The 137675-nt window shown below is 45.2% G+C and overlaps 4 protein-coding genes across 9 annotated transcripts; 2 read left to right on the top strand and 2 right to left on the bottom strand.

Moving 5' to 3' along the window:
• Positions 1 to 16044: 16044 nt before the first annotated feature.
• On the bottom strand, positions 16045 to 32554 carry GUK1 (guanylate kinase 1). 2 transcript variants are annotated; one of them, XM_079947073.1, is made up of 8 exons: positions 32412 to 32554; positions 22335 to 22452; positions 21405 to 21446; positions 20585 to 20681; positions 19474 to 19612; positions 18168 to 18252; positions 17449 to 17534; positions 16045 to 16227 (listed from the first exon to the last, which is right to left on the bottom strand). In XM_079947073.1, exons 2-8 carry the CDS (start codon positions 22366 to 22368, stop codon positions 16192 to 16194), a joined length of 519 nt encoding a protein of 172 aa, XP_079803199.1. In that variant the 5' UTR covers positions 22369 to 22452; positions 32412 to 32554; the 3' UTR covers positions 16045 to 16191. The 2 variants fall into 2 exon arrangements, with proteins under 2 accessions (XP_079803199.1, XP_079803198.1); XM_079947072.1 differs by having other exon boundaries at positions 22339 to 22452; positions 32412 to 32548.
• Positions 30921 to 39383, top strand: MRPL55 (mitochondrial ribosomal protein L55). Of its 4 annotated transcripts, none has more exons than XM_079947111.1 (4): positions 30921 to 30944; positions 35060 to 35224; positions 37955 to 38156; positions 39137 to 39383. In XM_079947111.1, exons 2-4 carry the CDS (start codon positions 35199 to 35201, stop codon positions 39284 to 39286), a joined length of 378 nt encoding a protein of 125 aa, XP_079803237.1. In that variant the 5' UTR covers positions 30921 to 30944; positions 35060 to 35198; the 3' UTR covers positions 39287 to 39383. The 4 variants fall into 4 exon arrangements, with proteins under 4 accessions (XP_079803237.1, XP_079803235.1, XP_079803238.1 ...); XM_079947109.1 differs by lacking the exon at positions 30921 to 30944 and adding an exon at positions 32660 to 32683; XM_079947112.1 differs by lacking the exon at positions 30921 to 30944 and adding an exon at positions 33140 to 33337 and having other exon boundaries at positions 35065 to 35224.
• A 4532-nt stretch (positions 39384 to 43915) lies between these two features.
• LOC307199243 (multiple myeloma tumor-associated protein 2) lies at positions 43916 to 60167 on the top strand. The gene is made up of 9 exons (XM_079947022.1): positions 43916 to 44010; positions 48228 to 48424; positions 49775 to 49925; positions 50944 to 50989; positions 52122 to 52204; positions 54637 to 54709; positions 55892 to 55971; positions 57018 to 57164; positions 59661 to 60167. The coding sequence occupies exons 2-9, from the start codon at positions 48331 to 48333 to the stop codon at positions 60001 to 60003; spliced, it is 1017 nt and encodes a 338-aa protein (XP_079803148.1). The 5' UTR covers positions 43916 to 44010; positions 48228 to 48330; the 3' UTR covers positions 60004 to 60167.
• Positions 60168 to 81048: 20881 nt separating this feature from the next.
• Positions 81049 to 101360, bottom strand: ARF1 (ARF GTPase 1). 2 transcript variants are annotated; one of them, XM_079947091.1, is made up of 5 exons: positions 101250 to 101360; positions 87456 to 87639; positions 86185 to 86295; positions 83440 to 83564; positions 81049 to 82649 (listed from the first exon to the last, which is right to left on the bottom strand). In XM_079947091.1, the coding sequence occupies exons 2-5, from the start codon at positions 87601 to 87603 to the stop codon at positions 82488 to 82490; spliced, it is 546 nt and encodes a 181-aa protein (XP_079803217.1). In that variant the 5' UTR covers positions 87604 to 87639; positions 101250 to 101360; the 3' UTR covers positions 81049 to 82487. The 2 variants fall into 2 exon arrangements, with proteins under 2 accessions (XP_079803217.1, XP_079803216.1); XM_079947090.1 differs by lacking the exon at positions 101250 to 101360 and adding an exon at positions 100681 to 101062.
• Positions 101361 to 137675: the final 36315 nt, after the last annotated feature.

The raw sequence follows: 137675 nt of genomic DNA, 5'->3' as shown, positions 1-137675 counted from the left end.
TCCCACAAGACACAGGGCTGATGGCTGCCAACGTGGGGGGCGGCTTCAAAGGAGGGCAAGGCAAATCAATGGAGGGAAAAGCTGTGCTTCACTCAGGCCCTGCTTGTGAACTGCCTATTGGGGTATCTATTCTCCTGTGAGAACAGGAGGCTGGACTGCATGGACCACTGGCCTGATCCAGCAGGCTGCTCTTATCACAGAAGGATCATAGAATCATCAAGTCAGAAGGGGTCACGAGGGTCATCCAGCTCAACCCCCTGCAATGAAAGAATCTCTTGCCCCACGTGGGGTTCGAACCCATGACTCTCAGATTAAGAGCCTCATGCTCTGCTGACTGAGCTATCATGTTCTTATCAAAAGTCGTGCTGCAGAGAAGAACAAGGAAAAGTCAGAGTCTCCCCCCCCCAAAAAAAAACCTACTCCATCTTTCCCTTGCAGAATATTAGCATTTCTATTTATATGAAGTGAGCTACGTGCTGGTGGGGACGCGGGTGGCACTGTGGGTTAAACCACAGAGCCTAGAACTTGCTGATCAGAAGGTCGGCGGTTCGAATCCCCACGACGGGGTGAGCTCCCGTTGCTCAGTCCCTGCTCCTGCCAACCTAGCAGTTCGAAAGCACGTCAAAGTGCAAGTAGATAAATAGGTACCACTCCGGCGGGAAGGTAAACGGTGTTTCCGTGCGCTGCTCTGGTTTGCCAGAAGCGGCTTAGTCATGCTGGCCACATGACCCGGAAGCTGTACGCCGGCTCCCTCGGCCAGTAAAGCGAGATGAGCGCCGCAACTCCAGAGTCGGCCACGACTGGACCTAACGGTCAGGGGTCCCTTTACCTTTACCTATGTGCTGGTAGAGGGCTTACTCTTAGGCCCCATCCGCATCATGTTTTTAAAGTGGTGTCATACCACTTTAAACTGACATGGCTTCTCCCCCCCCAAAAAAAATAATAATAATAATAATTATGGGAACTGTAGTTTAAGGGTGCTGAGAGTTCTTAGGAGACCTGCATTCTGCCTCAGAGAGCTACAATTTCCAGAAGGGTTGAACAATCAATCCCTCTTCCCAGGGAATTATAGCTCTGTGAGGGGAACAGGGGTCTCCTAAGAACGCTTGACAGCACCCTTAACAAACTACAGCTCCCAGGATTATTTTGAGGAAGCCATGACTGTTTAAAGTGATATCACAGTGCTTTAAGTGCACGGCGCAGATGTGGCTAAAATTAAACACAGTGGAAACAGAGAGAAGGGTACAGCAATGGAAAAGGGGATAAACAGGGAAAGAATATACATTTGTTTCAGTTACCTGGACTAATTAATGTGTGTGGTTACAGAAGGCATAGCTACAGAAACAGGCTGAGAAGTTGCTAACTTTAATGGGTTTGTGGAGGGTGTATTTGAACACACAACACACAGCAACATACACTCAGTTCACACTTCTTGTTGTTGTTATGTATTCATGTGCACTCCACCTTTTCCCCTGACAGGGATCCAAGGCAGCTTACAGATAAAAATAAGAGCTAAAAACAATTTAAAAAATGAACATTGATAGAGCTAAAACAGTGTGTGTGTGTGTGTGTGTGTGTGTGTGTGTAGTTTTAGCTCTATCAATGTTCATATATATAAATTTGCACACGCTTAAAACATCACCCACACGTTGGATATGCTGTAGTCATCTGCACACACAGAAATCACATATTACACGTTAACAGTTTCATATATCACACTCGAGGTTCATCTATGGCAGCACACACTGTCCATGCATCTAAATTCATTAAATATTACACGTGCACTAAATTTTCCTATCATGGATGTGCATGCCTTAATCGAGTGTGCATTTCACCCGCGCGCACACACAGAAGGATGCTCTCAAACACAGTGGTTGGCCATCCTCCTCCCTCCATCTCACGTTTCTTTTATTGTACCCAAGGAGCACCATCCAGATTTGCAGCACCAGCCCCTCCTGTTCACTCAGACCCGAATCTCCCTGCGTCCCGGGAGAGCGCGCCAGCCTCAAGACACCTGGAAGAAGCCCCTTGGTTTCAAAGGAGATCGCTAAGCGAAGGCTTAACTAACTCTCTCTCTCTCTCTCTCTCTCTCTCTCTCTCTCTCTCTCTCTCTCTCTCTCACACACACACACACACACACACACACACACGTTGAGCGATGCACGCGCGGCTACACAAAGGATGCTCTGCGCTGCCCTCTCACTCCCAGCTCGTCTCCCGCCCCCTTCGCAAGCTGAGCTCGGTTTCCCTAGCCAGAATTTCACGGAGGGGAAAACCACGCGCTCAGACGTGTCAGGGGGAGCCTTTCTCGCGTGGACCACCACCCTTTCCTTCCACCGTCTCCATCCCGTTACGGACGCATCTCAGTGACAGCGCATGTGCTTTGCACGCTAGTACAATTCCAGGTTCAGTCCTCGGTGGCGTCTCCGGCTAAGCGTGCCCGCCACCCCTCCTGCCAGTCAGTGTCGACACCACTGAACTGTTGGGTCGATGGTCTGACTCAGCTCGAGGCGGCTTCCTCTGTTGCTGAGAAAGATCGGTCCACTCACCTCTTTGGTCCTGTGCGGACGGTCCTTTCTCCAGAGAGCATCCCAGGGTTAGAGGCAGGAAGAGGGGCGCGTGTGCGCGTGCCAGGGGGAAGCGTTGCTGTGCAGGGAAACCCACTGGTGCGAGAGAGACAGAGGAGGATTTTCAGTCTAGCAGCAGCTCAGCTGTAGATTTCGCCAGGCGAAGCGACAGGCTCGCTAACCTCCCTCCGCGCAACAGCAAGGCGCAACTGCGCAAAAGTGCAAAGCAATCCAAACTTTGCGCGCTTCGGACGCGTCTTTCACTCGGAGCCTAACAACGCCGGCCAATCGTCCTGCGGGGTGGGACTACGGAAAGGGTGGATCTACAGATCCACGGATCCTGAGCTGAAGACCTGAGGAGGGGGCGGAGGAGCTAGACTTGGAGACACTTCCCTCCCCCAAACCGATGAGGGGGTTGTTCTGCTTTCTGTCCGCGCAAAACATTTGAGCTGATTAATTACTGGGAAAGTGGGGATTTTCCTTCGTTCTAACCTTGATCCCTTTGGAATCTATGGAGAGCACGTGTCTGAGAGCGGAGGGAGGAGGTGCGAGCAGCTATCCCTGCCTGTACCCCCCACCCCGGGTTAAAGTTTTCAGAGTTTTGCCCTTATAAAGACTTAGCTGCAAGGAGACGTTTCTAGGCATTTCTGGCTTTTCCTTCCCTCCCTTTCTCTCTAAGCAAAGGAGACGCATCTAAAGTCTGGCAGGATTTATTTGCACCGAAGAAATCGCTCAAGATGAGCATTCCCTCTCCTGGGAGGGACTACTAAAACAGAAGCGATTGCAGCTGGGTTAGATGATAGGGGTAAAGGTAAAGGTACCCCTGCCCGTACGGGCCAGTCTTGACAGACTCTGGGGTTGTGCGCCCATCTCACTTAAGAGGCCAGGGGCCAGCGCTGTCCGGAGACACTTCCGGGTCACGTGGCCAGCGTGACATCGCTGCTCTGGCGAGCCAGAGCCGCACACGGAAACGCCGTTTACCTTCCCGCTGGTAAGCGGTCCCTATTTATCTACTTGCACCCGGAGGTACTTTCGAACTGCTAGGTTGGCAGGCGCTGGGACCGAGCAGCGGGAGCGCACCCCGCCGCAGGGATTCGAACCGCCGACCTTTCGATCGGCAAGTCCTCAGCGCCACCTGCGTCCCTAAGGGTTAGATGATAGGGGTAACAAAACGGAAGAACGTCAACCTGGGCAGGTAACAACAGGTGCTTCCGCAGGGACTCCTCACAGTAACAGATTCCACTCCGTGAAAGAGAGCTGTGGTCTAAACCACAGAGCCTAGGGCTTTCCAATCGGAAGGTCGGCAGTCCGAATCCCCGCGACGGGGTGAGCTCGCATTGCTCGGTCCCTGCTCCTGCCAACCTAGCAGTTTGAAAACATGTCAAAGTGCAAGTAGATAAATAGGTACCGCTCCGGTGGTAAGGTAAAACGATGTTTCCGTGTGCTGCTCTGGTTTGCCAGAAGTGGCTTAGCCATGCTGGCCACATGACCCGGAAAAACTGCGGACAAACACCAGCTCCCTCGGCCCATAGAGCGAGATGAGCATGCAACCCCAGAGTCGTCCGCGACTGGACCTAATGGTCAGGGGTACTTTTACCTTTTACCTTTAAAATTCAAAATCAGGCGGAATGAATTAAAAAGCAAAGAACAGAACACAAGGAACAAAATTCCCTAAAGTGCACAGATGCTGTAAGAAAGGACCATCACAATATGAGGTGCATAAATGTCTTGCTGAGCGAGGCACACAAGGCTAGCCACCAGGCTGAATGAGATTGTTGCCCATCAGGAGAGGGAGAGCTTGAGGTGGCAGAGAAGTCAGTGCAGTGCACTAGCAGTGAGCCCATCTGGCACTCCTAATTTGTTTGCACTACCCAGCCTCTGGGCTGCCTGGAGAGCAGCTTCGGATAAGAAAGGTGCCATCCCAGAGGCTGAAACCATACCAAAGTGTGAATCAAAATGAGCAAGTCAAAGCCTGGCTGAGCTGGAATGTCTTAGCCAAAGCTGGCAAGGATGGCATCATTCTGTGTCCAGGGGAGATGTTTATTAGCTCCATCTGGTACGCAGGCTGAGATCCTACCTGCCCACGGACTGTCTCACCAGAGTGGTGCATGCTCTGGTTATCTCTTGCTACTGCAATGCGCTCTACATGGGGCTACCTTTGAAGGTGACCCGGAAACTACAATTAATCCAGAATGCGGCAGCTAGACTGGGGACTGGGAGCGGCTGCCGAGACCACATAACACCGGTCTTGAAAGACCTACACTGGTTCCCAGTACGTTTCCAAGCACAATTCAAAGTGTTGGTGTTAACCTTTAAAGCCCTAAACGGCCTCAGTCCTGTATACCTGAAGGAGCGTCTCCACACCCATCGTTCTGCCCGGACACTGAGGTCCAGCACTGAGGGCCTTCTGGCGGTTCCCTCACTGCAAAAAGCCAAGTTACAGGGAACCAGGCAGAGGGCCTTCTCAGTGGTGGCACCCACCCTGTGGAACGCCCTCCCACCAGATGTCAAAGAGAAAAATAACTACCAAACTTTTAGAAGACATCTGAAGGCAGCCCTGTTTAGGGAAGCTTTTAATGTTTAATAGGTTATTGTATTTTAGTGTTTTGTTGGAAGCCGCCCAGAGTGGCTGAGGGGACCCAGCCAGATGGGCGGGGTATAAATAAATTATTATTATTATTATTATTATTATTATTATTATTATTATCAGGTGTGTTTCCTTTGGGAGAGCATTCCACCGACAGGAAGGAACCACAGAAGTCCGCTCTCTCATTGCCACCCATCTCACCCCTCTCAGAGGAGGCGCATAAAGAAGAGCCTCAGCTCTACCAGCTGCACTAGTTCCCAGTCTCGTTCCAGGCCCAGTTGTTATCATCATAATTAATATTGTGAATTGCACTTAGAATCACAGAACTGTAGAGTTGGAAGGGACCACAAAGATCATTTAGCACAGCCTCTCTGCAATACAGGTGTGCTGGTCCCGGGGGCTAACTGAGAGGTGAGGTCCGAGTCCAGTCCGAGGTCGATGGTGCAATATGGAGGCAGTCCGTAGAAGTCGAAGCTGGGTGCAGGGCAGGGAGTCGGGCGAAGTCAGGAGCTCTGGCAGGAAAGCAGGTCAGGGTACAGGCAGGAACTGACAACCAACAATGTTGTTCCCACAACTAGGGACTGGCTGGCTTTTATCTCCCCCGAGGCATAGGGTGGCCCCGGTCCACAGGTGACTCGTCTCTCCTGGCCTGGAGGCGAGCACTCCTCCTGCAGGAATTTAGTTCCCTTTGCCTCTCTGCCCTGAGCCTCTGCAGCTCAGGAGAGGCTGGAGGGTTACCCAGAGGCAACCTCAGCTTCCCCTGACGGGGCTGAGAGTGGAGCACCTGCAGGCAATGGGTCCTCCATCACCTCAGGAGCCAGAGCAGATTCTGCTGTTGCCTGCACCTGAGGACCCAGCACAGGTGAGGACCCTTCAGGCTCAAGCTCCAGCCCCAGCTCAGCTGGTTCTGGAGGTGGGGGATCTTGTGCAGGCTGGGATTCCTCAGGTTCAGCATCCGAATCCGATTCCCAGGCCATCACAGCAGGACTCTTTTGCCCAACATGGGGCTCGAACCCACAATCCTGAGATTAAGAGTCGCCTGCTCTACTGACTGAGCCACATGTTAGTCATTTGTTGTTCAAGGTTTCAAAACATTATAGACACACAAACAAACAAGCTCCACAACAGAACAGCCCCAGGGAGTTTTACAGTATCAACAGTAACAACAAAACAGTATCAGCTCAGCTGATATTGGGGGCTAGTTTTTATCTGGTACCAAAAAGATGTCAGTGAAGGTGCCAAGCAGACTTTGCAGGGGATGGATGATGGGGAGCCACAACTGAAAAGGCCCTTTCTGTTGTCATCACCATCCAAGCCTCCCTCAGAGGGGTGACTCAGAGAAGGGCCTCAGATTAAGTTCCAAGTGCCTGCTTGAAGCCCTAAAGAGCTTGGGACCAGGTTAGCCGAAAGACCACTTCCTCCCACATATACCTGTCTGAATCTTAAGATCCTGTTTGGAAGCCTTGCTTCGGTTGCCCCACCAAAGTCAAGTGAGGCTGCCAGGGTCTTCTCAGTAGTGGCGCCCCTGTCATCAACTAGCTTCTCTGGAAAGGATTTCCTGGTGCCCTCTTTGAGGTTCTTTCCTGTGACACCTGAAGACCCAGGCTTTTAAACTGAATTTCAAACTGACCTTGAGCTGTTGTGGCCCAACATGGTTTTAACCAGAGCTGTGTGATGTTTGTGATGCTGTCTCAGGGGTCTTCAAGACAACCTATTTGTTGAGCATTCGTCTCAATTCACTTGCCCAAAGCTTACATGGAGGTTCGATGATGTGCAATGTTTATAGGAAGCACTGGTTTTGCTTTGTCCATGGGGAAGTTAAACATCAGTGAGCAGCCATCATGCATTCATCCTTACATGCCTTTCCCTCATTCATTCATTCATTCATCCATCCACACTTTTCAATGCATTTCAAACTGCAGAAGGTCCAGGTTTTGCAGATTTTAATATATATTTTTAACCAGTGTGCTTTATTCCACTTTAATTGCACAAACTTAATTTTTTGGTATGTTACTGAATCGCTCCTGCGAAATGCTGACAGTCTGGAGGCTTCCTTTGTTACAATGCAGTACAGTGGTACCTCGGGTTAAGTACTTAATTCGTTCCAGAGGTCCATTCTTAACCTGAAACTGTTCTTAACCTGAAGCACCACTTTAGCTAATGGGGCCTCCTGCTGCTGCCGCACCGCTGGAGCCCGATTTCTGTTCTTATCCTGAAGCAAAGTTCTTAACCTGAAGCACTATTTCTTGGTTAGCGGAGTGTGTAACCTAAAGCATATGTAACCTGAAGCGTATGTAACCCAAGGTACCACTGTATGTGCAAAGCATCATGTGTATAGAGAGTTTGATGTAAATAAGCAAACCTCTCACCTTCTGATGCAGTTGTTGTCGGGGGGGTGGACAACAGATTTACTGCAAGGGATACATGCCACTCGTGCGTGACCTTAAAAATCATCTTCATTGGAGATGTATACCTTAGACTTGGAAAGAGGGAATGCACAACTTTTTAAAAATAAATTGAAAATGAAAACCAATTCTAAAAAAAATTAAAAGGAACAGTCCTGAAAATGATGGGTCTATGCAATTGTGTGGGGGTGGAGATAACAAGGCAAACCTCACACCAGACATGCAACAGTATGTCAAGGAGCGTTGCGCCTGCTTTCCCTGACCTTTTGCTTTCTTGGCTAGAAAACAGGGTTTTCCCCCTGACCTTTTGTCCTCTCACAATTTGTTTGTTAGACATATTGCTTGGCTGGAGCGTGACCGGGGACGCAGACATAATCAAGTGTCAGGGAAAACATTTCAGGGAAACACCTGCTGACACATGTATTTGCTAATGCTGTAAATGTGCGTAGATGGAAATACGTTAAGTTCAGGGTGGTTTCACTACTGTTTCCAATTGTTGACTTCTGCTAATAAAAGGAGCCTAGGCAGAGCTGGCCGGCAGCTTGCTTGGAGCATGCTTGCCAGTGTGCTTCTGCACAGCTCACCTGCATTCAACCTCCTGTCGTCTCCGTTATTCCTACAGGGTGAAGGCAGAATCATTGTTGTAAAGGGTACATGAGTGATCCTGCGCTCCAGCAGCAGAGCAAAGAGAGTTAATCCATCCCAGCATTCTATCCCAACATCAACTGTAGCCTTATTAGACTTTACCAATTGGTGGGCTCTGCGTTGCTCCCGGACGGGAGGAAGGAAGTCAAATGACACCGAGGGTTGGTTCAGAGAAAGAGTTCTTTATTTCTCCGGAGCAGCAGAAAGGCACTTGCGTGGTCAGTCCGCAGCAAGTCCAAAGAAATGAGAGATTTCATGCAGTATATATATCCTCCAGGCACCCTCTCCCCCCTTCCCCAGGAATCTAGCCACGTCAGCTTGTACACGCAGGTTGACATCACAGATGTTCCTGCTGCGGTACTCTTAACCATAAAAGGGTTTTCCTTCCTGTACTTCTCACCATAATAGGGTATTCCTGTTCCTATACTCTTATCTTGGAGCAAGAGGTCACCAACTCCAAGAACACACTCTGGCGCTGTTCCCGGACTAGGTCTGTGCATCAGAGTGTGTTCAGGATGTAAGATAAGACCTAGACGTGTCATCCCTACTCCACTGGACCAGCCAAGGTCATCCTTTGCCGTGACTGATAAAGAAGAGAGCTTTGTTTATACAGCTGTGTTCTTGTTATGCATTTGCTCAACAGCTCAAGTTAATGCATTTTAGAAATGCTCCCTTGGAGAAAGAAGAAAAGGGGGGTTTTGGGTCCCGTTTCAAACCGACTGCACAGAAACCCATTCCTTCACAACCAACTGGATGCTTCTGAAAGCTCAAATGACGCAGAGCATGAAGGTGCCAGGCTTCCGTTGCCATTTGGTCGCCAGCTCCTGGCATTTGCAAGTGGAGGTTCCATCATTAAGCTCTAGAAGTGATTGTGGCTCAGGGAGAGATCTTCTGTAACATGGGCTTCCCGTTGTGGTTGTACTCAAACCCCCATCAGGCCCCCGGTCAGCATGACCAGTGCTCACGGACAGTGGGAGTGGCACTCGGTCAGTAGAGCATGAGACTTTTAACCTCAGGGTTGTGGGTAAGAGCCTCACGTTGGGCAAAAAGTCTTCTGCATTGCAAGGGGGGTTGGAGTAGATGACCCCTGTGGTCCCTTCCAATTCTATGATTCTATAGAATTCACGGTCTAGGACCCTCATACCTATAGGACCGCCTCTCCCAGTCTGCCCCACGGAGGACCTTAAGGTCCATAAATAGGAACACCCTAGAGGTCCCGGGCCCTAAGGAAGTTAGATTAGCCTCAACCAGAGCCAGGGCCTTTTCAGTGATGGCTCCAGCCTGGTGGAAAGCTCTGTCTCATGAGACCAGGGCCCTGCAGGATCTGATTTCTTTCCACAGGGCCTGCAAGACAGAGTTGTTCCGCCTGGCCTTTGGCTTGGAGTCAATTTGATTCCCTCGCCCTCTTTCTTTTTCCTTTCTCCTCCTGTGAGGAGGCTGCATTTTAATTGTTTTAATGTTGTATTTTAATCTTGTTTTTAAGTTGTATTCATTCAACTCGTTTTTATTATTGGTTTTTAGCTGCCCTGAGCTGGCCTTGGCTGGGGAGGGCAGGGTATAAATAAAATAATTTATTATTATTATTATTATTATTATTATTATTATTATTATTATTAGAAACACCCTTGTTCTTCCTGCCTCTTTTGTCTACTCCAGGGCTGGGGGACCCTCAGGCAGGGGTCCCAAATGCCAAACCTCTCCACCTGGCCCTTGGAGTTCTCCCTCGGCCCCTCGCTGACTCTGATAAGTCTCATGCTTGCCTGGAAAGAGAAGACAGAGGGGCATGTGTGAGGATTAGACAGCTTTGTGGTCATCCTCTTGCTTATCCCTAATATCTGGTAATAAGAGAGACAGGCTCCCTATTGGGATACCTTAGCCAACCCCTTCTCCTCTCCCCGCCGCCTCGACCAACATTGCCATTCTGCATCTGGATTGTCTTTCCAATATTCAAAACATTGCATTCCTCGGCTGGGATGCAGTCATCCCAAAGCAAAACAGAACATTTTGTCTCTTTCTGGTAAGCCTTCCTTGCTGAAGATGTGATATTTAGGAGCTGATGAGCTGGTCGTTCACCCTGCAGTCATTAGCTGCCAAAGGCTGTTTGCTGTCCTCAGCAACATGAGGGCATTGGGGGAAACCAGCTATGTCATGCCAGCAAGGCAAAAGGTGACCTCTGACCTTCCCTCGGGGGCTTGAACACCAGGGCAGGCTTGTCTCTTGTGCTCACCCGAGATTTCAGTGGTGGTGGGGGGTTTTTTGTGTGTGTTCTTTAAAGCAAATTCTAAAATAAGCCTATTTCCTTGCGTCTGCCTAAAAGCTTCTTGGCTGCTCAAGGCATGTGCCTGTAAGTGCTTCCCAATTTTTTATTTTTATTTTAAGACGGATATTAGCAAGAACATGCCGCTAGTCCTGATCGTGCAAGCGCTAATGAACCCATGTGCCAGAAGTAAGAACAGACATGGTGCAGGAACAGCGGAAACCCCCAGAGTGTTGTGACCTCGGATTCCTCTTCTTCCAGGGATGAGGCAAGGACTCAGAGGCAGGAGGGGTCAGACCCAGAAGCACTTCTGCCAGAGGAGCCTGGAGTGCCAATGTCAGGGAAGGTCCGTAGCTTAGTGACAGATCATCTGCTTTGCATGCAGAAGGTTCCAAGTTCAATTCCCAGCATCTCCAGGTGCGACAGACTGCCTACCTGAAATCCTGGACAGCAGCTGCCAGTCAGTGTAGGCGATATGGAGCAAGATGATCCATTTATTTCATTTGCTTAAGAAAATGTGCACCCCACCTGTTTGTAATGGATCTTATAAACGGTTTACAAAAAAATAAAAATAGTTAAAATTAACCATAAAAGAAGATTGAAACACATGTTTCTACATGCCTGGATTTGTTGCTGTTATTGTTGTTGTTGTTTAGTCATTTAGTCGTGTCCGACTCTTCATGATGCCCTGGACCAGAGCACGTCAGGCACTCCTGCCTTCCACTGCCTCCTGCAGTTTGGTCAAACTCATTTTAGGAGCTTCGAGAACACTGTCCCACCATCTCGTCCTCTGTCGTCCCCTTCTCCTTGTGCCCTCCATCTTTCCCAACATCAGGGTCTTTTCCAGGGAGTCTTCTCTTCTCATGAGGTGGCCAAAGTATTGGAGCCTCAGCTTCACGATCTTTTCCTTCCAGTGAGCACTCAGGGCTGATTTCCTTCAGAACGGATAGGTTTGATCTTCTTGCAGTCCATGGGACTCTCAAGAGTCTCCTCCAGCACCATAATTCCAAAGCATCCATTCCTCGGCGATCAGCCTTCTTTATGGTCCAGCTCTCACTTCCATACATCACTACTGGGATTGTCTGTTAGTTAATGAATTCTGGAAACAGATTGGTATAGAAATATCGAGAATTGTGGGTAAAAAGGTGGAAGTATCTAAATTAATGGTTCTTATTAGCCTAAGTAGCACAAAGTAAGAAACAAAAGAGGAATGTAAATGGGTAAAATTGATGGTAATTGCAGTCAGACAGGTTATAGCAAGTAATTGGGAAAATGCAGAAGAGCTAGGGGTGAACCAATGGAGGAAAAAACTGAATAATATTATAATCTTAGAATATCTAACTGTGAAGATACATAAAATGAAAGGGTTTAAGGTGAGTGAGAAGGAGGAGGCTTGGTTTGAGAAGATATTGAATTATTTGGGCAGGTTTGAACAATTTGGGGCAATTAAAACGTTAAAAGTTAAATAAACCTTGTGGAGGGAGGAGTGTTAAGGTATATAGAATTGTACATATGGTTGATTTTGATATGTTATTATTGATAATGTATACCCAATGTTTCAGCCGCCTGGGGGGTTTTACGGTTTGTTTTCACTGTGTTTTGGTTGTTGGTAAAAAAATAAAATAAAAATAGTTAAAATTAACCATAAAAGAATATTGAAACACGTGGATAGGCTTGTCAAACAAATACATTCCAAGTGCAAGCTGGAAGGTGCCTGCCTCATGTAAATAGGCAGGGAGTTCCAGAGTTACTTACAACTGTGGGATGAGTATTATGTTGTGCCTGGAACACAGTGCCAATTCTGTAGATCAAAGTGGTCAAGTGGGGCATTTATGGGGTAAAGCGATCCCACAAATGAATTGGTCCCAAGCTGTTAAGAGCTCTGGTTGACTGGAAGTGGCTGCCTACATTTTGCTTGGAGGAATATTTCCATAGCTTAAACGCCCCTCTCGCCCACTGTTCTTCGCCCAGCTGCAGTGCTTTCCTGCAGCTTGGTACTAAAATAAGAGAGTCGTCATTGTGGTGTAAAAGACTGGGAAAGCATTGTGTGAGAATCGCCCTGGCTGTGGGTGCCCGGTTTGAGCAGCTAAGCAACTGGGAAATTGATGGAGAGCAAGATCCGAGTGTAAACAGCAAAACCAGCTTCCTGAACAGGCTTTGCTTTTGGGAGACTTGCCATTGTTGTAAACCTTTGACTCGGGTGTCCCGCAATGTTGACATCTCATGAGAAGGGGGATCTGGCTGGCCACTGCGAGAACACGATGCTGGACCAAATGGGCCTTTGGCCTGGTCCATCAAGATGCAACTCTCCATTGCTACCAAACAATGTGTTTTTGCAGACTCTCTGTGTGCCATTTGCCCCTGTCATCTCTGCTGCTTAGGAGCATAGGGAGCTGGGCTTCACCAAGTCAGACCACTGGTCCACCGAGCTCAGGAATGCCCACACTGACTGGCAGCAGCTCTCCAGGATTGATGACAGGGCTCTCTCCCAGCCCTGACAAGGAATCAAAGCAGGTATTTCCTGAATGTAAAGCACATTCTGCTAAGCTTCGACCCTTCCTCCTTGCCTGCACTGATGCTCCTGCCCTGGGATTGCCCCGTTCAGCCTTCTCTTCCTGTTCCCCAGCTGTCAACAGCCTGTGAGTTTTCCTTTGATCTCTTCCTCAAGGTCCTTCCTGGTCTCCAACTTGCCTGTACTCCCTCTGGTCAAGGCTATCTGTCCACTACATTGCCTTGGAGGCAGGTGCTGAGAAGCAGCTTGGCAAAAGAATGGCCTGTACCACTGCAGGACTGTGTATTGCACATTTTAATGCTGGCTGGAGACTGCTGTTCTAATCCTTTCTAACATTTTGAGGCTTTCGCTTGGCAATTGTGATGCATTTTGCTTTAATGGCTATTGTATTTTTTCCCCAGCTTGACTTATAAGATACATTGAAGTTCTTTTGAGGATACATTATTAAATAATAAATCCCACCCACCCACCTCCTTACATGCAGAAAACTAGCATCAGGGAGATGGGTTTAGTCTGTTGTCCTTCCCAAGGTGTTCTCCCCTGCCCCATGTACACAGCTTTCCACCCAGGAGAAGCATTTAAAATTGTGATCCGACCTATACCTGCAGCCAAAACAGGCACAGTCCAGGAAAAGCTATGCCTCTCACTGGCATCTGTCTGCCTCGAGAGACAATGAAGTGCACCTCCAGGGGGAGGTCAAACTGCTATGTTAGCAGCATTGAAATAACTTCCCAGGGGCGAAAGCCTGGACATTGTGTATGGAGGTCCTGGGTTGCCTAGGCAACAATATCCCCCTCTTGTTCTCGCTGATGTGGCACAAAGGAAAGCAGAGCAACACGTTTTTGGCACCCCTGATCATCTTGGTCGACTTTCTCTGCACAAGTTCCAGCTTCTCAATATCCTCCTTAAATTGTGGTACCCAGAACTGGACACAATATTCCAGGTGTGGCTTGACCAAGGCAGAATAGAATGGGGCTATACCTTCCCTTAGGGACGCAGGTGGCACTGTGGTCTAAACCAGAGCCTAGGGCTTGCTGATCAGAAGGTCGGCGGTTCGAATCCCCGACAGAGTGAGCTCCCGTTGCTCAGTCCCTGCTCCTGCCAACCTAGCAGTTTGAAAGCACGTCAAAGTGCAAGTAGATAAATAGGTACCACTCCGGTGGCAAGGTAAGTGGCGTTTCCGTGCGCTGCTCTGGTTCGCCAGAAGCGGCTTAGGCATGCTGGACATATGACCCGGAAGCTGTACGCCGGCTCCCTTGGCCAGTAAAGCGAGATGAGCACCACAACCCCAGAGTCGTCCACAACTGGACCTAACAGTCCCGCCTTGTGAGTGACTTCCTGGATCATGCAAGGCAAAGATTTTCTACTCTATAGTCCCTGTATCTTTATTCCTTCCCTTGATCTGGACACTATCCTGCTCTTGCTGCTGCCTAGTTAGCTTTCCTTTTTGCTGCTGCACCACACTGTTGATTTGAGTATATAAACTGTTGATTGAATGTATAAACTGAAGTCTGGATCTGGCAGCGATCACTGGGTTTCAACTTAAAACAGCAGCGTGGAAACAGGGTTTAGAATCACACCAGGGCAGCCACAGGCTCAGCTGTGGATGTGGGGAAACTGAAGAGCCGCTGCTTTTGAACATCTGCAAGGTTGCATCTGGAATTAGGAGGAAGCGGCTTCCAGAACTTGAGCGCTGATGAGGTCAGCGCCGTCAGCCGCCCACTCCCTTGGGTCTTCCCCGTCTATTTTGGACACTGGCATCTGCCTCCCCTTCCTCCCCACAGCACCTAAAGTCAGCACCTAAAGTCGAGTCAGACGACAACCCCCAGCTGGCTTCCTTCTTCCTTTGTGCTGCATCACCCTGGTGCTGAAACTGTCATTTTCAATTAGCGCAAGACACTGAAAGCGTCCAAAGTTTGCTAAAAATAACTTACTTAGCTGGGGCGACTTCAAGATCTTGGCACAAGAGACGGCGTTTGATGGCGCCTGCTGATAGATCAATTAGCAGAATTTCCCTTTTAGCTCTTGTCCTGCGATGTGGAACAGCCTTCTTATGACTGACTTGTTAGACAACTCAGCGTTGTCTAAGCACAAAATTGCCTGCCCGCCCCGTGACTTCCTGGATCATGCAAGGCAAAGCTTTTCTACTCTATAGTCTGTTAAGGACAAACATAAGAACATAAACCCAGCCTGATACCCACCTGGTCCAGTATTCTTTTATTATTATTATTATTATTATTAAAGATTTTCTTGTTTTACAGAAGTGTAATGTCTCTCGTATTTTTTCCATGTAACATTTTTACAAATCCGTTTCATTTGTTGAGACATTAGGGGGAGGAGAAAAAAAAAAGGGGATGGAGGGAGGGAAGATGGGTGGGGGTGGGGCCGGGTGGCGATGTTTCTATTATGCTTAATGTACGTAGGGTTTGGTGTCGTTGCTTGTGATGTTCACTTGTGTTCCTTTGGTGGTGAGAGAGGTTGGGGTTGGCCTAGGGTGTGGTTGTTTGTTTGTGATTGGCTGTGGTGATCTTTGTTTTCGTTTGTGAGTGGGGTGGATGGGTGTTTTGGATCAGGTTAGCCATACTGATTTGTTGGTGGATTGTTGTCATTGTCTTGTTGGGCTGTGCATGTGATAAAGGGGAGCCATACCGGGGTGAAGGCGTCTTCTTCTATTTGTCCCCGTGTCCGTTTCAGTTTATTGGTTAATTTTATTAGTAGGGCTGTTTCCCATACTATTTGGTACCATTGGTCCGTGCTTACTCCTGACAGGTCTCTCCAGTGTCTGGTTATGGTGTTTCTGGCTGCTGAAAGTCCAGTATTCTGATCTCACAGCGGCCAAACAGATGCCTCTGGGAAGCCTGCAAGCTGGACCTGAGTGAAAGAACATTCTGCTCACTTGTGATTCCTGGCAACGGGAATTCAGGAAGCATTGACGCCTCTGACAGTGGAGGCAGAACACAGTCATTGTGGGGCACCAATCTTTGCTACTATTTTCAGAGTAGTGGTTCATGTTGCAGACTTGGAAGCTTGTCTAGATCACACACGGGAAGTATGAAAACGTACAAAGATCAGGTTTCATATTTTCTTCTTTAATAGAAAGTGCCCTAAAAGAATTCCATTATCAGGCTAAAAGGGAATGTGTGCGTGTCTGTTTCTAACACAGAAGAACAAGCAGCAAAAAGACATCAGGAATGGTCTGCAAAGGTTCCAGCGGCTATTCATGATTTCTTGGATCCCTGCGCCTTCTGGATTTCCTATGAGGAGAACGAGGAGAAATGGTTACACAGTGATTTGTATGAAACTGCCCTGGCCCTGTGATCATCTTCTGAGGCCTTTCTTCATGTGCCTCCTCCATGAGAGATCCGGAGGGTGGCAACATGAGAACAGGGCCTTTTCTCCAGTGGCTCCCCGTTTGTGGGATGCTCTCCCCAGAAAGGTTTGTCTGGCACCTTCATTATACATCTTTAGGTGCCAGGTGAAAACGTTCCTCTTCAACTGGGCCTTGGGCTGATTGACATCCAATGCCTTTTAAAAATTGGTTGGGGAGGAGCGGGACAATTGGGCTGTTGTTCTTCTTACTTTTATTATGTATTTTGTGTTTTTATATTGTGATTTTATGCTGTAAATTGCACACTGCCCTGAGACTTGCAGGCATAGGCAGTATGATTTATTTTAATAATAATAATAATAATAATACAGTGGTGCCCCGCAAGACGAATGCCTCGCAAGATGGAAAACTCGCTAGACGAAAGAGTTTTCCGTTTTGGAGGTGCTTCGCAAAATGAATTTCCTATGGGCTTGCTTCGCAAGACGAAAATGTCTTGCGAGTTCCTGCGGGTTTTTTTTCCTTTCCCCTCCCTTTTCCTAAGCCGATAAGCCGCTTATCTGCTCTCCACTAAGCTGATAAGCCGCTAAAAGCCGCTAAGCCGCTAATAGCGCTAATCCGCTAAGCCGTCAATGGGCTTGCTTCGCAAGACGAAAAAACCGCTAGACGAAGAGACTCGCAGAACGGATTCTTTTCGTCTTGCGAGGCACCACTGTATTCAAATGCCTTTATCACTTTGGTCAAGGGACATAAAATGGGGAGAAGCATAAAGTACTGCAGCCATCACATGCTTCAAGCTAAAAGCAGCTGACCCTGCAGAGAAAATAGCCACTGTGAAGGAGGAAGGATGTTGGTTTGGCTGGTGAAGGGGTGGAGAACCTCACACAGGCCTTTAAAGCACATGAGCCAGCAGCTGCAACAAGGAAACCCTTTCCAAAGGAGTAGGCAGTGTTTTGTCTCTGGCAGCTAAAACAGAAGAGAATCTTGCGGCACCTTAAATACCTAAACAACGTACAAAAGGTTTAGTGGACTATAGCTGATTTCATCAGTTGCATGGACAACAAACAAGGAAACGGATCGTTCCATGACCCAGGAAATATCTGTGCAATTCAGACAGAGAACTGTGTTTCCAGGAAGTGAAATAGCTTACCTCTGCAAGAATATTTTTCAGCTCGGTATATGCTTCCTCCAAATCATTGTTAATGATGATCAAGTCGAAAAGCCCAGGCTCCTTACCTGGCAAATCGAAACAGATGCACAGACACACACCGTTAAACCAGAAGTCAGAAGATCAGAGATGTGCGAACCACACAGACACTCTTCTGTCTTTGCTCCCTTCCAGATGCAATAACAAGAGTGACTAAGAAAGGCCAGAATCTCAGAAGTGCCCTTTTCCCAGACACTGGGCAGTATAGATTCTGCCTCTTTGAGAATCAGAGACTGACTTCTTGCAGGCAACTCCCATGGACTGCTTTCACCGTTTGGCTGTTGCCTAGGGAGACAATTCCAAATCACTTCTGGTGGACCTGTGTTAAGATGTTAAGCCCTTGCAAGGCACCCCCCGTTCCCCTCCAGCAGATCCCGTAAAAATGTACAGGGGAGGGAGGGATCTGGGGCACAAAAGCAGCAATTGGTGAGGTAGACCCTATCCACCAAACACAGCTCAGCTCCACCCTTATGCCTTCATTAATCTCCCTCTTGCAATCTCTCTCCGTCGTATATGAGCGCCACTGGTTCAGACTAAAGGCCCATCTAGATCAGCATCCAATTTCCCACATTGGTCAACCACAGACGCTGATGGGAAGCACACAAACAGGACACCAGACTAGGACTACAACGCACACGCACACAAAACTCTAGTGTACTCACTAAGTTCCATGTCGATGCGAGCTGCGTTCAGCCGCTTCTGTAAACTATCCTCCGTTTCTGTCTGTCTGTCCCGTAACCGTTTTTCCTAAAGGTTTCCAGAGGGGGAGAAACGAGAAAAGAAATTTATACCCTCAACATGAACAGGGTGGGTCCCATTCTTCTCGCCTCTCAGGGCTCTGTGTTGGCACAAACCCCTCTAGGTCTTAGACAGGGAAGAAACAGTGTCACGGACCTGCTGTTTAAATGCCCTACGGTGCATTTCACTGCCCCATACAGAGCACTTTGGTCCTGCCTTCTGTTTACAGCAGTGGCCTGCCCAGTGCTTCCAGGAATCTTGCTAGCAGAGTATGGAGGCAGCAGACTACCCCATTGTTGGCTTCCAGTGTCCAGTGATCTTTAGAAGCCCACAGACAAGGAAGTCACTGTCTTAAATCAGTGACCAGTGACGGATCAGCCTGCTGTGGATTAATTTAACAGCCTAAGAAAGCTACCCAAGACAGCAGTCCTCACCACATTTTGTCTTTCTTACAGAATTCATAATAAGGTAAAGGGACCCCTGACCGTTAGGTCCAGTCACGGACGACTCTGGGGTTGCGGTGCTCATCTCACTTTACTGGCCGAGGGAGCCAGCGTACAGCTTCCGGGTCATGTGGCCAGCATCACTAAGCCGCTTCTGGTGAACCAGAACAGCGCATGGAAATGCAGTTTACCTTCCCGCCAGAGCAGTACCTATTTATCTACTTGCACTTTGGCGTGCTTTCGAACTGCTAGCTTGTCAGGAGCTGGGACCAAGAAACGGGAGCTCACCCCATCCCGGGGATTCGAACCGCAACCTTCTGATCGGCAAGTCCTGGGCTCTGTGGTTTAGACCACAGCGCCACCCGCGTCCCTACTACAGAATTCATATTAGGATATAAAACCAGAATTCAGAGCCGGCCCTACTATTAGACTGACTGCTCTGCTTCACTTAACGTTCAATCTTATGCAGAGTTCTATGGAGTGGGCTGCTATTTAGTGACATTTCGCCTGGCCCTAATAAAGGTACTGGCCAAAGGTGGATTTTGGAATTGTTTTGTTGTTGCTTATTTTACTATATAAAACTCTGTGCACGCAGACATTACATCACATCAGGGGTCACTACTGCAGTGCCTGCCAAATGCTGCTGGACTCCAGCTCCCATAAGCCCCAGCCAGCATTGGCAACACTAAAAGATGGTGGGAGTTGCAGTTTGGAGGGCATCCTGTTGCCAACTCCCTACCATGTATCAGTTGCACAGAACTGTAGCTCACCCCCAAGCCACACTCACCAAGACTTCTATGGACGGGGCTTGGACAGAGATGTAGATGGGATTAAGGTCAGTTTTCTTGATGTTCTTCACACCCTGCATGTCTATGTCCAAAATGCAGATCTGGTTCTGCGCTTGCACAGCCTGAATAGCGGCTTTGCTGAGAGGGAAGGAGGGAGGGAGAGAAGGTGGTTAATGCTCACAAAGTGGAGGTGCTTTTTTTATCCAAGAACAGTCTTGCAACAAAAGAGGCGGCTTTGAGGACCAGCACCTTGAGCTTGTCAGTATGGTTCAACCATCTCTAAGAGTCTCAAGGACATCTTGCTGCAACGACCAGCCTCACATACATTATAGAGGGTTCTTGTGGGGATTAAATGGGATGGGGAAGGAGCTATTTGAAGAATATGGTGGGATATAAATGCAACTGCAACAACAACAGCAAGAAGTAGTAGTAGTAGTAGTGAGGGAATAAACATATGGAAGGTGGGGTAATGGGTGGGAGACCCTGCTCACAGCTTACCCTTCCTCTCACGACACTAGTTTAACTCTAAAGCTTTAGCTCCAAATAATTAAATCTGGTTCTTTTCATCATCAGTGCAGGGCGCCGGGGCTGATGGGAGTTGTAGTCCAAAACATCTGGTGGGCATCAAGTTGGGGAAGGCTGGTAAAGGTCCTCAGAAATTAGATGACCCTTGGGTGGAGCTTCAGGCAGGGGATTTTGTCACAGTACATGGTCCTAATCTTTGCTTTCTGTCTCAACCCACTGGGGACAAGGCATGACGCAGCATTTGACGCACGTGGGATGTCTCCAAAGCCAAACAGATTCCCATCACCATCAGTTTGGACAAGCTGTGAATATCCATCTTGTCCAACAAAAACACTGGTTACAAGGTTCATTGAGCCCCTCCAGACAAGCTACTTGCACTAGGAATGTGAAAAATAGGCAACAGCAATGGGGGGTTTGTGTTGAGGACACTTGGATCCTTTTTTTTTTTTTTTTTGGTAGCAATTCATAGCTTCTTGTTTTGTTTCTAGCCATTGTGGTTGCAGAATTGCACTTGAAAATAGAATAGCAAAGAAGAACGAAAGAGCGAAATCTGACAACAGCTCCTGCCCAACCCAAATCACATACCTTGTTCCGTACATGTTCCCAGAAAATTCTGCATTTTCAATGAATCCTCCAGCGTCAATTTGCTTCTGCATCTCTTCCCTGGTCACAAAATGGTAATCTGCGGGTGAGGAGGGGAGAGGAAAATGAGCTTTCTACATGCCTTTGTGTTAGTGCATGCATGCCTGCCCCCAGAGACGCCACACCCCAAGCAGTGTTAGAAATTAGCCAGGCGCATTTTGCGACTGGCATGGGTCCAGTTGCGACCACATGGAGATCTCTGCGTGGCAGGTTGGCGACTGGGGGAAGCAAAACGTCACTTAGAGAAGGATCTAACATATTTGTTTTATTCTGAATTGTTTTATTTGAGGTTTCAATGTGTTGCAAACCGTTTTGAGATTTGTTCTCTGAAATATAAAGTGGTATAGACATGAAAATCATCATCGTCCTCATTCCATGGTGGGGGGGGGGGGACGACACTTAGACCTTCCATTGTGGCACCCGCAACCTAGGTTTAAGGTGCCATTTAGTGATTAAACTATATATCTGAGTTTCTAATACTGACCCCCCAAGTGTTCCAAAGATACACTACAAACACCTAACCGTGCATCCATGCACTCACCAACATAAACCACCCCTAAGCAGATGTTGCTGGACCACAACTCCCTTCATCCTTTGCCATGCTGGCTGGTGCTGATGGGAGATGGAGTCCAACCACCTCTGGTAGGCCAAAACCCATCCAGTCCCACCCCTAACTAGCCTAGAACCAGTTGTTTCGTTAGAGAAACGCTTTTGCTAATCTCCCATTTCCTGTGATGATGGTAGCTAGGACCTGGACACTGACCTTTTCCATTCACTTCTCCGGGTCTTGGTTGCCTTGTGGTATCTGCAAGCAACAAATACTTTTAAAACGCACCATTAACACACGTTGCATGTTTTGACAAGTGGGTGGGAAACCCAAAAAGAAAGGAACGTGCTTCTCCCTCTCTGGCCCCTGCAATGATCGAAAGAGCCTTCTCTGTTTAACTGAAGGCTTTGACTTCTTTTCAAAATACAAACAGCCAGGCCAAGGGACTGATGTTGCTAGTTCCTCTGCCCTACTTTGAAAAGCAGATAAACAGGCAAGAGAGCTTCAAAGGAGAAGGCGGTGGGCTCTTTTCATCGAAGATTTTTAAACAGAGGTTGGATGGCCATCTGTCAGGGATTCTTTAGTTGCAATTCCTGCTTTGAAGGGGTTAGAGAAGCTTCCTCTGAAGCACAAAGCAGTATATAAATTACCTTAATATTAATCATAATAAGCGCTGGCTTAATTTAGGGGGCAGGGATGCGGGTGGCGCTGTGGGTTAAACCACAAAACCTAGGACTTGCCGATCAGAAGGTCAGCGGTTCGAATCCCCGCGACGGGGTAAACTCCCATTGTTTGGTCCCAGCTCCTGCCAACTTAGCATTTCGAAAGCATATCAAAGTGCAAGTAGATAAATAGGTACCGCTCTGGCGGAAAGGGAAACAGCGTTTCCGTGCACTGCTCTGGTTCGCCAGAAGTGACTTAGTCATGCTGGCCACATGACCCGGAAGCTGTACGCCGGCTCCCTCGGCCAGTAAAGCGAGACGAGCGCCGCAACCCCAGAGTCTGCCACGACTGGACCTAATGGTCAGGGGTCCCTTTACCTTTACCTAATTTAGGGGGCAAAGCTCAAGGACCTGCCAGCCTTCCTTGTGACAACCCTGATGCGAACACACTGCTTCACCACCAGCCCAGCAGAAATGAACTCACTCACGGGAGACGCTGAAGCCGAAGACGTTCTCATAATCCTTCAGGAGTTTCTTCAGCAGAGTGCTTTTCCCCGCACCGGACGGCCCGCTCAGGACAACTGGCCTTGGTCCCGTCATAACTGGGGGAAAGTCGTTTCATCGTTAGAAATGCATGCTGTCTTGGGAGATTGCTTATGGATGCATAACACTAGAACTCGTGGACATCCAATGAAGCTGAATGTTAAAAGATTCAGGACAGAGAAAAGGAACTCCTTCTTCACACAGCCAATGAACTAGGGAACTAGGCAATGGCCATCATCTTGGATGGCTTTGAAAGAGGACTGGACAAATTCCTGGTGGACAAGGCTATCAGGGGCTATCAGCCTTGATGGCTAAGCTGTCTCCATGGTCGGAGGCAGCAATGCTTCTGAACATCAGCTGCTGCAAAACCACAGGAGGGGACAGCGCTCACGTGCTTGTGGTTTCCTACAGGCATCTTGGTTGGCCATTGTGAGAAAAGGATGCTGAATTGGGGGGCCATTGGCCTGATCCTGCAGGCTCTTCTTACCTTCTTATGTATTCCTGCAGCCTCCCGAATGATTACGTAGAAACGTGGGATTACAATGCGCTCTGCGTGGGTCTACTTTTGAAGGTGACTCGGAAGCTACAACTAATCCAGAACGCAGCTGCCAGACTGGTAATTGGGAGCGGCTGCCGGGACCATGTAACACTGAATCTACTTGGGCTCCCAGTACGTTTCCAAGCACAATTCAAAGTGTTAGTGTTGACCTTTAGAGCCCTAAATGGCCTCGGCCCTATATACCTGAAGGAGCGTCCCTACCCTGTTATTAAGCCTGGACACTGAAGTCCAGCTCTGAGGGCCTTCTGGTAGTTCCCTCACTGTGAGAAGTGAAGATACAGGGAACGAGGCAGAGGGCCTTCTCGGTGGTGGCACCCGCCCTGTGGAGTGTCCTCCCCTCAGAGATATCAAAGAGTTCAGCAACTATATACTTTTCCGCGGACATCTGAAGGGAGCTCTGTTTTGAGAAGCTTTCAATGTTTGAAGCTGTATTTTTTTGGAAGCTGCTGGGGCTGGGAAACCCAGTCAGATGGTTGGGGTAGAATCATCATAATCATCGTTTATTAAAGATAAGTGCATAGTAATAATAATCGATAACTTATTGTAACGTCTCACATCTCTCCATGTCTAAGTTCTTCTGCACAACAGACAGCCCTTCTAAAGAGGTACCACCTAAATCAGCTTCCCCCAACCTGGTGCTCTCTGGGTGTTTGAGCGCTAGAACTCCCACCAGCTGCAGTCAATGCAGAGGGAGGGGAAAGTAATGAAATACCGGTATATTTTGAATACTGGGGAGATTTCCCCCAACCCACCCTGGCCATCTCCCTAGGAACTGCTCTGGGGAATATCCACATGTTATCCAGGCTCTGGAGAGCCCACCAGTGCCTGGAGAGCCCACCAGTGCCAGTACTCCAACCCCTGCCCTCCCCTCAGATCTATTCTCATGCTTAGCAACCACCAAACTTCATATTCGGGGCAGGAGCAAAAAGGGGAAGGTGGAAGCAATGGGCGATTGAGAGGTGTGTTCTGACCAGAACAGTTAGCATCTGGTGAAACCCAGCCAAGTGGAAGAGAAGCCTGAAGAAGAGGTGAGATGGTCTTGCTCTCTCACACATGCACATACAACTCATTTTGCAAGGCAACTCTCAGTCAGGAAAATATAGGAGCTCAAGAACATAAGAGCCCGGCTTCTGCATCAGACCAAAGGCCTATCTCATCTGTCATTCTAATCTCACAGTGGCTAGCCAGATGCAGACAAGATCCCTCCACAACTGGTGGTACCCAGGGGCCAAACGACTGAGCATATATAGAATGTGTTTGTGCTCTTAATTTACCATTTTACTATCCATTCATGCTCTACAGCCCTTTGCTTACCTGGTGCATTTTTAAAGGAAACACAGATGTCCCAAGAGCTATAGCTTAGCTGATGGAGCTTAAAGTCATAGTGCATTAGCCTGAACGATTCATCCATAAAGAATGCCCGTCCAGCGCATCCCCCATGCAAAGCCGAAGTCGGAAAGCAAAAAAACAACAACCTCACAGTGCTGCTTTCTGCCTTGCGAATGAACTGGATATTTTTATCTAGCATTTCCAAGGCTTTATTGCCACCCCCTCGCTTCACTACAAAACTCCCGTGAAACAGATTATTAGTACCATTAGCGAGATGAGCGAGCAACCCCAGAGTCGTCCACCACTGGACCTAATAATGGTCAGGGGTCCCTTTACATGTACACTGCCCAAGTGAAAACTGGGATTGGGCTTTTAGCCAACCAATTTTTTAAAACTGCTGTATGAGGACATCTCTACGGTATTACAGGTATTACTACGAGCCTCATTACACTGTAAAGTCTCAACAAATTTATTGCAACGCAAGCTTTCGTGGATTCAAGACCAGCATATGCCGCAATAAAATCTGTTAGTCCTTAAGGCACCACAAGACTCTGTTGCTTTTGCAACAACAGACTAGCACAGTTACCCCTCTCTCTATATTTTCATAGCTTGCAACCTGGAAGCAGAACATGGCAGCATTAAGTAACAGGCACAATATACCGTATTTTTTGCTCTATAAGACTCACTTTTTCCCTCCTAAAAAGTAAGGGGAAATGTGTGTGCATCTTATGGAGTGAATGCAGGCTGTGCAGCTATCCGAGAAGCCAGAACAGCAAGAGGGATTGCTGCTTTCACTGCGCAGCGATCCCTCTTGCTGGTCTGGCTTCTGAGATTCAGAATTTTTTCCCCCTTGTTTTCCTCCTCCAAAAACTAGGTGTGTCTTGTGGTCTGGTGCGTCTTATAGAGCGAAAAATATGGTACTCTTATAGCAGAATGTCAATTTCCTAAGCGCAAAATTCAGATTGGGGCATTAGGGGGATTGGGGGCTCCAAATACAGACTGCACAGAACCAGAGTGGGACTCTGCCCTGTATCAGCGCATACCCTTTGCACGTTAACTCTCTTCCCACTGTCGCAGAGAAAGAGGTGTTAGCTGCCTTTTCACCCATTTGCTGCAGTTTAATATGCATTTAACTGCACGCAGCTGTCCTAACACCTTCAGAACAGAAAGACAACATCCCTACAAACAACATTCAGCAAATAGAACTAAGACTTAACAGCTACCACAATATGGAATATCCGCTTTAATAGTCTTTCCCAACCTGGTGCCCTCCGGACATTTAGGACTACAATTCCCATCAGCCAGCCAGAGCTTCTCTCTATCCCATTTTACCACACCAAACATACTTTTATAGACCTCTGTCACATCCTTTCCTGGGTAATCTTTCCTAATTTTAACCCACAAGCAAATGTGTTAGCAATTCCTCTTAAAGAGTATGCTCCACACCTCAATCTTTTCATCGCTTGAGATCAAAGCTATAGGAAAGAGGAAGCACTCGCTTCAACCCCCATCATCCTGGATTATTATTAATTTTTAAGAATTCTGTCTTTTGAACTTCAAATTGGCCCTTTACTCAGAAGCCAGACAAAGGTGAATGAAAGGGGGTCGGATGCTATTTTTTGGGTAGCAGCTGCAGTCATCCACACCACGCCAGCACTCCCAGAGTTTTCTCACATCTTACCTTTCTGCTTTTCTGGAGTCCTCCTAAAATTCCCTGATAGGCTTTTGCTGTTCTTTTTTTTTGCGTGCCTAACAAACCGATCCTGACAACACAAGGAAAGGGCAGCGCAGGTAGAACACCTGCCTATTTGTGAGCGCCTAAAGTCTTACTAATTTCCAGGTCTTTCACCTTGAGGCAGCCAATGAGAAGCCACCGTCCCCCAAATCCCTAATCACCTCCTGTGGTTTCCTCCACACTCCCTCCTCCTGCTTTACATAGCTTAAAAGATTCAGCCACACCCTGAGCTTAACTCCGTGAAGTGTACCTTCTGCTTCAAAGCAAATGCTGCCTTCGGAAAGAAGGAGTTTTAATTGAATGCATATTTGTCAAATTATTTATAATATTTCCACCCCACTTTTTCCGTAGCTGGGGAAAGCAGCAGATTAAGAGCACAAAGCATTCACTTAAACACACACACAAACCTACAATAAACACTGCATTCATTTAGAATCACAAGTGAGAAACGGTACCCACAAGGGTGCTACTTACATACTGCTCAACTGTCCTTATTTATCAGGGACAAGACAGCCTCATTGTCCTGGGTCCCTGCCCCCCCAATACACTGTCATCCCTGTTTTGGCTACTGAGGAAAGTCAGAGATGATAGAATTGACTGCAACACTTCAGCTTGAAGGTGGGAGAACTATAGTTTTAAACTCTCCTCCACATTTAAAAGCAGCAACAATGAAAACATAACCAACTCCCTGAGAAACAAATCTAGCACAGCAGGGAGAAAGGTTCTGTTCCAGCCCTTCGCCAGATGCACTTGCTTTCTAGGTACAGGTAGATCTCATGCTGTGTCTCCAAAATGCAGCACAAGGCCAAAGGCAGTCTCTTGCTCTGTCCTGCACCCTGTGAGGTGGAGAAGCATTCTAGAAATGCATCCGAAGATTAGTCTTAAGCACCATGCAAAACAAGCCCCGGCCCTCCTCTCCATCTTCAGGATCAGAGATAATATACAAATAAATGTGCAGTGCTATGTTGGACACCATAGGGTGGTAGTTAAGTGCTGGACTAGGACCTGAGAGATGAGGGTTCAAATCCCCACTTAGCCATGAAGCTCTCTGGGTGTCCTTGGGTCAATCACTCTTTCTCAGCCTAAGCTACCTCACAGGGTTGTTGTGAAGATCAAATGGAGAGAGGGAGCACCTCGTGTGCCACCTTGAGCTCTTTGGAGGAATAAAAGGTAAAGGTAAAGGTACCCCTGCCCGTACGGGCCAGTCTTGACAGACTCTGGGGTTGTGCGCCCATCTCACTTAAGAGGCCAGGGGCCAGCGCTGTCCGGAGACACTTCCGGGTCACGTGGCCAGCGTGACATCGCTGCTCTGGCCAGAGCCAGAGCCAGAGCCAGAACCGCACACGGAAATGCCGTTTACCTTCCCGCTGGTAAGCGGTCCCTATTTATCTACTTGCACCCGGAGGTGCTTTCGAACTGCTAGGTTGGCAGGCGCTGGGACCGAGCAGCGGGAGCGCACCCCGCCGCAGGGATTCGAACCGCCGACCTTTCGATCGGCAAGTCCTAGGCCCTGAGGCTTTAACCCACAGCGCCACCTGCGTCCCCTTTGGAGGAATGGCGGGATATAAATGTAATTAATAAAAATAGTCACCATTCCCCACAATTGTGCTGGGCATCTGAGGCCCTCTGTGCACCTTAAAAGCCCTGCACAACTGAAGGATCCATCTTGAGATTTTGAAAGAAAAGAAAAGAAAGCTCAACAACTTTTTAAATATGGCAACCATCCCAATCAGATGTACAGAAGATTTTCTCCACAGCCAAAGGGACAACCACCCTTTCCCACAGAAGCTGGACTCCAAGCATTCTGCCACCAGGAGCTTGTCCCAAGAGGTCAAAATTTTTGCAGATAATCACTGTAGGGTGCTTCCCTGCTGTAAGTCCAACACAATGCAGACTGAATAAATTCATCCAAGCTGCTTCTAAGACCCACATTTCCGCATATGTTCTAGGAAGTGACAGAGAGAAAGGGAAAATGGATGGGGAGATAGCAAGAATTTTGGATGGAGATTGCAAAATTGACCCATCCGGCTCAATACTGTCTACACTGACTGGCAGAGTTTCAGGCACGGGCCTCTTCCAGCCCCACCTGGAAAAGCTGGAAGTTGAATCTGAGACCTTCTGCATGCAAAGCAGATGTTCTACCACCAAGCTCTGGCCTTCCTCATAGATTACACTGGAAGGACAGCAAAGAGGGCAAAATATAAACATCGGAAGAGATCAACAAAGCACGTTCTGGGCGTCACGCAAGCTTAGAGGAAGAAAAGACGGAGCAGCTTGGCATTGGGAGAAAAGAAGATTAGAGGGTGGTTCTCATTCTAGCCTCAAGAAAGGTTGTGTGATTAGGCACTTTTAATCACCGGTCCTATTTATAGCCTTGTCCTTTTTGTAAAGTGCACCTTCCCCAGAATTTCATAACGTGGGACCAAAGGGCAGCAAAAAAGCACATTCACTGGTTGAAAGGTTAAAGCCAAATGACAAGAAGAGTAAGAAACCAATGGTTATTTTGAAACTCAGTTTGCAAGAGGCCACCACTGGCCTTCTAAAGGACTTTGCTCCTCTTTGATCTTGTAACAGGAAAACAGTGCATATGAATCAGGCCTGTGAACAATTGCAGGAAGGCCTGCATCTACTGGTATATATCTATATGATTTCAGCAAGGATTTCCAACTCACAAATGCTTAACAGCAGCAGCTGGGTACACTTGCTATGGCCTGCAGAGGGCTAAGCCAGCTGGGGAACCCTGCCAGGGGCCTGATGGACTTATGCTGCCATGCCAAGAATGCCCCATGTCTCCCAGCCAACCAGGGACTCCTGCCCCAAGCTTCAGACAAGCTCTGTACAGTCCTGGAGTGGGAACATGCGAGTAGTGGGATAGACCAGAGGCAGGAATGGGTGTGGCAGCAAGTGCATCATAGAATTGTAGAGTTGGAAGGGATCCTGAGGATCATCTAGTCCAGGCTGCCTCAGCCTCGGCCCTCCAGATGTTTTGGCCTACAACTCCCATGATCCCTAGCTAGCAGGACCAGTGGGCAGGGATGATGGGAATTGTAGTCTCGAAACATCTGGAGGGCCAAGGTTGAGGAAGCCCCTGAAATGAAGGAATATGAAACTGTTCCATATGGGGATCAAACCTGCAACCTTGGCGTTATCAGCACAATGCTCTAACCCACTGAGTTATCCAGGCTTAGTATAATTGGCTACTTTCTACACACATTCCTCTCTATCCTCCATCTAGGAAAGATTCTTTAGATCTCCCCACACCCTGGTTTGAAGCAGTAGGTTTCTAGTCCTCATGGCTTTCTAAGGGAAGCTTGAAAAGGTGAAGGCAAAACATGGCAAAAGGGATAAATTCCATGGTTTTAAACTTACAATGCATAAGAAGGTGTCATCATACTGGCCAACAAATCCAAGAGATGCTTTTGCAATTAGATGCTCCCTACACAGCAAGCAATAATCTCTTCCTGTCACCTCACAGATAAGCCACTCAAGAACACTGCTAGACGTTTCCATAACTGGCTGCCTAAACCTAGTTATCCAAATACAGGTGAGAAGACAAACCAAATCCTGATGAATGGAAGACAGGAGACGCTCAGTTCTTCTTTGGGAGATCTTTCGTTGGTAAAAGGTATGAAAGAAGCAAGACACACAGGAGTCTATCCTGCTGCTCAGAAAGGACCCTAGTCATTTATTACCTGCTCAAAAACTGCAGTGGAAATGACAACCCACAGTAACACTCTGTGTGGTGCTGGACTCAGTTGCCCCTGGTATGTGGATATGCAGATGCCTAGTCATTATTACTGACGCATCTGGCTAGAAATCTATCTTACTGCCTTTCTGCCAGTTTCTCTCTTTCATCTTCAATCTCAGCCACTGGCTGAGTTACGGTGACATAATGGAATATTCACAAACATTCCAACTGTGAAGAGAGGAAGCAATAATCAGTTATGGAATGCTTCACATCTGATGTGAGTGAAGAAAAAGAAGCCTGGCTGGAGGGCTGCATGTTGGTAAGGCTTCAAGATCTTAGAAGGCTAAAAGGTCAGAAACCCCAAAAGCCAAATGGTGCAATGTGAAGATTCATAAGTCATACATGATTAATTATATCCCTGGCAGACAGAAGGGCTAAGAATGAGAGAAGCAAAGGAACTGAGAGATGAAAGCCAACTCTATATCCATTTGAAGCAAACAGCCAAACAATCAGTTCTCTAAGGTAAAGGTAAAGGTACCCCTGCCCGTACGGGACAGTCTTGACAGACTCTGGGGTTGTGCACCCATCTCACTTAAGAGGCCAGGGGCCAGCGCTGTCCGGAGACACTTCCGGGTCACGTGGCCAGCGTGACATCGCTGCTCTGGCGAGCCAGAGCCGCACACGGAAACGCCGTTTACCTTCCCGCTGGTAAGCGGTCCCTATTTATCTACTTGCACCCGGAGGTGCTTTCAAACTGCTAGGTTGGCAGGCGCTGGGACCGAGCAGCGGGAGCGCACCCCGCCGCAGGGATTCGAACCGCCGACCTTTCGATCGGCAAGTCCTAGGCGCTGAGGCTTTAACCCACAGCGCCACCTGCGTCCCCCTAATCAGTCAGTTCTCTAGTTATACACAAAACTGTTAAGCGTTTTAAAGTCGTGTAAAGATCAGGACAGTGAAGACTACACATTTAAGTAAATTAAGAAGCAGTGAAAACTTGTCTGTTTTCTACTTGAACTAGCTCCCAGTGGCACACAGCCAAGGCTCTAGTAATAAATTTGTTCCAGCTTACAAAGGCTGCACATGTTTATAAGCTATGAACTAGCTACTAAGGGAGCAGGTCGTGTGTATTCCCAGCAGAGGGCAGTGGTAATTGGACATTTCCTGCTTCAGTTGTTTTCGTGCAGTGCTTAATGGAGAGTTGTATGGAAATAAAAGTCATCCGGCTCAAATCACCAGACATGTGAGTATTAACCACCAACGGCATGCATAAGATGCTTCACTCAGTTAAGTTTGAAATGGGCACTAAGTATTCTAAACTTCTATGAGATTTCTTGAAGATAACAGCAGATGCACAAACCTGCAGAAGTACTAATTAATATGCAGATTCACCTCTGAGGGGGGCGGGAAAGGCTTTTGGTGTTGATAGCATTGTTATTTCCTTCCAGGATCCAGTTTATTATGAGCTACTTTGAGCACATGCCAATTTTGTAGATTGGATTCTGTTACCTCCACAACCCTTAGAAGTTTCATTTTCATTATTTGTGCTATACATAGCAGAACTTCTGTTTAAGGAGAAACCAAGTACACAATAATTCCTCTGGATATAGCACAAACTTGAAGATTAGTGACACCCAAGGAAGGCAGATTGCTTCTTCTTCTTTAATTAATTGCAAAACTCTGACCAGTAACCAAGACCATTCTGAAACTGTCAGGGGCAGAGAGTCCATGTCTCCAGCTTCTACCCCAAGAAGTCTGTTACTTCCAAATCCTAATGCCATAAATATAAACCAATTCATCACAACTCTTCTTTGCTCCCTGAATAGTATTAGAGGTAAGGAGATGCAACGTCATGCCAAGGAGATTTGACAAGGAAGTCTATCCCCTGGTCTGTTATTCAAATATTTAAATACCACTTTCTGTTTTTAAGTGATGGTTTGCACAGGAAAATCTTGCGGCTGATTTGAAGAACTCCAAAACCAGGAGTGACATTGGCTGACAGGGCAAAACGCTAGCAGGGATAGGCACCCTCACACCCGGAATCCTCTTGCTAATTGTGCGGTTTAAAACGTGCATTTTGCAATGTTTTATTTTGAAATATTTAAGATATCTTAAGTTCCCTGTTAATTATGTTGCTTCGAATGGATACTGCACTTGACTTTCTTCAGTAACGCTTTTCTTCTGGGTTGTTTTATTTGATGATTTAATGTCAGCTGCAAACCGCTTCGAGGCTTTTCCCCTTAAAAACAGAAAGCGGTGCAGAAATGAAACGAATGATAACAACACAAGGTGGTGATAGTGCAAAGGCAGGGAGAGGAGGAGGGGGTTTCTTTGCAGCAGCCAAGTCCTTGCAGGGGCAGGAAAGCGGCGGGAGCAGCTGCGCGGAGCTCTCCAAAGAGGACCGCAAGGAGGAAGGCGGGCGGGGAACTCTTTAGGGGTGACACCGGGGTGAAAAGGGAAGGGGGTGCCCGACAGCGAGGCCCAGCCGCTCAAGAGACCCCGGCACCAAGGAGGCTTTGAAGAGGGGAGAGGAGGCGGCTTGAGGGGCGACGCCCGCGAAGCGCCGGGGAGCGGGAGCGGAGGGTGGAACCAAGGCGAAGGGTCGCGGGAGCAGGAGGGGAAGCTTTCGGTGAAACACCGCGGAGGACAACGGTCGGGGCGCGCGCGCGGGGAGGGGGGGGGGAGGCCGAGAACCGCGCGCCGCACTCACCTGACAGCGCGCGGCAGAGGAAGCGCCGCCAGCGCATGGGGAGACGGAGCGGAGCCGTTTCCCCCGAATGGTGACTCAAGGAGGGCGGGCCGGGGCAGGGCCGGGCCCTGCCGCCGCCGCCGAGAACAAACCCCGCCCCTTTACTCGGAGCTCGCTTACGTCATCCCCGCGCCGCCGCCCGCGCCGAGTTTCTCGATGTCGCTGGGTGATGACGCAAGAAAAGGAAGGGTTCGCGGAGCTGCAGGTCACGTGAGCGGGACTCTTCGGAGCCGGTAAGGAGGAGCAATCCATTGGGGACAGAGTAGCGGGGTGTGTGTGTGTGTGTGTTAAAGTATCAATAGGTCAAACCATTCGGAAAGAGGGAGCCGTGGTTTTTGGTGAGGAGAGGGGCGCGCGAAGGCAAGTCTGGGAAACAGCGAGGATCGAACCATCTGCAGGCGGAGGCGCGGGAAGAGCAGGGCTAAACCATTGTTGGACCTAATGGGGGGAGGGAAGCAGTTGAGATTGGGGCGAACCATTATCGCGAAGTAGGGGGGTTCTGAGGGCCAAACCATTTGTGGAGTGGAGGGGGGAAGGCGTGGTCTTGTTTGATGTCTGACCCGATTCTGACGCCTCGTCTCCTTTTCCTGCAATAGTGTGCATTTATGTGCACCTGCCTATTCTATCTATTGTACCTGCATCGCAGGGGGTTGGGCTCAGTGACCCTGGTAGGGGGGATTCCTTCCAATTCTACAATTCTGTGATTCGGGCTCCAGTCACTGCAAGCGGTGGCAGCTGCATTCTCTGTCTCTGCAAATACCGTATTTTTCGCTCCATAAGACGCACCTAGTTTTTAGGAGGAAAACAAGAAAAAAAATATTCTGGACGAAACCGTGGATGTATAGTTTTTGTGGTTCATGCTGTGGCCACAGACATGTGATTTGACGGTGAGTTTGGGGTGGCCCAATGCAGAAATCCTGAGGATCCATGTCGATCCATGCTTTGTAACCATGTTTTTGCGCCATTGTGTCCCCACGGAACAGTGGGTGCGTGATTTTTTTGGTGCAGGCTGTAGCCATGGACATGCTGTGTGATCTGATGGTGAATTTGGGGTGACCCAATGCAAAAATCCTGAGGATCCTTGTGCTTTTACCTCCCCCCTCCCAAGCAGCCGTCCTTTATCTCTAGAGTCCCTTATCTCCCTCCCGATCGCTTGCCAATCAGCTGCTCAGCGGCTTTGTTTCAACACCCCCTTCCCTCTTTTTTGCCTTAGTGTCTTTTCCTTAGCTGGAGTTTTTTGCTCCTCCTTTTCTTCTAATTTCTCTCCTCATTGCTTGTTTTAGTATTCCTGTCTCCTCTCCTTGCAAGTTCACTGTCTTTACCTCCCCACTCCCAGGCAGCTTCCTTTATCGCTAGAGTCCCTTATCTCCCTCCCGATCACTTGCCGATCAGCTGCTCAGCGGCTTTGCTTGAACACCCCCTTCCCTCTTTCTAAAAAAAAAAAAAAAAAAAAAGCACGATCTGCTTTTTGCCCCTGGGCAATTCGGTTCCAGGGACCACGCATTCACTCCATAAGATGCACAGACATGTCCCCTTACTTTTTAAGAGGAAAAAAGTGTGTATTATGGAGCGAAAAATACAGTACTTCCATCCCTCAATCGGAGGAAAACCCCACCCAGGCTTCGAAGGGGGAAGTGCTGGGCATTTGGAAGGCACCCAGGCTGTGTTTCCAAAGCACCATGAGAAGACCAAAAGTATCTTAACTGCTAACAGCATAAGCATAAGAACAGCCTTGCTGGATCAGATGCTTTTGGATAATATTTATTCCAGTTTTAAAAGTTACAAAAAAACAACAACACTAAATTAAGCAAGAAAAAACAAAGCAATACATCACAATAGATACAAGCAGACAAACAAAAAAAGGAAAAAAAACAGCACAGAAAAATACGCACAAAAAACAAATCAAACCTTCCCATAACTTATTTTTCATCTGCTTGTTTCCATGACCTCCTCACACCTCCCTTTTTTGTATTCTAGTTCAATTAGATATTTCAGCAAATCCTTTCCACCTTTGTTTTTATCCCCTAGTTACCCAAATAATTTATCTTACCATACTGTAATTTTACACTCTCTTCTTTCACCAGTTAACAATCCATTTTTACTTAATCCTTTATATCATTTCTACTAAAACCACATTACTTCATTCCAACATCCTTCTTACATTCCTTAATTTTACAATGTTTCTGTAGATAAACTTTAAATTTCTTCCAATCTTCTTCCACCAACTCTTCTCCTTGGTCTCGGATTCTGCCAGTCATTTCCGCCAGCTCCATATAGTCCATCATCTTCATCTGCCATTCTTCCCGGGTGGGTAAATCTTGTGTCTTCCTGGATCAGATGCTTTTGGAACGCTTCCCCACAAAACACGATGGTTTTGACGGGAAGCCACATGCTAGATATTTCCTCCCACCTTAAGCACACACCTGTTGTTCAGAGGTTTACTGCTGCCTGTTCTAGACTGTCTCTTTTTAGCTATCTCTGCTAAATCTGTATATTTAATAAATATTTTATATTGCCTTCCTACTTTGATTCATATTTTTATTAATTAAGCGATATATAAACTTGTCAGATAAGAATAAACTTTTCTCCCTTCAGTTGTTTCCATAAAGAGCAGCTGTGGCCCCTTGGATGATGTTCCGTAAAGATCGTCGCAGTCTTTGCTCATCATAAAAGCCGAATCTTGTGCCTCGGAATCGCTGGAGATTGGCGTTTGTTTGCTAGACTTCAGGGACTGTACATGAGCTCAGAATGACGACTGTAATCCGGACTTTAAGGTATAACTCTGTTTATTTAGTGGGATCATTGTGCCTTGTGCTATCCAGGATATAGAACTGATATGGCCCTTTTCCACAGTTCTTCTTCCGTTCTTGTATATATTCCATGAAAGTACATTGCATTGTTTTTCAGCAAATCAACAGTAAGCCTGCAGTCTCATGTATGCTTCTGAATACCTTTTCCTAGAAAGTAAAAGGTAAAGGTGTCAGGAGCTCAGCCTACACTTGAGTAGGACCCTGGCAGAGACACATGCCCGACTGGCATGTTCTCTCCCTCCTGGTCGATCGTTCAGGAGCTTCAAAAGCTTTCTTCTGCCCGAACATCACAGCGACCGATGCCAACAGACACCGGCACACTTAGAGATCCGCAGAGTCTTCGCAGTTTGCGTAACAGACCTCAGCAACTCAGCATTTTGGCTAATCTACTTTATTTACATATAAACACACACGGAGCACTGCAACATGGCTCCCTCTCTCTCTAGCATCAGACAGCAAAGAGAAAAAGAACAAAGGATAATAGTCCCACTTCACGGGACACAGTAACACAAACATCCTGTCTCCTTCACTTCCCACTCTGTGGACTCAAAACATATACCGTCATGTGATAGACAAAAATCCCATGACTGCAATCATGGAGCAGGAATTCTAACAAAAGGACCCCTGGGCGGGTAGGTCCAGTCAGATTTGACTATGAGGTGCGGTGCTCATCTCCGCTTTCGAGCCGAAGGGAGCCGGCGTTTGTTCACGGACAGCTTTTCCGGGTCATGTGGCCAGCAGGACTAAACCACTTCTGGTGCAACAGGACACCATGATGAGTGCCAGAGCGCACAGAAACACACGGAAACAGCAGGAGTGTTCTTTGCACTTTGTGTTCTTTGCACTCTGGTCCTGCTTGTGGGCTTCTGGTTGGCAGATTCTGGATTAGCTGGGCCACTGGCCTTACACAGCAGGCCACTTCTTATGTTCTTATGCTATGAACCAGGCTGCATTATCTGAAGCCCTTCTTCCTGCGCCTCCATGAGAAGTCCAGAGGGTGGCAACACAGGCCTTTTCTGTGGTGGCTCCCATTTTTCGGAATGCTCTCTTCAGAGAGGCTTGCCTGGCACCTTCACTACATATCTTTATATGCCAGGCAAAAGCGTTCCTCTTCTCTCAGGCCTTTGGCTAATTAAACAACCCATGGCCTTTAAAACTGTGCAGAGGCCTTACTGTTTTTGTTTGTTGCTGCGGTATGTATTTTGGTGTTTTTATATTGTAAATCACCCAGTGTTCCTTGGATGAAGGGCTGTATAGAAATTTAATAAATAAAATAATAAATAGAGAGTAATTAAGTGCTGCACAGGTGTTAATCTGACTAAAACAGCAGTTCATTTGCACATGTTTGATCCCAGGATCTAAGAACCCTCTGAGGGAAAAAAGAGGCTGAGGTTTGTTTTCCTCTGTTACATCAAACAAAACGTGAGCCAGAGTGAATTCGGATAGGTATTGAACCAGCTTCAAACCCAGGATTAAATCTTCAAAGCTGTGTCCTCTAAGAGCTTTTAATATATATGACTAGAAATTGGCTCCCTTTCTTGTTACTGAATCATCACCTTAAAATGCCAGCCAAGTGCCATTGAATAATAATAATAATAATAATAATAATAATAATAATAATAATGGTTTCCCCAGCCACACTGAGCTCTGCTGTGTTAGGGCAGGTGGTTGCCTGCTGATAGAGACTACCCCAGGGCTTGGTATTAATTCACATTGTAGCTTATATATTTTTCCAGGGTACGTTTTTTTTAAAAAAAAACAATTATTTCAGTAACCTTCATGACAGTCCCGCACAAGAGGCTGAATGAGTACAACTTCCACAAGGCCAGCTTTCACTGGAGAGAGGAACTAAACCTTGACACAGCTGTGCCTTACCTGAAGACACCCTGCAACCCCAAATCCAAAGTCTGCTTGCATTTGTTTTGTAAGATACATATATTGTAAGATACATTCATATTGTAATCGCAGAATGACAGTAAATTTAATTAATTAAATAAATAAAGGGGGAAGAGTACAGCTTATATAAATGAGGCATCTACCCACCCACCCCTTCTGTTGTTATCATTTCATCAGTATTTGCTGGCATTATAATCTATTATAAGATTATAAGGTATCAGGAGGGTTTCTACACACCCTCCTCATACCTGGACTTGCAGTCTTAAGAGCTAGCAACTCACTGCATTTTAAAATGAAAGCTGGGACGTCAGAGATGCTGAAATGTGCGGCCGATATAAATTTCATATTCCTTATGGTGCTACTCCTTGCTGCTTGAGGCTAAGCTAAACTGCCTGTTTATAAATCACAGTCTTTTTCTTACCAGAGTTGGGTTCTACTCAGTTATATATATATATATACAGTGGTGCCTCGCAAGACGAAAAGAATCCGTTCCACGAGTCTCTTTGTCTAGCGGTTTTTTCGTCTTGCAAAGCAAGCCGCTTAGCGGATTAGCGCTATTAGCGGCTTAGAAAAAAGGGGGGGGGGAGTCGTGAAGCAAGCCCATAGGGAAATTCGTCTTGCAAAGCACCTCCAAAACGGAAAACCCTTTCGTCTAGCGGGTTTTTCGTCTTGCAAGGCATTCGTCTTGCGGGGCACCACTGTATTGTTATTTCTGGTATGTATATGTGTTCTTAAAGGGTCTATCTGTGTGTCAATTTTTGCATGCATTTTACAAGTTCTTCTCTGAATCGGTTTCAGGGCTTTGCGGATAGAGGCCTTCTCCGGACTCCTTCCCAGGACTTCTGGCCTCCACACATCCACCAGGCAGTCCAACTCCAACCGGACATCCATCGCTTGCGTGGCCCGGCAGAAGTACGCCCGGCTCTATCCAGTGTTGCTGGTCAGGCCTGACGGTTCTACGTTCTTTATCCGTTACAAGGAGCCAAGGCAAATCCTTTCGGTTAGAGTTGCTGTTTAATATTCATTCAATTTATAGTCCCACTGTTTATGAGACGGTCCCAGGGCAGGTTACACAGTGGCAGGAGAGAACATTAAATACAAGAACATTAGAAGCGGGATCAGGCCAATCGCCCATCAAGCACATTTAAAAAGTATACAACTTAATATAAAAAAATCTCTAAGCATTTTACATAAAAACAATAACAAAAAATCCCGTTAAAATTCCTCAAAACTAGATAAGAGCAAAACACAACTATATATCACAAATGAAACTGAATAATGTGCTAAATAAAAATTAAGAGTCAATAAAGTCCAGACACTAGACACATCTTCACACACTGAGAGGAGATCACTAGAGGTGTGTAAACTCTGTTCAAGGAAAACCTTTTGACTGCTGCATATGCGTCCAAGAAGCTTTATACAGCTTGAAAATCACAGGCATTGATCCTGACCATCCATGAGGGGGCTGAATTGATTGCGCACCAGGACTAGTAACTTAATAATAGAATAGTCTTTTGGTTTCTAAAGGGATTTCTCAATGTCTTTTCCACAAGCTGCAGACTTAACATTTGAAGCAGTGGGCATTAAATACTGTATTTTTTGCTCTATAAGACTCACTTTTCCCCTCCTAAAAAGTAAGGGGAAATGTGTGTGCATCTTATGGTGCGAATGCAGGCTGCGCAGCTATCCCAGAAACCCGAACAGCAAGAGGGCTTGCTGCAGCGATCCCTCTTGCTGTTCTGGCTTCTGAGATTCAGAATATTTTTTCTCCTCTTTTCCTCCTCCCAAAACTAGGTGCGTCTTGTGGTTTGGTGCGTCTTATACAGCGAAAAATACGGTACTTCTCTTTCAGTAGCACCCTGAGGTGCTTGCCTCAGTAAGGGTATCCCTGCTGGATTTCTAGAGCTGTTAAAAGGAACAAGACCATGGCGATTCTAGGGGTGTTTACAAGTTTCTATGTATGCATAATTCCATTTCCAGATACCTGTGGACATCAACACGCTCCCTGACGCCGAAAGGAGAGCCCGCTTGCGGAAACGGGATACCTCCAAACTTAAACCCAAAGAGGAGGCACGTTTCGAAGACGACTTTAAATTGGACGATTACAGAAAGTTTTGGAAAAAGAAATGAGATCCACCACCCAGGGTGGAAAACCAGTCACAATCAGATACTTAGTTTTACATTTTAAGTTGTAAAAATGTCCACAAATAAAGAGATGTCTTCTGTTTTCTTTGTGTTCCTGTTTTATTTTCTGGGCTGGGGATCCGTAACGGGCTAAGTGTGATTATTACCGTGTCTTATCACCCAGTGGAAGTAATCTTAAGTTGATTGATTAAGGCTGGCTTCAATCCTATGCACAGTTACCTGGGAGGAAATCCCATTGATCTCGGGGCTGGCTTCTGAACAGATATGTATAGGATTTTATTTGTTTTGGGTTTTTTATCATTTTTATTGAATGGTTTTATATTACAAAAAACAATACAGCCATACTACCACTAAATATAATTAAGAAATAAAAATTACATACATCGATATTTAGTTTGTTATTTGTTATTTACCGTCTTATTTCCTCCCAAACATTGCATACAACAACACACATATGTGCAGACACCCACACACCCACAGAAAATGATAATAATGAAAGTAAATATTTTTTCCCCTTTTATCTTCCAAAATCTTTTCTTCAACTTTGACTTCCTGTCAAGTCCCTTTGCATATGTTTTATCTTACATTTGAATGTAAGATAACAAAACAATAAACCTTTCTATATAATTTTTCTAATACATTCTGAAAACATAATAAATCCTTAATTGTAGTCCACCTCCTTTTAGTTCCTTTATCACTCAAATGCTAGCATGGAGTCAAAACTATTATTTTATTTCTGAACATATTTTTTATAAACATCCCATTTTTCCGCTAATTTTTGCTTTGAGTTTCCTCTGAGTTTACTAGTCAGTTGAGCTGTCTCCAGCAATTCCTGTAATTTGATTTGCCAATCTGTTGTTTTTGGAGCCTCGTGATCTTTCCATCCCTTGGCCACAAGTATTCGAGCCGCTGCAGTTGCATACAAAAATACCTCTCTTAGATTTTTTGGGATCTCTTTATCTAAAATACTTAATAGAAATGCCTCTGGTTTTTAGTAAAAGTTATCCCCATCATCTTTTTTAATTCATCGTATATTTTCATATACGATGAAAATATACGAGGATTTTATTTGTTAATGTACATTTGAACAAGGGTTTTGGCTATGATTCAGAAGAAAAGGTAAGCGCTATCATGCAAGAAGCATCTCTTCCTGTGCGGAAGAGAAAGGGGAAAGCTTATTCTCAAAGAACGTTGCTACTGCTCTTGGCTTTTGCAAATATATCCTTGAAAATCATTAGCAGTGCAATCCTGTGTATGTTTACCCAGATTATGAATTTCCACCAGGGTTATTCTTTAGTAAGCGCATTTATAACTGCAGCCTAAGATTACCCTAAAGTCTGCTGTCCAGTTAATTGGGGACATCTTAAATCAAAAGGCTTTGAATCAATAAACATTAAGTTATTCCTTATTATTATTATTATTACCGTTCATTTAAATGCTTCAATTTTTTTCTCCCCCTCAGTATGTACAGTCACTTAAAAAAAAAAAAAATGGGCAGAGGGTCCTTGAATAACTTTCTCAACACCTTACCATTCTTTATGGCTGGACTTCACCTGTTGAGTTTGCCTGTAATGCATCTGTTAAAAGCACAAAACTTTCCATCGAAGGAGGCGAATCTGGCAAAGAACGTAGGAAATGGTCTTGTTCTGCATGAGATCAGTGGCCCACTTTGCAGGGCCATAACAGGACCAGATACAGAGGAAGACTGACGCTTTATGAATGGGGTGTCAGAAGAGCTGACCGCTTTTTATTTTTAGGCTATGGGGGAAGTGACAAGATTTTGCTGAAATTAGGGTTTGGAGGGAAATTTAGGATGAATCATGGGAATTCTAGAGTTGGAAGGGATCCTGGCGGTCATCTAGTCCGACCCCCTGCAATGCATGACAGATGCCCATCCAACCTCTCAGGATTAACTGTTTTCATTAAGGCTTCCCCTCTCACTAATCCAAACACTGGCTCCTGTGCATTTAATAATTATACAGATTTTTTTTTTTTAATAGGTGTGGGTAGCTTTAGCGGGAGCAAGAAAACTCTTACTTAAATGCCCCTTTTCTGCTTCAGTTGGAAGATTTGTCAGCTGCTGTGCTTCCACGTGCTCTTTTGTAAAAATAAAAAATGAGAGTACTGTATTAGTTACTGCTATACACTGTTCTTTCACAGAGCAGTGCAAACAGATCATAAAGCCTTGGGGAACTTGCAGTTTAAATTTTAACTAGCGGGAAGGAGGAAGTGCAGATGATGGAACGGGTGAGGCAGGAGATCCAGTGTTACTTCAGTGGTTTCAGAGTTGTGGCGTTGGAAGGGGCACCGAGGGTCATCTAGTCCAACCCCTGCAAAGCGGGAATCTCAAGACATGGTCAACCACCAAATTTGAAACCACACCTTTCTCCGTGTAGAGATGAGGGCTTAGGCAAGCACCTGGCTTGTCTATAAACAAGAATGTTGCTAGCAGGCCTGATTGAAATCAATAGCAGGGAGTTCCAAAGAGCAGGCTTTCTTTCCAAGAATGAGGGTTACCCCCCCCCCCATTTCCCCAGTGCAAGGCTCCTGAGCCTCGATAAACCTGCAACAAAGGCAGACTTTGAGCCACTGAAGTTTCCCACACCATCACCACATCCCCATGCCCAGAGAGGCTCATCTTAAGTAGTTACGATGACTGCACGACCCATCCACAACAGGTCGCAAGGTGGTTAAATTGGTCTCAACTAGGGCCAGGGCCTTTTCAGCACTGGCCCCGACGTGGTGGAACGCTCTGTCACAAGAGATTAGGGCCCTGCGGGACTTGATATCTTTCCGCAGGGCCTGCAAGACAGAGCTGTTCCGCCTCGCCTTTGGTTTTGGACTCAAGTCTGACCCTTATGTTTCCCTCAGGGTCTTGATTTATCAGCTATTTTAAAATGAGGCTGCATTTTAAATTGCATTTTAACCTGTATTTTAAATTGGGGTTTGTTTGTTTTCCCTATTATGTTGTTGTAAACAAAAATTGCCCTTTTCCCTTATGGGGTATATCCAAGAGCCCATATATGTCCTTACATAGGTTCTCTATTGGTAGGAAAGAATAACAGAGGCCAACCAGAGAATATTGAGAAGCAAAGCAGCTAGTAAGCTTGATCTTTATTGATCTGTTGCAACAGGGTGCTCCCCTTTACGGGCAGGAGAGAGGAGGGACCCAGAAAAATGGCGTGCAAGGCTTTATAAAGACTTTTGAAATTGCCACCCTGTAGATCAAGACCACCCCCAGAAAAATCATACATACATCAATCACAGAAGGGGTGTAACCTAAGACTACGCCTCAGATACATCATACCTACATCACAGAAAAGGCGGTCTAAAACAGAAATTTTGAATGTTGCTTTTCTCCTGTCCTTGTTTATCTCCTGTCTGGCAGGTTACTTAATTGGATACCCTGCTTACTTGATTGGATTTCCTAGTGAGCCTGGCTAGTCTTTTGTAATGATAAATACTTAGTTCCTGGACCAGGGCACAGGCTCACACCCTATTCAAGACAAAATTAAAAAAATTCCTTCCAGTAGCACCTTAAAGACCAACTTGGTATGAGCTTTCGTGTGCATGCACACTTCTTCAGATACACTGAAACAGAAGTCACCAGACCCTTCTATATATACCCTATACCGTATATTTATGTATAAATTTACATAAATTTATTTATGTAAAATGTAATAATAAATTTTTACATAAATAAATACATTACATAAATGTAATGTAGTACATTTATTTATGTATACCAGACCCTTCTATATATACCCTATTCAAACACAGACATACCTTTAAGACAGGATTTGTGGAGGAAAAGACAATGGGGAGGCTTTTCCATTTTCCTTTGACCTTGCAGAGAAAACATTTGGACAATTTGGGAATCAAAGTGGTTCCAGGTCGGCCTTCCTGTGCTGATCTATGTACGTGCTTGGTTGGTACACTTATGAACATTTAACATATGTCTAAGACCATAAAATTCCTATCACAATATTTTTACTGTAATTTTACTGTTGTTAGCCGCCCTGAGCCCTGAGGGCGGGATATTATTATTATTATTATTATTATGCGGTTGCTAATATTTTAATGTTCCATTATTTTAATGTTGTGTTTTATTTTTGTTTTTAAGTTGTAATCATTCATCTTGTTTTTATTATTGCTTGTAAGCCGCTCTGAGCCTGGCCTTGGCTGGGGAGGGCGGGGTATAAATAAATTATTATTATTATTATTATTATTATTATGCGGTTGCTAATATTTTAATGTTCCATTATTTTAATGTTGTGTTTTATTTTTGTTTTTAAGTTGTAATCATTCATCTTGTTTTTATTATTGCTTGTAAGCCGCTCTGAGCCTGGCCTTGGCTGGGGAGGGCGGGGTATAAATAAATTATTATTATTATTATTATTATTATTATTATGCGGTTGCTAATATTTTAATGTTCCATTATTTTAATGTTGTGTTTTATTTTTGTTTTTAAGTTGTAATCATTCAACTTGTTTTTTATTATTGCTTGTAAGCCGCTCTGAGCCCGGCCTTGGCTGGGGAGGGCGGGGTATAAATAAAAAATTATTATTATTATTATTATTAAAGAGAGTTGGCCACCCCCCTCCCAGCAACTTGGTGCGGCCCGTATCCCCCCCCACGGGCACGAGGCGCGATGGTGTCTCCCAAAGCTTGCGGAAGTTGCTGCAGGAAGCGAGTTCTGCAGGCAGCACGTGAGTCGCCAAGTGGGGGAGGCTTTTGGCTGGGCGGGGGAGGCGAGCTGCTCTGCTTGCAGAAGTGGGAGGGGGGGGAGGCTGACAGTTAAGAGCAGCCCCCCCAAAAAAACAGAATGGCCGGAAAGGTACGGGGGGGGGGCGTGCATTTATGTACATTTCTCTTACCTGTTACGCCCATAGCTGTCAACTTTTCCCTTTTCTTGCGAGGAATCCTTTTTTTTAATATATAAATATTTATTGAGATTTTTTTTAAATACAAAATGCAAAAATGATAAACAATATAACATGAATCATAACACGTTTTTTCAAAACTTCTTTGGACTCCCTCGCGTCTCCCACTCCCACTTACATCATTATGATCTTTTTCCAGCAATTTATCATCTTGTTTACATTCTTAAATCTCGTTCAATTAATCTAATCTAATAATTCTCCAAAAATTTTATATTTTCCTCAATCTCACTTATCGTCAAATTCAAATCTAATTCAATGGTAGGCAGTTATTTATGATCTAGCATCCTTCTTAGCCTTCTACCAAATTACAATACTTTTGTAAATAAATCTTGAATTTCTTCCAGTCTTCTTCAACCCTCTCTTCTCCCAGGTCTCGAATTCTGCCAGTCATCTCGGCCAGTTGCATATAGTCCATCAGCTGCATCTGCCACTCTTCCAGTGTGGGTAGATCTTGAGTTTTCCAATTCTTAGCGATGAGTATCCTTGCTGCCGTTGTTGCATACATAAAAAATGTTTGGTCCTTCTTTAACACCTTCTGGCCGACAATACCCAGAAGGAAGGCCTCTGGTTTCTTAGTGAAGGTATACCTAAATACCTTTTTCAACTCATTATATATCATTTCCCAGAAGGCCTTCACTCTAGGGCAAGTCCACCAGAGGTGAAAGAATGTTCCTTCATGTTCTTTACATTTCCAGGAATCCTATTCGGAATAAGGGAGTTTCCCCTTAAAAAAGGGGAAACGTTGATAGCTATGGATACGCCTGCGTTGCTGGGGGGTTGGGCTAGATGACCCCAGGGTCCCTTCCAACTGTACTGTCTGTCTGTCCGTCTATCTATCCAGTGGTTTTTTATTATAAAAAATGTTTAGGGGTACTCTCATTTCGACTCAAGAAAATCACAGATTTTGGAGTTCAGATCGGGAAAAATAAATACAGTAAATGGACAAAAGTACAAAGATTCACAAAATGTTTATCTATCTATCCATGCAATCTTCCCGAAAGCAAACCTTGCTGAGTTCAGTGCGACTTACTCCCAGGCAAGGCTTGCTGTTAGGTTGCAATGCTACGGATACCGGCTTGAGCAGGGGCCAGCAAACTTTTCCAGCAGGGAACTGGTCCACTTTCCCTCAGACCATTTGGGGGGCCGGACTATATTTTGGAAAGGAAAAAAAAAAAGAATGAATTCTTATGTCCCACAAATAACCCACAGATGCATTTTAAATAAAAGGACACATTCCACTCATGTAAAAACACGCTGATTCCCTGACCATCTGCGGGCCGGATTTAAAAGTCAATTGGGCCGTATCCGGCCCCCGGGCCTCAGTTTGCCTACCGATGGATTTGAGAGTACTTACCTGTCAAAACTAGAGGGACGCAGGTGGCGCTGTGGGTTAAAGCCTCAGCGCCTAGGACTTGCCGATTGAAAGGTCGGCGGTTCGAATCCCTGCGGCGGGGTGCGCTCCCGCTGCTCGGTCCCAGTGCCTGCCAACCTAGCAGTTTGAAAGCACCTCCAGGTGCAAGTAGATAAATAGGGACCGCTTACCAGCGGGAAGGTAAACGGCGTTTCCGTGTGCGGCTCTGGCTCTGGCTCTGGCTCCGGCCAGAGCAGCGATGTCACGCTGGCCACGTGACCCGGAATTGTCTCCGGACAGCGCTGGCCCCTGGCCTCTTAAGTGAGATGGGCGCACAACCCCAGAGTCTGTCAAGACTGGCCCGTATGGGCAGGGGTACCTTTACCTTTTTACCTGTCAAAACTTGGTGGGACTTATTTCTGAGGAAATAAGCACAGGCTTTCCCTCGTTAAGACACTTGGGTACAGTATCTTAGATCGTAGCTTTTTAAAAATTACCCCACCCGCCTTCTTGGCCTTGAGAAACTGTGCTTTGTCCCACTGGGTTGTCTGTGATAATTGACAAACACGGTAGAGATGGAGGGAAGTGCTTTGCAAGTGAAGACGGTGAAACCTCTGCATTGTTTCTTCGTGTGGAGCCCTAGTGAACACACTCCAGAACGTAAGTTCTGAATAAAGGTGCACAAGAGCAGGCTGACAAATTATTTTGGAAATCACACACACACCCTGGTGCTCTTCAGATGGTTTGGGCTGCAACACCTACAACGTTTTTTTGAAGCCTGCTGCCAGAAACAGAACACTGGTGTTTCCAAGCTGCCAGATTTGTCCTAACCTGCCCAGATTGTTGTCATTTAAGTCAGGCATCGAAGTCACGTATTTGATGTTTTTTACCTTCGGAGTTGTTGCTGTATTTAATATTTGTTGTTGTTTTAAATAGACTTCAGAGAGAGTCACTCTTGCTTCTATCTGAAAAAAAATTAATCTTTGCAAGTATGAAGTACAGCTAAAGCATCTTCTTTTCATCTTAGGAAAAAGGCATTCTCTGTGCTCCTAAACACTCTACGCTTCATTTCTTAAAACAAAGCCTTTTCCCTTCAGAAAGGGACTACCTGTGGCCATATCGGTTTTGCTACGAGGGCTCTTTGTAAAGGTTTGCTAAAGACACAAGATCCATCTTGCATCATTAGCTGTGGCATGTAGCTTGGCACTTTGTGACTTGTGTTGGGGGTTGTGTGGCTCTTCTAAGGCTTGGAATGCCTGTTGTGTTAATTTATCCAGAGTAAGCGTGTTTTGATTATTGGCCTTCTTGGAAAAACAAACAAACCCAGTTCTCCTATTGATACGTTATTTCATTTACATGCAATGCAGGAATCCTGGCCAAAGGAATCCTGGCCAAAGCCATTTCTGGTGGGCTTAAACTACCAGCCTTCTAGTTAACAGCCATGAATGTATGCATGGTGTCCTGAACTGTCCAAAGATGGGATATGCACACTGAAGCTATTTTTCTTCAGAGTAGTATTCAGCCAAGTGAACGGATCTCTGGCTTGAGGGGAAGGGGCACAAGAGGCTCCCTGGGTCTCTGGATCTGACCCATGAGACCCTCCAAGGCTGCACCCCCTCACCAGATCCACTTGGCACCTTCCTTGGGCATGTGGGTCTGGCTGAAATTTGCCCTTGAACTCTGATGACACCTCTGGCTCGCATGGATGGAGGAGGGTTAAGCACATGGGAGCGAACTAACTTTGGCTGCTCCTCCAATTTTTGCCTCTGGTACGCCTAACCACTGGTATACCTGAAGGAGCATCTCCACCCCCATCGTTCTACCTGGACACTGAGGTCCAGTGCCGAGGGCCTTCTGGCGGTTCCCTCACTGCGAGAAGCCAACCAGGCAGAGGGCCTTCTCGGTGGTGGCACCCGCCCTGTGGAATGCCCTCCCACCAGATGTCAAAGAGAAAAACAACTACCAGACTTGTAGAAGACATCTGAAGGCAGCCCTGTTTAGGGAAGCTTTTAATGTTTAATAGGTTACTGTATTTTAATATTCTGTTGGAAGCCGCCCAGAGTGGCTGGGGAAGCCCAGCCAGATGGGCAGGGTATAAATAAATTATTATTATTATTATTATTATTATTATTATTATTATTATTATTTATGTGACCTCCACTTCCGAAAGATTACTTAGAAAGGAATGTGGCCTTTGGGCTGTCTCTTCCCACCCAGGCAGTATAGAAGTTTTGCAGCTTAGAATTCACATCTCCCTGGGCTCTGTCACTTAAGTCCACACAAATACAATGAGCAAAGTCACGGCCTCTTTTGAGAGCACAACAGAATACTAAAACTTTAACATTTCTTAAGCCTGTTGCTTTCTCTGTTTTCCTCCTGCGATGAGGCTACATTTTAATATTTTAATGTTCCATTATTTTAATGTTGTGTTTTATTTTTGTTTTTAAGTTGTAATCATTCATCTTGTTTTTATTATTGCTTGTAAGCCGCTCTGAGCCTGGCCTTGGCTGGGGAGAGCGGGGTATAAATAAATTATTGTTGTTGTTGTTGTTGTTGTTGTTATTATTATTATTATTATTATTACTATTATTATTATTATTATTATTATTATTATTATTATTATTATATCCAGGCGCCTGAGGATTGGAATCTTGAGCTCCCTGAGGATTGGCGTTCTACTTTAAAATAAAGGAAGGAAAGAAGACTTCCGGGCTCGTTCTCTCCTGTCCTTCACCATGTTTGGCTCATCCCGAGGGGGCGTGAGAGGAGGGCAGGACCAGTTTAACTGGGAAGATGTAAAGACCGACAAACAAAGGGAAAACTACCTAGGTAGGGAGATGACCCTCTGCTGTCTTTTGACTGCTGAAGGCTGAGTTAGCTCCAACCGTCAGCTATGTGCTGAAATGACTATGAGTCTGTTTGAGAAGTCCTGAGTTTGAATCTCGCCCTCCATGGCCTTTGGCAGGGCATTCTGTCTCTCCCCTCTTTCCTCCTCTGCAATGCAGAGGAGATGAAATTCAGTCCCACAATCTGAAGGGTTTTGGTGTGGCAGAGGTGCCGGGAGAGGACACTCATTGCAAAACAGCCAAAATGTGAACAGAGGCAGCCTGGGCTTTGGACCTTTGCATCATCTGGAGCCAGCATGATGTAGTGGTTAAGCGCAGTAGACTCGTAATCTGCTGAATCGTGTTCGCTTCCCCGCTCCTCCACATGCAGCTGCTGGGTGACCTTGGGCCAGTCACACTTCTCTGAAGTGTGACTGCTTGAGAGCAGTACATGTGAAAAGGATCTAGGAGTCTTGGTTGACCACAAACTTGACATGAGCCAACAGTGTGACGCGGCAGCTAAAAAAGCCAATGCAATTCTGGGCTGCATCAAGAGGAGTATAGCATCTAGATCAAGGGAAGTAATAGTGCCACTGTATTCTGCTCTGGTCAGACCTCACCTGGAGTACTGTGTCCAGTTCTGGGCACCACAGTTCAAGAAGGACACTGACAAACTGGAACGTGTCCAGAGGAGGGCAACCAAAATGGTCAAAGGCCTGGAAACGATGCCTTATGAGGAACGGCTAAGGGAGCTGGGCATGTTTAGCCTGGAGAAGAGGAGGTTAAGGGGTGATATGATAGCCATGTTCAAATATATAAAAGAATGTCACATAGAGGCGGGAGAAAGGTTGTTTTCTGCTGCTCCAGAGAAGCGGACACGGAGCAATGGTTCCAAACTACAAGAAAGAAGATTCCACCTAAACATTAGGAAGAACTTCCTGACAGTAAGAGCTGTTCGACAGTGGAATTTGCTGCAAAGGAGTGTGGTGGAGTCTCCTTCTTTGGAGGTCTTTAAGCAGAGGCTTGACAACCATATGTCAGGAGTGCTCTGGTGGTGTTTCCTGCTTGGCAGGGGGTTGGACTCGATGGCCCTTGTGGTCTCTTCCAACTCTTTGATTCTATTCTATGATTCTATGATTCTAAGTCTCTCAGCCCCACTCACCTCACAGAGTGTTTGTTGTGGAGAAGGAAGGGAAAGAAGAATGTTAGCTGCTTTGAGACTCCTTTGGGTAGTGATAAAGTGGGATATCAAATCCAAACTCTTCTCCATCTTGTTAGAGGTCTCTCAGCAGTCACACACTCTAGTCCTGCTCTGAGTTTTGTTTTCATTTATCTTTCTCCTTTTAATGTTCAGGGAACTCCTTGATGGCACCCGTAGGCCGGTGGCAGAAGGGGAAGGATCTCACGTGGTACGCCAAGGGAAAGAAAGGTGACGCTCCTCTCTCCCGGGAAGATGAGCTGGCTGCTGTCCGGCGGGCAGAAGAGGAGGCCATGATGGCAGCCTTGTAAGTCTTAGACACAGTCGCCTGGCTATGTTTGCTGCCCACGGCTGTAACAGCAGCTGGGTGTGACATCAACATCCTCTTACCCAGTTGAGAAGAGCTGTCCTTTCTTCTATCCCCGTGATCATCAAAGCCGAGAGAATATTTTCCCATTTTATACCGATGTTGTCAGGGAACTGCCATCGGAGCTCAGGGTGGTGGAGAGGCTCTCGGATGCTGGGAGACTCTCGGATGCTGAGGAGGGAACCAGCAGGGGGAGAGGGAGAGAAGAAGGGAAGGAGGTGAGGCTCAGAGACGCTTCAAGCGAGACCAGTGGGGAGAGCTCAGGACCTCCCCTTGGAACGCCCACTCTGCGCAGAAAGCTGTCGCGCAGAGAATCAAGGAGGAGACTTTCTGTCAAAGAGCTTTTATGTTGGAAGAAATTCAGGAAACGCCCATTGACGGATTCTGCCAGTGATTAAGGCAGCCATGCACTCATGGCTGTCCGGTTAGGGAAAGTTTGAAACTAACTACAAAACTAGGAGCGTTTTAGCGCTTACGCACAAGCAACCCCTTATCCCATTAAAGGTAAAGGTAAAGGTACCCCTGCCCGTACGGGCCAGTCTTGACAGACTCTGGGGTTGTGCGCCCATCTCACTTAAGAGGCCAGGGGCCAGCGCTGTCCGGAGACACTTCCGGGTCACGTGGCCAGCGTGACAAAGCTGCATCTGGCGAGCCAGAGCCGCACACGGAAACGCCGTTTACCTTCCCGCTGGTAAGCGGTCCCTATTTATCTACTTGCACCCGGAGGTGCTTTCGAACTGCTAGGTTGGTAGGCGCTGGGACCGAGCAGCGGGAGCTCACCCCGCCGCAGGGATTCGAACCGCCGACCTTTCGATCGGCAAGTCCTAGGCGCTGAGGCTTTAACCCACAGCGCCACCTGCGTCCCATTACAGATGTATATATTTATCCAAATAATTTTTACTGGTTTTCTAGTCCACCTCTGCCAGATTTTGTAACTCTCATTTGTATTTCTTTTAAGGGGTTATAAGAACGTGAAGAAGCAGCCGACAGGACTCAGCAAAGAGGTATTTTTATATATATATTTAAAATATTTGTTTGTGTGGAAAATATATATATGTATGTGTGTGTGCATATAAACACAGTTGATCCCAAAGCTCAGAGTATACATACATGAAAACGAGGGTTGTTAACTTATTTAAGTCCTTTCGGTTAATTAGTCAATAGCTAGTTAATCAGTTAATGGATTGTATTTCAATAAAAGTGCTTATTACTAAAACCTCAGTATGTTCCTTTGAAGACGATGAAGGAAGGGCATGTTACAAAATCTAGAGAGCGATAATATTTATAATTTAAAAAATAAAAATATAAAAGAAATAGTGTCTTTTGATATATCGCATCAATTTGGAAATTTGGAAAAGGAAAAAAAAGAATGATGTTGTTTACTCATTAGAATGGATGGGCTTTATTGGTGTAAGGTTTTGTTAACCAGGTGGCAGTTCTAATTAAAGCAGAGTGACTTAACGATGAGGAAACGGTCCAAGCGTCTTCTCCCTAGCTTCGCCCTCTTCCCAAAGCAGCTTAACTCCTGGCATTAAACGCCAACCTTGGCTTTCTCAGATATTTTGCAGGTCAGAACTGCTTGAGTTCTCCCACAGGCACTCTCCCTATAGCAGAGGTTCTCAAGCTTTTTTCTTTGGGCCGCACTTTCAGAATAAAAATTTGCTCGTGCCACACCGAATTTCTGATGAGAAACACAATGGAAAACAAAAAGAAACCGCTCCCAGCAGTTCTTGGATTTACAGCACAGAACACAACTACTTTATAATATGATCGTGGGACATCCTTAAAACAATGCAGCTGCATAAGAGCGTGAATCATTCCCAAAATATAACTACAAATGAGCCTCTTACATACGTACCTTAAATATGCATCCAAAGTCAGTGATAGGTGTGAGCTTGCTTTTGCCAGATAATCTAATTTATATTACGTCTAATTTGAGATTTGAAACAAACCAACTTTCATCTCATCAACGCAAAGACCTTTAGCAACTCCATGGCAGTGCGCAAATTTGTGCTCTTGCTTCATTAGTGTTTTATTTATATTATTCATTCGATTTGTACGCCACCCTTCACCCAGAGATGCCAGGGCGTTTCACGAATTGTCCTCTTAATACCTTGTCTGCAAATATCTTTGCAGGATCTTGCCGAGGTCTGCAAACGTGATGGAGCAGAGCGTGACGAGAAGGCGGTGGATCGTGTGTTGGGCCTGGGGAGTTCGAGGTAGCTGCTGCTGCTGCAATGGACTCAAGTGGCCCTCCCAAAGGGCCAATTATTTGTCTGTCTTGTGCTTGGAAGCATGCTCAATAAACACACGAGACGTAACCGGCTGCGTTCTTAGATAAATAAGGTATACTATTCATAGTATCAAATTATAAATTTCAAAGGAAGTAACTCATAAAGTTCAACAAACGAACAAAGCAGAAGACCCAGTGGATAGGATCGTTCTTTAGTCAGTTCATGCGTAAGGTCCATCCATGTAATGGTTTCTATTCCATCTGTCTGTTCGTAAAGTCAAAAAAATCCACATGAAAGGTTGTTACAGTTCCACAAAATCCTCACACAGAGTCTAGACAAGGATTTCCGGGAAATTGGCCTTGTTTCGCTGTCCTGAGTTTCATCAGTACTTAAAGCTCATATGTGATATTACAGGACAGTGGATCTTATGGCATAATAGTAGCTGCTACTATTATGCCATAAGATCCACTGTCCTGTAATCCTTGTCTAGACTCTGAAAGGATTTTGTGGAACTGTAACAACCTTTCATGAGGGACGCAGGTGGCGCTGTGGGTTAAACCACAGAGCCTAGGACTTGCCAATCAGAAGGTTGGTGGTTCGAATCCCCGTGACGGGGTGAGCTCCCATTATTTGGTCCCTGCTCCTGTCCACCTAGCAGTTCGAAAGCACATCAAAGTGCAAGTAGATAAATAGGTACCACTCCAGTGGGAAGGTAAACGGCGTTTCCGTGCGCTGCTCTGGCTTCACTAGAAGTGGCTTAGTCATGCTGGCCACATGACCTGGAAGCTGTACGCCGGCTCCCTCGGCCAATAAAGCAAGATGAGCGCTGCAACCCCAGAGTCGGACACAACTGGACCTAATGGTCAGGGGTCCCTTTACCTTTACCTAACAACCTTTCATGTAGATTTTTTGGACTTTACGAACAGACAGATGGAACAGACACCATTACACAGATGGACCTTATACATGAACTGACTAAAGAATGATCTGATCCACTGGGTCTTCTGCTTTGTTCGTTTGTTGAACTTTATGAGTTACTTCCGTTGAAATTTATAATCTGATACTATGAATAGTATACCTTATTTATCTAAGAACACAGCCGGTTATGTCTCGTGTGTTTATTGTGTTTGGAAGTGGCATGGCTATTCCTGCAGACTTTACGCCGTGTGTATGTCTTGTTCTGTGTACATCTCCATTAGTCTTTAAACCAGAGCTTTCCAAACTGTGTGTCGCGACACGTTAGTGTGTCAGCTGCAGTGTGTACGTTTGTTATGCAAACTCTCCCCACGCTTTTCCCGGGCTGGAAAGGGGCTGGTTTAACCTCTGGTTTGATAGTAAAACTGAATCACTGTGTGATGCATGCCTGAAAGGTGTGAAAAATTTGGAAAGCTCCATTTTAAACCCTTGACGTCCCTTCCAACTCTCCAATTCTATGATTCTGTTTACAGTGGTACCTTGGTTCTCAAACTTAATCCATTCCAGAATTCCGTTCCAAAACCAAAGTGTTCCAAAACCAAGGCGCGCTTTCCCATAGAAAGTAATGCAAAACTGATTAATCCATTCCAGACTTTTAAAAACAACCTCTAAAACAGCAATTTAACATGAATTTTACTATTTAACGAGACCACTGATCCATAAAATGAAAGCAATAATCAATGGACTGTACTAGAAAATAAATAATACAGTATTGTAGATAATAAAAATTTATTTATTTATTTATTCTTACCTGCACTGATGATAGTCATTGTTTGGATGGGGCGCTTTTATCCATTTCCTCAGTCACACAATCAATCAGTTGGTAGCTAAACTGGGTTCCACACAGTCACAAAAACAAATTAACCGAAAAAGCCTCAAAAACAAAAAAAGCAAAATAAATAGCAAAAACAAAAGCGTCAAACTTAATCCGTTCCGGACATCGTTTTGACTTCTGAAATGTTCAAAAACCAAGGCGTGGCTGCTGATTGGTGCAGGCACCCCGGAAACAATAGCCGACAGCCACACTGGATGTTTGGCTTCTGAAAAATGTTAGAAAACTGGAACACTTATTTCTGGGTTTTCAGCATTTGGGAACCAAGGCACCACTGTATTTATTTTTTGTTTATTAGAGTTATTACCCTGCAGCTCCCTCTAAAGGAGCCCAGGGCAGTTACGTGTAGAAGTCACAAGAGGTTTACCTCCTTTTTAGCTACTGTTGATTTCAGTCTTTTGAATGCATTTAAGTAATCAGTTTTTAACTTTTATATATGTATATATAGAGAGAGTTTTAATGTTTTTTAAAAAATATTTTTTGTAAACCACTTAGCAGTTTTCTTAACATTAGAGCGATATATAAATTTTGTGAAATTATATTGCTTCATAGGAACCGATTAAGGAGCGAGAAACAACGATAATATCCTAGTCTTAACTTTTCCTTCCAGGTGTGACGCGAGCAGGATGATGTTTTCCAAAGAAGACAAAGAAGCTGCCAAGATGGGCCTTTCAGTCTTCACGGTAAGTTATTGACATTCCCTCTCCACCTCCGGAAAGTGAGGAAGACCTTAAAGGTGTCAGATGCCGCTGGTCAGCACCCCAGTCTACATTTGTCTGTGTATTCCTAAAATATACCAGTTTTCCCTTTCCATTGACAAATGCCCACTGTGGTGTACAGAAGATTAAGAAATCTAAATCATGCAGCTTGAAACACATGTTTAAAGGTAAAGGTAAAGGGACCCCTGACAGTTAGGTCCAGTCGTGGCCGACTCTGGGGTTGTGGCGCTCATCTCGCTTTATTGGCCGAGGGAGCCAGCGTACAGCTTCCGGGTCATGTGGCCAGCATGACTAAGCTGCTTCTGGCGAACCAGAGCAGCACACGGAAACGCCGTTTACCTTCCCGCCAGAGTGGTACCTATTGTTCTACTTGCACTTTGACATGCTTTCGAATTGCTAGGTTGGCAGGAGCTGGGACCGAGCAACGGGAGCTCACCCCGTCGCGGGGATTCGAACCGCCGACCTTCTGATCGGCAAGTCCGAGGCTCTGTGGTTTAACCCACAGCGCCATCCGTGTCCCATAACACATGTATAGGAATCACAAAATACTGTTGTATCTGCTGGGAGATCACATTTTTTGTTCCCTTTGTCATTTGTAGATTCTCGACTACTTTTCAGGGCATATTACGCCCCACGAGGAAGTCCACAAATTCCAAAGCTAAATATAACATAGACAAACTGCCATATGTTCACAATAATGGTCATTTGCTGTGATACCCAAATAGATAGAAGTTACTGCAAACCACGGTTTCCTTCTGCACCCGAACTGGAAACCATGGACTGCATCACTTCAGGCTAGTTGGGTGTCAGATTGAATGTTTGAATTCTCCCTTTTAACTTAGGAAAAAGAAGCTGAGTGTGTTGGGGAGCTTGCTAAGCTGACCTCGTTTTTGCAGGCACACCGCTTTTCTCAGTGTAGAGATTATCACGCCCAAGGGAGTTTTGAAACATGCATCTCTTCCCCCTCCAGCCTGAAATTATGATATAGTCCAGCAAAAGCTTTGCTGCTTGACTTTGCAGATTGCATAAACTGAGCAGAAGGGCTCCTTCCATTGGGAAAAGCTGTTCTCTCCTCCAATAAGCATCTATCTAGATCTGGCCAAGATTCCTTCATTCTTGTGACTTGTTTTCTCTCTGAAACCCCAGCACCATCGAACAGCAAGCAGTCCAGAGGCTTCGGCTACCAAAAAGAAACCGGATAAAGAAGAGGAAACGGGAGCTGCAGAGTAAGAAACCTCCCAGGCGTCCTCTTGTCTCTCGGGCCTAGGGAGATCATAGAATTGTAGAGCTGGGAGAGACCCCAAGGGCCTTCTCGGTGGTGGCACCTGTCCTGTGGAATGCCCTCCCACCAGATGTCAAAGAGAAAAACAACTACCAGACTTTTAGAAGACATCTGAAGGCAGCCTGTTTAGGAGAGCTTTTAATGTTTAATAGGTTATTGTATTTTGGTGTTCTGTTGGAAGCCGCCCAGAGTGGCTGGGGAAGCCCAGCCAGATGGGCGGGGTATTTTATTATTATTATTATTATTATTATTATTATTATTATTATTATGTCCAACCCCCTGCAATGCTAGAAGGGCAGCTGTTTTTCTGAATTCAAGGAGGAGGCCCTCAAACTGGGTAGGATTCTGAGGAGAATGAAAGATGGGGTTATATCCAATGTAAAAAGAGGAGGCTGAACTCCAGACGTCCCCCCTAGCATAGTAACTTTCCATGGCGTAGCTCAGTTGGTAAAGCATGAGACTTGTAATCTCATGAGTCACGAGTTCAAGTCCCACATTGGGCAAAACATTCCTCTATTGCAGGGGGGTTGGACTACAGTCATACCTCAGGTTGAAGTTGCTTCAGGTCGAGCGTTTTCGGGTTGCGCTCCGCTGTGACCTGGAAGTAACCCAATGTGTTACTTCCGGGTTTCGCCGCTCATGCATGCGCAGACGCTCAAAATGACATCACGCACATGCGCAGAAGCGACGAATTGCGACACGCGCAGATGCGAGTTGTGTTCGCTTCAGAGGTACCACTGTAGATGGCTCTTGAGGGCCTTCCAGCTCTACAATTCTATGATTCATGCGCAAGGAGCTTTTGGCATGTAAATGGGTATCAAATGGGTGGTATAGTCCTATCGGGAGTGTACCATGAACTCACCAGCTGCCGAGTGAGGATTGGAGCGTGTTCCAGTTCTGGAAGCTGCTCAAATTCTGTATCTTGAGCTGGTTGGAGCGGGGGGGGGGGAGAGAGAGATATATTCTGTCTATTACTCTCTTGCCATGCAGGCCAGAGCCCAGCAAGAAACCCAAAAAGAAGAAAGAGAAGAAGAAGAAGAAGCACAAGAAAGAAAAGAAAAAAGAGAAGGAGAAGCATCGTAGAAAAAGAGAAGATTCTTCCTCCGCCGCCTCCTCTTCTCCAGACGACAGAGAGAGGTAACTCAGTGGGTCTCGTTGGCAACAGCCGTGAGTCTTCCACAAACTGCTAGGTTAGGAGAAGTTGGCAACACATAGGAAGTTGCCCTTTTCCGAATCAGGTGCCTGGTCTGCCTCGCTCAGCGTTGTCTACACTGAGTGGCAGGATTTCAGGCAGGGTATCTTTGCCCAAGGGACGTGGGTGGTGCTGTGGGTTAAACCACAGTGCCTAGGACTTGCTGATCAGAAGGTCGGCGGTTTGAATCGCCGCGACGGGGTGAGCTCCCGTTGCTCAGTCCCTGCTCCTCCCAACCTAGCGGTTCGAAAGCACGTCAAAGTGCAAGTAGATAAATAGGTACCGCTCTGGCGGGAAGGTAAATGGCGTTTCCATGCGCTGCTCTGGTTCGCCAGAAGCGGCTTAGTCATGCTGGCCACATGACCCGGAAGCTGTACGCCGACTCCCTCAGCCAATAAAGCGAGATGAGTGCTGCAACCCCAGAGTCAGCCACGACTGGACCTAATGGTCAGGGGTCCCTTTACCTTTACCTTATCTTTGCCCAGCCCCACCTGGAGTTGCCATGGCTTGAGCAGGCGCTCTACCCACTGAGCTGCACTCTTTCCCTTTACTGATAAATCTTGGAGGAGGAATTTGGGCCACCCCAAATGGCTAAAAAGCTACAAGGAAGATCTGGGGAGCTAGCGTGCGATAACCCTTCCTTTTTTTTGCCACTGTGTTGTCGCACTTTTATAAAAAAAAACAGTGGCTGGCTCAAGGTCACCCAGCGAGCTTGTTGGCTGAGCAGGGATTCAAACCCTGGCCTCCCAGTTCCTGGCCCAACACCTTAACCACTGCACCACCCTGGCTCTTTCCTTGAAAGGTGTGTTGGTAAGCATTTTTCCATTGCAGAATTGACATGGCCCATGGCATGAGATATTCTGCTTTAGTACAGGTTGTAAGAGCAGGAGAACATCTGGGATAACTTCTTCTGAGGGAAGGGCCATAGCTCAGGGGTAGGAGCATCTGCTTTGCATGCAGAGGGTCACGGGTTCAATCCCCGGCCTCTCTCAGTAGGGCTCGGAATTTCCTCTTCCTGAAACCCTGGAGAGATGCTGCCAGTCAGTGTGGGCAGTATTAAGCTACTTGACCCAGTTTTAATAATAATAATAATAATAATAATAATAATAATAATAATAATAATTTATTATTTATACCCCGCCCATCTGGCTGAGTTTCCCCAGCCACTCTGGGCAGCTCCCAATCGAGTGTTAAAAACAATACAGCATTAAATATTAAAAATTTCCCTAAACAGGGCTGCCTTCAGATATCTTTTAAAAATAATTATTTCCTTGACGTCTGATGGGAGGGCGTTCCACAGGGCGGGTGCCACTACCGAGAAGGCCCTCTGCCTGGTTCCCTGTAACCTCACTTCTCGCAATGAGGGAACTGTCAGAAGGCCCTCAGAGCTGGACCTCAGTGTCTGGGCTGGACGATGGGGGTGGAGACGCTCCTTCAGGTATACTCGGCCAAGGCCTTTTAGGGCTTGAAAGGTCAGCACCAACACTTTGAATTGTGCTCGGAAACATCCTGGGAGCCAAAGCAGATCTCTCAGGACCGGTGTTATGTGGTCCCAGCGGCCACTCCCAGTCACCAGTCTAGCTGCCGCATTCTGGATTAATTGCAGTTTCCAGGTCACCTTCAAAGGTAACCCCATGTAGAGTGCATCGCAGTAGTCCAAGCGGGAGATAACTAGAGCATGCACCACTCTGGCGAGACAGTCTGCGGGCAGGTAGGGTCTCATCCTGCGTACAAGATGGAGCTGGTAAACAGCTGCCCTGGACACAGATTTGACCTGTGCCTCCATGGACCGCTGTGAGTCCAAAATGACTACCAGGCTGCGCACCTGGTCCTTCAGGGGCACAGTTACCCCATTCAGGACCAGGGAGTCCTCCTGTCCCCTGTCCAATAAAAACAGTACTTCTGTCGTGTCAGGATTCAACCTCAATCTGTTAGCCGCCATCCATCCCCCAATCACCTCCAGACACTCATGCAGGACCTTCACCGCCTTCACTGGTTCTGATTTGAAAGAGAGGTAGAGCTGGGTATCATCTGCATATTGATGAACACCCAGCCCAAAACCCCCTGATGATCTCTCCCAGCAGCTTCATATAGATATTAAAAAGCATGGGGGAGAGGACAGAACCCTGAGGCACCCCACGAGTGAGAGCCCAGGGGTCTGAACACTCATCCCCAACACCACTTTCTGGACACAGCCCAGGAGGAAGGAGCGGAACCACTGTATGACAGTTCCCCCAGTTTAAGGCAGCTTCCTGTTTTTCTTGCAACCTAGGAAGCAGAGGTGCATGCTTTTAATTCATTGCAAATAGCACCTGCAAGCACGCTGCTTGCAAACTGAAGTTTTTCTTCCTCTCCCTCTTTTGCTTCTGACCCTTTCTGTGCTTCCCTGGGAACTGCTGGGTGTCTTGATGATCTGACCCGGCTCTCCTCTGTGCTTGCAGAAAGAGACGACCCGCCTCGCCTCCCGAGCGCCATCCATCATTCTCCCGGCAGGCTGGAGCCAGCCGCCGTGACAGCCATTCATCACCCGCCCAGGAAGAACAGAAACCACCCAGCAGGTGGCGCCGCAGCCCAGCGTCCTCTACCAGCATCAAGGAAGGGACCCCCGGCAGCCGACCCGCCACAAAGACACAGGCCCCCAGCCGCGGAAGGAGGGAGTGTCGAAGTGGCAGCCGGTCCCCGTCTCCTAGGGGCAAAAGCACCGGGCCCCACAAGCGGCGGAGGAGCAGGTCCCCCACATCTCGGGGAGCCAAGAGGAGGCACGACACGGATTCCGACGACTGAGCCTTCATCTGAAACCAAAGAGGCTGGGCCTTTGTTTTTGGCCCCCTCTCCTTGGCTGCTAACTGGATCGAAGTCACGGCTATTGCAAATGTCCCAGAGGTCCTTCTGGAGTCTAGCAGGAAGTAAGGAAGCCACCCCCATCAAATAAATGTTTGTACCTTAAATGGCTTTGTGAGAAACACACCTCAGAGATTAGGCAGCTGCCTAAACTTTGAAAAAAAGTAGCGCAGTTGAATTGATAACTCTTCCAACAAGGGTTTTAAAACACTAGGAGCGAAACTTTGGAGTTGCGCAGAGCTCTTTTTAGGGCATTGTTTTTTCGAAAGGGGGGCGATAAATGTCCAGAGCAGCTCATGTGTGCCCATAGGAGAAATGTAAAAAGCAGACATTATATTGATGTGTTACACACGCATACACTCAGTCCAAAACAACAACAACTGTCAGGAGGGTTGTGTGGGGTAGATCAGAATGCTTTATCAAAGAAGAAGAGTTAAGTACATCTCGGAGGCTGTACTGCTGCAAAAACACTCCTCTCAAGTTCATGAAGCCTAGTTTGCAGTGTTTTTATTATGTTGGAAGCAGACCAGAGTGGCTGGGGCAGCCCAGTAAGAAGGGCAGGGTATAAATAATAAAATTATTATTATTAGCAGTAGTAGTATATGACATAAAAAAGTAGGATTCTAAGCCACCCAGCTTCCTTTTTGTTGATGCATATGGATCGCTTCCTTATGCATCAGCAACAAAGAATCTTGTGCTGGCTTGAAGACTAAATGCATTTATTGTGGCTGAAACCTTTGTCAGGTGTATGAAATGGCCCCCTCGGCATGTAGGCTATGTACCTGCATCTGAAAAAGGCACACCCACTGATGCGATCCCTTCGTATAACTCTTGACAATACGCCACACAATAAAGGTGTTAATGACAGATCCACATCCTGCCTTTAAAGTGCATGCGATGCGCATTTAAAGCGCATGTCTTCCCGCCAGAGAATCCTGGGAACCAGCTTGTTAAGGATGCCGGGAATTGTAGCAGCTCTGTGAGTGGGGGAACTACGATTCCCAGGAGTTGAGGGGGAAAGACACGTACAGTAGTTATTTATAATAAAAACAAATAGACATGTACAGTACTTTAAATGTGCATTGGGTGTCCTTTAAATGTTTGGTGTGGATCTGCAATTAGTCTTTAAAGGAGCAGGTAGTCCTTCGTTTTGCTGCAGGAGGGTTACTCGGTTACCTGCCCCAGCCCAAAGCGTGTTGTCTCCTTTCACTTACGCGGCAAAGTACTCTAAAGAGGGTCTTGCCTAATGTTCGTTCCCTAAAGTTTGCAAAAGATCACTGGATCGCCAGCTCCCGCAGCCATTCTTGTATTGGGGCTGAGCCACGCTCCCACACTGCCGTCATGACCGCATAACCTGGGCAGAGCTGGGGCGCTAGCAAGGTGGGCACCATGCATGTACCAGTGGATTCACCTCTGCCAGTCCAGCCCTCACCTTGGTGTAACCACACAGCCTTGCCATTCTCTCCTGCCAGCAATGAGATGGCAGGGATTGGGAGAGGGCTGCTCTGTGGCTTTGCCCCAACATTAGCCGGGTCTCAACACACACAAGCAGTCGCAGCAGGAGCATCTAGAACTGCCTGCTTGCATTTCTCTCTGCCAAGAGAAGAAAGGACTGGACCATTTTCTTAGCGTTTGTAAAACCGGTTTGTTAAAATCGCCCTGCCGTGCCACCAGCTGTTTGTATCTTGCCATTGGTGTTCTTTCTATCTCTACAGTATTTTTAGGTTTATATAATGTTCTGCCAAGTATTGTAAAGTGAATGAAACCATTTTTTAAAGAGAGAGGAAGGCAGTTGCGTGTAACGCCCGGACTTCTTTCCAGCTTCTCAAAACCTCGTTTTACCAGGTGAAATTAATTTATTCCGTTGCTTTGTGTCCCAGATGACCTCTGTCCCCCACTAAGCTTTGCTCACCTACCCAGGATGTGGTAAGCAGGGTGTGTCTCCCTGCGAGTGTCTCATATTCCTCCTTTGGAGTTGCAGTGAAAATGTAAAAAAGCAGGGAGGGGGCGGCTGCTCGCTGCCTTTTGCAGGTAGCGAGTGGGTAGCCATGCGATCTCTCACGCTATTGCCGCTTGCACAGGCAGGTGAGCCGTGGCACAGGGCAAGAAGAAGAAGAGTTTGGATTTGATATCCTGCTTTATCACTATCCTAAGGAGTCTCAAAGCGGCTAACATTCTCCTTTCACTTCCTCCCCCACAATAAACACTCTGTGAGGTGAGTGGGGCTGAGAGACTTCAGAGAAGCGTGACTAGCCCAAGGTCACCCAGCAGCTGCAGGTGGAGGAGCGGGGAAGCGAACCCGGTTCACCAGATTACGAGTCTATCGCTCTTAACCACTACACCACACTGCTTTCCCCCTCGCTGTGGCTGGTGGAGAGCAGTAGTCAGGGAGGAGCAATCTCAGGCCAGGGTCCAGCCAGGCCTCTTTGGCCCTTGGAAATCTCTCTAGGCCGCACACCCCACAAATGCCTGCTTCACTCTTCGAGGGTCTTTGCCTTGCTGGAATGTTTCCTTGGGCTCTGGTTCCTGCACTGTGGGGCTTGGACTAGATGGGCTTCGCAGTCTCTTCCAACTCTATGATTCTGTTCTGAACCTCATGCTAGTCTTGATGGAGACTTTTCGGGACACTTGCCTCAAAGCAGGCTCAGGTTTTTTTGTCTTTGTTATTACAGTGGTACCTCTGGAGGTCCGTTCTTAACCTGAAACTGTTCTTAACCTGAAGCACCACTTTAGCTAATGGGGCCTCCCACTGCCACCGCGTGATTTCTGTTCTCATCCTGAAGCAAAGTTCTTAACCCGAGGTACTATTTTTGGGTTAGCAGAGTCTGTAACCTGAAGCGTCTGTAACCCGAGGTACCACTGTATTTGAAGCTTAGATTTAAAAAGAAGAAGATTGCAGCCTTCTGAAGAAAAGTAAAAAGAAAAACATTTCTCTGCCATTATTGCCTCTGGTTCTGCCTGTTACTGGTATGTGTGGCTGCTCAGAAGGAAACGTGGTCCTTGGGCACAAAAAATATCCCCATCTCTGTGGTAAAGGTAAAGGTACCCCTGACCGTTAGGTCCAGTCGTGGACGACGGGTTGCGCGCTCATCTTGCTCTATACGAGGGAGGGAGCCGGTGTTTGTCCGCAGACAGCTTCCGGGTCATGTGGCCAGCATGACTAAGCCGCTTCTGGTGAACCAGAGCAGCGCACAGAAACGCCATTTACCTTCCGGCCGGAGCAGTACCTATTTATCTACTTGCACTTTGACGTGCTTTCGAACTGCTAGGTTGGCAAGAGCAGGGACCGAGCAACCGGAGCTCACCCCGTCACGGGGATTCGAACCACCGACCTTCTAATCGGCAAGTCCTAGGCTCTGTGGTTTAGACCACAGCGCCACCCGCATCCCGTAGGAGTAGTAGTGGACTGCAGCTCCCATCAGACCCAGCCAGCGTGGAAATCAGTCAGAGATGCTGGGAGTTGCAAACCAACTAACTTTGGAGGGGCCCCACATTGGCTAACCCTGAGTTAGATTTTCCAGGTTGGAAGTTGTGACTTCAAACTACATTGAGGCTGCTGCCCTTTAACTGCTTAAGATAAAGGTAAAGGGACCCCTGACCATTAGGTCCACTCGTGACCGACTCTGGGGTTGCAGCACTCATCTCGCTTTATTGGCCGAAGGAGCCGGCGTGCAGCTTCCAGGTCATGTGGCCAGCATGACTAAGCTGCTTCTGGCGAACCACAGCAGCGCACAGAAACGCCGTTTACCTTCCCGCCAGAGCGGTACCTATTTATCTACTTTGAGGTGCTTTCGAACTGCTAGGTTGGCAGTAGCAGGGACCGAGCAACGGGAGCTCACCCAGTCACGGGGATTCGAACCGCCGACCTTCGGATTGGCAAGTCCTAGGCTCTGTGGTTTAACCCACAGCGCCACCCGCATCCCTATTACCTGCTTAATTGGGAGTAAATCCTATTGAGCTCAGTAGACTTGTATAGGATTGTACTGGCAACCTCCTTGTGAGCCCTGGCCACGCCCTGCATTTTGAAGCACTCGTGCCACTTTGGCACTCGTGGATTTCCCCAAAGAATTGTGGGAAGTGGTTTGTTGAGGGTGCTGGGAAGTGTAGCTCTGTAAGGCGTCTCATAACAACTCTCAGCACTGCAGTTATCATCAGGATTCTTTGCAGGGAAGCTGTTAACCCTTAACTTTTCCCAACTCGGCACTGAGCCTGGGAAAAGGTGAGGTGGGTGGTGGGAACAACTTGAAAAGGACAAGATATATTTACTGGGAAGGTCCGTATAGTTCAAGCTATGGTTATCCCAGTAGTGATGTATGGAAGTGAGAGCTGGACCATGAAGAAGGCTGAACGCTGAAGAATTGGTGCTTTTGAATTATGGTGCTGGAGGAGACTCTTGAGAGTCCCATGGACTGCAAGAAGATCAAACCTCTCCATTCTGAAGGAAATCAGCCCTGAGTGCTCACTGGAAGGACAGATCCTGAAGCTGAGGCTCCAATACTTTGGCCACCTCATGAGAAGAGAAGACTCCCTGGAAAAGACCCTGATGTTGGGAAAGATGGAGGGCACAAGGAGAAGGGGATGACAGAGGACGAGATGGCTGGACAGTGTTCTCGAAGGTACCAGCATGAGTTTGACCAAACTGCGGGAGGCAGTGGAAGACAGGAATGCCTGGCATGCTCTGGTCCATGGGGTCACGAAGAGTCGGACACGACTAAACAACTAAACAACAACAACAGCATATTTACTGGGGCAGGGTGGTGGATGGATAGAAATAGCCCTGCTTTTTGAGCCTCCATGAAATTGGTACTTATTTTCATTGCTCAGTCTTGGGTACCTTCTGCAGTTTAGTTAGGATGTACTTTTGAGGAAGAGAATGTATTTTTTAAAAAACGAACTGCCCAATTACTTTACAAGGGGATGCTTGCAGGGCTGTAAATGCATGGAATGAGCTTCTCTCTTAAAAACATATTTCTTTGGCTTCGCTCGGGGTGTGTTTGGGGCCCTGAGTTTCCTGAGACAGGAAATGGGGGCGAGGTGGAAAAACCCTCTTGAAGGACAAACAATAGCTCAATAAACTCTAACCCTGCATAACAAAAGCGGGGTGAAGGGAGGATCCCTCTCACCTATGTGTTAAGTAGCGGGGTCACCAGTGGGAAACAAGCTTTATGGGCCCTGCCTGGGGGTTATAAGCCCCTGGGCAGAGAGAGAAAGAGAAGCCGAGCCTTTAGCTGCGGGAAAAGAAACAGCCACTGTGAAATCACAGCCCTTGTAAAAGTGCAAAAACGGAAGCAGCACACACATTTTGGAAGTTGGGCGATGAGGGCTGAGCTGAGATCACAGAACTGGAGAGTTGGGAGGGAACCCAAAGGTCATCTAGCCCAATCCCTGCAATGCAGGAATCTCAGTGTCGATTTCTGCTTTCTAGTCTAACCAGAGCAGGTAGATTCAGGTAGGTAGCCGTGTTGGTCTGATGCAGTCGAAATAAATAGAAAATTAAAAAAATTGTCCAGTAGCACCTTAGATACCAACTAAATTTGTTCTGGGTACAGTGGACGCTCGGGTTGTGAACGTGATCCGTGCGGGATGCATGTTCACAACCCGCAGCATTCGCAACCCGCAGTGGCGCATTGTGCACATGCGGGTTGCGATTCGGCACTTCTGCGCATGCGCAAAGCGCAATTTAGCACTTCTGCACATGTGTGACTGCCGAAACCTGGAAGTAACCCGTTCCAGTACTTCCGGGTTTCGGTGGGTCTGTAACCCGAAAAACGCAACCTGAAGTGTCTTTAACCTGAGGTATGACTGTATAAGCTTTCATGTGCATGCACACTTCTTCAGGCACATGAAAGCTTATACCCAGAACAAACCTAGTTGGTCTCTAAAGTGCTACTGGACAATTTTTTTATTTTTTATTTATTCAGAGCAGGGTAGTTCACAATCATTTCAGAGTTTGGGTAGTTGCGAAATGAATTGACTTCTGCAATTGAGAGTTAGCCAGCTCAGTGTTCTTCAGATGCTGCTCGACTCACAGTCCCTGACCGTCGGCCACGCTGTCTGGGGCCGATGGCAGCTGGAGTCCAGTGATATCAGCAGGGTCAAAAGTTCCCCATCCCTGGTCTAGAGGTGTACTGACTGGAAAGCAGCCTCCTGCATCCCTTTTTTCTATTTTTTTAAAATATATATATAATATTTATTCAGATTTTGAAAGTTACAAAAAAGAACAATAAAAAAGAAAAATAACAAAGACATAAAAAATACACACAAACAATTAAAAAAACAAATCAGACCTTTACATAGCTTTCTTTCCTTTGCTTATTTCCTTGACCTCCTCACACCTCCCTTTTTTGTATTCTAGTTCAATTAGGTGTTTCACCAAATCCTTTCCAGCTTTGTTTTTATCCTAATAATTTATCTTAATATATTGTAATTCTCGTCTTTCACCAATTAATAAATCAATTTTAACCTAATCCTTTATATCATTTCTGCTAAAACCACATTACTTCATTCCAACAACCTTCTAACATTCTTTAATTTTACAATGTTTCTGTAAATAAACTTTGAATTTTTTCCAATCTTCTTCCACCAACTCTTCACCTTGGTCTCGGATTCTGCCAGTCATTTCCGCCAGTTCCATATAGTCCATCACTTTCATCTGCCATTCTTCCCGGGTGGGTAAATCTTGTGTCTTCCAATACTTCGCGATGAGTATTCTTGCTGCTGTTGTTGCATACATAAAGAAAGTTCTGTCCTTCTTTGGCACCAATTGGCCGACCATGCCCAGGAGAAAGGCCTCTGGTTTCTTCTGAAAGGTATATTTAAATACCTTTTTCATTTCATTATAGATCATCTCCCAGAAAGTCTTAATCCTTGGGCATGTCGCAGCCTCCTGCATCCCTAAGTCTTTGGATGTTTGGGATTGCCAACTCCCATCTGCCCCAACCAGCATTATATAGTTGAGCGTTCTCGTTACATCGCGGGGAAAGGGCTGTGGACCAGTGGTAGAGTAACTGCTTTGTATGCTGAAGGTCGTAGGTTCAATCCACAGCCTCTCCATATAGAGCTGAGAATGTCCCCTGGTGGAAATCTTGGGAGGGCTGTTGCCAGTCAGTGTTGGCAATACTAAGCTAGATGGAGCAGTCCTTCCTTGGCGGTTTCTAAGCAGAGGTTGGATGGCTGTCTGTCATGGATTCTTTAGCTGAGATTCCTGCATTGGAGGGGGTTGGACTAGATGACCCTCGGGGCCCTTCCAACTCTATAATTCTATGATTTGATGACTCAGTATAAGGAAACTTCCTACCGTTCCTATATCACAACAACCCAATAAAATCAATTTCCTCATTAATCATCACCATCAATCTTTATTACGGTCCAGAGACCCAACAAATCGTTACAAAGCAATGCACAGTTCAGACAGCCTACCTCCGGGTTAAACAAGCATTTTGTTCAGACTTAAAGTTAGGGATCATTGGTTCTTGCAACCACCGATGAAAACTTCGCCACTGCTAATGTTCTAGCGTTTGTCTGGTCTTCCAATAGGAAGAATACTCATTGCAAAGTATTGGAAGACACAAGATCTACCCACCCGGGAAGAATGGCAGATGAAGGTGATGGAGTACATGGAACTGGCTGAGATGACTGGCAGAATCTGGGACCAAGGAGAAGAGTCGGTGGAAGAAGATTGGAAAAAAAATTAAAGTTTATCTTCAAAAATATTGCAAAATTAAGGATTGTTAGATGTTGGGAAAGAAAATTATGTGGTTTTAGTAGAAATGACATAAAGGATTAAGTAAAAATGAGTTGGTGAAAGAGAGAATGTAAAATTATAGTATATTAAGACAAATTATTAAGATAAAAACAAGGTTGGAAGGATTTGCTGAAATAACAATTTGAATTAGAATACAAAAACGGGAGGTGTGAGGAGGTCAAGGAAATAAGTAAAGGAAAGAAAGCTATGTAAAGGTTCGATTTGTTCTTTTTTTTAACTGATTGTATTTTTTCTGTCTTTTTTATTTTTCTTTTTTCTCTTTTTTCTTTTTGTAACCTTTAAAATTTTGAATAAATATTATTAAAAAAAAATAAAAATGGAACCTGACATAGTGAGCCTCTGATTTTCCCGGGAAAGGTACCAGCAAGGGTAATATCAGTTCAGCCCTGGCTTGCTCGTATTTCACACAGCGCAGCATAATATGTTTTATAGAATCGATGCATTAAAGAATTAACCTGTTTCCCCTGCTTCTTCCACTATAATAATAATAATAATAATAATAATAATAATAATTTATTATTTATACCCGGCCCATCTGGCTGGGTTTCCCCAGCTACTCTGGGCGGCTTCCAATAAAACACTAAAATACTACTAATCACTTTAACAGCTTTCCAAAGTTTCTTTGGTTGCAGAGAGTCCTCAAGAGAAGGCAAATTTGTCTTTTTCTATTTTGCTCCAATGCTCCTCCAACCTGCTTCATCTCTGCCTAACCTGCTGCAGATCGCCATGCTGTGGTTTATGATACTTGAACCATGCCTTCCCACTGATGACTTCTTTGGCTGGTGTAAGCAAGCTTGCAGAAAACATTATTGTACTGCTACGCTGATAGGTCTGGGCAAAGATTTCTGGCCTCCACTCAGTTTACAAGAAGTAATGATGACATCATTTAACCCTTACTCCCTCCCTCCCTCCCACCCAACCCCAACCTCAACCCCATCCCATTCTCAGTTTCTTGCATAAATCAATGCCGAGATACTTTATGCAGCTCAAAGGTCAGGAAGTGATTCTGACGGGTCTCTGTTCGGACAAAGACCTCAGCTCCGAAGGGTGAGAGTCCCTGCAGCCCTTGAGCTTGTGAGTGATGGGTTCACAAGCCCACCTTCCCAGCCCCCAGCCCCCACTCCATTGTTGGAGGTTGAAAGGAAGCTATACACTGTCAGAAAAGCAGACCCACTTCCTTGGGGCACATCGGGGCTAGGAGTTCACAGAACTGCTTTGGAGAGAATTGAGACGGGTGACACACACACACACACACACACACACACACACACACTCCCTGCCAGTTTGTCCTGTCATCTCATCCGCAACTTGCGACATTTGCAACAGTCCTGATCACAAAATGTGTATGTATATATTTTCCTGATGGGCATATGGGTTGTCTGCTATGCTCATCCCATTCAGAGTAGACCCACTGGAATTCACAAACCTACCTAGGTTAGTAATGATCATTTCAATGGGCCTGCTACTCCTTTAAGATCTGCATCGACATGTGTTGGGTGCAGCTTAATGAACTGGTGTGACCTGCAAAACAAAGGCAGAGTTACCCAGCTTGGTGTCCTAGCCAGCCAGCCACATCCTTTTGCAAGATGCTCTTCCACTCCTTCTCCCACCTGGTTTTCCATTTCCCCTCCACTAAGCATGCTCGGTCCTCGCTGAGTTACAGTGGTGCCTCGCAAGACGAAAAGAATCCGTTCCGCAAGTCTCTTCGTCTAGCGGTTTTTTCGTCTTGCGAAGCAAGCCCATTGATGGCTTAGCGGATTAGCGCTATTAGCGGTTTAGCGGCTTTTAGCGGCTTAGCGGATCAGCTGATAAGCGGCTTAGCGGCTTAGAAAAATGGGGGGAAAGGAAAAAAACCCGCAGGAACTCGCAAGACATTTTCGTCTTGCGAAGCAAGCCCATAGGGAAATTCGTTTTGCGAAGCGCCTCCAAAACGGAAAACCCTTTCGTCTAGCGGGTTTTCCGTCTTGCGAGGCGTTCGTCTTGCGGGGCACCACTGTATTTCGGGGGTTCCCCACACACCCCAGAGTTTGCCCCCTAACATTAGGGAAAGCATTAGGACCTTAGGATGCTCCCAGCCCAGACTACAACTCCCATCGGCACTGACCAGCATGAGCAGGTGGGATTTGTAGTCCAAAGCAGGCGGAGGACCCCAGGTTATGGAAGACTGGCCCAGGCTATTGTTGGCTTTGTCAACCTTTGCTCAGCTTATGAGTATTATTATTATTATTATTATTATTATTATTATTATTATTATTAAATTTGTATACCGCCCTATATCCCCGGGTCCCAGGACGGTTCATAAGATAAAATCACAATATAAAAACACAAAATACATAATCAAAAACAACCCAATAATGTCCCCCATTTTAAAAGGGCATTGGATGTCAATCAGCCAAAGGCCTGGTAAAAGAGGAACGTTTTTGCCTGGTGCCTAAAGGTGTATAATGAAGGCGCCAGGCGAACTTCCCTGGGGAGAGCATTGCACAGACAGGGAGCCACTGCAGAGAAGGCCCCGCTCTCATGAGCCAACAGTGTGACGCGGCAGCTAAAAAAGCCAATGCAATTCTGGGCTGCATCAATAGGAGTATAGCATCTAGATCAAGGGAAGTAATAGTGCCACTGTATTCTGCTCTGGTCAGACCTCACCTGGAGTACTGTGTCCAGTTCTGGGCACCACAGTTCAAGAAGGACATGGACAAACTGGAACGTGTCCAGAGGAGGGCAACCAAAATGGTCAAAGGCCTGGAAATGATGCCTTATGAGGAACGGCTAAGGGAGCTGGGCATGTTTAGCCTGGAGAAGAGGAGGTTAAGGGGTGATATGATAGCCATGTTCAAATATATAAAAGGATGTCACATAGAGGAGGGAGAAAGGTTGTTTTCTGCTGCTCCAGAGAAGCGGACACGGAGCAATGGTTCCAAACTACAAGAAAGAAGATTTCACCTAAACATTAGGAAGAACTTCCTGACAGTAAGAGCTGTTTGACAGTGGAATTTGCTGCCAAGGAGTGTGGTGGAGTCTCCTTCTTTGGAGGTCTTTAAGCAGAGGCTTGACAACCATATGTCAGGAGTGCTCTGATGGTGTTTCCTGCTTGGCAGGGGGTTGGACTCGATGGCCCTTGTGGTCTCTTCCAACTCTAGGATTCTATGATTCTATGATTCATGTTGCCATGCTCCAGACTTCTCATGGTAGTTCCCATCACCCCTGGCTGTTATGTATGCTGGCTAGCGATGTTGGGAGTTGTAGCCCCAAAAAATCTGGAAGGCACCAGGTTAGGGAAAACTGCAATACAGAATGATAGAGGCAGGGCCGTCACCACTAACAGCTGGCTTCTTTTGGTTCCCATCCACAAGAAAAACTTGTGAGAGTCCAGTCTTGCATGGCAGGCAGTGCCGGCGATTCTGAGTTAGATGGAACAATTGTCTGACTCCGTATATGGGCTCCTCCAGAGTGGTGTTTTTCTGGATGGTTGTATTCTGCAAAGTGTCGCTGATGCAACAGTGGCAGATTTAAACTGGACCATCCACACACCATTCTATGGCATTAGTTGCTCTGTGATGCTTCCCCAGTGTTACTACTGTTCATTATTGCCACCTGGAGGGCTACTGTTGCGCTATATCAAAACAAAAGCAGAGCACAAAACTAAATAAACATGGGACATTTGTGGAATAAAAAGTTACAGGCTTCTGGCAGGAAGCTATGGGCCATAGCACTGATTGGAAACAAAGCAGTAAGTTGCATACCCTCCAACATTTCTCCAATGAAAATAGGGATGGGATATTCCAGCATTAAATCAGAAACTGGGACGCCTTCTGTAAAACCAGGGCTGTCCCTAGAAAATAGGGACACTTGGAGGGTCTGTATGCCAGCCCCAAAACAGCTACAGACACAATGAATACTGGAAGTGGGACTGTAGAGTAACTGCCCCAAGACCATCATAAGTAGGCTCCTCTTCTTCTTTGGCGATCCCTCAAAGCAGAGTAAGATTGTCTTCCATAAACACGGTTTTAACAATGAGTCCATAAGTGACTGTGGAAGCCAATTCTGGATCCACACGTCCTTCCACGGTGTGGACATTGGTTCCCTGGTGGGAGTTGATCACAGTGTGGATTTGCTAAGCATGCCTTCCTCTTAGCACATTTGTCCCTTGCGTCCTGAGTTCGGGTGTCTTCAAAGCCCATGACACCTTTGGTAAAGGCTGTTCTCCAACTGGAGCGCTCGCAGGCCAGTGTTTCCCAGTTGCCAGTGTTTATACTACATTTTTTTAGATTTGCCTTGAGACAGTTTTTAAACCTCTTTTGTTGATCACCAGCATTACGCTTTCCATTTTTAAGTTCGGAATAGAGTAATTGCTTTGGAAGACGATCATCAGGCATCCACACAACATGACCAGTCCAGCAAAGTTGATGTTGAAGAATCCTTGCTTCCACACTGGTGATCTTTGCTTCTTCCAGTACACTGATATTAGTTTGCCTGTCTTCCCAAGTGATGTGTAAAAAAATTTCGGAGATACAGTTGATGGAATCTTTTGAGGAGTTGGAGATGGCGTTTATAAGTGGTCCATGTTCCACAAGAATACAGTAAGGTTGGTAGTACAATAGCTTTGTAAACAAGCATTCTGATTTCCCTGCGAATGTCCTCAAACATGCTGCATTTCTGTTGGGAGAAAGCTGCACTTGAAGAGCTCAGGCGATGCTGGATTTCGGCCTTACACTGAGTCAGACCACTGGTCTATGTAGCTCAGTATTGTCTACACTGACTGGAAGCAGTTCTCCAGGGTTACAGGTGAGGGACATGCTAAGAATTGAATCGGGGACCTTCGGCTGGAGAGGTGGTATAATGATATAACCCAGTAAGAAGTAATGTGCGATAGGTGTCCTATCCTTCTGCTGTCTCTTTAAATAGCTGTCTGAAGGTAGGGGAGTCGCATTAATGTTAGGGGAACAGGGAGCCCCAATAGCCATGGGCAAAGTCTCTTCCATGCTCCGTCCTGCCTTGAACGGCAGCCAGATGGCTTAATTTGGAGTGTCTCCCGAGCTCCGACAACCCCTAATTATCTTCATTTCCTTTTCTCTCGCTCTAGCCCAACAGGTCACTCTTCAGGCAGAGAGGATTAACCTGTGATCATACATCATTACTGCGTGAAGAAAATCCACCCTTTGCCTTTTTTTCCTTCTTCCAGTTGGCACCAAACCATTCAGTGGGTCAGGCTACAGTTATGCGTATACATAGGGCTGTCACTTATTTTTATTTTTAGGGAGAACATAGGAAGGTGCCTCAACTAATAGCATGGAATGATTTTTTGGGGGGGGGAGGGGGAAGAGGGACTCTGCCAATATCACGATGCCATTATACAAACATTTGGCGTGACCGCATTTGGAACACTGCAGGATATTGCAGAGCCGGGAGAAGTTCAGAAAATGGCAAGCAAAATGAACAAGGGCCGTGCAGCAACTCTCCTATGAGGAACAGTTGCAATATCTTTAGCTGAGATTCTTGAATTGTGGGGGTTGGACTAGATGACCCCTGGGGTCCCTTCCAATTCTACCATTCTATGATTCTATGATCTGGGTTTATTAGTGGTATGGAAAAAATGTGTGTATACGTAATGGAGGTATAAAAAATTAAGGATGGGTAAAGAGGATAGGAAATTAAAAGACGCCTGGTTCTTGGGAGAAAAGCAATGACAAACCTAGACAGCATCTTAATAAGCAGAGACATCACCTTGCCATTAAAGGCCCGTATAATAAAAGCTATGGATTTTCCAGTAGTGATGTATGGAAGTGAGAACTGGACCATCAAGGCTGATTGCCGAAGAATTGATGCTTTTGAATTCTGGTGCTGGAGGAGACGCTTGAGAGTCCCATGGACTGCAAGAAGATCTAACCTATCCATTCTGAAGGAAATCAGCCCTGAGTGCTCACTGGAAGGACAGATCCTGAAGCTGAGGCTCCAATACTTTGGCCACCTCATGAGAAGACTCCCTGGAAAAGACTCTGATGTTGGGAAAGATGGAGGGCCCAAGGAGAAGGGGACAGCAGAGGACGAGATGGTTGGACAGTGTTCTCGAAGCTACCAGCATGAGTTTGACCAAACTGCGGGAGGCAGTGGAAGACAGGAGTGCCTGGCGTGCTCTGGTCCAGGGGGTCATGAAGAGTTGGACACGACTAAACGACTAAACAACAACAAAAAGTGGATACCAGTGCATAAAGCCATCCGTTGAGGCTGAATGCTGGAAGATTAAGGACAGGCAAAATAAAGCCCCTTTCCAACACACCCTATAGGTATGGAATTCACTGCCATGAGAAACAGCGACGGCCACCACTTTGTGTGGCTTTAACAAAAGAACCAAAGTCATGGAGGATATCAATGGCTACTAGCCACCAACGCCCATTCTCTGCCTCAATAATGCTTCTGAAAACCAGTTGCTGGAAATTGCGAGAGAGGAGAGCATTCATGTCCTGTTTGCAGGCTTCCCGTGGGCTACTAGCTGACCACAGCGAGAAGACGGTGTCGGACTATACAGGCCACTGGCCTGGTCCAGCCGGGCCTCTTAGGTTTTCTCTCAAAAGGCATTCTGCTTCCTTGATGAAGTTATGACACAGTTGTGTCAGAAGATGGCACTGTGGAGTTGCACCCACTGAAAAGGCATCCCGGTTTAAATTGCCTTGCCTATTGCAAAGGCATCCCGGTTTAAATTGCCTTGCCAGTTTTAACAAAGCACCTTGGTAAAACCCTGAGGACCAACAGCTTTTGTTGCAGACTACAGTCCACTTCGGGACGCAGGTGGCGCTGTGGGTTAAAGCCTCAGCGCCTAGGGCTTGCCGATCGAAAGGTCGGCGGTTCGAATTCCTGCGGCGGGGTGCGCTCCCACTGCTCGGTCCCAGCGCCTGCCAACCTAGCAGTTTGAAAGCACCTCTGGGTGCAAGTAGATAAATAGGGACCGCTTACCAGCGGGAAGGTAAACGGCGTTTCCGTGTGCGGCTCTGGCTTGCCAGAGCAGCGATGTCACGCTGGCCACGTGACCCGGAAGTGTCTCCGGACAGCGCTGGCCCCTGGCCTCTTAAGTGAGATGGGCGCACAACCCCAGAGTCTGTCAAGACTGGCCCGTACGGGCAGGGGTACCTTTACCTTTACCTTTACAGTCCACTTCATCATACTTTAGTCTACGAAAGCTTATGCTGTAAGAATGTATTCATCTGGGCAGTGCCACAATAGTCTTGTCCCCCCCCGCCACCCCGCAAGATGGAATAGGAAATTGTCAAATTTAGTGACTTTGGGGAAAACCCTTTATTATGGCATTAGCAGTCCTCCCCAGCCTAAATGGATGTGCAGTAACGGCAGGTTGGGAAAGGGTCTCTCCTGATGGATGATGATGATGATGATGATGATGATTTATACCCCGCCCATCTGGCTGGGCTTCCCCAACCACTCTGGGCGGCTTCCAACAAAATATTAAAATACAGTAATGCATCAAACATGAAAAGCTTCCCTAAACAGGGCTGCCTTCAGATGTCTTCTAAAAGTCTGGTAGTTGTTGTTCTCTTTGACATCTGGTGGGAGGGCGTTCCACAGGGCGGGTGCCACTACCGAGAAGGCCCTCTGCCTGGTTCCCTGTCACTTGGCTTCTCGCAATGAGGGAACAGCCAGAAGGCCCTCGGAGCTGGACCTCAGTGTCCAGGCTGAACAATGGAGGTGGAGACACTCCTTCAGGTATACTGGACCGAGAATCCCTGCTCTTGTGGAGGTGGGGAGAACAGGCAGGGGTGGAATTCTGCCCCCTCCCCTGTTAAATCCCACACAATGTCAGAGGCTGGGGGGGGGGGCTAAGCATGTACATCACCCTCATGCCCCCAGGGAATGTGTGACCAGTGTTGGGAGGCAGATCGTTTTGGCAATAAGAGACGGAGCTTTCACTGCTGAAGCGATTGTAGGGCTGTGTTGGAGGGGAGAAATGAGGGTCACTGGGTGTGCTTCTTCTGATCCCAGTCCCTTCTACTCTCTCTCTCTCTCCCCCCCCCCCACGGTGAATCTTAAGACTGTAAGGAAGAGCCCAATTGAACAAGAAAAAGCTTTCATCTAGTCCAGCATTTTGCTGAATTAAACTTAAGCAAGGAGGCATGCCATCTGCTACTGTGTCACTCCAAAACCGAAAAGATAATGCCATTTTACAATAAAATTATTTTGATCATTGTTAACTATGGCTTTCTTCTAATCCTTTGTTCTTTTGCTGTTGTTGAGACTTTTGTAAATGTAGGAATCCCGTAACAAGATTTGTCCTTCACAGAAATATCCGTAGTGGACCACTCACAAAACCATACACACACACACACACACACACATACACAGTGGTACCTCGGGTTAAGAACTTAATTCGTTCCAGAGGTCCATTCTTTTTTTCTTTTTTTTATAAATTATTAAGAGTTTTGTTAATACAGTAGAGAAAAGACAGAATAAACAAAGAATAGACATAAAAGAAGCAAACATAAAATTTAACATCTTGTGATACCCATCTTTTCTTCATCTTTGGACTTCCTCACATCTCGCGCTCCTGCGTTCCAAATTTATAAAACTTTGGCCAGCAACTTATCACCTTATTTCCATTCTTATTGTACATATTTCCAATGTTTTGTCCCTAACTTTGAATATTTTTTATCTAGGTCTTAGATATCTAGTTTTAACATAATATTTATTCAAAATTTATTTTTCTCATAAAATTCACTCCTTCTCATAATCTTTTCAACTAACTTTATGGGGCCCTGTTGTTTTCAAATCTCTCATCCTTCTTAGCACTCATATAGTTTACAGTGTTTTTGTAAATAGTCCTTAAATTTCTTCCAGTCCTCTTCCACTGCTTCCTTTCCCAGGTCTCGGATTCTGCCGGTCATTTCTGCTAGCTCCATGTAGTCCATCAGTTGTATCTGCCATTCTTCCAGCGTGGGCAAATCTTGAGATTTCCAATATTTGGCGATAAATAGGGACCGCTTACCAGCGGGAAGGTAAACGGCGTTTCCGTGTGCGGCTCTGGCTCGCCAGAGCAGCGATGTCACGCTGGCCACGTGACCCGGAAGTGTCTCCGGACAGCGCTGGCCCCTGGCCTCTTAAGTGAGATGGGCGCACAACCCCAGAGTCTGTCAAGACTGGCCCGTACGGGCAGGGGTACCTTTACCTTTACCTTTATCCTTGCTGCTGTTGTTGCATACATAAATAATGTTCTATCATTCTTTAACACCCTCTGGCCAACAATGCCCAAAAGGAAGGCCTCTGGTTTCTTAGGAAAGGTATACTTAAATACCTTTTTCAGCTCGTTATATATCATTTCCCAGAAGGCCTTAACCCTGGGGCAAGTCCACCAGAGGTGGAAGAACGTTCCTTCAGTTTCCTTACATTTCCAACACTTATTATCTGACAGGTGATATATTTTTGCTAGCTTGACTGGGGTCATGTACCACCTATATATCATTTTCATAATATTTTCTTTCAAGGCATTACATGCCGTAAACTTCATACCGGTGGTCCATAACTTTTCTCAGTCAGCAAACATGATATTATACCCAATGTCCTGTGCCCACTTTATCATAGCTGATTTAACCATTTCATCCTGTGTATTCCACCTCAGCAGCAAATTATACATTCTTGAAAGTAATTTAGTCTTAGGTTCTAACAGTTCTGTTTCCAATTTCGATTTTTCCACCTGGAATCCTAACTTTTTATCCAATTTAAAAGCCTCTTTAATCTGAGCATAATGTAACCAATCTCGCACTTTATCTTTTAGTTTCTCCAAACTCTGCAATCTCCAATTGTCTCCATCTCTTTCTAATATTTCCCAATACTTTGGCCATTTGACCTCCATATTGGGTCTTTTCACAGCCTTAGCTTCCATAGGTGATAACCACCTTGGGGTCTTATTTTCTAATAAGTCTTTATATTTTGTCCAGACATTAAACACTGCTTTCCTTACAATATGGTTCTTGAAATTCTTGTGAATCTTAACCTTGTCATACCACAGATATGCATGCCATCCAAAAGCATTGTTAAATCCTTCCAAGTCTAAAACATCAGTGTTTTCAAGAAGCAGCCAATCTTTCAGCCAGCAAAAAGCTGCTGATTCATAGTACAACCTTAAGTCTGGCAGGGCAAACCCCCCTCTTTCTTTAGCATCAGTTAATATTTTAAACTTAATTCTGGGCTTTTTGCCCTGCCAGACAAATTTAGAGATATCTCTTTGCCACCTCCCGAAACACTCCATTTTATCCACAATCTGTAAAGTCTGAATCTTACGACTGTAAGGAAGAGCCCAATTGAACAAGAAAAAGCTTTCATCTAGTCCAGCATTTTGCTAAATTAAACTTAAGCAAGGAGGCATGCCATCTGCTACTGTGTCACTCCAAAACCGAAAGGATAATGCCATTTTACAATAAAATTATTTTGATAATTGTTAACTATGGCTTTCTTCTAATCCTTTGTTCTTTTGCTGTTGTTGAGACTTTTGTAAATGTAGGAATCCCGTAACAAGATTTGTCCTTCACAGAAATATCCGTAGTGGACCACTCACAAAACCATACACACATACACAGTGGTACCTCGGGTTAAGAACTTAATTCGTTCCAGAGGTCCATTCTTAACCTGAAACTGTTCTTAACCTGAGGTACCACTTTAGCTAATGGGGCCTCCCGCTGCCACCGCCGCGCAATTTCTGTTCTCATCCTGAAGCTAAGTTCTTAACCTGAGGTACTATTTCTGGGTTAGCGGAGTCGTCTGTAACGTGAAGTGTCTGTAACCTGAGGTACCATTGTATACACAGGGATGAAAGTGGTGCTGTGGTCTAAACCACTGAGACTCTTGGGCTTACTGATCAGAAAGTTGACAGTTTGAATCCCCGCGACAGTGAGCTCCCATTGCTTTGTCCCAGCTCTTGACAACCTAGCAGTTCGAAAGCATGCCAGTGCAAGTAGATAAATAGGTACCACTGTGGCAGGAAGGTAAACAGCATTTCCGTGTGCTCTGGTTTCCATCGCAATGTTCTGTTGCCCCAGAAGCGGTTTAGTCATGCTGGCCACATGACCCGGAAAGCTGTCTGTGGACAAACGCCGGCTGCCTCGGCCTGAAAGCGGCATGAGCGCCGCAATCCGTCACTTTTGACTGGACTTAACCATCCAGGGGTCCTTTACCTTTACCTACCTACCTACCTACCTACACACACACACACACACACACACACACAAACAGGATGGCTTCCTCCAATGAAGTTAACAGAGAAGCCACTGCAGATCAGGATTCATTCAATTTTTCAAGTGGACTATGTTGGGGGAAAAACACCTGCTAGCACATTTGCAAAGCTAAGCAGGGCCTGACAAGGTTTCAAACTGGATGGGGAACATGTTGAGAATTCTTCATTGCAGGGGGTTGGACTAGATAACCCTCAAGTTCCCTCCTAACTCTGCAATTCTACAACTTTTACGTAGCTTTGCTGCACATCCCAGGGCAGCATGGTGGATAGGAGCATGAGCAGTGCTTTGGCAGTCCCTGGTTCAAGCAAGTCACTCTCAGCCTCAGCCTCCGAGTTGCAATGTGAGAACGATTTGGGACCTGTGAAAGTCCAACTTCAACTTTCTCCAGAAAGGATCCATCCGAACTGGATGTGTCAAAGGCAGCAGAATGGCAGCTGTTCAATGTAAATAAGGCGAGAGCATGTTGCATACACTGACAAGGTCTGATCTACTTAGACCTCTGGACTAGCCAATGAAGCTGAATGTCTGAAAGCCCCTGGGGGATCTGGTTCACGACGTCGAGAAGAGGATGTTGGACTGGACTTAGGCTCTTGAGTTCTTTCACGTCAAATGACTTTTAAGAGTTTTAATCAACCCCTTGAAGAAATGAAACAAGTGTGTTATTCCAAACACCTGGTTCACTGGGCAAAGAGGGGAAAATTAATCACTTTCTGAATGGCTTCCTCCCAAAGCCAGTTTGGACTTAATGGATGAGAAACACGTAAGCAAAGGTACTTGCTTTTGTATCAGCAAGCTGTTGAGAACATACCCTCAAATAAGGGGGGGGGGAATGGGTTTATGCTAATTTCCCATGCTGCAATGCCACATGGGGTATATCTCATAGAATGACTTGAAACACCCTTTCCAAGGGCTGAGTTAGCGGGGGATTGTGCGGTTATCAAATAGTTGTCAACACTCAAAGACATCACAGCAGTCTCGGGCAATAGCCCAGAATGGACAATCAGTTTTTAACTGTATGTAACTGAGAACTAAAGAAATCGCCTTTTGCCAATGAACACCAGAAAAGGACATTACCACTGTGCATGTTTCACATTTTATCCCGCTTCTGCCAAGCCAAATTATGTAGGACCCCAACTCACAGGAGTCCTCTGGGTCTGCTGCTGCTGTAACTGCACCTCCCTTCATGCTTCAGAGATTTTGCAAGGTCCTCCTCCCTGATGAAGAATCCCTTTAACAAAGGTTGCTGTATTTCAAAAAGTGAAAATCTGGACATTAAAGTTGTTGTTTCTTCTTTTTTGCCAAAGCTGTTGTTATGCCCAAAGTTATTGAGCTTTCCTTTTGCAATATTGAGTGTCTGAGCTATTTTTAATGAAATTCGCCAAAATCTACACTTCCCAACACGGGCTGCTGTAATTCTGAATTTTCTCGGATTTGTGCGATTTCCACCTGGAAGCTGTTTATGAGGGCCGAATACCAGCTATGTCCAGGAAATTCCAGACGTATGGCAACCCTACTTTTAAGTGTTGCAAACATGTTTACCTAGCTGAAAGCAGGTTTTTGGGGAGGCCCTGCTGGAGGAAGGCAATTCCCTAATTCAGTTATCTACATAAAGTGTAGGGTCACTCTTGAAGGGTGGCTAAATAACACAACTTTAAAATTACCCATAGTGTATATGCCTCATTTGCTTTTTTAACAGTTCTGGCCCACTAGCCTGTTCCTGCCAATACTCTGCCCACAACCCATATGGTAACTCACTATAACCCACAATATGTTCCCAAGTAAGAGCTGAACTGGTATGTGGCAGATTACAAGAAGGGCAAGTTCCATAGCATTCACAAGTCTGCTTTAACATGATATATATGAGAGAAAAAACAGCTTTACTCTAACTTTGTGGACTTCTTCTTTACTTCAATATGCAGGAGCTCAAGGAGGCAGGAAGGGAACTCGTCTAGTCCAAGCGGCTACTCAAAAGCAGAAACTGACGAGCGCAAAGACCATGAAAGGCTTTATTCAGTATGTATTTGGTTATGGAGCCCAGCAAGATGGAACAGGCAAAGCATGAAAACCCCAGGAAATAGTTAAGAGATTTTTATTCTAATAGCTTTAATTACAGTGCTTGTTTGTCGAAATGAAAACTGAAAACAAGTATACAAAACAGTTGATTACTGTGTATTGAAAGCAAATAAAGAGATTTTCCACAACACTAAACAAACCAGTTCTGATAGTTCCTCAAGTTAAAGTTTAAACAGCTCCAGCTTCTTCAGTGTTTTATCAAAATACAAAAGAAAAAAAAAAGTTAAGAGGTCTTCTTGATGGCAAATCTGAACCTTGCAGTATGAGGGATGTGAAGGGGTTTCCACACATATACAGATATGGGAGTGTTCCAAAAAATGGCATCAAACACTTCTAGAATGGAATGAAACTCCAAACTCTCATGCTTTTAGTATTTCCCCCCCTAAACATTACATTAGGTGGCTTGGATGGCATTTCTTACTTAAGTACAGTACTTGCTGATGACAGAGCTGAGCACTGCTATGGGCTGCTGTACTCTGTGGAAATAATTTGTCTTCTGGAGTACTGTAGTTCTACATGAGAAAAGTCCAAAACACTTGGGGAGGGGGCGACAACAGAACAGGTAAAGAATGGCATCCAAATTAGACGCAAGAGGAGAAAAACGTTCTTGCCCAAATCTGAGAGAGCACTAGAGGGTCATAGTGTTTTACACGTGCGCCAATTTCTCTTAAGTCTGTGGCCTGAACTGAACTGAACTCTGACTTTAGGAGATCTCACATTCACAAAAAACACAAAAGAGGTTGTCAAGCACAGGAAGATCCAGGATGCTGCTCATTCCATGGACCTATAACATGTTAAATTGCTGGTATTCAAGTTGTTGCAGAACTCACAATGGACATTTTGTTCAAGTGTTTCAGCTTTCCTTCTTTTCTAAAAAAGAAACTGACATCTCCAGGCTAAAAAATAGCCACCAAATCTGGCCTCCCCACAGACCTCGCAAGCCAAGAGGGATTGTATTCAGCTCTAGCGTACAACCAGACAACTGGCAACTTTTCTCTGAATCCACTTCAAATCCCTTCCCCAGTACTAAACAGCGAGTTGATTTTCTTTATAATAAAAAAGCTGAGTAATATTGCATAGGAGTACCAGAAACTGTCTCATTGGAAACAAGAACTATTTACATTAAATAAGAAACCTAAACTGTTTTCAGGCTTGGATTTGCCACATGTACAGCATGGTGAAGGACATCCTGTGACAAGAGAAATGAAAACAGCTTCCGGCACTCAATACCACAAAGTAGCATGGTTTGCCACGTTAGAGTAAAGCGAAGGGTGAAGGAGGAGGAGGAGGAGAAGGAAGAGGAGGAGGAAATAAGGAGGGGTGGAGAAAAGAGGGGAAAGAAGAGTATTTTTAGGGCTTCATTTCTGGTTTCGGAGCTGATTGGACAACCAGTCCAGTCCTTCATAGAGACCGTCTCCACTAGTGGCACAGGTGGCCTGGATATACCAGTTCCTGTGGCGAAGAGAATGCAGTCCTAGTTTGTCTGTGATTTCTGCTGCATTCATCGCATTAGGCAGGTCCTGAAAAATGGAAGCAATTCGCTTTAGAAAATGGATTTTTGTTTCCTTTAGAGAATTCATAGGAAGAATCCGCAACATACAGTTCAAATGTGGCATAATGGTAAGATGTTGCATTGACCATTAATCTGTGCGATCTGGACTACAGTGTGATATAGACAGAACCAGATCTGGTTCCCTGGGGCAAAGACATCCTTGGGCTCTCACACGGCTTGCAACAGTAGCAACCCACCCTTCTCAATCCAGTGAGAATACAGAAGGCCCATAGTACAGATCATGACGAGAGTGGAAATTTTGAATCTGGCCGTATATGTAGCATGCAAAATTCCTAAATTGTCTGAAGTGTGGTGGAGAAAAAGTGATGGAAAAGTGAGACTTGTAAAGGCAACAGATGCTCTGGGATATTCATATATTCATACTCTTGACAGATATTTTTGGTACTTTTAAACCCTACATAATGGCATTGTGGTGCCACAACACCAATTTGTTTGGAGGTGCAGCAGTTCAGAAAAGTCAGTAAAGAAGCACTTTTAGCATGGTAAAATCGTATGTTTGCAAGGGAAGTCCCGGGGGCTCCTTAATGCAACTGTGTCACGCAAGAAACCATATATTTTACTTCTGAAATCTGTCAGTAATATTATTTCCAGCCCACTGCCGACAGCAAGGCCCATAGACATAGGCATAACCAACAGAGGGTGACTGGAAGGTGAGAACTCTTACAGCCCACCATCACAACTGGAGGCAAAGGGAACCCTGTGCTACCATTCTGGCTGTGCTGTTCACGATCACTTACCTGTTTGTTAGCAAACACTAAAAGGACAGCATCTCTGAGCTCATCTTCTGCCAACATTCTCATAAGTTCTTCTCGGGCCTCATTGACTCTCTCTCTGTCGTTACTATCAACCACAAAGATCAAACCTACAAAGGAAACAACAGTTGTTTACATGGACAGGCATGGAGACAGAGAGCCTTTCTGAAAGGAAGTTTTAAGTATGGAACTAGGTCTATTGTCATAAAAATGTGTCTATACCAATAGGCACTAGCAATCTATAATGTAATTTAAATCAAATTCACTAGTTACGGGGCTAAAGCTAGCCACACAGCAACCAAGTAATAGTGAACTATGTGAAGAAGCCATTTACTCAAGTATTGCTTTTGATCAAGCCAATGGATGTATATAATCTTCTGGAATCTGCTCAAAGTCCAAGGTTATAACAATACCAAAATGATGAGATAATTCTGGGCATTTGCAAACAAGGTAGGAAAGAATGAGTAGGAACCCTTTAAATAAGATTCTTGGGCTCTTAGAAAGAAAGCTGTAAGAAGCGCCTACCAAAATTCTGCATGCTAAAGCCACAGATGAAAGAAAAAAAGACCAATATTTAGAGAAGAATTGTATAACATGATGGGACTTGCGTATTTTTTTTACCTCCATCTGTCAGTCAACATATCCTAAGGTGGTGCTATCTAACCAAGTGTTCAAGAGAAGCCATCCTATAGTTAAGATCAGCGCTATTGCTGATGTTTCCATCAGTAACATGCTGATGCAGCCAAATTACAACATACTGGAAAAGCTACTTAAAATAGCTCACCTTGAAAGTGCTTTGATATCTATATGGAAAAAAGCCACAAACTTGAGACGTCGCACAACTTCATTTACAGAATAGGTATGGAGAAGCTATATGACATTACTACATGGGAATACCTGAAAGGATGCCCTCAACAATCTCCTCTTAATACCCAGATTACTCAAGAAAGACAGCAAAATGCTGGTTGAATGCTTGAGATGCTACCAAAATGACTGACTTTCTTACTTACCAGGATAAAAGCCAATGTCTAGTATTTTACTTATGAAAAGCAGCCAGTAGACGAGGCACAAATGACCAGCTGAATTCATGTCCAAGAAAACATCCGACTCTTGACCTCCTGACCTAAAGCTCGCTTTAGTGCCATGCTGCTGCTGTGGCAACCTTATTACACATGTGCAGGTACATAGGGAGCTGCCATATACTGTAAGTTTATCTAACTCAATTTTGTTTACATCGATTGGCAGTGGCCCTCCTGGATTTCAGTCAGGATTTGGTCAGCCCTACCTGGGTACTCCAGGAAACGTAACCTGGAACCTTCTGCATGCAAGGCATGTCTCTACTACTAAGCTATGGCTCCAACCAGAACCATGAAGGATTCATAGACACAGCAAGTATGGTGAGCTATTTTCTGTGCAGAAACAAGTATATCATACTGTTTTTCCAGTGATTCTGAAACTTTAGCTCTTGGGTCACAACAACGTTGACACCATAAGACAAAGTAGCCTCAGCAAGGATTTCAAAAGCAGTGAGACAACAGCCAACAATGTCATGTTATGCGTCTACATCACCGATGCAGCAGCTCCTGTGCTTAAAGGTAAACTGTGACACATGCTGATCTGTCACAGCCTTTGCTAAGTCAGCCCCAAGGGCTAAAAAGAGACACTCATAAAACAGATCCAAGATTTAATGCACTCAGCAATAACCTCGCTAAAAGATCATGAAGCTAACAATCAATAGGCCACCAAGTGATCTGAAAGTGGTTTTCATTATACAAATTACATACCCTCAGTTACAACATGCTAGCAAGTTTAGAGAGTTGCCTTCAGTTTTCCCTGGACTTGTTCTATTCAAAAGAAGGGACACTTGGCTAGTGTTGCTGACATGAACACCCAAAACGGACCAGTAGTCCATGGGTTCTATTTGGCCCACAAAAGGCCTTCAATTGTTCCCTGGGGTGATATGGAGGAGTTACACACAGGTGCACAGCTACTTTAAACCAATGTATGGCCAAATCTACTGCAGAAGCTAGAGAGGGGACAATTGGGCAAGCTTGCTAGGCACTCCTTTTGTTTGGCTGCCAAACACTGACACAAAACCTGAAGCCAACACTGAAGGTACTTGTACTGACCATGGCATACTACTGGAGCTTGTTTTTTGTACATTCTGTGGAAAGGAATCTCTTAGAATCTTAAGATTAATTTTTGGGAACACAGAAGTTGCAGAAAGAATCAGAAGACTGACCTATGTATCTAGCTCTTTGCTGTCTGACAACAGCTCTCCAAGGTTCCAGATAGCAGTGTCTCTTGATCTCCATTGGAGATGCTAGGGACTGAACCTAGATATTTTTTTTGCAGGCAAAACTATGGTTCTGATTTAGGGGAATGCAACTGTTGGTATACTTGCAAAGAAAACACTCAAAATGCAATTGTAAGGGTTATGTCACATATGTGAATGAACTAAATAACCTAAGCTGGAGCAGAATGGACATGTCCTATCTTGATACTTGTGCTAAGAAAAGACTGTCCCTACTGCAAGTTTCACGTTCTGAATGACAAAAGTCTGTGGGACAGAAAGACCTAAAGACATATCCCATCCCACTCAGTACTAGACAGGTAGCTGATATGTTTACTTCATGCTATCAACATAGTTATGGAGTAACTGAAGATGCCTGAGTGGGTCTCTATAAATACAAAAAAAAAGGATATGGTCAGTTACAGAAAATAGCTCACCTTGTGTATTCTGGAAATAATGGCGCCAGAGTGGTCTGATCTTATCCTGACCACCTACATCCCACACTGTGAAGCTAATGTTCTTGTATTCTACAGTTTCTACATTGAAACCTGAAACAAAAAAGTGGGAGAAAAGTTGAGCAGTTAACAAGTGAAACAACATGCTCATCCATTTTACCCAAACTAAGGTAGAGAAGGAAATGGCTGAATTCAACTATATGCTTGTTACCCCCCCCCCAAATCTCCTGACCAACTGGTCCACATTTTAAAAGCCAGTCTTAAAATATATATTTAGAATATACACTAATACCCCCCCACATCAAATATATACTTCATAAGGAGCAAACAGCTTATTTAACACAGATTTTTGCATTTGAAACGGCAAGTCAGTGAGCTACTATAGTCCAAAGGAGCTGAATTATATTGAAGGCCACACTGAAAACATATTGCCAAGTGAAGAGCCACTAGTAAGTTAGAATACGTAATTGCACCTAAATATTATTCACTTGTCATTTTCAAAAGCATACAGGCCAAGTATTACAGTGGTATCTCCAGTTGCGGATGGGATCCGTTCTGGAGCTCCGGCCAGATCCTGAGGTTTCCACGTCCAGAGGTGCCTGTTCTGCACATGTGCACAACGCGATAGAGCGCTTCTGCACATGCATGAGCGGCCAAACCTGGAAAAATACTTCCAGGTTTGCCGCTTTTGCAACCCGAAGTTTACGTTGCCCAAGGGTAACGTAAGCCGAGGTTCTACTGTATTTTGCAATGTTTCTTCTTTCAAATGTTTGCCACAGTTTTTAAAGGATTTACAGGATGACGCCTCTCCTATGGCTAGTTTCTCAATTTTAAAAAGGAAATACAACCGACCAATGAGATATAACATATTATATATCACAGCAGATAACAACCAAAGCAACAAAAATGGCTGTAGCAACATCTTAACATTCAGAGACATTGTCAACATTTTCCTCCCTCTACTATTCCAGCATTAGTCAAATCCTTTCTTGAAGAGAAGCAAATTAAGAAATATTGGAGTTGTATCTTGTGCTCTCTAAGCAATGAGTTCTAATGGATCTATAAACATGGTTAGAGCGACCAAATGCTTATTTCACCTGGGTAATAAATGCATCATCAGACATATGTAGACCAACCATACGCGAGTTTACTCAACAGTACTGTCAGTCTGTGTACAATTCCAATCTTTATCTACTTTTAAATATGTTTAAAACAGTCACATATTTCTAAAGGGAAGCTGCTTAACATCTTACCTATAGTAGGGATGGTAGTTACTATTTCACCAAGCTTAAGTTTGTACAATATAGTAGTCTTTCCTGCAGCATCCAGCCCGACCATAAGTATGCGCATCTCTTTTTTGCCAAAAAGGCCTTTGAAGAGGTTAGCGAAAATATTTCCCATGCTTAAGTCTGGTGCTCACTCACTGGCCAAAGAAATCTAGGAGAAAACAAATTCAAAACAGTTAGTTGTGTACAGTGTGATGATCACACCCAGCTCAATCCTTAGGAGTAAAAGCCCACTGGAACTCAGTGAGATTTATTTCCAAGTGTTAAGTGTGAAAAGCCACCTCACAACAATGGAGGCTCAATGCAGAGCAGAAGTTTTAAGACTGTGAACAGGGATTAGATTGGAAAGGTCATTTTCAATGGTGGGTTCTCAGCTTTGGATACTGCAACAAGACCAACAGTAACAGATACTTTTAACACAAGACACACAAAATGGGTTTTGTAGGAGACTGCAAGTAGTATGACTATCTTGGCCAGTTTGGTGGAGGGGGGGGAGAGAGAGAAGAAAGAAGCTTGAGGAATCCCCCCCATCCAGCTTGAATGGTAGCCCCTCCCTCTCCCATTACAGGGCCTTCTGCAGAAGCATTTTGTTTTGAATGAAGCCATCTTCTAAACAAATGGTCTTTTCCATTCTACTGTTTTGTTTTGAATCAATGCTTGTTGTTCAAGAATCTTACATAAACTTGTGAGGTCTACCTGAAAAGGGTTGTATGGATACCTTAAATGAAAAGTTTGCTGCCGTAAATGCTTTTCGTATTCTTCAGTATATAGTATTCTAGAGAAACCACTCAAAGTGTACAAGAAACATATTTGTTTATACCACTGCTTCTCACAGATGTGAACATGAAATCTTTATTACGTCAAAACAAAGAAAATGACCACTGGAGTCGGATTTAGATAAAGTCATGCCTATTTCACAACTTATTCCTATTGATTTTCAAGCACTTTTTATTTTGTAACCAAACCTTGTAACAAGCAAGGCAAGGCACCAACCAAGGAGCAGTAGGGCCAGGACACCCCCAAGTTACCCTGAGATAGCATAACAAGACTGTATTGACAGTATTGTCAGCTACCATGGAAGTCTTACAACTCAAAATACATTGTGAACCTAAATATACTGGATTGTATCAAACCAAGTAGAGATCTAGTGCACAAGGTGGGGGCACAAGGACTTCCACGTGTGCACTAGATCTCCCCCGCCTTGTGCCCCCACCATGACAATTTGCAGAATAAATGTGGGGGCCACACAGGGGGAGGAGAGGTTGTGGTGCAAAGTCCTAGTGCTAAAATGACTAGCATTCAGGTTCCAAAATGTCTAAGTAAAAGCATAATGCTACCAATTTCCAGCATTTTGAAAATTGTCATAAATATGCTATACAGTGGTGCCTCGCAAGACGAAATTAATCCGTTCCGCGAGTCTCTTCGTCTAGCGGTTTTTTCGTCTTGCGAAGCAAGCCCATTGACGGCTTAGCGGATTAGCGCTATTAGCGCCTTTTAGCGGCTTATCGGCTTAGCGGATAAGCGGCAAAGTGGCTTAGAAAAAAGGGGGGAGGGGAAAAAAACCCGCAGGAACTCGCAAGACATTTTCGTCTTGCGAAGCAAGCCCATATGAAATTCGTTTTGCGAAGCACCTCCAAAACGGAAAACCTTTTTGTCTTGCTTGTTTTCCGTCTTGCAAGGCATTCGTCTTGTGGGGCACCACTGTAGTAACAAGGAAGTTAGCAGGAATGTCATAATAAAAGATTATTCCAGTTTCCTTAACGAAAAAATATATCAAATGTGCCTCACTAATCCACACCACACTAGGCACCACTTCCCCAAAAGTAGGATTGATTTGATAATTCAGAGATGGAAAAATCAGATTCCAGCAGCGCCATTCTTACACAAAAGGGTAAAACACTACTTCAAAATTCCAAAAAAACCACACAAAACAAACCCCAACCCATCATCAGCAGAGACTTAGGCAACTAAGCTCCTAGGGTTCTCCCTCCACTCCAAATTCTAAAAACACTTAAAAAAGCTAAGGGGGGAAAAAAGGTGATGGCTACTTGGGGAGACAGCTTCTACTTAGCTACACTTGGCAGACATATCGACAGCTAGCACCATGGTTCAGGCACACGAGAAAGAAAAAGGAATTATATATTGGTAGCCATGTGGATTTTAAAGCACTTTCTTAGAACAGGATCACTGCTTGTCTTAAAAAAACCCATTACCTTTATTTAGCAACAGATTTCACTGTGGCAGCCAAAAAGAACATTTTATATACAGTGAGTCATCACATGGTTCACACCTTTATTACACTTACACACACAAAGATCAGGAATAACATCGTGACTAGCTCATATTAGCAAAGCAGCTTTTTCCTACAGTTTCAGTCATTCTCTCTGTCACCAGAGGAACAAACAACAATCCTTATTTGGTTAGAGGAAGGGCCTTGTAGGAGTAAAAAACAAGTCCTGCTTTCTGGCCATGGTTTCTACATGACAGCTTTTAACTCTCTGCCTGCACCTTGTGAAGGTGCACGGCCGTTCCAATGCTCTGCACTTATACGCAAATTCACCCATTTTCTCTTTTGCTCCACAACTGAGTACTAACCTAGCAGAAAATGCAATTATCTATATTATTGTAGTAAGTATGTATCAATGTTCTTAGATCACTGGGAAGTGGCTTTAAATCAAACTCAGCTATGTTATTCTGGGACATCGCTTTTCTTTTGAAGATGATGCCCTGCTAATAGCGTGTCTTTCAGAAATTAACACAGATGCCAAGAATATTCCATGTTTTCTTACAAAACATATTCCACATGCTTGCTAGGAGTGCTCCAAAGATAATCAATCCATACATTTCACATTTCAGCTTTGCAAATTAACACATCCTATAAACTTTGTTAGGACAAGCTGACAGTATAACATGGTAGTCACACAATGTTCGGTTTCCTGCAGATCACTGTCAACACCACTCAACAGCTGCTAATTGCATTTCCAAAAGTATGACTCTCAAGAATGCTTCAGGAAACAAAGACACCTCAAAAATAACAAAGAAAAGATTGATGGCCAAAATTTAAAAAAACTGCATTATCGTCACAGTTTTCTGCTAGAAGCTTAAATATTTTGAGATTTAACCCCTGCTTCTAAACATGCCAGACACTAAGCACATGATATGAAACTCACGAGAAAACTGCACGTACCAGGGGCTCAGTTACCTTCGCTTCAAATACCACCAAAGATATTAACTTTATGCAGCAACAAAACTGAGAGGGCACCACTTGCCTGGTGCCATGATCGATGGCATAAATCAACTACAAACATTTAGGTGAGTAGTTATTAACATCAGTTCAGCATAGAGTACGGTGTGGGAATCTTTCCTAGGAACTTCTATTCACTGCCACACAGTGAATTCTAACTGCATGTACCCACGCTTAGATCAGAGGAGGGGAACCTGCAGCACTCCAAGTTCCATCAGCTCTAGCCAGCATGGCTGTATGATACAGCTGAATATTTAGAAGCCCATAGGTTCCCCAGCCATAGTTCAGGAAGAAGCTGCATTCAACACTGACTATTGTGTGCCCATAATAGCTTATTTCACACAGTCCATACATATCATTGCATAGTTGTGTCTAAACTACACATGAAATCTTTGCAGCTCAATTGCCTCTGGCTGTTTACAGTATTTAAGATAACATCAAAACTAAAATATTTATGCATCACAGCTGTGTGTACGTTTATACTTAAAATCTCAACCCATAAACTCTTGAGTAATTCTACAGACTTCAGTAAGACTACTCTGGAGTTGGAAAAGACTAATTTTCAGGTTCCACGGGAACAGGATTAAATAAAAATCATGATTATGCAATAGTTCATTGCAGCATTTCTTGACCATTTTGGAACTTTAAAGGTAAAGGTAAAGGTACTCCTGCCCGTACGGGCCAATCTTGACAGACTCTAGGGTTGTGCGCCCATCTCACTTAAGAGGCTGGGGGCCAGCGCTGTCCGGAGACACTTCCGGGTCACGTGGCCAGCGTGACAAAGCTGCATCTGGAAAGCCAACACAGCATGAAAACGCCGTTTACCTTCCCGCCAGTAAGCGGTCCCTATTTATCTATTTGCACCCGGGGGTGCTTTCGAACTGCTAGGTTGGCAGGCGCTGGGACCGAGCAACGGGAGCACACCCCGCCGCGGGGATTCGAACCGCCGACCTATCGATCGGCAAGCCCTAGGCGCTGAGGCTTTTACCCACAGCGCCACCCGTGTCCCTTGGAACTTTACCAAACTATAAATTAAGTGTTAAAATAGTGCCATGGAGATACTGGAGTACAATATGCAACTATTTCTGCCTTTCTCCAAACATTTCCACTGCCCTTTCACTCTTCCTACAGGACCAAGTAACCATTTCTCCTACTTATTCTATACAGTAGTACCTCGGGTTAAGTACTTCATTTGTTCCGGAGGTCTGTTCTTAACCTGAAACTGAAGCACCACTTTAGCTAATGGGGCCTCCTGCTGCTGCAGTGCCGCAGGAGCACGATTTCTGTTCTCATCCTGAAGCAAAGTTCTTAACCCGAGGTACTATTTCTGGGTTAGCAGAGTCTGTAACCTGAAGCATATGTAACCTGAAGCGTATGTAACCCAAGGTACCACTGTATTTTGTCTCCCACCCCCTCACACACCTCATGACTACCAACAGCTTTCATTCCCCAACAGAACGTGCAGAGATTTTTGTATGCAGTTGTGTACCTTCAGCCTGCATGGACTACAAATACAAGATGGGCATTAGAAAAGGAATACCTTAACTTTAAAACTACACAAACTCACTAGCTAGCCAAGCTAGGATAACCAATGTTTTCAGTATCATGTGCTGCTTGCTACAGAACAATTCCCTTGTGGTCAAGACTGTCTGCACACATTAATCCCCAACTGAGACTTACAGGTTCTCCCCACAATTATAGTTGTGCTTTTCAAAAAATAAACTAAAGAGTGCTTCAAGATACTAGCAGCGTCCTGGCTGTTCATGTAAGAAGTGTAGACTGGCTAATGTGCATGGATGCAGCACAGGCATTTGTCCTATTTAGAGTTGGCCATTTAGCATCCCTTCCAAGTCCCTTCATGACGAGGCAACAGCCACCAACACATATACTTTATTCACTATACCTTATGGCCTGCAGGCTGCTGTGAACTTCATACAGGGAAATGTTATTTCATATTTAGCACTCCCTATAATAGCAGACAAGGGACGCAGGTGGCGTGTGGGTTAAAGCCTCAGCGCCTAGGGCTTGCCGATCGAAAGGTCGGCAGTTCGAATCCCTGCGGCGGGGTGCGCTCCCGCTACTCAGTCCCAGCGCCTGCCAACCTAGCAGTTCGAAAGCACCTCCGGGTGCAAGTAGATAAATAGGGACCGCTTACCAGCGGGAAGGTAAACGGCGTTTCCGTGTGCGGCTCTGGCTCGCCAGAGCAGCGATGTCACGCTGGCCACGTGACCCGGAAGTGTCTCCGGACAGCGCTGGCCCCTGGCCTCTTAAGTGAGATGGGCGCACAACCCCAGAGTCTGTCAAGACTGGCCCGTACGGGCAGGGGTACCTTTACCTTTTATAATAGCAGACGTGCATGTATATCCATTGCATCGAAAGGAAAAGTGGGGTGAGGAGACTTGTTCAATGGTACAGAGCCCTTTATTCTTAAAGAAAATACAGCAGCAGGGTCTTTTAACACCCCTTGCCTCCCCTCAAACATCAGCCTTGTTTGCCTATGTGTACTGGCAGCATGCTGGCATAAGGAGCTCCCTGGCAGTAAGTCTCTGGGTCTCAAACATGTTCCGCTTTCAAAGTCATAACAATTAGTAAAAGAGAACACACTGTGATATCACTGTGTGGTTGAGTTTCCTATTACTGCTTCACTTGCTCATTTGCAGGGGCAGGGAAACCATCCAATGACTCCACATTCTGCGGTCTTTACTAGCTGTTACAGGAAGAGGAAGATATTTCATAGGGCTGTTGCTTCTGGAAGCATCTACCTATCCTGCATAATGTCTAGTTTAGTCCCAAACATATATTTCAATAATTCTATAGCTCTTTTAACACAATTTTTTGGGCTCTTGCACAGGAAGGCAGATTGCTAGATACAGATACATGGTGCAACTCTCCACATTAAAAAAAAACCCCTGCATGTTCCTTGAACATGCCTTCATTTGTGACCAGCAATGAAACCTAAATGGATTGCAACTAGACAAGCAAAGAGCATAAACAGCACACAGGCCTAGAGCAAAATACTTTTTCGCAGTAAATGGCTTAAATATTAAGCTGCATTAATTGTTACTCAGCACGGAAAGGTACTGAACTGTTTTTATACTCTAGTGAGATTATAAATTAGAGGAGGAAGCAAACAATAGTGTGTAACACTTTTCGACTGCGATGCCTATGAAAAAAGAATTTGAGAATGGAAATGTTAGCATGTGGTATTTCACTTCTCCAAAAAATTACTTAGAAGTAATATTGTTGGATTTTTGCATACTGCAAGAAAGACTGCTGAAAAAAATTAAAAAGTTGCAAAAGCTGGAAGCTTACTAAAACTCCTTGCCTAAAAGTTGCAAAAAGGGGCTTGAGTGACATTTCAAGGCTGGACAGCTGACATAGAAAAATATTCAAGTTAGTAAAAGGAATTCCTGCAGTTCAGTTTAATGGAACTTCACTTTCACATTCTATTCCGACAGTGGCCATAAGGCATAATCACAGTTACTCTGATTAATGTTAATACTGTACTGAATTTTTGTCCTGCAGAAATGAAGGCAAGATCCATTCATTGATATTTCTTCCCGATCATATGCATGGTACATTATAGGTAACATCCAGGTAACAACACTCACTGCATTTAAAGCCCCATTTACCTTCAGTGCAATTCTATACATGTTTACTCAGAACTATGTCAGACTGAGTTACATGGGGCTCACTCCAAGCTAACTAGGTATCAGATTGTAGCAATTCAGAAAAGAAGAATATCCAGCTGTTCTCCAATCCTATAAAATAACCATGTTTTAAAATGAATCCTAATTAGACCATACGTGATTCAAAGTCTTAATGAAAAAACAATTAAGTCATAAAATATGTGAAAATACATTTGAATTTGAAACAAATAGGGACAATGATAGAGACTCTTACCATATCAGGGTATAAGAAAAGCAAATGATTGCTAACTGCTCAGACAATAAATGCCCCTGAGCTAGGGTATCAAGATTCCCCCATAAGGACTATTTCCCAGTTTCAAATGGGAAGCAAGCAGCACTTAGCCAGCTATTTTAGGTGTGATAGTAACACAGGCATTCATATTTTGTTTTCAAATGATCTCTTTCTACAGCACTAGATCTCTCATAGCATGAGCATATTATATCTTGCTTACTCAAAAAAGTCACAGAGCAGGTCAAGGAGAAGATTAATTGAACACTTTCATGACAAATTATTTTTGTCATGAAAGAATTTGAGCTTTCATTTTTACCCAGACAGTGGGAAAATGTACTAGCTTCAATACCTAAGGTGTCATTAGATTTAAAATTAATACTAATACAACAGAAAATAATATTTAGAGTTTATTGGACCCTTTACGGTTGTATAAAAAAGATTAGCTAAGATAGCTCAGTGTTGGAAATGTGGCAAGGAAAACATATTTGTACAGTGTTCTTTACTTAAGTAGTTTTGGGGGAAAGTGCTAGACTGTGTAACTATGACTGTGCAGAAAAAGTTAAATCTTTCAGAGGAGAATATTTTATTGAACTATATACCTGCAGTATGGGAATTATCAATGGGACAACGGAAATTGATTTTCTGTGCCCTAATGTTGGCCAAGAGATTGATATTGAGGAATCGGAAAAATAAAGATATGATACCCTTCACCCAATGGACTGGTATGACATAACTGGCAATTTATGAACAGACTGCTTACAGGCGCAGACTCTGTATGGATAAATACGTTAACATTTTGAATGAGTTTATGCAAAATGTAGTATGCTATTAACATTTACATAAGCACTAGGACAATAGCACTATACTAATTTATGCAATAATGTATGGGAATATCATATACTGTATTGCTTTTTGCGTATATTTTCACTTTTATATGTTTCTCCTTTTTCTCCCTCTCACTTTTCCTTTCTTCTGTATCACTTTATTTCTTTTAACTGAAATCACCTTAATAAAATATAAATATTAAAAAAGACAAATTATTTTCGCAAAAGTAGTGCTTAGAGTAGCTGAGATTCCCTCCAAAGGTAGGCTAATCTGCAAAAAAATTAAAATGGTTAGTTATGCATTATTTGAATGCTTCCTTTTGTCCAAAGGATGGGCTTCACCCAATGCATATATACCTTACCTGGTTGGGGCAATAAGTCACTACCTTAAAAGTGGTTGAAAAAAGGATTAGAAAAAACTCATGAAAAGCAAGTTTAGCAATGACTAATAGCTCTGACTGCTAAATAGGACCTCAATGTTTTCAAAGGCAGCATACCTTTGACCCTAGGACTCAACAAGCAGCAGCTCATATGGTCAGTTTGTAATCTTCCCAGAGATCTCTGGCTGTTCCACTATTGAAAACAGAATGCTGAAGAGATGGACATTGGCCTCATCCAGCAGGGTAATTATTGTATGGAGTCTGCTTGGAGAATTAGAGGCACAATGAACATGATTCTCTCCCCCCCCCCATACAAGTTTATCATACATGAGCTATAAAGAAAGAAACCTCATTACAACAAAGGGGTATTTAATGCTTATACTTCCAACCATACAACATGCTTCTTCTAAAAAGTCTAAAATAAGACTAACATGTATTAAAAGTGCAATTCTGGTGCACATTATCTTAGAAACTAGGCAATAAATAAAGAAATAGAAACTTCACTGAATTACGTCATAATCTGAGATTAATGATACCTGTAAGAGCACTGCTTTATAACAGGGCTGATTAACCACAGGAACAAAGGTCTGATAAAGTTTCTCAGCAATTTTTTTTGCACCACCTCCCAAACCACATGGATTTTGGAAACAATGGGAAAAGCAAATGAAAAGACAGCATGTGGTGGGGTAGAGAAGTTACTGTCTAGAGCAGAGGTAGTCAAACTTTTTATACCTACCGCCCACTAATGCATCTTTCTTGATGGCAAAATTTCCTTACCACCCACCAGTGCTCGATGGAAGGAGGATTCAGCTTGTGCTTACAAGCTACCCACAACCCACTACCGCAGACCAGGTTGACAACCCCTGGTCTAGAGGGAAGCTTGTGTGGTGCTGAATTGTCATGTCTTCAGCATATTTGTTTCCCCAAGGAATTTGGATAGCACCAGTGGTTTGGCATTTGGTGGCTATTATATGTCCATTTATGTGTTGGATGTGGTGTGTGTCAAACTTAAAAATAAATAAATGGGATAAGCACTGCAGTATATCTGTTCTGTACTGCTATTCATCATTCTTTTGATAATATTTTTATATTTAGATCACCTTTCCACCTAGGAGCTGAAGGTGGCATATATGGCTCTCCTTCTCCAATCCCCCCCCAGCAACCCTGCAGGGTAGATTAGGTGGAGACAATGTCTGGCTCAAGGTCACCCAGTCAGCTTTATAGCTGAGTGATAATTTGAATCCTGGTCTCCTAGATTTAGTGCTTTGGGACTTCTACCTGTTTTGTGAAGAAACTGACACATGTAACTTAAAGTAAACTAATAAACACCTTAGTCACCAGATTGATAAGTGATGCAATGATGACAACTCCTCCTCTTTTGATTTGTGTGTCTGCAAGTGTACGTGCATACTGTGAATGTGTGCGCAGAATATGAGGGTGGAGTGGCCACATCCACCACTGGCATGTGGCCAAGGGTTGGCAACATGTGAATGCCTTGGGCCAAAAAAGATCACTCACACTCACTTTTTGAGGAGTGTGGAGTACCTTGGTAGGAACTCCACAACCACTTCAACAGTTAACTTTTTTCTAACTTCAGAAATAATGAGTGTTTCCAGTTAAGGCTTCTTGGTGTGCCCAACCCAAGTAAGAAACTTGAAGTTGAAGACGACAACCGACAAGGTCAAAGATAAACAATGAAGCTGGCTGATTTTATGGCCCACAAAGTTTTAATACAATGATAAGTACAACCTCATGCTACGGTGTAAGCTGATACTTCCCTGAAGGAGTTTGCGCAACAGACAGTGCCTGTTCCCTTGTGGTCGAAAGGACAGCAAAGTTCTTATGGCTGACTAATCCAACCTCCCATATGACAATGTAATAGTGTTAGAAACTAAGTTATGAAAGTTAGGAGCTAAATGGCAGGTTATAGGTGCAACAAGGGAATGTCAGGCCACAGTTTTTAAATAACAAGAATACAAAGCTGAAAATGAATGAACTGCAGCTAAAATATTATGTTCATTTTTCACAGGCTCTAGTCCTTCCCCTGCCCACCCCCCTAATACAGTGGTACCTTTGGTTACGAACTTAATTCGTTTCGGAGGTCCGTTCTTAACCTGAGGTACCACTTTAGCTAATGGGGCCTCCCGCTGCCGCCGCATGATTTCTGTTCTCATCCTGAGGTAAAGTTCTTAACCCGAGGTACTACTTCGGGGTTAGTGGAGTCTGTAACCCGAAGTGTTTGTAACCTGAGGGGTTTGTAACCCGAGATACCACTGTATTCTTAAGATGGTCTCTTCCCAGTCTTCAGAGAGTAGCCGGAAGCGGGGAGGCAGAAAAAGGTCCTCCTGTCCTTCCACTCTGCAGTTTTAATCTGAAATCTTAGGTGCGGGACTGCTCCCAGAGCTCAGAAACTGCTTGCGCTAATAAAATTTCGTCGCAAAATGTGGCTAGAACAATGGGAGTTTCGAACACAAGAACAATTCTGTTCTAACCCTGCTCCAGCCAATTAACCACTGAATCCCCCAATACAAGGACTGTTATGTAAAACAACCTGTAAAGCGTTTTTCATCACCCTCTTTCACAGAGCTGCTTAGAAGCTGCATCTAAAGAAGTTAGTCAGAAGAAAATGAGAGAGAGAGAGAGGAAGGAAAAGTCTGCCTTGTTCTTACACATGACCACATTCCTTGGAATGAGCCAGCACCACACCAACCTCCTATCAATGTTCATTCTGGAATATATACTAGTTCACTGAAGATGTACAGCCAATTTTCCTCAACAAGCACCAAAGTAATTACCTGCACCTCCCCTACACACTACTCACAAGCAGTGGAGGCCTTCAACACTCTCTTACAGCCTTAATCCTTTAAATATAGAAAATTAAGCATCACAGTACATGTGAATACAGGAGTGTGGGTAATATTCCCCTAACTGTTTGCACAATATACCCTTAAGTTCAGATACAGGGGCAAGAGTGGATAGATATACACTAGAAAAGGAGGGAGAAACAAAACTGAATGGTTGGCAAAGCTGAACTTCTCTAATCTGGATCCTTCCTTATTCTGTAGGTTTGACCCAACATACCCAAAGAATGCACAGAAACACTTCCTGGATTTTCACACACTTCTAAGCTATAGAGATTAAGCTAAAAACATAAGCTAAATAATGTTTTTCAAGGAAGGGAAGAGGTCTGTAGAGAACTAAATAATTTAAACAGTATTCATGAATGGAGGACTAAATGCATTGATGTAGTTTATTAAGAAATAAAAACACCACCAAACACCTAATGTTTCATTACCAATTACAAGGCATACATAATTAAGAAAGGATATTGACCAGCATTTGGCTGGTATACCTTCACAGCCAACTTGGAGCTACTTATTCAAAGGGGCCAAGGAGAAAGACATGGGTACCAAACCCCTTCACTGGAGAAACCTATTGCCCTTCCTCATTCCCTCACAGACACACTGCGGTTCTGTCACTACCATAGAAGCTGGCAAAAAACCCAAGTAACTCAATGAGAAATATTTCAACTGAAATTGTTTTAGCTAAAAATATAAGAGGATGGATTGTTGCCAGTAGAGTGCATCTGGCTGCATAGACGAGCTGTGCCAATGAGCTCAGAACTGCCAATGTTGTAGTGTATTTCGGGGAGGGGGGGCTTATGAAATAATTCTATGGAGCAATGAGACTGCTTTATGTGTCTGCTGCATAAAGCCTCAAATCTCAACCCTGGAAATGGTATCATAACCATTTCTTCCCTGGAAATGGGGGGCGAAGAGGAGCTTTCTGTTCTGCCATTTCACACTTTTTCTGCACTTGCGTAACTTTCTGTCCTGCTGATGAAGTCACCAGTGAGTGACTAAGTGATCAAAATCTGCTTCCCCACCCCATACCCAGAAACCTTGGGATCTACTACAGGAGACGAAATAAAGGGAGGGAAGCCCTGTCCACCTATCCTCTACGTCTACGTACCCCAAATGTTGAGATCACAAACTTATTGGGGGGGATGGGATGGGGGTGTTGCACTCAAACAACACCTCCAGGGACTCGAACTAAGCAGCAGGTCACGATGGGGCGTGTCCTCATAGTTATGGGGGTTCCCCCCCCTTCTAAGTCCAGCTAAAACTAAGTAGACATGCCTGTCAATCCTCAACTGCTCAGTCAAAGAGGGGTTTTTAATTTTTATTTTTAAGCTGCTACTTTAGGAAGGAAAGGAAAGCAACGTGAAAGCGAGTCGGGGAGGAGGGTGGGACGAGACATTCCTATACATTTCTAAAAAGACATAAAAATAATAGTAATAATTCTTAAAGTGTTTGAAGGAAGTGCCCGGGGGGGGGAGAAGAGAGGAGATCTGACCACAAGGATAAACAACTGGCTGTTTACAACATTAAAAAAAATAATAATACAACGAGAAGGTCTTTGGGGGGGGGGGGGAAAGAAGGGCGGGCGAAGGAGGCCTGGTTGCTTCATCGCCGTGAGCCGTTCGGCTACTCCCCGCGACTATCCAAGGAAGTCTCCCCTCCCCGCTTCAGTATTTTTCGGCCTCAGAAGGGCCTCTTCTCCCCCGCCCCGCCCGCTTCCTCCGCCGAGGCCAAGCCTGCAGTGCGGCCTGCGGCTCCGCTCCCCTCCCCGGCCTGGCGCTAAAGGCCAACGGAGGAATGGCAAGGGGAGAGCCGAACCTCCGGGTGGAATTCCTCGCCATTATTACCACCCTCCCTCCCTCGCCCGCCGGCCGACCCTCAGCTAGGCCCAAGCGCCGGCACCGCCCGACCGGCCTCTCGCCGCTTCCCCGCCCGCCCTCAGCCTCAAAAAGCGCTGCTTACCGGGCGGCGTCTCGGTCTGCCTCGCTGCTTTGAACCCGGGGCTGCTCCTTCCCTGCGTTTTTCTCCTCTCTCTTTTTTTGCTCTTTTCCTTCCCCCCCTCCTCCCCGCCTTCCTTCTTTCTTCCTCCCGTTTCCCTCCCTTCTCTTTCCCTCACTGCGCCCAGGCACACAAGATGGCGGCTCCCGGCGGCCACGTCAGTGCCAGGGAACCTCGCAATGCACGACGGGTAAGCAGGGAACGGCTCCCTCTTTCTCTCGGCCTCACTCGCTCGCTCTGTGCGTGCGCGTGGGTGTCCAGCACCCCTCCCTCCCTTCTTTACCTCACGCCGCAGAAAGGGGGGGGGGCGGGCGAGAGAAGAGAGAGGAGCGCCGGAGAGCAGGAAGGTTGAAGGAGGCAGGGGGCGGGGCTTTGGGAGGGGCGGCCAAAGGAAGAGCGTCGCGCGTGCGCCAAAGGGAGGGGGGGGAAAAAGGCAGAGCGGGCGAAGAGGGCGGGGTCACACACGCACAAAAACCACAGGGGAGCAAGTGGTGGCGGGGAAGTGTAGTTAAGGGGAGCATGCGCGCTCGTACCCTTGGCTCGTGCCCATGTAGACCGTTAAGAACGCCGGCTGGGTAAAGCGCGCGCGCCCCTCTTCAAAATGCCGTTGACGGCGCGCGGCGGTGGAGGTCGCTCGGCGACAGTGCGCGCGTGCGCGCGCGCTTTCTCTCACGCAGAACGGCGGTTAGCCTCGCGCTCGAGAAAAGAGGCAAGGCCAGAACGCGGACGAGGGGGCGGAGCCTTGTTGGCCCAGGCGGCTCTCTTTGCCCCGCCCCGTCGTCGTGAGGCGACCGGGGAACGTGGTTTCCCTCAGAATATTTGCAATACTGTAGTTCCTCGCGGAGAAATAAGCTTTCTGCTTACTCTTTAAAAAAAAAAAAAAACGTGTTCTGTCAGTCTTAAGCACGTGGGCCCAATGCACGCCTCTTAGGAAGCAGCTCCCCATTGAATTCAGCGGAGTTTCTGAGTCGAGTAACAGCCCCACCGCGTCCCCTTGGACGAGTGTGAGGGAATAGGAGTATTGCATCTAGATCAAGGGAAGTAATAGTGCCACTGTATTCTGCTCTGGTCAGACCTCACCTGGAGTACTGTGTCCAGTTCTGGGCACCACAGTTCAAGAAGGACACGGACAAACTGGAACGTGTCCAGAGGAGGGCAACCAAAATGGTCAAAGGCCTGGAAACGATGCCTTATGAGGAACGGCTAAGGGAGCTGGGCATGTTTAGCCTGGAGAAGAGGAGGTTAAGGGGTGATATGATAGCCATGTTCAAATATATAAAAGGATGTCACATAGAGGAGGGAGAAAGGTTGTTTTCTGCTGCTCCAGAGAAGCGGACACGGAGCAATGGCTCCAAACTACAAGAAAAAAGATTCCACCTAAACATTAGGAAGAACTTCCTGACAGTAAGAGCTGTTCGACAGTGGAATTTGCTGCCAAGGAGTGTGGTGGAGTCTCCTTCTTTGGAGGTCTTTAAGCAGAGGCTTGACAACCATATGTCAGGAGTGCTCTGATGGTGTTTCCTGCTTGGCAGGGGGTTGGACTCGATGGCCCTTGTGGTCTCTTCCAACTCTGTGATTCTATGATTCTATGAATTTATTGAAGATTTCAATACAGGCTGCCAGGGCCATAATGCAGAACAACAAAACCGTGTGTTGCAAACTAAACACAACAAACAATAACAAGCAACACGCAGACCAGTATACTAGATATGCCATAATGCAGACTGCCATAAAACAGGAAGTAACGCCATAAGGATAAAGCAACAAAAGTAGAATATGTGAATATGCCATAGTTGTGTAGTTGGGGTTGTTTAAAACCACAGCATTAGAAGCTCCGCTAGAAAGTACAGTTTTACCTCAGACCAAGAAAGGTTAAGGAGCCGAGTCAAAAACGTTGCTGAGGGCAGGAAGCCTTTCTGTAGAAAACAAGTCCAAATGAGAACATAAAGATCTTATGTCCTTTTTTACAGTACCAGCCATTCAAGTAAATCGGGCCCATTTTAAGACCGGTGCCCCCTGGTTTAACTTAAAGTGCAAACAAGCTAGACGACATCTATCTATCCTGAGAACATAAAGGTACACAAACTTAAAAGAAGTGTAAGCAGGCAGCAACAGGGATGCTAAAAAAGAAAAATTTGAAGAGCACATTCAAAACCATGAAAATATTACTTAAATGCATTGGTAGCAGAAGGTGATCTAGTGAGGTAAATGGATTTACAGGTGTGCTAAGGAAGGAGAAGTTGAATGAATTATTTGGATGTGTCTTTGCAGCAAAAGAGTCTGAGGAACTGAGGCAGATAGTGGTGTTGAGGTGTTTATTCTACCTTATTGGCAGAATAAAAGCTGACAAGTTGCTGAGTCTGGAAGGCATCCGCAAGACAGTTCCTAAAAGAACTCAAATGTGAAATCTAGGACTGGGGAGTGGCCAATGCAAACCCAATTCTTAGAAAGAGACCCCAGGCGATCCTGGAAAACAGGCCAGTTTGCTTAACAGAAAACTGGTGGAAATCTCTTGCCAAAAACAAGTCTTTTTTATTTATTTTTTTAATACATATTTATTAAAGTTTTTTGAATACAAATGCATAATTAATAAACAACATTACATATATCATAACATAATTTCGTCACTTCTTTGGACTCCCTCACGTCTCCCGCTCCCACTTACATCTTTACAAAAAAAATTTTCCAAGCAAATTACCCACTTATTTGCAATCTTATCTCCGCTCATTTAAATAAAATCTAACAGTTCTCCAAAAAATTTATATTTTCCTTAATCTCACTTATCGTCAAGTTCAAATCTAATTCAGTGGTAGGCAGTTATTTATGATCTAGCATCCTTCTTAACATTCAACCAAATTACAATATTTTTGTAAATAAATCTTGAATTTCTTCCAGTCTTCTTCAACCCTCTCTTCTCCCAGGTCTCGAATTCTGCCAGTCATCTCGGCCAGTTGCATATAGTCCATCAGCTGCATCTGCCACTCTTCCAGTGTGGGTAGATCTTGAGTTTTCCAGCTCTTAGCGATAAGTATCCTTGCTGCCGTTGTTGCATACATAAAAAATGTTCGGTCCTTCTTTAACACCTTCTGGCCGACAATACCCAGAAGGAAGGCCTCTGGTTTCTTAGTGAAGGTATACTTAAATATCTTTTTCAACTCATTATATATCATTTCCCAGAAGGCCTTCACTTTAGGGCAGGTCCACCAGAGGTGAAAGAATGTTCCTTCATGTTCTTTACATTTCCGCCAAAAACAAGTCTTGCTGAGGTGGAACCAGCATGGCTTTTGCAAGGGTAAGTGCTGCCTCACGTAAGTTCTTTGAGAGTGTCGTCAAGCGTATACGTAGATAGAAGTGATTCAGTTGACTGCTAAGTAAGCTTAGCAGTCACAGAATAAGAGGAAAGGTTATCTCACGGATTGGTTATGTTACGAAACAGGAAGCAGGACTATATCTTGGCTCAGAGGCTTCTAAGATTAGCAAACAAATAAACACCTATGTTTCTTCCTACTTCCTTGCAGTATTTGCAAAACTCCTTTTTGGTATGCAGTTTTCTGTGTGCACACCCCACTATATTCCATTCACAGCAATGAACATGACATAGGTGCTGTGTTTGAGTAGGATCATTTGAAGTTCTGTACACATTCACCGTTTCATGGCCTGTTCAGGATGAGACATTTGGCGGCTAATGGATTGAGGTTGAATCCTGACAAGACAGAAGTACTGTTTTTGGGGGATGGGGCGGGCTGATGTGGAGGACTCCCTGGTCCTGAATGGGGTAACTGTGCCCCTGAAGGACCAGGTGCGCAGCCTGGGAGTCATTCTGGACTCACAGCTGTCCATGGAGGCGCAGGTCAATTCTGTATCCAGGGCAGCTGTCTACCAACTCCACCTGGTACGCAGGCTGAGACCCTACGTGCCCGCAGACTGTCTTGCCAGAGTGGTGCATGCTCTAGTTATCTCCCGCTTGGACTACTGCAATGCGCTCTACGTGGGGCTACCTTTGAAGGTGACCCAGAAACTACAACTAATCCACAATGCGGCAGCTAGACTGGTGACTGGGGGCGGCTGCCGAGACCACATAACACCGGTCTTGAAAGACCTACATTGGCTCCCAGTACGTTTCCGAGCACAATTCAAAGTGCTGGTGTTGACCTTTAAAGCCCTAAACGGCCTCGGCCCATTATACCTGAAGGAGCATCTCCACCCCCATCGTTCTGCCCGGACGCTGAGGTCCAGCGCCGAGGGCCTTCTGGCGGTTCCCTCATTGCGAGAAGCAAAGCTACAGGGAACCAGGCAGAGGGCCTTCTCGGTAGTGGCGACTGCCCTGTGGAACGCCCTCCCATCGATGTCAAAGCGATAAATAAACTACCTGACATTCAGAAGACATCTTAAGGCAGCCCTGTTCAGGGAAGTTTTTAATCTGTGATATTTTAGTGTATTTTTGGTTTTTATGGAAGCCGCCCAGAGTGGCTGGGGAAACCCAGCCAGATGGGCGGGGTACAAATAATAAATTATTATTATTATTATTATTATTAGTAAACAAAAAGACACATTTTTAACATAAAGAACATACAAGCGCAGCCAAACTTCTTGTACTTGCTTTATCAGCTGTAGCAAACGGGTAAGTTAGATCCCACATGGTGTCATCAGAACCACTATGTAGGTATAGGTTAGAAATCAAAGGTCGTTCATGCTGACTTTCGGTCAAAAGAGGCAAGATGGAATCCATGGAGCATAGCTTTCTTTGCCTAACTCTAAAGACCCTAAACACTAAACTTGATTCAATAGGGCTTTGTCAATAAAACTGTCACAGTGCCATAATTGGAATTGTGCTTACATCAAATTCATACACTTCTTGACCATAAAAACCCTCAAAGCATTTTATAAAAAGGAAGAAAAAGAACAACCCTTATTGAAAACTATTAATGAGCCTATACAGTTAAAAGTGATACATAAACCATGGAATGAGACAAACTTACAACTGATCCTCTAAGTTTATTGAAAGATGGATTTTATCCCCAGTAATTTGGAATAGGTAAGTAACTATTTCCCTCTTTGTTATAAAAGAATTCTCCTTATACTTTATTATTCTTTGCTTACTAATTTATTCCTTGTGTAAATGAGTTATAGATTTTGTGATTGTGCAACAATGTATAATTGGTTGTGTGTGTATGAAAAAAGAAGATGATAAGGATACACAGAGAAGAAAGACAGTAAAAAAAAGCACTTGCTTAATTTCTTCACAACAAATTTCTGCACTATTATACAAGCAAAATAACTTAGCAAGAATATGTTTGTTGGGAGATTATTTTGCATTCTTGCACATTTTTCTTTATAATTTGCTTGAGATCCTCCCCTGTCAGCAGTTATGCAGTTATCCATGAGATTTTAAAACATTTTTTAAAGAGAGAGAGAGAGATGATCAATTATAATGGTGGATACTCTAAAATTACATTTTCAAGCTTTTCAGTTCTGTGAATCAGACACATCATTTATTATACAAAGAAACTCACAATAAACTCGCACTAACAGTCAACCCATGGGAGCACATGAAGCAATCTGTTCTGGAGTCTGAGAGAGGGAATCTGTCTTTATTACAAAGTATAATTTATGTGGATTTTATATTTATGGGATTGGAGTCTGAGCACTTCAGTTTTATCTTCTTATTCTTAAGTTGATAAGCGACACATTCTAGGAAGACTCCTGCCTTAAAACCCTTAATCCCTTCTAATATTTAAGGAAAAAATTCATTTGCCTTGTGTCTCATTTTATGCTGGGACATGCATTTCTCATATTTTTTCTTTGATGTCTGGTTAATGTGACTTATTTTTAAATTATTTAAAATTCAAAAGCTTGCCATCTCAATATTGGGAAAAGCTGTTTGCGAATATGTATCAGTATTGTGTCTGATGCTGTGACTTTGCATTGCGGTTTGTAATATCTAATGCATTGGGTTTGGCTCTTTCAAAGCTAAGCAGCAGCATGATATATTTTAATATGTATTATATACCTGTGGAGATTATAGTCTGTCGTCCTTCCCCTAAGGGGAACATATTTTATGGTTTAGTAGGTCATTGACATCTTTAACCTCAATGACTCTACACAACACAGTGGGAGAAGATTTTTAAATGTCAACACCAGGAGTGGGTCACTCAACTTCCACTGACTAATTCCTGGAAGTTAATTGTACAGTGTTCTACTGTTAGCCTTTAAAAGTAAAGGTAAAGGTACCCCTGCCCGTACGGGCCAGTCTTGACAGACTCTGGGGTTGTGCGCCCATCTCACTCAAGAGGCCAGGGGCCAGCGCTGTCCGGAGACACTTCCGGGTCACGTGGCCAGCGTGACAAAGCTGCATCTGGCGAGCCAGAGCCGCACACGGAAACGCCGTTTACCTTCCCGCTGGTAAGCGGTCCCTATTTATCTACTTGCACCCGGAGGTGCTTTCGAACTGCTAGGTTGGCAGGCGCTGGGACCAAGCAGCGGGAGCGCACCCCACCGCAGGGATTCGAACCGCCGACCTTTCGATCGGCAAGTCCTAGGCGCTGAGGCTTTAACCCACAGCGCCACCTGCGTCCCATAGCCTTTACCCTTCTGCAAACATAATTTTAGGTTCTGGCTCTAATCATAATGCAATGGGCTCTGTTCTGTATACCATAGAGAACAAATGGCCAAAGTCTCTCTTACCCTGCATAACTCTGTTTCCAAGCAGCAGTCTGTGGACCTGAAACAATACACCCCATATACCTGTATTTACTCAGATTTACTCTCACCCTGCCTCCAGCCCGCTTACCACCTTCCTCAGCAGAGATTGCTTGATGGCATGGCCCGGCGCAGAACGGCCACTGCCTTCCCCTGGCTCTTCCTGCTTGGGAGCCTGCTTCCACTCGCTTCCCTACAGCAGCAGCTGCCACCTAGGGGGAGCTTGTGGTGCCCCATTCACTGCCTTTGCTTCTGCACCATGGTGCACCTCATGCTGGAAACTTTGAGTGCGATCGCCCCCAAAAAGATCAGCAACATGTCGCCACCAATCATCCAGATTTTCATTTCTATTTTAAGACTTCATTTTCTTAATTTTGGATTTTTAAAAAATAGGGGTTGTCTTGTACATGGAAAAATACAGTATGTGCAAAGGAATTTCCACAAAATTAGATCTACTTAAACATTTTGTAGGTCTAGCCATTCCTCTCCAGTTTTTAAGACAGAGCTGCTTTCTGGGATCATTAGCTACTGTATTTCCGGCCTTTGCAATTAAAATAGCTGTGGTAAGGGACCAAAACATATTCCAGTTGTTTTTAAATGTCCAATAACTTCCTTATTGAGAATGCCTGCCAGAAGGAGAAAACGAGGTGCAAAGAGCCAGAAGACCATTATTGAGACTCACAATTCCTCTAAAACAAAGAATCGGCAGAGAGCCAACACCATCTGCCCTGGCTCAGAAACAGAGCGGATTGAGGAAACCGAGAAAACGGAGCAAATAGAACAAACAGTGAGTAACAACGTTGGGGGAACCTCACCCCCCCTTAAGGAGGATGTCAATGACCCGACCCCCCTCCTCCCAGAAAAAGCTAATCCGTCCAAGAGGGCAAGAGCAGGAGCAGGAGGGATTCCTCCCACTCCTAATGCTAACCCACCCATGCCTCTAGAACAAGATATCAGAGGAGCCTGCTTTCAACCAATTCGGGATACGCACCCCTACCAAGAGATTTGCATGTTGTCTGCAGAAACTATGGTTCTGGTTCTCCAAAGACTGGATGAAATCCTCACCAGAATAGTTAACATTGAGAAACAATTGGATACTAGTTCCTCCCCTTTATATGCCCAAGGGCTTAAAAGGATGATAAGAAATGACTCTGTTAACAACTCACCAACTCAAACTATGGATGAAGTGAGGTCCTGTCAAGTCTTGCAAACGAACCAGATAATAATAATAATAATAATAATAATAATAATAATAATAATAATAATAATTTATTATTTATACCCCGCCCATCTGGCTGAGTTTCCCCAGCCACTCTGGGCGGCTCCCAATCAGTGTTAAAAACAGTACAGCATTACATATTAAAAACTTCCCTGAACAGGGCTGCCTTAAGATGTCTTCTGAATGTCAGGTAATTCTTTATCTCTTTGACATCTGATGGGAGGGCGTTCCACAGGGCGGGCGCCACTACCGAGAAGGCCCTCTGTCTGGTTCCCTGTAGCCTCACTTCTCGCAATGAGGGAACCGCCAGAAGGCCCTCGGCGCTGGATCTCAGTGTCCGGGCTGAACGATGGGGGTGGAGATGCTCCTTCAGGTATACAGGACCGAGGCCGTTTAGGGCTTGAAAGGTCAGCACCAACACTTTGAATCGTGCTCGGAAACGTACTGGGAGCCAGTGCAGATCTCTCAGAACCGGTGTTATGTGGTCCCAGCGGCCACTCCCAGTCACCAGTCTAGCTGCCGCATTCTGGATTAATTGCAGTTTCCGGGTCACCTTCAAAGGTAGCCCCACGTAGAGCGCGTTGCAGTAGTCCAAGCGTGAGATAACCAGAGCATGCACCACTCTGGCGAGACAGTCCGCGGGGAGGTAGGGTCTTAGCCTGCGTACCAGGTGGAGCTGGTAGACAGCTGCCCTGGACACAGAGTTAACCTGCGCCTCCATGGACAGCTGTGAGTCCAAAATGACTCCCAGGCTGCGCACCTGGTCCTTCAGGGGCACAGTTACCCCATTCAGGACCAGGGAATCCTCCACACCTGCCTGCCTCCTGTCCCCCAAAAACAGTACTTCCGTCTTGTCCGGATTCAACCTCAATCTGTTAGCCGCCATCCAACCTCCAACTGCCTCCAGGCACTCACACAGGACCTTCACTGCCTTCACTGGTTCTGATTTAAAGGAGAGGTAGAGCTGGGTGTCATCTGCATACTGATGAACACCCAGTCCAAACCCCCTGATGATCTCTCCCAGCGGCTTCATATAGATGTTAAAAAGCATGGGGGAGAGGACGGAACCCTGAGGTACCCCACAAGTGAGGGCCCAAGGGTCTGAACACTCATCCCCCACCACCAGTTTCTGAACACGGCCCAGGAGGAAGGAGCGAAACCACTGTATAACAGTGCCCCCAGCTCCCAGCCCCTCTAGACGGTCCAGAAGGATGTTATGGTCGATGGTGTCAAAGGCCGCTGAGAGATCCAGCAGAACTAGGAAACAGCTCTCACCTTTGTCCCTAGCCCGCCGGAGATCATCAACCAGCGCGACCAAGGCAGTTTCAGTCCCATGGTGAGGCCTGAATCCCGATTGGAAGGGATCCAAATGGTCCGTTTCCTCCAGACGTGCTTGGAGTTGTTCAGCAACCACCCGCTCAATCACCTTGCCCAAGAATGGCAGATTTGAGACTGGGCGATAGTTGGCCAAATTGGCCGGGTCTAAAGATGTTTTTTTAAGAAGCGGTTTAATGACCGCCTCTTTCAGCGGGTCTGGGAAGGCTCCCTCACAGAGGGAAGCATTCACCACCCCGCAAAGCCCATCGCCCAGCCCTTCCCGGCTCGCTTTTATCAGCCAGGATGGGCAAGGATCAAGGAGACAGGTGGTCGGTTTCACTCGTCCAAGCAGCCTGTAACAGCCCGGAGGTAACAGATTGGAATTGATCCCATATAACAGGACCAGACAGAACTCTAGCACTCTCCCGCCCTGGCCCTGCTCCCACTGTGGAGTCTACCTCCTTCTGAATCTGAGCGATTTTATCTGCAAAAAACTTTGCAAAAGCATTGCAGGAGATCTTGGGGTCCCTACCAGGCCCCGGTGGTACAGGTGGTTCCGATAAACTGCGAACCACCTGAAAAAGTCTCCTGCTGCTGTTTTCTGCAGATGCAATGGAGGCGGCGAAGAAGGCCCTCTTCGCCGTCGCCATTGCCACTTGGTAGGCTCGACGTTGAGCTCTAACCCGTGTCCGGTCTGATTCAGAATGAGTTTTCCGCCACCGGCGCTCTAGCCGTCTCAACGATTGTTTCATCACCCTCAGCTCCGGGGAAAACCACGGGGCTGTCCGGGCTCCATGCAATCGGAGAGGGCGCTTCGGAGCCAGACAGTCAATAGCCCTGGTTAACTCCACATTCCAGCGTGCCACCAGGGAATCAGCTGAAAGGCCATCAACTTGGGATAAAGCATCCCCTACCACTCTCTGGAAGCCAATTGGATCCATTAAGTGGCGGGGGCGGACCATCCAAATCGGTCCCACCTCCCTGCGGAGGGGAAGGGTTGCGGAGAAGTCCAGTTGCACCAGGAAGTGATCTGACCATGGCACTTCTTTTGTTTCGCTTTTAGTTAATGTCAGATCACCAACATCCGTAGAGGTAAACACCAAGAGTAAGGCATGTCCGTGGCTATGAGTTGGGCCTCCATGGGACAGCCCCATGGAGGCCATGCTTTCCACGAAGTCCCGAGCAGCCCCTTGTAAGGTCGTCTCGGCATGGATGTTAAAATCCCCCAGGACAACCAAGCTAGGTGTCTCCAGGAGCATATCCGCCACGACCTGAAGCAGCTCGGGCAGGGAATCCTTGGTGCAGCGGGGAGGTCGGTACACCAGTAGGAATCCTGTACTGCCCCTATTGCCCAACTTCCAGAACATGCACTCAGAAAACTGGGTCTTCCCAATAGGACGCCTGGTGCAGACTAATGACTTCCTAAAAATCACTGCAACCCCCCCTCCCCGCCCACATGCCCTGGGTTGCTGTGCGTAAGAGAAACCTGGTGGGCAGGCAGCGGCAAGGACAGGCCCATCTGCCTCATCCAACCAGGTCTCTGTCACACATGCCAGGTCAAATCCTCCATCCACAATCAGGTCGTGGATGGCAGTGGTTTTATTCATCATTGACCTGGCATTGCACAGCAACACTTTCAGGTCATGTGGTTTTCCCTTGCTGATTACTGTATCCTTCCGGTCAGGACCAGACCTGGAGGCAGGGATAGTCCTCAAACAACGACTAAACCTGCCTCCTCGGTAATGACATGGTCTGGTCTTAGCATAACTCCTCCTCCTGCCCATGATCACTGAGATCGGGTGTCCCAATACATCTCCCCCTGTGGAACCTGCCCCACCCAATCTATTGGCTGAGGCCCACTCCCAGGCAGCCATGACCCTTCCCCTTAAAAGGCAAAATACAAACTATATAATAATTTAACAGAATAATAATAATAATAAAACAAAACAGAACAAAACAAAACAAAGCAAGGAACAATAGTGCTGACTCAGTGCTTATCCCACCCCAAGCAAAAATAAAATGATGAAATAATATAATATTATAAAAAACAACAACCACCATTTAAAGTGCTGCAAATTAAAAGCGATTAAAACATTTAAAACCATTTTGTCCATTGCTGCCGGTAGCTGCTCAGGCCTCTAAACTGTAGTGGTAGTGCAGGCCCCGCCCCCTAGGCTGGATGGAGTTGGCAGGAGAGGGAGCGGTCCTCCCAACACTCACGCAAGCAGCAGCAGCAGCAGTCGTGTCCCGGAGGCCTCTCTCAGGCCTCTTATGCTGTGGGTGTGAGTGCAGGCCCCGCCCCCTAGACCGGATGGAGTTGGCAGAAAAGGGAGCGGTCTTCCCAACACTCACGCAAGCAGCAGCAGCAGCAGCTTGAGATTCACCGATACACTCATAGGTGGATGAACCGCAGACAAATTACTATGTCCTTGTCTCAGCTCCTGAATTACCGTTACCGAAATGTAGATCTAGAAAATTTCCACTTCCTGCCTACCTTGAGAAACACCATGCGCCTATTTATGACCTTTAGGTCATCAACCCTCCCATCTCGACTCATGGAGATAAAGGATACCCTATGGTGGTTCCATTCTCTCCGCCCAGTGAGGGTATTTAAGGACGAAACTAGGAGGCAATTGGTCCCTTGCATAGAGTCAAAGCTAATGCGGATAAAGGAAACCAAGCTCAACACTAGAAATACTAATTGCCCAAAGGAAGAAAAGAACTCTGTAAGCCTAGAATTACAAGACCTGAAGAAGAGGCTAATGAGTATAAAGACTGAGATTTCTACCCAAAATATAAGGACAGTAGAGCCTAGAGCACAATATTTAAAGACGTCCAACAGCTCTTTATCCCATCGAAAGACATCAGTGCAACTCCCTGTTCCCTTTTCAAACGACACCAAATTAGATGAGGAATTTGGTGCCTCCGACATTTCTATGGCAACAACACATAAAGAAATCTATGTTGCTGACAATCTGGAGATATCCAGCACCAAATCTACATCTGGACCTTTGCCTAATGTTCCAAAAACTTACCAGAATGATCAGCCTTCTCTACTGTACTCCTGGCGAGACAGGATGGACAGATCTTCCGAATTCGAATCTGGCTCTTTGTTGGCCAGTGATCCACATTTTATAACACATACCTCATTAATACTCCCACAGCCACAGATAGAACCAACAATCCTCCAATTAACCCAGGAGGGAGAGGGGGATTGACAGTTAATGAAACACCATGGGACTGTCCCCCCCGCTTGGGGTGCGGTTGGTTGGGCTTTATCTTCTAGGGATACTTACCCTACCAAACCTCCACCTCTTTCCCATACCATTTTGACCCATGAGTCCTGGCCCAAGGATGACTTGTTATTGAGGGAATGTTACCCATCTATTGGGGAGGCTAGTATGGGATCTGGGATTTCCATAATTGAAGGGCTAGGGAGGAATGGCGGTGGGGCTAGGTATCTCTATCGGCGAAGGGTTTTGAGATGCAGTGATCCTCGAACCCCTTCCAATCTACGCCCCATCCCAAGGGATGAGGGTAGGGAGAGCAAGGATTACACACCTCCGTCATTGGTGCTGTGCAATGCCAGGTCCATAGGCAACAAAACCGCCACCATGCGTGACTTTTTTGTCTCGCAGGGGATTGACCTGGCTTGCGTGACGGAGACCTGGGTACGGGAAGGCGAAGTAGTCTCCCTACATGAGATAACACCCCCAGGTTTCTCTGTCCTTCATCAATCGCGGACTGTGGGTCGGGGGGGGGGGAGGAGTAGCGTTGTTATTCCGGGAGGATTGCTCTTTCAGAGCTCTGCCATCACCGACGATCTCCGGCATTGAATGTATTGGTCTCGTGTGGGGCACCAAGGAGAGCTTGGCTGTCTGGCTGGTGTACCGACCACCCAGCACACCTGCAGCCACCCTGTCAGACCTGCTGGAGGTGGTGGCGGGCTGGGCCTTGGAGTTCCCAAACCTACTGGTTTTGGGAGACTTCAACGTCCATGCCAATGCCGCTCCCTCCTCACAGGCTCTGGACCTAGTGACTTCCATGGCAACACTAGGGCTCTCCCAGGTTGTTTTGGGCCCCACTCATCAAGCAGGCCACACGCTGGATCTGATCTTTGGGGCTGGCATAGATGTGATCATGCTCCCTGCTGTGGAAGTGCCATGGTCTGATCACTATGCCCTGAAAGCCAAGATTGACTTCCCACTCCTCCCTGGCTCGGGTGGCGAACCTATTTGGGCTCGTCCGCGAAAACTGATGGATCCTGATAGATTCCGACAAGCCTTGCGGAACCCTGCTCCTCCTGGCGACTCATTAGATGACCTTGTTGAGGACTGGAATAACCGGCTCTTGGCAGCCATTGATGAGATTGCACCTAAGCGCCCTCTGCGACCCCGTCGAAACCGGGCCCCTTGGTTTACTGAGGAGCTCCGGAAAATGAAGCGGGATCTCAGACGGCTAGAGCGAGTATGGCGACGGACTCGTGACGGAGCCTCAAGAACATCTTATAGGACGCTTATGAAAGCCTATGAGACGGCTATGAAAGCTGCTAAGAAATCTTACTTTGCAGCTTCCATTGCATCCGCTAGCTCTCGCCCGGCACAACTTTTTAGAATAATTAGGTCAATAACGTCCTTAGGAAGACAACCAAATTTAAGCACAAATTCGACCCACAGCTGTGAGGCATTCGCGAGTTTTTTTGCGGAGAAAGTCCTGTTGCTCCGCCGTGACCTCCCTGCCAATTTAGATACAGTGACTGAACTGGAGGCCCCTCGACTGACTTCAGGTCCAGTGTTGGACCATTTCGATCGGATACTCCCTACTGATGTGGATAGATTCCTCCAAGTTGGTAGGCCCACCACTTGCCTCCTCGATCCGTGCCCGTCTTGGCTGATTAGGGAGTGTCCAGATGTTGTGCGGACCCCCCTGGTTGAAATTATCAATTTGTCCCTTGACACGGGGACATTCCCAGGGGAACTGAAGGAAGCAGTGGTGTGTCCACTCTTAAAAAAAACTTCATTAGATCCCTTAGACCTTTCCAATTACCGCCCAGTTTCAAATCTTCCATACCTGGGTAAGGTAATTGAGAGAGCGGTTGCTGAACAGCTTGGTAGGTTTCTGGAGGAAACATCGGCATTAGATCCATTTCAGTCCGGTTTCCGTCCTGGTTTTGGGACGGAGACGGCTCTGGTTGCCCTAACAGATGATCTCCGTAGACACCTGGATCGAGGTGGGTCAGGACTGCTGATCCTTTTAGATTTGTCAGCAGCCTTTGACATGGTCGATCATGATCTTCTGGACCACCGCCTCGCAGACGTGGGGATACAGGGCATAGCCCGTAACTGGTTGTGCTCTTTTATCTCTGGTCGGGGACAGAGGGTGGCACTAGGGAGGGAAATGTCATCGCACCACTCCTTGGTGTGTGGAGTGCCACAGGGCGCAATTCTCTCCCCGATGCTTTTTAACATCTTTATGTGCCCCCTTGCCCAGATTATCCGGAGCTTTGGGCTGGGCTGTCACCAATATGCTGATGACACTCAGCTCTATCTGCTGATGGATGGCCACACCGACTCGACCCCGAACACACTGACCAGATGCTTGGAAGCTGTGGCTGGATGGTTTCGTGGGAGCCGATTGAAACTAAATCCTTCGAAGACAGAGGTCCTATGGCTAGGTCGGGATGGCATGGGGATGAGGGACCAACTCCCTTCTCTTGCGGGGGCCCAATTAGTGCCATTGCCTTCCGTTAAGAGTTTGGGTGTAATCCTTGACGCCTCCCTTTCCATGGAGGCGCAGGTTACAGCAACAGCCAAGGCGACATTTTTCCACCTTCGCCGCATCAAGCAGTTGGTCCCTTACCTTTCCCGCCCTGACTTGGCCACAGTGATCCATGCGACGGTCATCTCCAGGCTTGACTACTGTAATTCGCTCTATGCGGGGCTGCCCTTGAAGCTGTCCCAGAAACTCCAGCGGGTACAGAATGCTGCAGCGAGGCTCCTCACGGGGTCTCTGCCATGGGAGCATATTCACCCAGTGCTTTTCAAGCTGCACTGGCTCCCGGTGGAGTACAGGGTCAGATTTAAGGTGCTGCTTTTGACCTTTAAAGCCCTTCATGGCCTAGGACCCTCGTACCTACGGGACCGCCTCTCCCGGTATGCCCCACGGAGAGCCTCAAGGTCCATAAATAGCAACACCTTAGTGGTCCCGGGCCCTAAGGAAGTTAGATTGGCTTCAACCAGAGCCAGGGCCTTTTCAACTCTGGCTCCGGCCTGGTGGAACGCTCTGCCTCATGAAACCAGGGCCCTGCAGGATCTGATTTCTTTCCGCAGGGCCTGTAAGACAGAGTTGTTCCGCCTGGCCTTTGGCTTGGAGCCAATTTGATTCCCCCCCCTCTCTCTTTCTTTCTTTTCCTTCTCCTCCTGCGATGAGGCTACATTTTAATATTTTAATGTTCCATTATTTTAATGTTGTATTTTATTTTTGTTTTTAAGTTGTAATCATTCTTCTTGTTTTTATTATTGTTTGTAAGCCGCTCTGAGCCCGGCCTTGGCTGGGGAGGGCGGGGTATAAATAAAAAATATTATTATTATTATTATTATTGTACTTAACGTATGTTGGCCTACCTTTGGCACAAATACAGATACTGCCAGGAACAGGGCAGGTGGCCCAGATTCCAAAGTTACCGTATTTTTTGCACCATAGCACTCACTTTTTTCCTCCTAAAAAGTAAGGGGAAATGTCTGTGTGTGTTATGGAGGGAATGCCTACGGGTGGCATGCCTACGGATTTTCCTCCTCTAAAAACTACGTGCGTGTTATGGTCGAGTGCATGTTATAGAGCGAAAAATACGGTATGTTGTCTACCACAGTGGTTCTGAGTACTGGGGACAGGGGCCTGAAATGCAGTGGAACAGCATACCAAACTTCGTGGATAGGGTTCTTCTAATGAGTTGAATCAGCTGAAGCCCTGTGTGAGAGTTTCTGCTTGCACAACGGGGCTTTCCCACCTCTCCTTTCCCTAGCACCCCCAAAACAATTGGCTGGGGGGTAGGTCAGGAAAACCCCTAGAACACCACACAGAGGGAGGAGAGGAGGTTTCTTCTATCTGCAGGCTGCAGTGCTTGTGCTGTTAGGATGTTCACTAGAGCACATTGTTGAATTCTACCCCATAGTTCGATCCTAGATTACAACCCTGATTTGGATGAGTTATAACTTCTTCGGAGAGAAAAACATTACTGAAGACCTCACAGTTCTGAAAACTACAATCAGAGCTTTAAAATGCTTTCAAGGTGGTGAATTTTTAGCTGACGTGTGGATGCCACCCTTAGTAATTAATTATATTAGTGGTTTGTATGTTTGTTAATTCCTTATGGGGAATATTTTTGCAGCTATCATCTGAGAAAGTTATTCAAAATGGGACCTTATCTGGAAGTCTGTTGTCAGCTGCTTAGAGGATTCTTCAATGATTTTTGTGCTGTATGGTTCTTTACAAGCCTTGCACTTGTCATAATATCTTGTCTATTGTAAACTCTACAACTGTAAAATCAATAAACAATTAAAATACATAATACAGTGGTACCTCGGGATGCGAATGGGATCCGTTCCGGAGCCCCGTTCGCATCCAGAAGCAAACGTAACTAGCGACGGCACGTCTGCGCACGCACATGTCACTTTTCACTGCTTCTACGCATGCGCGTGATGTCATTTTGAGCGTCTGCACATGCGCGAGCGGTGAAACCTGGAAACCCGTTACTTCCAGGTTGCTGCGGAGCGCAACTTGAACACACTCAACATGAAGCATATTCAAACCAAGGTATGCCTGTACATAAAATACATAATAACAATTCGACCGGGGCATTGATACTTCCTTAATTAAAATATGTAATAAAAGGAACGATTAAAAAGCATGTCAGTTAAAACAGTTAAAAACAGTTAAAACAAAAAAACAAAAAGAAACCAAAACAACAACAACCCAGAGAATTCAAGGAAATGTTTGCCTAAACAAATGTGCCTTCAGTGGCCTCCTGTATTGCAGCAGAGAGGACATTCCACAACACCAGTGCCACTAGTGAAAAGACCCATCGCCACATTACTGCATCTCAGTAATCAGCAGATTGTGGTAAAACTAACTGGGTTCCATTAGCTGATCACAATGTCCTTACTGGAAAGTGAAGAGGAAGATGGTTTTTCAAGTCACATGGTCCGAAGTTGTTTAGGGTTTTTTATTTAAGTAACAAAGCTTTAAAACTGGCTCAGTGGGTTATAGGCAACCAGTGCAGATCTCACAGCACTGTGCCCAGCAAGGTGCACCCCTCACCACCTAGGCTGTGGCATTCTGCAACAGCTGCATGCAGCCTCTGGATCAACTGAAAGGGAAGCCCTATATTAAGCACATTACAACAGTCCAGACATGAAGTTAACAACACATATGTCACATTGGTCAGGATATTCCTGTCAAGCACAGTGTGCATTTGACGCACCAGCCAAACTTGATGGTAGGCTCTCCTGGGACGACTCCTAAACTATGTACCTGTTCCTTTCAGAGGCAGTGCAGTCCCATTTAGAACAGGCAAACCCCCCAATTTCCAGACCTGGGGACCACTTCCACAGTGTTCAAAATTAGCCAGAAGCAGGCATGTTTTGCAACTGGCACAGGTCCAGTTGTGACCACATGAAGATCTCTGGATGCCAGGTTGGCAAATAGGGAAAGCAAAATGTCACTTAGAGAAGTATCTGAAATATTTTCCTTGAAGCTTGAATTTGTTTTATTTGATGTTTTAATGTGTTGTAAACTCCTTTGAGAGTTGTTCTTTAAAATGTAAAGCAGTATAGAAATAACAACAACAACAACAACAACAATTTCAATTGCAAAAAAACCCAAAAAAGACCTGGTGCCTAGATATTCCATTGTGGCAATTGTAATCTAGGTTTAAGATGCCATTTGGCTATTAATTTATATATCTGAATTTCCCACAGTGTCTCTCTTTTAGCGGATTTCAGTTTCAGTTGATCCTCATCCACTCTACCACTACTTCTAGACACTAGTTAAGCTTATGCATGACCTCTCCTGACTCAGATTTAATGGGAAAGTAGAACGGATTGTCATCAGCATCCTGATCACATAGCGCTCCAAATCTCCTGACGATGCTCCCAACAGATTCATACTGATGTTAAACAGCACTGACAGTCTCATGCCATGTGGCACCTACAGCTAAAATGCCAAGATGTAGACTTGTAGTCCCCCAATGCTATTCTTTGGCACCAGTTATGTAGGAAAGACCCACAGAGAAAACCCAGGAGAATACCATGGTCAATGTTATCAAAAGCCACTGAGAGATCCAACAGCAACAGCAGGGTTGCACTCCCCTTGACTTCTTCTGAGTCATCTGCCATGGCGATCAGGGTTGATTCCATTCCAAACCCAGGCCTGAACCAAGACTGGAATTGGCTACCACCTTCTTGAGAACCTTACCCTCAAAACAGGTATTAGAGATTTGATGGCAGTTGTCAAATACCCCAGGATTCAAGAAGGGCTATTTCAGTAGCTGGCCTACCACCATCTCCTTCAAGGCAGTTAGGAAAATCCCACTCAGATTTGTTAGCTGCCAACTGGACCCACTCAGTCAACCTCTCTGACTTGCACAAACAATCCAGCATGGGCAAGGGTCAAGATGGCAAGTGGTGCAGCAGGTGGCCAGAAGCACCCTACCCACATCCTTAAGCCTCAATAGCTGGAACTAATCCCTCAGAACTGGATAAGACAGTATGTTGGACATTTCTTCAGAGACTATATTAGCAGGGGAAAGATCAGTATGAAGGTGAACAATTTTGTCTTCAAAGTGCCTAGCAAACTTAATCACAGTAGGCATTTGATGGTTTGAATGTCCCATTGACTGGAACAGGTAGAATAAACTTTTTTCACCACTTTAAAGAGCTCTGCTAGGTGGCTACCTGAGAATGCAATGGAGGCAGGAATGTGGACCTTGATGGGAAAGATTTCATTACGTAGGCTCCTTTTTTAGGACTAGCAGAAGACACATAAAGTAAGAAAAATAATCAAATATATGCTAAGTCTGGAGCTTCTTGAATCGTTAAACCAATTCCTGCTCCTCTTGGTTTAATAATAATTAAAGAAAAAATGGGTAAACTAGTAACATATGTTGTTGATCTCAAGCATAAAGGTAAAGGTAAAGGTACCCCTGCCCGTACGGGCCAGTCTTGACAGACTCTGGGGTTGTGCGCCCATCTCACTTAAGAGGCCAGGGGCCAGCGCTGTCCGGAGACACTTCCGGGTCACGTGGCCAGCGTGACATCGCTGCTCTGGCGAGCCAGAGCCGCACACGGAAACGCCGTTTACCTTCCCGCTGGTAAGCGGTCCCTATTTATCTACTTGCACCCGGAGGTGCTTTCGAACTGCTAGGTTGGCAGGCGCTGGGACCGAGCAGCGGGAGCGCACCCCGCCGCAGGGATTCGAACCGCCGACCTTTCGATCGGCAAGCCCTAGGCGCTGAGGCTTTAACCCACAGTGCCACCTGCGTCCCTATATCTCAAGCATGACCACTGGCAAATAAATTAATGTGTAATGCCAGATGAATCAAGCTTATTTTCTCAATTCTTTTTCCTAGAGAGGAATAAAGTTCCATCAACAGAACCTCATTAGGTTGTGCAGCTTATACTAATTTGAGGAGCACATAGCTTGACAGTAAGCATAAGAAGAGAAGACAGAAACCCAAACCAAAGCTGCCAATCTACATCATACAAGAAGTGAACTTTGACCTCTCATAAGAAGGATGGTGATTGTTTCAGGTGCAAGAAGCAAAATGGAAGCTTGTCTGCTTATAAACATCAATGTCAGGGCACATTCCCTAATAGGACACCTGCATGAGCGAGGAAAGAAAGGAAAAAAACCAATCATGTTTGTAAAAAATGGCAATGGCAAATGATAAGCTCCCAATGTCTTTATTGCACAGTCATCGTCATCATCAGCTGCCTCCTTCAATAAAATTCCCAGGGCAACTGGTAAAATTTCAAAATACAATAAAAACAAGACAAATACAGATTTAATATGTGGATAAAATACTGTACTAAGAAAAGTAAAATACAATAAATGGGAACAGCATGAAAACTGTAAAAACAACAAACTCAGTCCAGATTAAAAGGGTTTTGCTTGGTGCCATAATTAGAGTTGGCACCCGGCAGTCCTCTTTTGGGAGAGCAACTGGGGCACTGCCACTGAGAAGGCTCTTTCCCCAATAGCTTCTGCCATGCCTCTGATGGCAAGGAATTCAGAGAAAGGTCTCTGATGACATGCAAGTACATTTTGTTTTGAATATTTAGCACTACACATGCTTTATGCCATAAGAAAAACCGGTCTCTGCCTGAAGGGGCTTTAGATTCAAAGTTTGACAATGGGGAGACACATCAGGAGAAGCAAGAGTAGGAAGGGATGGTTGTGAGCAAATACTGTTCATATCCTTAGACTTAAGAACCTAAGAAGAACTTGCGGTATCAGGGCAAAGGCCCATCTAGTCCAACATCCTTAACTAGATGCCTCTGGAAGCCCACAATCAGGGCATGAGGGTAGTTTTCAACTGAGGGATCCTGCTTCCAGCCCTGCTGGTTCCTGATCCCCATCTAGATTGTTCTGTTTTACTGTGACTATTTGAGGTTGACGTCCGGCAACACAGTAATCTGCCTTATACTGAGTCATCCCATTGGTCCATCTAGCTCAGCATTGTCTACACTGACTGGCAGCAATTCTTCAGGGTTTCAGACAGGGTACACTATCATCCCTACCTAGAGCTACGAGGGATTGACCATGAGACCTTCTGCAATGAAAGCAGATGCTCAACCAGTGAGCTATGGCCTTCCCCCCGACGCCCCATGTTGAAAGAACTACAAGGCTATTCAACAAGGTGGCTTTTTCCTCAAAGATGTGGTTAAAGTTGTCTAAATAAGCTTAAAATGTTGATAGATCAGCCTTAGCATTGCTATACATGATTTTAAAATCCTTTTTGAAGCATAAGGAGGAGGGGGGTTGGTCTGAACTAGTATTTTCTATGTCGAAGTTGTTGGGTTCTTTTTTAAAAGCCTCCTTCTTAATTAACCAAAACACAAATGTTGCTTATGAATTTCCAGCAAGCCCTACTTCTTTCAGAGTAACACTGTCTTACATTCCTATTTTAGCTTGGCCCTTGTGTGGCTTCACCTCTCATCTATTTCAATTATTCATTTGCATTGACAGCTGATATATGCGATGTCCTTATCTCCAGGGAAACAGATCGGCTGTTGCCGTTTGATTTATCCTACTGGAATGCATTTCAATTACCATCTTAAGCCTGCGTCCATGATGTGGAGGCTAAGGCAATGATGTGAATCACCCTATTTAATATGCTCTGTTACTTTGCTGAAATCCATTGCGATGAGCGTTCAATGTCTGTAGATAATGGTGTGTGTGTGTGTACAGATGCATTTGTCAGTTTGTGGTGAGGAGGGAGAGCCACAGTTTATGCTTTCTCCTTGGCACAAATCTTTAGTTGCAATTCCAGCAATGCTATAGATATGCAGGGGAAAGCAACCCCAAATAACAGAAAAGTGCAAAGGGTAGCGTAGAAAGGCTCTGCTGCTTTGACTGTGTAGTAAACCCAATTCATATGTTTATATGAATACATCCATCATTTTATTATTATTTTAAAAAGTATAATTCACTTTTGAAAGAGGTGCAGAATTGTTCCAGAGATGATAGTGGGACAACAGGTTTGTGATGTCACTAATACGAGCCAGTCAGGCCTGTGCTGAAACACAGAACTGGTTTTAATTGAGCTTGAGTCTTGACAGAGAATCTTTTGTGACTATATACAGTTTGGTATGTGTACTTCTGTAGTAGTGTGACCACACTAACAGTGGCTTTCTTTCTTTCTTTCTTTCTTTCTTTCTTTCTAGCAGATTTTTAGACATTGGAGGATATGCTTGGAAGTGTGCATAAAATCTAGGATGCCAAATAAATTGTTGAGTAAGATTCCCAGTGGGTGAATGTGGGATGGGGGTTTAGTGTCCTGCATTAGTTCCTATTCCCTCTAATAACTATTCAAAATAGGTTAAATCATCCAAACTGGACTCTGTGCTATAATAATTCAGTATTTATGCAAAGCTAAATTCTGTGCCAATAAAAATTGAAATGCAGAAAGTACTTTAAAAGATTTAGTTTTAAAATATTTCATTACAGGTTTGAGAGTGGGAGAAACTGGCAAATAATGCTCTAGAGGTAGTTCTTGAAACAAAACTGAAATTTGACTAGAGGCCTCTGAGGCAGTGTCTCTGGAGGTGTGAAATGGTGTGAAATCAGTAATTAGGAAGCAGTTAATTAGCTCATGCTCACCAAGAGTGCACATTGAGAGAGAGTTATATATAGCTAGAGGCAAAGTGGTGCTCCTCAGGATCACACCACTGCACAAGCATATTGTTCATGAAACTGAGTCTCCAAAGCTGAGTCTTGCCATGGAGTGATATAAAGCAGTGTTTGTGGGCTTCCTGGGGCCCCTCCAGACATCCTCTTTATTGGATTATTTTACATAATTCATGATGATTTGTGCTCATTGTAGTTTGAGGCAGTTATATGCAATTCCACTTTCAATACTGTTCACACCTGCAAAAGTTTCAGGGCAGACATATTGCTTCCTTTCCTGTTCGTGCATGCTCTTGCTGAAATGAAGTGCGAGAACCAAAGTGGGATTGGTCATTACCTCCACCTCATATCATCAGGCCCAACCCCTAAAGCTGGCATGGGGGACCTCTGGACTGTAGGCCAAATTAGGCCCATCTGGGGTTCTAGTTAGGCCTGCAATAGTTTCTCCTCATCATGCTACCTGACCCATACCTGATATCCTACCTGTTAAGTTGTGGGTTGACATAGCAGACGACACAGCGATTTCTCCAAGTAGCTCTTTATTTTGTAAGCTGGAATAGAACTGACTGCAAACAGCTCAGCCGGCCTGCTTTTATAGGCAGCCGGCTGTCAACATTGTAGCAACAACAGCCCAGCGTTTCCCGCCTAAAATAACTGACGTGGACCTGAGTGAAAACTATCTACAGACCTGAGTGAAAACTATATACAGTATCCCCCTGCTGGCCCAGGGTGAAACTTCACTGCATAACACTACCTGCCCCACCCACCTGCCAAAGTGGCCTGCAGAGGGCATAGGAGCTCAGGATCCAGCCTGCTGGCTGGATCTTAGTTCCCACCCTTGCCCATATAGCCATTAGGAACAGCCTGGTGTTGCCTGACCCATCAGATGATATCCCTTGTCATATTCTACAAAGCTCTACCCCTACAAAGCTGCATCACTCAGCTCCAAGCTTCCACCCTATGGATCTCAGAATCTGAGCCTCAAGAGATCCGGCAGTCCTGGGCAGAAACTCAACTGGAGAAGCTTTCTCCATGCAAGGATGTTGCACTTGTAGATTTTTCTTTGCTTGCCTTGACGTTACTAGAGACCAAACTGGGTGGGGATGAGCCGGTCCTCTTTTTAGGAAGGGTTCCATGTGATTAACCAGCAGGAAAGCTGTTGAAGAGTGGAGGGATGTATGTGTGTGTTACCATGGCCACATCAGAACTATATGTTTCAAGCAGTATCATGCCACTTCAAAGAGTCAAAGCCCCCCCCCCAACAAATGATGGGAAGTATAGTTACCGTAGTTACATGTGCCGACAGTTCTTAACCTAGGTAGGTAGCCGTGTTGATCTGACGCAGTCGGGGGGGGGGGATAAAAAAATAAAAAATTGTCCAGTAGCACCTTATAGACCAACTAAGTTTGTTCTGGTGTAAGCTTAGTTGGTCTATAAGGTGCTACTGGACAAGTTCTTAACCTATCCCACTCACAGTGTTTCAGTTTCTAGAGTAGTTTAACAATCAGTCCCTTTTCCCAGTAAATTTTGGGAACTGTAGCTCTGTGAGGGGAATAGGGGTCTTCTTACAACTCTGAGCATCCTTAGCAAGCTATGGTTTCCAGGATTCTTTGGTGGAAGCCATGGCTGTTTAAAGTGGCATGATGCTGCTTTATATGTATAGTATAGATAGGCCCCTATGTTGGAATTTCACTAAAGGAATGGGGAGGTCACGCCATCTTGTCCTTTGCCTCAGATAGCAAAATGTGTTGAGCGGGCCCTACAGACATATTTTGGATGAAATATATTCTTTCATCAGGGCATCCTGACCTGTTGTGATTTCCCTGCAAATCTGAGCATTTGCCACTATATAATACTACTAATTTTATATTAGTTTTTAGGTTGCTTGTGGGTGGCTGTGACGCTAGCAGCTGAGTCATTTTCATGGGGGCATTTTGTTGCTGCCAGGGTATTCAGAGTTCTGTGTGGGAGGCTGACTGAGAGATGGAATTTTTCTTCACCCCGTGGCATAGTTCTGGAACGAAGAGAAAATGATTTGCCATTGATGTGACAAGTTGCTGTTAGTAAGGTGATTCACTTCAAATTACTCATCATCCAGAGGCTTGAAAGCAGACCATATAGTGTCCCACAAGTGGATCAATCTGCTTCAGGGTTTTTTGTTGGGTTGTCCCGTCGCCCTTGAGTAGAGGTGGGACTGACTGTTAAGAGTCATCCCTGACCACTGGTCCTGTTAGCTAGGGATGATGGGGGTTGTAGACCCAAAACATCTGGAGAGCCGGGTTTGCCTATGGCTGGTTAAGAGGATAAAGCCAAGTAGCTCTTGGTGATAAAGACTTTGCATACCTGCCAGAAAATTTGGAATCCCCCGCCACTAGTCCTGTGGTGAGTGTAGACAGCAGCAGCAGCCTACCGGTATTTGCTGGGTGTATTTAAGGGATGCCTTCGTGCCTGTTTTGGGGCAAGGGTCTCATAAGAGAAAATGGAAGTGGAGGTCTTCTCTGTTGTAATACATTCTTTTATTTCATTTCAATTTATTACCTGCCCTTTGCCCTAAGATCCTGGAGTGGGCTACAGCAATTTAAAAGACACTAAAAACAATTTAAAACAACTTACCATCACCAAAATATGGTGGGTCCTAACATGTCAGTTGGGGACATGGGTGGCGCTGTGGTCTAACCCACAGAGCCTAGGGCTTGCCGATCAGAAGGTCGGCGGTTCGAATCCTCGCAATGGGGTGAGCTCCCGTTGCTTGGTCCCTGCTCCTGCCAACCCAACAGTTCGAAAGCACGTCAAAGTACAAGTAGATAAATAGGTACCATTCTTGAGGGAAGGTAAACAGCGTTTCCGTGTGCTGCTCTGGTTCGCCAGAAGCGGCTTAGTCATGCTGGCCATATGACCCAGAAGCTGTACGCTGGCTCCCTTGGCCAGTAAAGCGAGATGAGCGCCGCAACCCCAGAGTCGGCCACGACTGGACCTAATAGTCAGGGGTCCCTTTACCTTTAACATCTCAGTTGTATATAAAAGGTCAGGGTAAAGAAGTACATATTCAGCATATGATAGAAACTATGTAATGAACTTGCCAGTTGCACCTCTGTGGGAAAAGAGCTCCACAATTTAGGGGCTGCGACACAGCCATCACCCCCTCACTGAACTTCAGAGGGCACAGAACTACCAAAAGGGTCCATTTGCTGATCTTAACACCCAATAGTGTCTGTAGGGAATTGGGCGGTCTGAGTCATTTAAGCGCTTTTAACACTAATGTGAGGACCTTGAATTAGGCCTGGAAACTAATTGGCAATGCAACTGTTTTAAAATGGGTTATGTGAGACCTAATGGAATCCCAGTCATTTGGATATTGCATTTTGGACCCATTGAAGTTTCCAAGTCATCTTTAATTGCAATAATGCAATCTGAAACATACTAGAGTATGGTATACAATGGCCAAACAATTTCTGTTCAAAACAGGCCACAACTGGCACATCAGCTGTAGCTAGAAAAATGTATTCCTAGCCACTGAGGTCATCTAAGCCTCTACTAACCCTTGAACCCTTGCACCTCTTATCTGTGGACCTGCTCCTTTCAATGAAGTGCACCAAACTGTCTTCAGTCTAATGAGGTATTAACTCTTTTGAATGGAAATTCTTGATGCAGGCACATTTACTGGCATTTACTGCATTTCTTTCTGCAGTAAATATCAGTAAATGCCCCCCAGCATAACAAAACCTTGTATTTTATGTTGAAATGACTTCACTGGTTTAACTGGTTGCTGTCAATTTCCCCCTGTTCAAACATCTTTACTTTTGGACAACTGCACAGCAGAGGGCAGCAGTACGTTTGAGTGGAAATCTGGACTCTGTTGAAGCGGCTAGTAGTACAATGCAAAGGGAATCTAGCCCCACAAAATCCTTGTACCAGCATTCCAAGGGCTCACTCTAGCTGCCAGTATGAAGTCCCCACAACTCTCTCTTTCCTTAACAAACAATTAAAAAGCAGCGCTACTGACTTATGTTGCTTCCATGTGACTTGTTTATTGATCATTCAGTCTCATTTGTTTTCACAAAGTTTGCATGGAGTTTAGATAATGTTAGCTATGTTCTGAGCATTCATTCCAGTTTGTTTCTGCGGAAGTTATAAGACACTGATTGCATCAAGAAATTGTCATCCCATACTTTCCAGTGCATTTTCTCATCACTTTCCTTATTGCAAAAAGTTGTTTCTTCTGGGGAAAGCTGGTTTGAAGTCCAGTAGCTCCAAATCAACTTTCACTGCACAATCTGAATTTTCTAGTATGAGGCTGACTTCCAAAATAATGACATAGTTTCCTTTGGATTAGAGAACACTGAATATTCTATGTTATCTTGCAGTATTGGATTTCTGTCTAAATACACTAGTAGAACATCAGTGGAAGCAAATAGGCCTTTTTTAAAATAAAAAAGCAGACAATAAATCTGCTGCTGCCTCAGAAAAATCCACAAACCTTTTTTTTAAAAAAAATATTTCCATTTTCCATAGTCATAACAAATTATATTATACAACAATAATAAAAATCCACAAACCTGGCTCCCCTCCCCTGGGAAGACCAATTGTGTCTGGGACCAATTCTTTATTAGATCCCCTATCCAGATACCTTGAATTATTTATTAAACCTTTTGTTATGAAGTCTTTTCTTTTCTTAAGAATACCACACATTTCATTAAAGAAGTGGAAGGTATTTCAGTACCTTTTTAAAAAAAATAAAATAAAAATCTTTATTACTTTTCAAACTTATGACAGACAAGAAAAAAGAACAAAAGAAGAAACAATACAATAAACAATACAAAACACAACCTTAACACTAAATTGAACAAAACAAAACAACAACAATTAAAAAAAAACATATAGCATACCATTTCATTAGTCTATCTTTCATTCCCTTATTTCATCGACTTCCTCTCACCTCCCTTTTTGTATTCCACTTCTGTTACTTGTTTCAGCAAATCCTTTCCATCTTTCTCTATCTTTATCATTATGAATGTCTTAACATACTTTTAACCTTATTTTCCATTAATACTAAAATACTTATTTATTCTTAACTCCTTATAGCATTTCTGCTAAAGCCATAAAGTTTCATTCCAACAATTTTCAAACACTCATTAATTTTACAATATTTCTGTGTACAAACTTTAGACTTTCTCAATCTTCTACCACCATCTCTTCTCCCTGGTCTCGGATTCTGCCAATCATTTCCGTCCATTCCATATAGTTCATCAACCTGGAGATCTTCTGTCCGAGGCTCTTAAATCTTTTCCAAGCCCCTTCTGCAATTCTTCTTCATATTCTTTGATGCTGAAAATGCTGAAGAGCAAGTCTCGGGGAGGCCCCAACCCAGCCATGCCCCCATTCCCTCTCAACAGGCCAGCCAACTCTCCACAGCTAGAACCAAGGTCCATACAATATCTCAAATCATGTTTCAGGACTCCTCCAAATCCAAAGACCCCCACAACTCCAATCACCTCCTGACCCAAGTTCAGAACCCAAAGGTCAATAAATCCCTGCATGAAAGAGTCTATCCAACCTTCCTTCTCCAGTGCAGGCAGGGCTCCAATCTTTAAATTCTGACTTTTTCTATATTCATTCATAAGAGGCCTCCACTTATAGTCCTCGATTTGCCTCTGAAAGGCTGGGGCTTCCACTTGTATTACTTTAGGTTCAACAACCACAACTTTCTCCTTCTTCTCCCCAGTTTGTCCTGTCAAAGTAGTTTCCTGTATCAAATCCTGAGCAATTTCTGTATTAATGGTCACTTTTGTCCCAAATTTATCACTTTTTCTTCCAAGTTCTCAAGTTTGGAATTCATAACATCCGTCTTTTGAAGAAGCTGTTCCAGCGAGTAGCTTATCTTACATAAAACAGTCACTAAAGCTCCTTCTGTCAACATTCTTAAAATCCAAGGTCAATCTCTGATTCTCATAGCTCTTATCTTGCAGCTGGAAGAAACCCACTCTTGTAACAGTTTCAAAAGCTCCCTCTAGAGGGAAACAGTCTCCACTTGTATCGATCCTTTCATGCGCATTTTAAAATATAAAGTTAGTTTCAATTTTCAATTACTTTTCCTCCTTTTTGAACGCCGAAGAGGACAATGGAAACAATATATTCTCTTATTTAGCCATCTGTCAACATGCTATCCGTTCACAGTCAATGAACTCTCCCAAAACGTTAATTCTGCTGGCAGCCCTTTTCCAGGTTCAGAGCAGTGGTAATTTAATTTTTCACTCTCTCCTGCAGGCTCACTAAGTCCAAAATTTCCCCCCGCTTCTCCTGCTTCCAAGGGGTTTTTTTAACAGTTTTAACCGATGGAGATTTAATCCTTTACAAAATACTTTCCAAGGCTTTAACTTGCAACATCTTTGCTTCAATCTATTTACAAAAGAGGAAGGCAGACTTCCTGTTTAAAACCTTCCCGCTTCGATGCCAAATTAATGAATTTAAAGATCCAATTTTCCGTTCTACTCACGGGTAGTTGTTTAAAGTCAAATTGTCCACAGGAAAAAGTCAGCGCTCTCCGGCAACAGCGATGCGGCTTCACTCCGTGAAAGAAGCAGTCGATTCAAAGCATCGCGCCGCTCACCCCACTTTGCTCCGGATCCCCAAATCAGGGTTTCCCCGCGAGTAGGGGAGGCGCAAAAGGTGCCAGCCGAATCCCAAGTTCACAAGCTTCTCCTGCCTGCGATTTCAACGGGTCTCCGCCTTCGCCGTGGCGGACAGACCCTAATTTTCACGGAGCAAATTCCTCCCGATCGGAGGAACTCCGCCATTGCCTGGAGGCGCCAACCCGGAAGCAAGGTTTTTCAGTCTTTCGTATTTCAGTGCCTTTTAGGCTCCTGTCTAATAAGAATGAATGTCTCCTCTGCTAAACACGGTCATTTCACACAATGAAGCTTGTGCTGTTGTAGCCATTACATTAGATGAAAGATCTCACTTGAATCCTCTCCCCATTTTCTTTTGGATATTTTTGATTTATGTATTGAAAATATTTCCCCCCAAATTTGAACAGAGATTCTATTTACAGACAAAAAGAGTGGCAATGGGGAGTGCTTGTGCCCCAGTATAGCTGGTTTATACATAGTTAACTTTGAAATTGACACTATTCAGAGTCCCAACAACCCTTAAGCATCTCATATTTTATTTTACAGATGTTATATTGATGATTTTCTTTTCTTTATGAGGAATAGGGAAAGTGCCACTTACACACTTGGTTAAATTCCTTAAAGGATCATCTTAAGTTTTCCCTTAATACTGATGAACGTTCCATTGCAGTTTTAGACACTGAGGTTTACTTTAATGAAAATAACTGTATCCAAGTCCATTTAAAAAACAACAACAGACAGAAATGCTTTATTACATTTTATGTCCTGTCATCCCAGACATTTAAAAACCAATTTGCCTTATGGTATCTTTTTAAGGCTTAAACGTAACACATCCAACTCTGAGGAATATAAAGATTTTGCTCATAATTTTGAAGGGAGACTTTGGAGATTGTGGTTACCCTCAGGCAGTAATTCAACAGGCATGAGAAAGAAGCACATGGGTATGAAGGAGCAGTTTATTGGAAACTAAGGAAAAATCTGCACAACAAAGAGTTATATAAAGATAAAGATTTTTTTCAGTGAGGCTTGTATGATCATAAGATTGATAAGCAACAATTATTTCTGTGCTTTATTATCTCAAGGGATTATGTCTATAGTAGTTTTTGGAGTATTTTTGATATAATTTTTACTGTATTAATGGAATTGATTATTTATATCAGCATAGCCTTATGGTTTTAAAATGTTTATAGATGGCATATTGAACAGATATTAATTATTGCTTTGTGTGTTTTGACTTTATATCCATATGTATATACATTGATAGATGTATTTGGAAATGGGTGTTTTATGCTACCCCGTCTGTTTTTTGCTCATTAGCATTTTATGCTGAATACAGTATCATTCACATAAATTCAATTTTCAAATTAGCCTTTTAGTGCCCTTTTTTGTTTTTTTTTTTGCTTTAGCTCAGAAGCCTAGACAAGCCTTTGCCAACCTGGGTACTCTTCACTTGTTTTGAATTATAGAATCATAGAATCATAGAGTTGGAAGAGACCATAAGGGCCATCGAGTCCAACCCCTTGCTAAGTAGGAAACACCATCAGAGCACTCCTGACATATGGTTGTCAAGCCTCTGCTTAAAGACCTCCAAAGAAGGAGACTCCACCACACTTCTTGGCAGCAAATTCCACTGTCGAACAGCTCTTACTGTCAGGAAGTTCTTCCTAATGTTTAGGTGGAATCTTCTTTCTTGTAGTTTGGATCCATTGCTCCGTGTCCGCTTCTCTGGAGCAGCAGAAAACAACCTTTCTCCCTCCTCTATGTGACATCCTTTTATATATTTGAACATGGCTATCATATCACCCCTTAACCTCCTCTTCTCCAGGCTAAACATGCCCAGCTCTCTTAGCCGTTCCTCATAAGGCATCGTTTCCAGGCCTTTGACCATTTTGGTTGCCCTCCTCTGGACAACCAAATGACTCTGGACAACCTCCTCTGGACAACCAAATGACATTATGACTCCCATCATCCCTCACTATTGGCTGTGCAAGCCGGGGCTGATAGGAGTTGCATTTTAGAACATCTGTAGGTAACCAGCTTGGCAAAGGCTGGGCTACAGAGTTGTTGTGGCTAACTCCATGCCAGTATATCCATTCTAGCTAATTACAGCTAAAAGTCCTAATCCTGCTCAGCCACAATGAAACTCTGGGTGATCTTGATCTCATCGCTCTCAGTTTAAACCACCTCACACTGCTGTATATATTTCCTTTGGTAGCTGTCTGGTGGATAGACCTATGTTAGGTGGTGGAGAAGTTGTTTTTATGGTTTGATTACCTTGTAATGTGCTTTGTTTTCAATTAGTTTTAAATGTTGGTTTTTTTTGTGTTTTACTATTATTTGTAAGTAACCTTGAGATGTAATGTGAGTAATAACTTTAATTAATTAATAGTGAAAACAAGCAAACCTCTTTGTTCTCTATCTGTCTCTGTCTGAACCCTGGTTTTCATTTGCAGGGGTAGTAAGATTATGTGGTAGTGGAATGGACTATACCATTTTAGGCTGCAAGTGGAGGATTCCAATATTGAATGTTCCCATAGTTGGCAAAGCAGCAGGGGCAAAAGAGGGTGGAGCAATGAATGTAAATTTAACCTTTGTACACTAGGCTAGTTTCCACACACACTTACCTACCCATCTCTCATCCATATAGGCAACCAAAAAGCATTATCAGGATTCTTTCTGATACTTTCCTGCCAGGCAAAAACACTTGAGGAGGGTGTAAAGCTGAGTGGGTAGCTGGTGGTTAGCTGGGGAAAGGGTGAGGCTTGAGAGTACCAAGGATTAGACAGAGGCTTGGTGTGTCACATTCATATCTGGGTCTGCAGTTCTCCAACACTGCTGTATTTCATGTGCTAATTCAATAACTCCCTAATGGTACACTGCAACAAATACATGTAAAATCCCCCTGGAAGCCTCAAATACCACTCTTCCTTCCACTATTAGTGGAGGCTACCCATTGCGTCTTTGGGACTTGCTTCCATATCCAATCACTGTTTTTTTAGGGATGTTAAAATGTGAGTTATTTCCTCTTCCGAGTGCTGTTTTTTGAGCCATCCTGTGCAGTGTGAAGGGGCATGCTTGTAAACGGGCTTTCTGCTTGGCTTCACCAGATAATGAAATGAGACTGCCCCCCTCCCTGGAAACTGAACTGAAACTATGCAAAAGGCAAAGATGTCATATGAGAATTGGAAAAGGTCAGGGGCCTCACTAGTTGTGTGTGTGCCTCTTGTCTGTCTCTAAATTCGACTCTCATGCATGGATTATGGGAATGGGGGTGGCGAGGGGAAATAGAACAAAAATGTAATCCCTTTTTAACATTATTAAGGGGAAGAGGACAATATGAATGTGGGTTTGTAACCAGGCTGAAGGCCGTAGCATTCCTGGGCATCCTCTGTCTCCATCTAATTGCCTTTGACCTACAGTGATGAATGGGGTGGATGGGTAGGTGAGGGAGCAGAAGGCCTATTAATATGTCCCATCATGATCCAATTGCTATTGACCCCCATGTGGCCGGCAGCCTTGCATGTGGTTCTGGTCATGTGATTCCCAAACCCTCTCAGCTTGTGGGAGACCCGCTTTGTTCAAATGGAGCCTGGGTGGTCCCTCCCGGCACCAGTAGCTGAAAAGGTTCATCAGAATTGTTGCATAGCTTTATAGCCATAACTGCAGGGAGTTATTCTTTCCAGAATTAAGTCCGTGACCATTGGAAAAGCATTAAGGTGGGGTTTCTAAATTCCAATTATCTTGGTCTCTTGAACAAAAAAACAGATTAGGTCTCACCAGACAAAGGAATCTCCCCCCTCCCATGTCACTTTTTGTCTTGTGGAACTTTCCTGATGTGTAATGCCCGTATAACTACCCCTGTAGTGAGGCCATCTTATGTTTTTTGGTCAAATCTCCTATTTACAAGGAAGGGACAGATCCATTCAAGGAAGAGGGGGGTGGGGAGGAAAAGCCACAAATGCACATTCAGTTCTTCTCATTAACCAGACCCGAGTGAATGCAGCGTCTCGAAGATATGATCTGAACACAATCCTTGGTGACCACATTAACAGAGATGAATGGAGGAGAGCTTGTCTTTCTGTTCATACCTCAAAAGCCAGGATGTCCTATTCTTCAGTCTGGCCTCTGCCTTTTGATGCGCCAAAGACCTTCCCTTGCCACCATCCCCAGGACCAAGGCCTTTCTCCCACTCTCCAGCTGCTCACTCCAGTTGTATAATTTGGAGCATATTCATGTTAGTTAAGAAGCTGGTAACTCAGGCAAAGAACCTCATGACTGGTTTGTGGTACATATTTTGGCATCTAGTTGCCACCACATTAGAAAATTTAAAAGCTGCCTTATACAGAGTCATGGAGGATAAGGCTATCAATGGCTACTAGTCACGATGACTATGATCTGTCTCCACTGTTGGAGGCAGTATGCCACTGAATACCAGTTGCTGGAAATCAAGTGGGGAGAGTGCTGCTGTTGCATTCAGGTCCACCTTGCAGGTCCCTTAGGCATCTGGCTGGCCACTGTGAAAACAGAATGCTAAACAGGTTGGATCCTTGGTAGGATCCATCAGGCTCTTATGTTCTTTTGTTGACCATTGGTCCATCTAGTTCAGTATTGACTGGCAGTGGCCCTTCAGCATTTCAGTCAAGGGTCTTTGCCAGTTTTACCCAGAGATTCTGTGAATGAGGGAAAGGGCTGTAGCTCATCTGCTTTGCACAATGATCTTCCTTAAGTGAGTAATTATTCAGTTTCTCTAGTCTTTTCCATGTGCCATTTTCAGCCAGTGGGACTTTGCTAATTAGCGCTGTGGCAAAATTTCAAGTGTTCTTCCTCTGCAAAAGAGGCTTCCATATTTCTTTCTTATTCTCTGGGCACTTTAGAAGAGTTGCTTGCTTGTAAGAATCTGAACAATTTTTTTTACATATGGTTGGATAGTGTTTTCGAGGTTACCAGCATGAGTCTGACCAAGCTGCGGGGGGCAGTGGAGGACAGGAGTGCCTGGCGTTCTCTGGTCCATGGGGTCACGAAGAGTCGGACACGACTAAACGACTAAACAACAACAACAATACATTTGTCATTTCTGTTAGCTTTTAAAATCAATTTTAAAGGATTTCTTTAGAATTTTGACCTTATGTTGTGAGATGACCAAGGACTGTGTGCTTCTCCCACTCCCACTTCCAGTAAACATTTATCTAGCACTCTGCAGCTTCCCTGGCTGCCTGCAGTTTCTAATCTGAAAAAGGCCCATGGAGGCGTTACCGATGATGCCTTTCCCCGGGCTTTGATTGAAGCATGGGCATTTGGGAAGGCTGTACAGTACAGACTAGTAGTGAGATGACTTGCAGAAATAATGAAAGAAAGACATCCACAAATAGGGATGGACAAATCTGTCAGATTCAGCTTATCTTTATTTCTCATCTTTCCGATCTTAAACTGAGTTCACCACATTTTCATATTCATTCATGATTCTTCTAAAAAACTTGAAAAATTGTCAGTACATTTATCTTAATATACTCATGGAATTTTATCTAATATACACATTTTTGAAAGCAATTTTCCTTACTATAAGAACTTTTATATGCATTTTCATAAATGCATGCATTTTTATCCATATTTTCTCCTAATATATACATTTTTGTATACATTTTTTGGCTGGATAAGTGTGTCGCAAAATTCAGAGAAGTGTGAATTTCAAGGGTAGCCGTGTTTCAGTTCCTGTAACGTTTTTGGAAGTGCCAGGTCAAATTTTGTAACCATCCTTCTGCACACAATACCCCTCCACTACATCGAATGCAATGTAAGCACAACAAAAGCTCTATATCTTTGAGAATTTCATCAATATTCCCCCCCCCTTGTAATTTTTGGATGCTATTTCTTTTGTTATTAATTGATTGAGATTTTTTTAAAAATAAAAAATCAGAGGAGAAGTTTTTGGCACAGCGCTAGTGCTAGTATTCCATGCACTAATGCACACATGTATAAAGTGTAGGATGCAGGCAGAAGTAGTGAGTAGTATCTAAACCCATCTTCCCTATCCTGGTGCCCTTCAGATGTTGGACTACGACTCTCATCCCCCCCAGCCATCATGGCCAATGGTCAGGGATTATGGGAGATGGAGTCCTAAACATCTGGAGGGCTTCAGGTTGGGAAAGGCTGATATGAATTATTCTGAAGTGCTTTCAAGATTGATTGATTGGTTGCCTGTTGAGTAAGATTGTACGAGAACTAAAAGGACAACTGATCAGGTAGTCATTGAACAACAACAAAACAGAACGTAATGTCTAATATGTTAAGTAAACAGAGTGCTTCCATAATTATATGATGGTACTAAATTTTAGGGACGCAGGTGGCGCTGTGGGTTAAAGCCTCAGCGCCTAGGACTTGCCGATCGAAAGGTCGGCGGTTCGAATCCCTGCGGCGGGGTGCGCTCCCGCTGCTCGGTCCCAGCGCCTGCCAAGCTAGCAGTTCGAAAGCACCTCCGGGTGCAAGTAGATAAATAGGGACCGCTTACCAGCGGGAAGGTAAACGGCGTTTCCGTGTGCGGCTCTGGCTCTGGCTCTGGCCAGAGCAGCGATGTCACGCTGGCCACGTGACCCGGAAGTGTCTCCGGACAGCGCTGGCCCCTGGCCTCTTAAGTGAGATGAGCGCACAACCCCAGAGTCTGTCAAGACTGGCCCGTACGGGCAGGGGTACCTTTACCTTTACCTTTACTAAATTTTAAGTTGTGTTGCACCTTATAGACTTAACAAATTTTATTGTGATAAAAGTATAAACTTACATAGCATCTCCTGTGTTGGAATTTGCTTTATGCTGGATGGTGTGGGTCATCCTACCTGACTGGCAGGCTGGTTTTTTAAAAAACCAAATTCAATGTGGTGCATCTGTGGTATCTAAAAGATTAATTAATAACTACCACAGTAGGTGGTAGTGGTGGGATCCTCACTGGGTTAAGTCAGTGGTTGTCAAACATTTTTTCTCTGGGCCACACTTTCAGAATAAAAATTTGCTCTCACCACACTTAATTGATAAGAAATACATTTTTTAAAAAAACTCCTGGCAATGCTTGATTTATAACATAAAACACAACTAATTTATAATATAATCATAGGACATCAAGAAAGTATAAAACAATGCTACATAAGAACATGAATCATTCCCAAAATATAATTATAAATGAGTTTTCTCCAGCACTCTGTCCAAACAGCAATTCTCAGCAACAACTCAGATTCTCTTTGGTATCATTTGATACTCTTAGTCTCGTTTTGAAAAGATGCATATCAATATTTTGCAAATATTTTTTTTATACTCTACTGAAATGTTTAAACGTTTCTTTGAATGAATCTTCCCGCCACACTTACCATCCTTTCTTGCCACATTAGTGTGGTGCCCCAGACCTGGGTTAAGATGTGTTTGGCATCCTGTATTTAAACCCTAAGTGTATCTAACACAGAGAGAGGCACATTTCCCTCCTCATAGTTACCACAATCCCCTTAAATCTGGGATGCAGAGGCCCAAGGGTGTTTCTTGTCTGAAGGTGTGGTTTCTAGATAAGCTCCAGTGCCTCTTTCTCTTTTGGAAATAAATCACAGGAAAGAGCATTCCAGTCTAGCAAACCACATTTACCAAATTACAGATAACTGAAAGAATGGAAGCTAAGAAAAAGAAAGGGAGGGGAGCTAATTTGTGCAGATCTGAGTAGC

The sequence above is a fragment of the Podarcis cretensis genome (assembly GCF_951804945.1).
Source record: "Podarcis cretensis genome assembly, chromosome: 12".
Lineage (NCBI taxonomy): Eukaryota > Metazoa > Chordata > Lepidosauria > Squamata > Lacertidae > Podarcis > Podarcis cretensis.
This window is presented reverse-complemented; position numbering and strand designations above follow the sequence as displayed.

Coding starts and splice junctions, on each gene's coding strand:
- GUK1 (XM_079947072.1), bottom strand. CDS start 32,448: ATGCGCTGGCGGCGCTTCCTCTGCCGCGCGCTGTCAG. Junction 22,453..32,411: donor CCTCTGCCGCGCGCTGTCAG/GTGAGTGCGGCG, acceptor ACTTTCCCCCAG/TTATGACGGGACCAAGGCCA. Junction 19,613..20,584: donor GGGAACATGTACGGAACAAG/GTATGTGATTTG, acceptor CTTCCCTCTCAG/CAAAGCCGCTATTCAGGCTG.
- MRPL55 (XM_079947111.1), top strand. CDS start 35,199: ATGACGACTGTAATCCGGACTTTAAG. Junction 35,225..37,954: donor ACTGTAATCCGGACTTTAAG/GTATAACTCTGT, acceptor AATCGGTTTCAG/GGCTTTGCGGATAGAGGCCT. Junction 38,157..39,136: donor AGCCAAGGCAAATCCTTTCG/GTTAGAGTTGCT, acceptor TTCCATTTCCAG/ATACCTGTGGACATCAACAC.
- LOC307199243 (XM_079947022.1), top strand. CDS start 48,331: ATGTTTGGCTCATCCCGAGGGGGCGTGAGAGGAGGGCAGGACCAGTTT. Junction 48,425..49,774: donor ACAAAGGGAAAACTACCTAG/GTAGGGAGATGA, acceptor TTTAATGTTCAG/GGAACTCCTTGATGGCACCC. Junction 49,926..50,943: donor GAGGCCATGATGGCAGCCTT/GTAAGTCTTAGA, acceptor ATTTCTTTTAAG/GGGTTATAAGAACGTGAAGA.
- ARF1 (XM_079947091.1), bottom strand. CDS start 87,603: ATGGGAAATATTTTCGCTAACCTCTTCAAAGGCCTTTTTGGCAAAAAA. Junction 83,565..86,184: donor TTATTTCCAGAATACACAAG/GTGAGCTATTTT, acceptor TTTCCTTTGTAG/GTTTGATCTTTGTGGTTGAT. Junction 82,650..83,439: donor TAGTGTTTGCTAACAAACAG/GTAAGTGATCGT, acceptor TCCATTTTTCAG/GACCTGCCTAATGCGATGAA.